Genomic DNA, 138202 nt, shown 5'->3' with positions numbered 1-138202 from the left:
TGATAAGAGGTTGCGTATCATTTATCACTGACTCAGCCGGGAGTGCAAACACTGCATTTTGAGTTTATTTGCATAAGTCGTCTAAAGAGCCGTTTAATACAATATCGACTACCAGTTTGCATCCCCAAAAAGCGTAAGAAGAATTTGAGCATGTGCGCTCAGGCTCACACAATGAAAATAATTTGCCAAGGGCTGTGTGTGCGATTGAGCCGAGTTGGTAGTTTAACCTTTGCAATCTTACCAGCCGTAACATGTATGAGTCATAGGATGAACGGTAAATTCGTAACTACCGTCCGGCATAGTACATTATTCTGCCTTTGTGATTAATGCAAGAAGTACGCAAAGTCCCATGAGTGTGCTCACTGCTCAGCTGACTGTCGAAAAATCAGAAAGGTCCGCAAGTGAATGAAAACTTGCAACTTCACATGATTCGCTACGCAACGTGCGTTATTAGTCATGAGGCATTTCACCACGAGAAATACCCTTTGATATAACTCAGGGGCCGGCAACCTTTCGTGTGCAGCGTGCCAAAATGTCAAAAAATGCCAATTTTTACCAGCTTGCGTGCCAATGATCGAACTTCTGTGCTTGCTTGATTTGGTCGTTTCCAAGACCACTGTGTTCGGTACCATATCCAATAAGTGACTGGCCAAGCAGTGTTGTTGCGATGATATGGTATGGTGATGATGAAAATATGCCCACCCCTATATCATTCAAGTCGGTTTGGTGTCACATTAAGGTTGGTCTGACACTAGATTTGTCTGCAAAAGTCACGGTAAAGCTCCAGGTATATTGGAATCGCTTGCACACCAGATGAAACCAAAAAAAATATCTCCTTCCGAGAGACGAACAGTACACGATTCCAAATTCGCATTTCGATACAGGGCTCATTATTTCCTTCGACAGGTCTCATCTGATACGTTCGGCTCAAACTGCGGGCGCTGGTCTATTCGGCGCTGGTCATTTGACAGTCGACATATCAAACGTCGAACGTTTTGGCCAGCATGGGGTGGTTATTTTGTTTTATCGCCGCCAATCAGTTTGGAAACGCTAACACCGCACGGGAGTCGCATGGTCGCATGCTGTCCGAAACTTTATATCTTGGTAGTTTCTTCTATGGCGTCTTCTGCGCTCCCGTAGGCGGCACAGTGAACACTATTGGGCTAAACCATCAAAACGGTTTTATACGACATTCGGTTGACGTTCTTTCAGAACTGCTAATACGGTTGACTCATTTCTGTACAATGTCCATAGTTTTTAAAAACATTTTCTATATACATATATATTTATTAATTGACGTTTCCCACATTATAATCAAGACATTAGGTTCCAAGAAATTTCAAGATAAGTAAAATCTGCCCTAAAAGACTCTATTTTATGTTGATTTGCGAAATAATTTTATATCGCATACGAGCTTTGTATATTTCGAAAACTTCTGTTTCAGTTTTTGCAAAAACGTGGTCTCAATATGTCGTTTGCGTGAAATCATTTGGCGTGCCATGAAAAATCATGCCGGGGTTTGCCGACCCCTGATATAACCCGCAGCAGAGTTGGATTAGACTTGTCTGAAATGCGAAATCTCAGTCAGCTGTTTCCCTAGTCAACGGAACAAGCTCATTCACTCACAACAATGCGCATATAATGGGTCATCACAATGGTATGGGAACGCTTCAGCTATGCCAAACACTCAAGGATTTCAGTAGTGGCGTCCGTACTGCTCAGTGCTCAGTTAAGAGAGAGTGGGAGAGGCCTTTTATTCGTTATCAACACTGATATGAAATAGCATTACCAAGCACAATTAACGCCGGACGCGAACGCGGGTATCGGGTTCGATGTCCAAAAAGATTAAAATAGTGATGTTACGTAACACCCATGATTTCATTGCTTCGCTAGTACTTTTCGTTCGTGACATAGTAGATTTATGTATGCAATCCGATTTACTGGATAACAGAACCGTTATGAAATAGTAGCAACGTAGTATGTAGGCTAGTACAATAGTTTGCTCGAAAGTCTGGTGACATAGAAGTGGACATATTATTGCACGGGTATTAAAATGATATCATGCAGGGCCCCTGGTAATCACACAGGTGTCACGAAGCGACTGTATTATTACATGGATAACATTTTTAAAAATGCGTCATTTTGGTATTCTACAGTAAGCCTAGAATACATGAGTATGTGGGGGATTTAATGTGAACTCAAAGTAGTGTTCGAGTTTACTGAGTGGTTGAGCGCCCCCATAAATAAACGCATACATTGAAAAACACGAGACAGTGGAACGGTTGGCTTTCAATACGACTACAAAGAAGATTATGTCAGACGTGTTTCGTCACAAAGAATGTGGAACATTTGACAACCGATAAGTATGAAATAACGCCTTGTAGTTGGCGCGGTCGACGACTGCCACTTGACCGTAGTGAACATCTGTCATCTTGTGCAACATGTTTTCGTAGGTTACGAGAACGCATGAGGACTCGAGATTCTATTGCGCTCTCTGTGATGTCTTGGTGAGGCAGCACTAAGATGCGAGCTGCAATGAATCGCAGATATCATTGTGCGGCTTGCTGCAAAATGGTTCAGTGTTGGAGGTTAATGCCGTTACGATGCCGAAACTCAAGACTTACGAGCCATGCTCAAAACATCTTATTCGGGCGGGATACGAATTGAAAGCGGGCTACTCTACCAATCATTATTATTCAAGTTCTTCCGCCTTGCACTCCCATTTACATTCATACTTATTTCTAGTGTTCAGCACTACTGTAAACATAGCATTCATATCAGGCGTTTCCCTCTTTACGTCCATCATTGTGCTCAAGGTTAGCGAGGCGCGCTATAGCAACACGAGATGGAAACGGAGTTACACAACACGAGGGGATTGTGATTCACTCGCTTACATCGAATCAGTTCCGAACCGTTGGTATGATTACGCGACTCTACACGGCGTGGCTCCATTGGTGTCAATTATTACTGACCCGGCGGACACGGCTTCGATGATATTCTAATTGAATGTTGGAATAAATTTGAACGCAAATAGGTGCAGTCAGTGACAGGAAATGATATTGATATCCACGCATATCCTGAAACTCGAAGACGTCTAAAACGGCGCGTTTGCGAAAAGTGCCCGATAAAATATGGTATAAGCCGCAGTTTCTGGAAGTCGCCGTGTGTTCCGACCGTGTGTCACACGGCGCTTGTTTCTCAAGTAGGTAATTTGCTCGTGGCAAGTCATTCGGGTTACGTTGAAGCGTTCCACTGCCGGCAGTGTGTCGAAAGGCGGTCTAGTATCTTCCCGACAAATTCCAGACTGACGCATAAAGGATTACCGTAATTTGGGAACTTGTTTCCGGTCTTATAATGCTATGTAATTGAATATTTGCACCTTTTGATTCACAAGTGAGGCGAAAAGTGAAGCTGGCTTACACACTCTTATATGTCGCCTTCACTTATGCTCACTAGAGTTGTCCGTGCGTAGCGCGGTAACGGGGATAGATAACTAGTTGTAGCAATCAGCTTCAAATCGCATAACACATGTGAATCCGCACCAGCATCATCTCACGGGATAAGCTTCAACGAAGTGCAGCTGGAAACCAACGCCACGCCACGCCTCACCACAGAGTTGAAACTCAGAGCTACTTTTATTGCCAACACAGTAGCGCAATAATCGGGAGTGTTGTAGCTATAATGTCCGCATCGCAAACACCAGGAGGTGTGAGTTACTATTACTAACGACCTTTGAAAATCCGCAAGTAGCTATCTAAAACCTAACGAACTAGATTCAATCCCGAAACAACTCATTAATTTTTATTTTAGCGGAATCTGATCAGCTTTCCACGGGAACATGAAAGGGGAGGAGATTCGACCCCCCAAACCTACACCTAGCTACGCCTCTGTTAGTAGTGCCGACTCTGGCTACAGGCAGGGCCGAAAGAGTACTGCGTCCGCCCCCCTTCCTCCCACAAAACGTTGGTGTTGCCACCCATAGGATCATATACCAAACTTATGCGGGGGCTTCGCTTGCTTTGCCCCCAGCCCCTTCACGACGGGCCTTTTTATGACTACCAGTAAGGCAACTTTTACTGGTGTGGGTATTTTGTTTATCGGTGTAAGTAATCGCGCCAGGCGCGAAAATTTTCATATCCAGGATTGAATTAGGTCTATAATATTGGTAATTGTATATAATGCTAATAATTTTTCATCCTCTCTTAGTTCACGTGTTCACGTGATAAGATTTACTTGCAGAGCTGAAGGAGTTGGTGACTTCAGATAGCAAGTGAAAGACCATTTCACGCCTAGGCCTATATATGGACAATGGACGATTGGTATTAATATATATATTGATGATTTCGGCCAACATGAGGCGGTCATTTTCGCGCAAGCTTTCATTTGGTAACTCACTTAGCGAAGTCGTATGTTGGCCAAAACTTCCGAAGTCTTGGTGTGTCGCGAAGCGGTAATGACTGGCGCCGAAATGCCAAGTTTTGTTTTGGAATGAAATCTATAAAAAATTGTGTTTTTTTTAAGTAGTAAAATTATGCCACAATTGTGTAAATACTTTACAAAAAAACATGTTGTATGAGCCTATACAGACAATTACCACCCAATATGACCGACGTGTACGATATGGGATGGTTGGAAACCCAAAAATAGTCGGTTCAACAGCTATAGTACATAGGTATTTCGTCAAAGGAGCTATATCTACCCTACATTTTCAGTTGTCAATGCCAATACACCATGACGGCACAATTGAATAAACGTGACGTCATTGCTTGAAAAAGACAATAGAAAAAAAACATGTTTTAAACAAGGGCCTTGTTCTAAATATGTTTGTTTCAAATTGATTTTAGTTTTAAATGCAACCCTATAGTTGTATCCGACGTCGTGATGCCTTGGTATCCAGACTAGGTGTGTGGCGATGTTTCTCTGCGATAAATCTCTGCAGATAGTGATGATATTAACGACCACATTGTTGCCCACACTTTTATGTTCGATGGACTGCAATGCACTTACTTATACTATCGGTGAAGACTGCTATCTTGCATGGATAATAGCAGGTTTGATACGCCCAAGTGAGACTTTTGTAGATCGCGATTAGCTCTGTAGAAAAAACGGGCAGTAGACAATCAAGGCCTATACTAAATTAGGGTTACCATACGTCCTCTTTTAAGAGGATTTGTCGTCTTTTTGACTTTTTTGAAATAGTCCTAGGAGGTCGCCGTTTTGTCCTCGTTTTTGAGAATATTGGTTATATTTATAGCAAAATCCGACTGAGATGCCGTAAAGCAGCACCGAAGTGACGCTCCGTCGGGTATTTCGGGAGCTGAGCGGGAAGTCGACCTTTTTTTATTCAACCACCCGACAATGTGAAGTAAAAAACTGTATTTCGGGCACCATTTACCATTTTTTGAGAATTCTCCTCCGGTTTTGCAAGTCTGAAAATTCTGAAAAAGTGTCCTCTTTTTAGATTTGCAAAATATAGTAGCCCTATACTAAATGATAAATTGTGGTCAAGAACATAAAAACTATAATTGGTGAAACTAAAAACAAACAGTAGTTAGTTTACGCTTTATGGTCAACTATAAGCTAGTTTTTGCAAGTCTGGTATGGTTATCTAGTATCCGCATTTCAGCCGAAACCTAGAGTCTATGTGTGCTATGGTGGTAGCATGCATCCAGCAACACAGTAATTATATTAGACCTGATTAAACGGTCATTGTGTGAACTTGTCAAAGATCATTGAATTCTTGAGATGATTTCGCCATACGCCAGTGTCATTGTAAACATTCCCCCTGAACCATGAGTGGGTAATACCATTGCGTTGCATAAATAGTTCGGATGACTAAAGTAAGTGAATGCACATTGCAGAAACTCAAATGCATTAGTAAACAATAGAGTTACATAATATACGCCCTCATCTGCGAACTTTAGTTAGGGTTAAAAGTCTACCGACCCTACGAGCAGTTAACCGAACTCAGATTGTCAATAGATACACACATGAGTCATCCTGATTGGTTTCAAGCGCGTGTTTATCGCGTCACGATACGCCCGATATTTTCGTGGAAGTCGAGGCCAATTAACATTTGACGGATGAAATTGGGTCAAATTTGGATATATGACGTAACCTTATGTGAATACAGATATCGCATATTCCTAATAACCTTTCATGGAAATAACTATTCTCGGTATGTAGTCTACCCAAAAATCTGTGAGTCGAATCACACTACCATCGTCGAAAGGGCATCAGCTATCCGCGGCAGAATAATCTAGGTGACCTTTTTCGGTCTTGGCGATACTGTTATATCTGTGAATGGCTATAAGTTTATAAATTGAGCTCCAGGGACCTATTGGAAGTACCGAGAACAGGCGTTGATAGAGTGGAATTTATTATTTAAAATATTTATATCAGAGTCATGACTCTTAATATGTAGTCTGCAGGTAGCATGGCCTATACTACTGCTAAGCATAATCTGGATTTATAAAGTCACCATCCGCATTTGCCCTTCATGGCGATCATATAACATTACCGCATATTCTAAATTGCAGCTGGGCTTTAACAATTGACCAGTTCTTTCCAAAGCTTGATCGTCTGCATACAATACAGGATTGCGCCGGAAATGAAATTTGAGTCACAAAACACCAACAATTAGCATTCTTCCGGATAGCAAACCAATAACGGTGGTGTACTGTTTTGTGAACGACTGAGGAAATCGCGGCGAGTTTCCGGTTTAACACCAGCCCGCTATTAAATACAATAGGTCATTCGCGTTTTAACCATATTGGTATATGCCAAATTGCCCATCCACTTGTCCAGTCTATGTAATTACACTATATGACGGTATGTCAGCGATGACAGAGATGTGCACACGTTAGAACAATTCAACATATTACGCTTTCAGCCGACCGATTCATTTCCAGAACACAATCAAAATATTTTGTAAGTTAAAAACCGACACAGATCCAAGTAACTGTCTGTCAATTTCTACAGGCATTCCTTAGTATTTACGCTCGTATGTTGCTCGGTTACAAATATCAGCAGCGCATCTAGGGGATGTACGATGATTTTTCATGGAATTTAGTCAGGGAAAAGTAAGCGACCTATATTCTGCTTTTAATTTTCACTCGGAGCGATAATACTTGACAATTTACTCGAGTACATAACGACTACACCAAAAGATAAATGTAAGTGTCAAGAATCCTCCAGAAGGAGAAATAGTGATTTTCAATGAGAATAGCTACACAATCTGCTAAATCGTATAGCAGAAGTCTATGGTTAGACAGATCCTAATATTAGTTGTTTATATAGTTTATAACGAACGACAACACACAATTAGATACTCTACCGTAATTGGTTAATCTACCAATACGTATCTAGTCATTGTGGTAATGTGGTATTCATTAAATTCCTTCAATTTGCATGGTGCATACGGGATACCCGTAAATAACTGACAAGGCGAGAAGATAAGAACTGCCATGATCTTAATTCTCCAGCAAATTCAAATGGTAGGAATATACACGTTTGCAGGATGCGGGAAATGTGTCGTGTAAACTGTGTGATTGATGACTAACGAAGCTGAAACGATCAGATGCATTCGTCGAATAAGAGATTTTGATGAAGAAATATAACAACTCAGTTCATCAAGTGTTCGGCATCTCGACGACCATTGGTTCCAAGTAAAGAATGGACTCTGTTGAAGCCGCTCATGTTACACAGACGCGTGTCTCGAGATTCACGACTCAACTATTCAAAAATGCGTTTGGCCGGGTTAATCATTTCTCTGATGCTTCGCAGTCTGGCTTGTACGTCTGCATACCTACACCGTGCAGAGCCGCTGTTACGTGATTCCGAGTTCATACGAATGGCAACAAATACAAGCTGGCCTACTATACAGCTGCATGACATTACGGTTGATGAAACATGAAACCGGGGCCTACGATAACTTAAGTTATCGTAGGCCCCGATGAAACCTTGTTCATTCCGACAAATGCGATCCCTAAGTACTGCCACGAATACAAACAAGTTTTAAAGAATGCATCCTCCGTATCGATATTTGCGAAAGCTACGGAATTATCTGATGTTAATGATATGAATTATGTAGTGTCCAGGTAACGTGATATCGGTCGAAGATCTATAATTACATTGGTATAGGCACTCGCTCAATGTATAAGTCATTACTAAAATTAATTCTTCTACATAGAGCATTCTATCCGCCCTAATTATTCAACGAATAGTACCATGCGTGTCGTGAAGACTAAGAGTATATTTATCTGGCTACTGGGATTTTTTTCAAGACATTCTAGCGAGACTCTGTGATTATTTTTGATATATTTACCTTCTTACACCATATTCAGTCGCTATCAGTTAATGTTGTTTGGAATTTGCAATAAATATACAATATTCATTATCATTACCAAGTAACGATCTCTTCCAAGAGATTATATGTCGGCAAGTTCAAATGTTACGATGCACAAGCACATTCGTTTGTCCCTTTGTTGTCGACCCATTTCAATCCATGGAGTCCCATTGCCATCATTTATATCGTCAAGTTAAATCCTTTCACCGAAAGGATCATGTATCACTAGGAATCATGATTGTCACGGTGAGCATGCTAACGAGGAAACACAAATGACTTAAAAACAACAACAACAACAACAACAACAACAACAACAACAACGGTAAATCAACTTATAATCATTAAGACTCCTGGTTTCCGCCATGGACTCCAAAGAGAGAGACTAAAATTCGTGTCTGTTTGGTTTCCCAAGGAGGGCTGTAGCATCTTTTCTCGATAATTTTATTAGGAGTGTCTAATCTTGTATAGAGACCGCAGTTTTGACTGCACTCGGCACATTTTGATAATCCGAGGATTATCAACGAAAAACTCCAATAACTCTGCTTCTACTAGTTGGAATTGAGTCAAATTTGTTTTGCATCGTCTCTGAAGACAGCTTAACAATTTCATGGGGTTATCAGAAAAATTTGAAAATTTTTTTTTTTATTTTCCTTTCTAAGTTAAAAATTTTAATTGGATCTGCGGAGCCCCATACTTGTTAGAATTGAGCCAAATTTGGTGTGCAGCGTTTTTTAGGGTAACCTGACAATTTAATCAGTGACTGGCTGGAATCCAGAACAAAAAGTTATTTTTGAACAGCCCTACTGTACACGTACACTATACATCGAGCTCGAACTTAATGGTATGAGGCTGTAGGCCTATGGGCGCTGGAGCAAAAAGGTTAAGTAACAATGGTTTAGTAGGTCAAACGCTAATGAATTTCATACGGTGTGATTCCTAATCATATTATTCAAACCAATAACGATTTCATGTTTTCGTTTTACACTAGTGCTATATGGGAACGTGTTCCAGTGTCCGAGTGATATACCGACGCGGCGCGATATTGGGAGCTATTTTTAGTTACATCGAACGCGACGCATTCCGTCTATATATAGGCAGCGCGAACGGAATCAAGTCATCAATGCCGACCTCAGGTGATCGATTGATTGCCGTGTGAGTTTTATCACTACACCGGCCTCTCGATATGCGCTATATATGCCAGTCTCACAGATAAGTCGCGTTACATTCTATTCGCAGAATGCAATCCACTATAAGCACAATCGTTTGGAATATTTGGAATAAGTAGAAGCATAGCGGCGCTTGAAGTATCTAATTGTCTTCGGCAACAGCGATTAATCTCGCAGAGAGCTACGAAGCAGCCATTATAAACACCTGTTTAAAATATCTTCTTCGAGTTACACAATGACATAAATGAAGGTAACCACCACTCTGTTTAACGGCAGTGATAGTAATAATAATATGATTTCCCCGGTCGCCGTGTAATTATTATTGGAAATTCTCTAAAAAGCAAATGTGACCGCCGAGAGGTAGAGATTATGTGAGCACAAACGCAATTTGATGTAATGTATCTAGATTTTACTAATATGCAAAGTTCTCCAGACAGATCGGGTTAATTATCAAGAAAATTACCGGACGTTTTTCTAAACTCTTGACGTGTATATTTGTGTAGCGCTCGCTAAAAATAGCACGACTCAATCACACCAGCACTCCAGTGGAAATTCTGGACGACGTATTGGTCTCGCTATAGGCGACAATAGGAATGATTGCGGTTGAAATTTTAATTTTCAAAACGCGCGGAATTAGGCGGAAATTTACAGTTGTGGGAATTTTAAAAGACGCTAATAGCACGGTATGCAGTGATTCGAAATGATTAGCGTCGTCTCTGTGTTAATGCACCCTGTATTTTCATGATTGAATGAGTTCCGTCGGTATTTCGGGAGTAGCTGTGCTTGCCAAAAATCGAGAAGCGACCATGGTCTAGGCGGCGACTTTTCGGGCGACAATAATTACCCACGTTAACGCTATTATGACGACACTAACCTTCATCGAAAATCTCACAGGATACCACTGTCTGGAGCAAAGTCAACTTTCGGCGTGGTACGGCGTTAAGGAGCTATGTACTTACATTATAAATGTACATTTGCAGCAATATATCATAGACCTACACTGCACCCCATCACGTATTCACTATAGATTCCCAGCCCTACTGATACCCTTGCAGTTAAATGTCGCTGAGGTGTGTTGTGGTATTGAGGCGTCACGAGGCCCGCCTGCACGATGAAACTTCTATTTGCACTCAAAGCACACAATAAAAATATCTTAGCTATAGATGTGTCATATCTATTGTATTTTTCATCTTGGACAAACCACGTAATCGGAGTGCACTGTATCTTGTGCGTCTGTCTAGGATTTTCCTCACATGTCTACTGCCTCAGTCATTTGAATGAATAATTTGCACGAGTTTGGATGTAATCATAAAGGTTAATTCGAACTGATATTTAAATCCTGCTCTGAAATAGGCGATTTAACCGAGCATTATTCGATGTTTGATTAAACCGTTCCATTAATGCAGTACATAGTCATCTCCAGTTGTACATGTACACGTGTACAACACCCGATGGCGTATCAGCTAATTATGCTGAATACGGATACCTTCTGACATCTGCGCCGTAAATTAGGTGGAGAATGGTTAAACGAGCTGATTATGGCGTCATAAACATCCGAATGACGTCGAATATCATGTTCTCTCGCAAATAATTGTTTTCGGCACAATCCTCCGGCGTGTAATTGTCATATCAGTTTCGATCACCATCCAGTTCTTCGATTTTCGGAATTTGGAATGCGCGCTGCATAGTTTTTGCATAGCGTGACCATACTGACCATGGCCTACTAGTAGGCCATGGCGTGACATGAGAGGAAATAACCATCCTGCCGTAATAAGTATTCGTAGTCGACAACTCTTTCCGACACAAAAATATGTTTTCAAACGCCGCTATCAAATAGTGGAAATATGAGTGCAAATAGTTCCGTGCCTCTGGTATAATTTTTCCCGCAAACGTCGGTGTTTATAGATACTGTACTCGAAAAAATACTTTCTCCCTGATCTTTAACATTTGCTGACAGAAACAAGAATATGTCCACGTACCGTTCGACACATCGCGTATTGAACCTTCGTCTAATTGCATCGCACGTCATACCTCATTCCTCATAGAATAGAGATTGTCAAAGCAGCCCAGTGAATCCTGTTTTATAGTCGATGGATCGTCGAAGATGTATTCAGACATAACTATTGATTTATAAAGGGATGAACAATATCGAATACCTTGAGCGATTCGCTTCTTAATCGAACATTTGGCGTTGAGTCGAGTATTCGAGTATCAAGTATCATTAGGGCAATTTTTTTACCTAAAAACGGAAGATATTGACCTGAAAATCAAAGTTTTGACATTTTCTACCTTCAAAGACTTAATTGTGACAAAATTATGCCCACATATATGTAAATCAGGTATTTTCGCACATATTGTTAGAATTGTACTACTTATCTTCATTTCTGGTTGGAACTGTCTGTCCTTACGAAGTAGTTTGGCCTGAAAAAACTTTTCTGACTAAAAAACTGACAAATTTTAAGGGGAAAAAACTTAATTTTAACCAAATCTGAACCTATGAAGAATTCCATCATGCATCATGGTAGAAATGATTAAAATTTGTAGTAGTACAACAAAAGATACTTTCCTACATTCTCGGGTGGCAAGTGTCTGTCCTTACTAAGTAAATTGCCAAGAATGGAGTAATAACTTCAGCAACATTGAAGTTGCGCGTGCACAGCTGGTGACACACCGTGTTGCTGCATTCTGACAATGTTGTCTGTATCACCATTTTTCATCATGCGCTTCATGATATAAGAGCCAATGCCCATGCAGTCTTGCTTCAGTTACATTGATCATAAGACCATGCCAACCTCTCTGTTTCATTTGACCGCTTATGATTCACAATGAGCAGAGAATGGGCCGTCTACAACGGTAGACCTATAAAGTAGGCTACAAGCTGTAAAATGTCAAATGATAAGTTCACCGACAGTGCAAATATTTACGATACAAACGAAATGCAGGTTGCAAACAAAAAATTTGATTTTGTAAATAATTTTGACAATTTTTTGATCTAAATCTACAATTTTGACAATTTTTCGATCTAAATCTACACTTTTGACAAAATTTTGACTTTTTTTGACATGTCAAAAAACTCGCCCTACTAATTATCAATCATAAAAATAAAGGATGTACAAAGTTTTAAAAAAATATGTAGGCTACCTTTTATGCGACCAGGAAGAATTTAATGCCAGTTCTACGTTACATTAAAGATAATTTGTCATTTTTTTTCGACCATGCCTCTTTCATTGCACTTTGTGCCAGTTTCGGTGGGTTCACCACGACTTCACAGATATACCATTTCCACTAATGCGCGTAACTGTATACTGCACGATTCATATGCTGCGACACGACCAATCGAGGTTTTAAGGCTTCCACAGTGGAAAATAGTATCGGGTTTTAATATATTTTCACTATGAATATATTATTAAAATGTATAGTATCGGAACTATAATTCTTGTTGATAACAGAACTCTTAGTGACAAGTAGCGTATCATTTCAGTACTCGAAAACATTATCTCTCGCTACTCGAATCGACTCGAATCATTAGAAGAAATACTCGATTCAGAGTGAAGTACTCAAATCATTCTGACATTTGATCGTTATTTCATGCGACCTTCTTTCTTGCTATTCAATGTGAATTTCATTGACCGTGGTACAAAAGGCTATGAGGCGATAAGCGCCAAATCCCCAACAAAAGCAACTCGAATGATTATTCCCAGCCCGAATGATACATTTAATAGATCACTAATTTTTCGTGATACTTTTGAAGTTACCAGTGAACCAAGGAAATAGTTGCTTTTTTGCCGAATTGCAGACGTGCCGTAGCAACAGCCAAGAATATCGGCTGCGCGATCAATTAATTTTAGGACCAACAATTTCTATTAAATGCAAAACCTGATATTGCAGTATAATCAATTCAATTCAATTATTGCTAAACATTTCATCGTTTTAATACACCACAAGACTGCGATGCAATGCAAGATAGCAAGGTGTTGTTGTTTGCAGTATTCATCGTGTGTGTCAACTACCATGGTAATTTACACCAGGTCAATTTTCATCCGTAGCTGCCGACTTATAGCACGGCCCACTTTTAGGCTTTTATAAGACACCGCTTACACTGATGCGATGGCGAGGCGGGGAGCCCAGATAAACCTCCAACACTTGGGTAGAAATTCTGGATTCGAACCCGCAACCCATTGGTGTTGTAGCTGTGAATTATACCGCTACGCTATCTCGCCGCACAGGAAGGTGTCGAAACGACTTGGAATATAAACTTCGAAATCAGACACCCACCTGACCTAGGCGATGTAAGAAAGGAGGCATGCACACTGAATGAAAAGTAAAAGAAGATGATAATAAAGAATAGGTGACGAAAAAAGGTTGCATGTGTCGGAAGGCGAGATCGATATGCCAGGTCGTGGTCCGCTAAACTAGAGGGCTAAAAGATTAATGATATAGCCCAACCAAATTTTTGTTTGACATAGAATATATAATATACAACTTACAGCGTCGATCAGGCTGCTTTAAACATCCCGACCTCAAAAGAATTTGTGATTTATCATAGTTACCGTCATATTTACACGGGTTCGAAGCTTTTAAAAATGTCAGGAATTTACCGGCGTTCTCCCCTCGGTTTATTTATAGTAATTCGCCGTACTAATCCGAAGCGTCTTTCCTGTAGTAGGCATAGTATATCTCGGGGAAACCTTTATTTGAGAAAACGTCATTGGTTCGGTAAACTTCAGCGGCAACACTAGAATGTATTACATCAGACGAATTCTCACCACTGTGACGATCCGCGCATTTTCCGTGTGTAAGCCGGCAACTCGCGTGTCCCAAATGCCACGAAAAGCGATCGCCAACCTATCGATAGTATTAGGGATGGTGTCAACGCGAGATTTGCGTTCGCGTTCTGTGTGTGAACCTCTAGAATTTGGAGGTTCGCGTTCACAACCGAATCTTGGTAGGTTTTGCACAGTAGGTAGGTATTAGGGGGGTAATGGGGCTTAGCTACTCTTCTTTTTACCCCAGGACGATATCTGGCGATAATGACTCCTGTACTATTTCGATGGTTTACAATTCTTTTTATAGCCCTTCCACTTGGTAGGTTCTGCACTGTGATGTATTTTCATCTTCAGTTCAGTTAAGTCTTCATCATTTCAAAGCACCACAAGACTGCGAAACAATGGAAAGATAGGAAGGTGTAATACAATTTTTCACGTCATTCTAACGTCTTTGGTTGAAATTCTTTACATTTCAACTCTCTGCATGGCGCTGGCAGCGTGAAAAGAAATTCAGCACTAAACGAGCTTGCACCTTGCCAATTTGAAAAATTATTTTCTCGATTGTTTGCTCGGAATATGCAGCTTTCCGTTTGTGAATCTTAAGTGACTCTCCGCTGCGAGCTTTGCCCACAATCACACAATAGCAGGAATGACGCGCGCTACATGGAGGAAGTCATTGAATTGTGCTTAGTCAACCAATCAGTTATTCACATCAACGGAGTTAATACAAAGAATGCATCGATGTCTAATGTATAACATCTAACAGGCGTACATGATTTATCTTGATTTGAAATCGTTATCCTATTATAAAAGCCAAATTCGTCTGGTTTGGGTTTTGGCTACTGTATAACTTGTTTTTGAGATTATATCTAGCGAAAGTATAGAAACCGGTGTTTCGAAAAGCTACGCGTTCACGCGAACCAGAACCTATCAGGGGTTTGAACCATCCCGAGATAGTATAGAGCAGTGCTCTTCAACCGGGGTGGTCGTACACCCTAGGGTGTACCAGAATTTGCAAAGGGTGTACCACTCGGATGGGGTGTACAGGGGTGTACCAGATCCGAATTACAATGAGCCGATGGCTAGCTATCACAAAGGCAGGTTTATGGGTCAGTATACAGGTTGACGCACAGGTTTATGACTAATGAGCAATATGGTACGATGTTATCTCAAGTGTAATACTATCGAAATTAAACATGGAACGGCAACGACCGATTTTGCATCTTCGTTCTGCTTTGCCGAGGCTGGAGTGGAGAATTGTTTTGCGTAAGCGACTGTAGGATTTCTGGCAATCCAAAAGCTATCTTCTCGAGCGCAGAAATTATTGAATCTGGTCTTGATCGAAAGCTGCTGTTGCACGGATTCCGAAAATATAAATTAAAATGATGATCAGGCACTGATCGACCTACAATCCGTCCTTCAAGTCTGAAATATCAGCATTGTTCGAACAATTGGGTGACCGCAAAACGATGGCCATAACAATGACCCGTTGCGACCCTCCGATTGTTCGAACAATGCCGATATTTAAGACTTGAAGAACGGATTGGTGAAGGTGGATCAGTGCCTGATCATTATTTTAATTTATATTTTCGGAATTGGTGCAACAGTAGCTTTCGATGAAGACCAGATTCAGAAATTTCTGCGTTCGGGAAGATAGCTTTTGGATTACCAGAAATCCTACAGTCGCTTACGCAAAACAAATCTCCACTCCAGCCTTGGCGAAGCGGAACGAAGCTGCAAAATCGGTCGTTGCCGTTCCATGTCATAAGCAAATATTTCTCCTATTCATTTAGCCGTCGGCAACAGACCAATGGTTTCGTTTGGTGTTGGAAAGTGTGCAGTTAACAAACATGTGTTCAGCTATAGTCATTTGTCTTTTAATGATTTTCAAGGAAACCGCCGCGATAGCTCAGACTTCTTGAATCGGTACTTCCTACCCGACGTTAATAAATACCGCAATGCACATAAATGAAGTGACGTAGCCAGCCAGGGTCGAAACAGCTTCCATGTTGAAATCGAAACCCTTTCGTTTTAAAATGCCGATTTGATGTCCAATATTTCGTAATACATTTGCAATTTAGTATTTTGTTATTTGTGATGCAAATTAGCGACAATAGACTGTGTATAGCGACATACGATCTGAGGTTACTGACATCTCTTGCAGCCAATGTGCTACTATCGACTGTGTGTGGTGTGGGGCAGACCTGATACGCAGTAGGCTGGTGCACCTGCTATCATCGCTGATCTGAATTACCGCTTCTGCAGCAGTAGCTTTACCTACTCTCTCCCAAATATTGTTACATTTAGGTTGAATATCGTTCGTAATGTCATGCTGTTTTTGGGCTGACACGAAATAAATTCCAATTTGCGTGGCGGGCGGCCTAACTAGCTGCGAATAGACTCTGTGACCAAATACTATTTTATTCAAATCCAAATTTTTTGACGGCAATAACTCCGCTTCTATTGGTTGGAATTGAACCAAATTTGAAGAACATCGTTTTTATAGACAACCTAATAGGCTACTTTCATGGGGTGAACAGAATAATTTGAATTTTTCGTTATTTATTTTTATATATTAAATAGAAACTTTCTCTTCCCGTAGCAATGTGGCTACTGGTTGGAATTGAACCAGATTTGGTGTGTAGGCTTACGTTTGGTAACCTAACAATTTTATCAAGTAGCCAGTACGATTTGAGAAAAAAAGTCATTTTTGAAGATCCCTAATGAACAGGGGTGTACGAGTTTTGAGCAAACGTTAAAAGGGTGTACCACGTCGAAAAAGGTTGAAGAGCACTGGTATAGAGATCACGCCAAACAAGCACATTCGCTTTTTCCACCATAAGCGCCAATTTTGGTACGTTACTCTAAAAAGGATGTGGTCTCAAATTGAAGGGCAAAACGAAATAAAAATTTTGGCCGCAGCCGTTTCCTTCAGAACGCCACCGTAAGGGAGCTGCAATGTATTGAAATTGCCACAGGGGCCTCACGCTCCAGCAGTCACGCAGAGATCAAACTTTATATAGTTGTCAGTCGATGTTATGGAGGAAATAGAATACACTAAGCCCGATTTTGACATAAATCTTCTGACTGGACAAGTGGACATCTTCTGTTGAACGCGGTATCTAAACCACCTTGGCGTGTACGACATATTTCCTTCATAACATCGGCTGACAACTATATAAAGCTCGATCTCTGCGTGACTGGTGGAGAGTGAAGCCCCTATGTGGAAATTTCAATACATTGGAGCTCCATTACGGTGGCGTTCTGAAGAAAACGACTGCGGCCAAAATTTTTATTTCGTTTTGCCCTTCAATTTGAGACCATATCATTTCTAGAGTGCAGTGCCCCTTTAAATAAATTCTTAAAAGTACAAAACTTCTGTTTCATTAAATTTGTCAATATGAATATATTGTTTGTGTGATAATGTCTGCGTGGTACAGGACTGTACCTAATCGGGCTGCTCCTAGCATTTGAACATGCGACGAAATGAAAAAGGTCAGTTGAGCATGAGAAACTATAGCATGGGGACACATAGACTTGGATACCCGTGAGCATTCGGCCGCATTAGCATTTTAGCGCGTGAGACTTGAGAACAATATCCCTTGCGCCACACTTGTGATTGCAATACATAAGCAATTAAGCATGGGAACACAGGAGCATACCAGCAGATGAACATGGTGACGATTTAGCATGCGATAATGTGAAACATTAAAAATGAAGCTATTTGCATAATGGCGTATGTTGTAGATAATATAGCAAAACTTTCATTTTAGATTGGAAAGTTACTGCTGGTAATCACGGTCTTTGATTCCAGCTCATTTTATAAAGCGGCGCGACGAATATCTGTGCTCCGATTGACATAGTCATCAACTTGATGGGAAACAACTCAGGGGCAAAACAAGCGAGGTCGATCTCATTCCGCCACAATCAAGCAAAACAAATCTATGTCGTAATTAAGTTTGGGATTGCACAATGTACACTGTGCGTGTGCAGTGTACATTTACAGCCACAGCAGTGCTATAATAGGCTTATTCTCGTATGCTGCATTGCTACCGTAGACTACAGTAGCATTATCAAAATCGTTTCCGACAACGATATCTAGAGTTCTAGATATCTCTGATTTCAGAGAAAAAAATCACCAATGAAAACATTTATTTTATGGCAATTTTCTATTGAAATCGCCACCGATTATATCATGCCATACATATCTAGTGACTCCATGATCAATGATCATGTGTCCCAATGTTTAAGTGAAAACGGGTTTATGTAGTATCCGTGCTGCTGCGTTTATATGCGTCCATATTCTCATGTGTCACCGTACTGATTGGTACTTATTCTGCTAATGTGTCCCCGTAATCACGTGTCACCAATGACAAAAAGTCTTCATGCTCAATAGTCACAGGCAGGCGTGACGCTTGCTATAGAGTCGCATATTGATTGTTTATATGTGCAGTAGGAGGGTTCAAAAATGACTTTTTCTCTTAAATTCTTCTGGCTACCTGATAAAACTGTTAGGTTACCCAATTGAAGCCTGCATACCAAATTTGGTTCAATTCCAACCAGTAGCCGCATTGCTACAGGAGAAGAAAGTTTTTTATTTATAATATAAAAATGAATTAAAAAAATTCAAAATTTTCTGTTCGCCCCATGAAATTGTTCGGTTGTCTATAGAAACATTGTTCACCAAATTTGGCTCAATTCCAACCAGCGGAAGCGGAGTTATTGATGTCAAGAAATTTGGATTTGAATAAAATAGTATTTACAGCGGGCACAATTATAATAAAGAATTAAAGAATTGGTCACCGTAAATACTATTTTATTCAAATCTGAAATTTTTCACGGCAATAACTTTGCTTCCAGTGGTTGGAATTGAGCCAAATTTGGTGAGCATCGTTTCTATAGACAACCTAACAATTTCATGGGGTGCACAGAAAATTTTGAATTTTTCTCATTCATTTTTATATTATAAATAAAAAACTTTCTTGTCTTGTAGCAATGCAGCTACTGGTTGGAATTGAACCAAATTTGGTATGCAGGCCTCAATTAGGTTACCTAACAATTTTATCAAGTAGCCAGTAGAATTTGAGAGAAAAAATATTTTTTGAACACCGCCATTGGATTGGGAGTCGTTCATTGTTACGGGTCGCAGACGGCATAAATTGCGCCACTGTGTTGGATATAAGACAATTCATTGTTGTCTGACCGTCCCGACAGTTTGAATTACGTCGTAAATGCGTATTTATTACTTTTCGCCTTGGTATCTAAAACGTCACATGGTCTGGCATTTATATGGAACAGCAACTCATCAAGTTCTCCTAAAATGGTTTGGCACCTACCAACTATACTTCCTATTTTTCTAGATATCTCACCTAGACAAGTACACATAGTTCGGAGATGAAGCACGGGCAACTGTATTCGCGCATGTTATTTCGTTTTGCGAAGGACAAAATCTGTTGGTTATGCGTCGAAAGCGCAAGTTAATTCCGGTGTATGATGACGGGCGTGGCGGTATAGACAAGTACTGCCGTCTCGATTGCTGAAATCGTGCGGTTTCCTTCAGTATATACGCTGTCATCAAGCGTTACAATAAGTAATCGTCAGTTCCTGCCGTGTGATATGGGATGATGGCATCTGTGTTATTAATAGTAAGTTTGCATCATAACCACTGAGTTTCCTTGTAGGCAATGTGCGGTTTTAAAACATCATCGAGTATGAGATGAACTTATTATTTCTAACCATCATATCTTTTGGAACAGAACTATGAATTCGAATCAGTATTACCGGATAGCTTGAAAAACTTGTAATCACAACGCTGCCCGGTGTAAGCGAAACTTTTAGTTAGGACTGTTTATCGTACAAAGTATATGCATTCCATTGACGTAAAGTGACCAGGAGTTCTATTGCCATTATTAGCGTCTACTCATACAATCGTAAGATGAACCGAGAATCAGCTGTACTGTCAACAATGAAGTGTCGTTTGCGCAAACGGTACGGAGTTACATCGCCAAACAACCACTCACTTTGGTTTGATGAAGCGACATAAAACTGACCATCTTGCTAGAAAATATGAATTCTCGTGTCCACTACAGGTATTATAATATCATATTCTCGGTATCATAGCTAAGGCCTAAATATGGGGCCTGGATTTGTGACCAACAATTCGCTACTCATATGATTCTGCGTTCTAAACATACAACATATGACTAATCAAGAAATTGTCAAGTTTAAGTCCTTGTCCAATTGTTCAGTATGAATTACTAGGGAGTGCGTCGCTTTGTCAAATATAACGGACCTCGACAGTGGAACAGTGTTTCGCTGACAATCCAACAGTCATTCAGTATATGTCTATGTTCACTTTTCAGTCAAAATGCACGCAGATTTTACTGCATGAATAAGCTACTAGTCAGCGCTCACGAATACTGGACCCCGATCTGACATACCGTTTATCCCATCTACACACGCCACATCCTGTCCATCAGTTGTCTTTATGTGTTGTCTTCTGTTACTTATTGATATGTTCTAAGCCAACATGGGTGTTTGATTGAAATAATACTGCAAGTCTTTTGGACTCATTCCAGCTTTTCCTTTCATCGCAACCTTGTGTTTATTCAATGATGAAATTATTAATAAAGTGAATAGAACTGAAATTGTACTACATGGACATTTAGCTTGAACACTTCCTATATACCGGAAATACCATGCCTTCGGTCGACTTGGGAGCGTAAGTGGATCAACGTTCTTTGCAGACTCTAATCAGGATATACGCAGTTCCATTCAATAGGGCGCAGTGTCGTTAGCGGCGACAGCGCACGTAAAGGTCACTCATTGTTTGACATTCGCCATCCATCCTCGAGTCTTCTCGCATTACGGGATTTGTCAATCAGTCTCCCGCGTTGGAGTAGCGTCTCAAGTTCCGCATATCCAACCCTTCTACAAACATCCAAGCACTTCGATCAAAAATCACTTCATCAATAGCGGAGATACTACCCTTGTCGACTTAGATTCTAAGTGATGAACTTTGTACTTACAGCCTATTTTCATTTTAAACTATGAGACAGTCACATTTTACTATCTTTCCTCTGCCTTCAGAAAGATAACATATCTAAACTCCGGGAATATTTCACTAGTACTGCATTGGTATTCGGTTGTCGAACCTCTGTCTCTTATACGTTTATATGTGCGTTGATATATGCTATTCGCAATTATGCTAACTTCATCCATTAATACGCCATAGAGCGGTAAAAATTCTTTCTGCAATTCATAGTTATCTTAACCGCATTTACTGACATTCGACGAGAGTCAGTCGCAAAGCTTTGTGTGGAATATGAACATATCATTAGTTGCGATATAGAAGTTTTGTGTCCTCCAGAAACCTATCCAGATGCATTAGATGTATATGTGCAGACCAACACTTGATTCTATGCTGCTTTCGCCGTAAAAGAATACGCTGAATTCTATTTCAAATCGGCTGGGCTGCGAAACTGCCCGTTTTTCGGTAGCCTATTGTTTGTGGAAAGAAAATGAGATCAATAGAATAACACACAGGTAGGCGATGATAGCATACGATACACGGGTTTCGAAGGCTATATTCATCATGAATTTCACTTCTCCGATTGACACGATTACCGACAAACATCAATCTTGTACTTGATACTTATAAAACATAACAGCGTTGTTTTCTTCTCGACGTGGGAGTCTTGAAAGCATTCTAGAATCCACGACATGTTTAGCATAAGGCTGCACACTGTGCACAGTGCACACTGCACATGCACATTGCATATGCTGAGTGCACACGCTGGCGGAATCAACATTTCTGTGAAATAGTGATGGAATGATGAAATAGTGATGGACCCATGTCATTTTCGTAAAGGCGTCATTACATAAATCATCAGGTCAAAAATACCAAATTAGCATCAATATATAGTTGTATAGTTTAACTGGGATAATTTTGTTTGTGCTCACGTAAAAGTGGCATATTTGAGTTTTCAGGGTCATCCAAGAGTGGTACGTGAATACTCGACTCGACATGACGCCTAATACTTGCCTCCGAATCAAATCACTGAGGTACTCGATTTCACCGAACCATTCCCGCAATCAGGGGTGTTTCAAGCGTGGAACATACCCCAATGCCTACATTATTTGCCACGCCGTTATATATCCTGTAGCGTACTATGAAACTCAACTCACATCATACTGCTCAGAATACAAATACAACAGTCGGTTTGCATCTACTGAGATACCGTTATTTTGACCATCTACAATCTACATGCAGGACGAGCACAGAGTTGCCAGATTGGCTCTTTTTAGAGGCAGTTGGCTCCAAAAAAGTGTATTTTGCTCCTCGGCTCTTTTTATCAATATTTGGCTCTTTTGGAAAGCAGTTAGCATCGAACTAGCGATCTAATAATGTCTTTCGAAAATTGAGACTGAGAAGTCCTATTACGATTATTTAGACAGTGTTGTCGCAGAAGTTCACCTTCGCTATGGGCAAATGCTTGTGGAGAGAATATTCTTTCTTGTCACTTCGGACAACACGAAAGCAACAAACCAAATGCAGCTAACCAGTTCTGGATGCTATTGCCAGGATAACAGCAAATCTTATGCTTGCAGACAAGTGCTGCAAGAACTTTCAAGCATCACACAAAATGCTACACAATTTCACAGCTGACAATGTTTATGCCAATGCCAAAGATTCGAGTCGAAACACTATAGAAGATGAAGATTTGGAATCTATACAAAAAACTCCACTAGATTGTAGAATGTAGACTGTGTTGGAATTCTAAATACAGACTCATATTATAACACAAGGTTATTTTACGATTTTATGTTCGGTTGTAGCAGGCACGAAACAGTAGCAGTTATTGTAGTTGGATTCGCTGTCCTACAACAATATCAACAATAAAAAACTGGAATTCGCGGTGATTGGCAAACGGTCTATTGGTAATGTTACAACGTTATTGACGTTAGTAACGTTATTATGGATTATTACCAACGTTATTTAACAATTTGGCTCTTTTTAGTTCGGCGGATTTTGGTGCTGTTTGTCTCTTTTTCTCAAAAGCTGGAAGACAACCCTGGACGAGCCTGAAGCGGTACACGATATATGCTTGGTCGGCATTGCAAACGACGCGAAATATTAGCAATTTTCGACGACGCGTTTATGGCAATGCCTGTCGATTTCAATAGAGTAGTTGATTACCGGGTTGCACAACCGCATGCCAGCCTGTGAAATTGATGCTGTTTATTGTTCGTATGGATTCATAACGGAAGCAGCGCGCATATAAGGTGTAATTAATTAGATAACCACCATAAGTGCGTCGAATTTCACCAAACGTTGAAATCGCTGTGTGAAATTTAGCCTTGTCTCATGTAGAATGAACAGGATAATGATTAAGTTCATTGTGGTCATCAAATATGATTTTCTGGCATCAACAGTTTTCTTAGCGAGGAGCTATTTACGCGCTATAGCAACGGAAGGAAGCTTAGAGTGAACTCGATACGCGAGATAACAAATCTGACGAGTGCTCGCTCAAAGACTCAGTATATTGTAAATCCGATATTCCGTACGTGCTACCGTAATTATAGACAATACAGAGCAAAATTTTAACGCGTGATACCCAAGATATGCGCCCGTTATCCGGTTTAATTGAGACTATGCGTGAAACAAATTCGGATGACGATCATGCGATTCATGCCGTACTCATGTGTTCGCAATAGCGAATGACATGGGACAAAATGAGTCCCTGTAATATCGCATAATTCGTAGTTCACCATAAAGTAGGCATCCATTCAATGCAGTGGTGCACAAATAGTGTGGATTTAAGCTCTATGTTACTCTGCGATATTGGAAGACTTTTGGCGCTGGGGCTACCGCTTTATTCGTTAAATTAGCAACTAAGAATTGAGCAACCGTTTATCATGCAATGTTATGCAATAATCTTATGCTGTACTGTGGCGCAACTGGTTCGCGGAACGCAGCAGTGACCTTTCCAATAAATACGGCGACCTCTGCTACGAAATGAGCTTCATGATGTGCAAGATCGACCCATCGTCCTTCCTGTTACCAATTTAAACCGAAGTTAAGAACCAGAAGGGCATTCCTCCTAGTTGAAGTTATCGCAAAATACAAATTCATTTGAAAGCCAAAACCGCGATGATACTAAATCCGGTTAGCAAATTAATCATATCGGCTTATAAGGATCGATTTATGAAACAGCTCGTTAGTACCTTTGTAATATGTTAAATGCTAGCACTCAATTCAAATCGCCTTCATATGCCTAGCCCATTTCCCATTTGTTCATCCATATTGTGGAACGGCAGTGCGGCTGTAATTGAGTAATAATCGCAATAATTGAATATCGGGACGTCACCAACATCAGGACATTCTCGAAAGCAGCACTATCACAGGAAATTTAATTTATAGCTGTCAATCTTTGATGTTCTCTTTTTTCGATGGATACTTACATCACCTCGGTGATGGTGATGTTAGTCTGTATGAAGACAGAGCTAGACCTGTGGACTACATTGATCATATCTCCAACCACGCCACAACTCTATTAGCGACATATGACAACAGATAGCGGCATTATACAATCACGTCTCCTAATCTGATATTTGCAAACTACATCTGCAGAGAAACCATGTGCACTGGATCGAAAAAGCCGAACTTCACCTGGATAACATGTTGTAGGCTAATTGCCACCAAGCCAATCAACGGATATGTTTCTTCTTATCTGTGATATTATAGCCTACTGATGGTTATCAAGTAGATAGATAGACGACGACATGACCAGGACAGCATGTTATCCGAGACTGAGCCAAGCAAAATGGGGTGTGATCACAATCAATGAGTCGTGCATGCAGAAAACTTTGACAGACTTGGACTTTCTCTTTGACGTGAAAGGGTCAATACAGCATCTGATTTAACAAATGAAAATTGGCTTCTGTACAATGTCATGTATAAATTTTAGACTCTGAATGATATTATGTTAGCTACAATATCGTTGCATGGTATTGCTGCATAAATCCGTTTCACTTATTAGTATCACAACCATATCAGGTCCACAAATAAGAAGTGGAACGATTATCAGTTTACCATGATTGCTACATGACGGCACCTAACACCCACACAACTATGATCGTCATTCATTCATCAGGTCACCGTTCGTCTCACTGGTGCGATCTTATATATCAAACAGACTTTGCTGGCCTGGCTATAATGTAGTGATTTATAACTGTGTTTCACTGAGCCAGTCTCGGGGGTTCACTAGAACTCAAGACACACACCCGACTCACACATGTAGAAATCACGCTGATTTACAGTAAATATTCAGTAAAATGTGTTTGTTTTGACTAAATATCATGTTTTAATGGTTTTGTTCTTTTAATGCTGTTGTTGATGGAAAGCTCATTTATGCAGCAGTATATTATAGTAATGTATAAGCCGTGAACTGTGGTTGATTTTTGTTTTTGGGACTAGGCAAAAATTAGGGGTTCGCCAAGGCTTGCATATTCGTATAAAGGCTCGCCAGGTTAATAACGGTCAACACCCACTGCTTTACAATATGAGCTCAAGTCATTTTTTAATTCTTTCTGTCGTTCTAATAGGCTTAATGCAGGACTTTGGTCACGCGATTGCTTGTGTACACAGCAACGATCTACTGATTAGCAACTCCAAGCTACTCCCGTCTTAGTCATATTGCTCATCGGATTTTAAAGGTATCAGAATTTAGCTGCGAAAGTTATTTTAAACTTGGCTATGTTGGATATGTTTGCTCCGTGAGTGGTTAGTGTTCTCTAGTACGAAATCGCGCTGAAATACTTATCCTATTGCTATAATATGATTTGGGTCCAGCTGTGCAAAATTGTTCCTGGAGTTGGACGAATCTGTGAGTATCCGAACAATACTGGTTGAGTATAAGGAGCTAACCACGATAGAACATGGACGCAAACGAATACCTGGATAAGGCGAACAAAATCTCTTGCGATACAATCGATAAACAAGTAATGAGTCTATTGTAAATCGCGTACTCATGAGCCTGAACATTTTTAGGTGTTCGCTACATCTCGCCGACCAGTATCAGTGTCAGCTTATTAAGAATTTTACCATTTTAAAACACCACAAGACTGCGATACAGTGAAAAGATAGGAACGCGTCGAAATAACTTGGAGTAGTCTTTGGAATCAGACACCCACCTCGGGGCTATAGGCGATGTAAATATGAGGCATGCACCATTGCACAGTTGCACGCACGTCGCACATGCACATTTGCACATGCACATTGCACACTGGCGATCGAGTATTCTTGAAAGCACACGATTGTTCGTGGATTGTTGGCGCACCGGAGAAGCGCCCTGTGTGTCGGCGGGACTCTGTAATACAGTGGCTGAGCGCCTGAGCGGTTATCAGGCTATTGCCCTTGAACGAAAATTATGCTACAGTACCAATCTCCTTTTTAAGTAAGTGGGTACAAGTTGAAACCAGAGACGAAGAGATTAGGCCTACTCGAAGTCTTACAGAATAGCGTGGTACTTCAACGGATTTATCGCAAGGGATCTTTATAATGAATGAGTGTGCTGTAGACTGATCATTATGCCGCTGTGGGTAAGTAGTGTAGATTGAAAATCTAGTCCAATTCAGAAGAAAAATAATCAAATTCTCATGTTTAGAAGCGCGGAAACACGATTTCACGGCTATCGACTATCATTGGCGACAATTTTCTGTTTCATGAAAATCTAAACCACATCGAGTCAAATCAATATGGGATCACACACGATTTGTAAATATTCCACACCAATCACTGCGCACTGTGCACAGTGGGCACGGCTAGGCGCAGTGATAGGCTTGCGACATTCCATCTGTCACCGCATTAATCAGATAGGAGTTCGTTTCATTGATTCATAAAATCAACAATTCGCAAGGTTCAGTCCCGGTTCAGCCGACGGTCAACGCGTTTTGCAGTTCCTCCGGGTGACTAAATAAGGCAGTTATCAGCACCTACACGTAACCGCCTGCCTGCGTCAGCGATGCTATATCTCAAAGTCGAATGCAGGCCCGTCGCCAGACTAAAATACTGCTTACATCTCTAGAAGGAATGCGAAAATGATTGTTGCCAATAAAGTGATATCTAATAGTCAATTGCGAGTCCAGATACGCGATATATGTTGAGTGTTGACACTTCAAATGATACGAACCGATCACGCAGATTGGAATTTTCCTCGGTCGTCGATACGGAACCGTTCAGACGCCTGCAAATATACCTTCAACGAAAGCCGCTTATCACCAGTCACAATTTATCGTGGACATGAAACGGCCTATTACGTACATCCCCAAAAATGCGACACATGCCTTTGAATCCGTAATAACGGGAAAACGGGGTATGTACTGTGTTTGCTATATGTGGGAGACAATTCAATGACCTTGAAAGGAGTTGCTATCGATGCCAGGTCGAATGAATGAAAGCAAATAGCATATAATGTGAACCTGAACACTTATTCAGCTGGCGCTTATCAGTTGGTTGACTAATTTACCCAAAACGGCACCATGCAGCGTTGATACTGAGCAGAATTCCTTGTGTTTTGCCTAAAATTATAACGGTTACCGGTCATTGCGCTGTATCTATAGAAATATTTACAATATTTCCTATTTACTAAGCCATCTTTGATAGGCCAGTGTCCCACATCGAAACTACACTCAGATGCAAATACAGACCTTAAAAGCATCCGGCTATTGGATTATTCTTCCTACTCGCTTCCTGATATCTTCTGCACTGCGATTACCCAGCAATCTCCGAGTGTTTTTCGGAATTCGAGTAAAAGGGTATACTGCGACACAGGTCGGAATTGAAGTGACTATTATCATTCATAATATATTAATCGGTGGTATATTATTATTATTATAACAACAGAAATCGAAAAATCGCAATTTATATGCGTTGTGGACATAATGTATTTGTGTGGGTTTACAGTGCCGTCTCCTATACTAGCAAATATATCCAAAACCACTAACAGATTATAAGTCCAGATCTTGTGGTATATCAGTAGGTTATCAGTTGAGCCGACATATCTTCACCGACATCAAACTTTGTAGATCTGTCTAAGATTAGTTTTTTTAGTCGTGATGACTCTCCAACTGTTATTTACGATCATTTCTCGCCAGACTCATAGGTCAATTTCGTTATTTGTTGGCCATCACCACCCCTACACTTTCTTCTGCATAGTAGCAAGCATGTATAATGCTATAGTACCGCATGTTCGTGACAGCAGTTTCGCAGTCTTCGATTTATCGGTTTCGGGTGACATCTTCTGCACCGGCCGATGATATGAAACTGACTCATAACAGTTTAGAATCAATTCGTGGATACGTTTCCCGATAACAACATGACCAGAAGTCGCCACCGAATGATTGTACGTTCAAACAAGTTATTCCATGACCCGCAGTCGTTTCGTTGAACATGACACATCATGACATTCTCGCGTGCAATGTGCAATTGTGCATATTGTGGATCGACAGCCCGCGACATTTCCATCAATTTGACATCATTACTTTTGTATCAGATCGTGTTGAAACATCTGCACCGATATACAGGGTATAATTTTTCACGAGACTGAAGAGTTATTACCGGTATCGGTAATAAATTCGACAATCACTCGTTTGGAATTTGAAACACGGAGTGAGCTGCTCTTATAATTCGGGTCGCGCCCACGATTTCACGATCAAAATCTCCAAACACGCCTATGTTCCAATCCCGATTATATATTAGTCAAATTAGTGTCTTGCTTGTCGGCCATCCCAATTTCGGTTTCCACGTTAAAAGAACGTATTGAGCGGGTGTGACATACTAAAACATCTAAATACACACAGTAACGAGCAATCGCATCGCATTTATACCAATTTCGGCTCACTCCAAATAGATGCCACATCATTATAGTGCGATTGATAGTGATCAGATGTTGATGATAATCTTCGGCATTCTTCACTTCATGAGATCTAATTCAAGTTTGCCAGTCAAGCTTTATAAATAAGTCCACGTCGATTCCTAATGTTGCTGAGCAGAAAGGTTCAATATTCTTCGCAATTGTGTTTATTAACAGTCTGCCGGAATTCCGCAACTAGGCTAAAAACTGTAGATCGAAATCGCAACGTTGGCATGTTACGGAAGGGCGATAAAATAGCATCATGTCATTTCAAATACCGAATAGCCGGTGTGGCACAGCCTAATAACCCGAAATAATATCACGAGACCATCAAACAAACGTCGAATTCGATAATTACCACGCAGTAAGGATATGCAAATAGACGTAACCGAAAAGATAGACAGCGCAATTTATACACTGCTATACGGTAACAGGCCATGATTCATCGTATTTAACTTGTGGAATATTTATTTCGAATTACCTATATATAGATTGTAGACAGTAGACGGTTCATCTCTCACGACATCGTAGCGCTGTAAGTAGGACAAATTTGAAAAGTATTCATGAATACGTCTTTTCTATTTTCCTTTTCATATGCCGGTAAACATGAACATTATATTTTTAGACGATATGAGTATGACTTTGTCCATGATTCAACGAAATGGGTTTACTTATATACTGAGTAACACCCTCAAGCGGTTGAGTACCTAGACCCCAAATATAACATATAAGCATTCGTCTGGTATTGTGAACCGGTATCAAGTTATCAACATGCATAATTGCTGTCAGTTTTGCGCGTTATGGGTCTTTTCTGCAGGCTGAGCATTATTTTACAAACCAAACAAGTGAGTCCGCAAAAATGAAGCGTACCTACTCCTTTCCCACGCGCTGCATAATTGCTGATGCTGTGATTTTGTCGTTGACATTGAAGACAGCCACCCTTTCCTAAAATGTCCATCTATAAATAATTATTATTATTATTGGAATGCACGAAGTAGCATAGCAACAACTTTGAGCGCTATCTTGGATATTATATTTAGGGCTTGAGTAGATGTTAATGTTGTTCAATAATGTGGGACATGCTATTGCCATGTTTGATGTATATAATAGTGATACATCTTGAAGTCGTTGAGAGACATAATCTTATAAATGAACGGTGACATGAAAAGCAAAACGTTTGTTATAATCCGTTGAAACTAATTTTATTCCGTCATCATAACAATTGAGGCGGAATCGAAAAATTCTTGTGTGATCTCACAATGATATCTTATTTCAATGCTACCAAGTGATCTTCATGCGCCGACGGGGCGAGTGATTCACGAGCTGGCTGCGTGGAGGAAATGATCTATTTACCTTACAAGCCTCAGAACAGACGGAGCAATGATACATCTACCAGCGTTACGGCCAACGCGATATTTCTGCAGATTTGGAAGGGCCTGTGGATGGGTTACTACTGTTAGTTGAAACTGAGCATTGCATTTCCTTCGCGTTGATACTTCCAAAAGCATTATAGAAGTATGGCGCTAAAATCGATATAACATAACAGGTAACGCGTTTTAAACCTTGATATATGTAAGTGAAACACGGATTGACACTGATCCCCACACAATTAGGCTACTTCTGTCCTAAAGATTGGACTTACTTCACGGGAACATGGTTTTGAAGCGATAGTCGATAATGTTTTAGCAATGCAGCAATAACAAATCTAGAGATGGAACACACATGTCCGTTAATCGAGATCATCATTTTTATTATTATTTTCATCAATTCAAGACTCTACAAGAGCTGCAATACAATCGCAAGAAACGAAAGAGTCGAAGCGACTTGTTGAAGTTAATCAGTAAATCCACACCTCTATATATAATACCAAAAGAATAATGTTTTAAAAGAGGTGCACACTGCACAGCACTGCACAGTAACACCAGACTTGGACAACTGAACAAATCTCGGCTCTTCTAAATTAGATTAGAATTAGACTTATGGCTGCATAGTTTTTCCAAATTATATTATGATTAGAACTGCAGAATTCGCGAAAACTTGGACAAGAAATGAAGTTCGGTTCATATCAAATCAGAGTTCATTATCATAAGCGCGCGAATGGCAAATGTCTGTACAGTGTACAGGTGTACGACGTACGTACACCGAGCTTGACTCGTTTCGCACTAAACAATTGTCCCGTAGCATTTTCAGGAAAAGCATAAATTAGATTAGAATTAGAGCATATAAACATTTGAGAAATTAGATTACCGCCATTTCGCTCTGATTAGTTCAATTAGACCAGGGGTCGTCAACTCAAAACGCGGGTCGCGGGCCGCTTTTCAAATTTCGTAGCGGCCGCAGGCCGCATGAATTCTATATCGATAGGCAACCAAGTTTTTAAAACTCCACGTCAGTACAACGCTGTGCTACCTAACATATAGGTGATGGGCACAGTGACCACAAAAGAAGTAATACAAATACAACAAAAATCACTGTCATCAATTTCATTTTATTTTGAACTTTGAGCTGTGCACGATACCTGGAAACGCTTTTCAGCGGCTAAGGCAGTGGTTCCCAAAGTGGGCGCCAGCGCCCCCCTGGGGGCGTTCGCGAGCGTGGAGGGGGCGCTGGCCATGAAATGGGCGATTGGGGGGCGCTGACTAGAAAATTGGGCGGTAGGGGGGCGCTGAGAGCAAATGCGGGCAGTGTAGGTTTAGAAGTCAACTGCTGCGTATAGTGTTGAAACGACTTATTAATAAAGAGGTTAGATTCGCAGCACCGGAAAAGTCCATTGTTACTTGACAATGGTATTCTTATTCCTGCAGCATACCCGAAAAGCGTGGTTCATTGTGTGCTGCTGTGAGAACTACGAAGTATATTTGAACAGTTATTGCTCACTGCAAAATGTGATGGCTTTTTAAGAGATTTTAATATCTGTTTCAAACGATCGTGGATTTTCAACAGCGCTGTCACCGTGACCTTCGACAAGGCTTTCTGGATGCGAGAAACGACATCACTCCTACTTGATGGTCGTATTTCTCAAAATTTAAGGGTATAGAATATATCCGTTCATATGTTATTGATGAAACCTGATAAACGTGAACATGGCACTGCCCGTATTCGCTGACAAGTCAGTGATAGATAATTTACCGGAATTTTGCGACACGTCAACTGTTCCAATTCTCAAGCTTGGCTATGAGCTACCGGTCCAGCCCGAGTACCTGATTTTGATGGAGAAACATGAATAAATCACCTCACAAAATTAAACGAGGATGGTGATTTGGATCCACGATATGTTCCAATTAGAAATTCCTCACCGGATAATCAATCCATTCTGTGAAGTGTCCAGGCATGAAATGTTTGAGCAGCTGATAACATTGTAGTCAGGGTTACCATAAGTTATCTTTTAATAGGATTTGTCTTCTCTTTCGACTTTTTTGAAAATCTCCTCAGAGGACGCCTAAATGTCCTCTTTCTTGAGAATTGTTCCTCTTTTTTGAAATTTTTGGTTTTAAATGTGCGTGGAAATTGGACTGAGATATGGGAAATTAGCGCCCGAGTAACGGTCTGGCGGGTTTTACGGAACCTGAGCCAGAAAAATGACCTTCTATTAGTCAACTAGCCACAAACTCGGGAAAAATTTACCATTTTATCCGGATTTTACTCCATCATTGTAAGTCTGAACATTTTGAAAAAGCGTCATCTTTTCAGATTCCCAAAATATGAAAACCCTAATTGTAGTGTAGAACAATTTGATTTCAACCAAAAGTTCATTATCTCCAATCAATCGTTCTGGATACGCAATTGAATAAAAAATAAACACTCCCACTGAAGTCGGGTTGGCTTTATCGTCGTTACCATTTCCCTTCTCATATTTGATAGAACGTGCTCTCAGCGCCGTGTCCAAGTTTCTGACTCACAGCAGAAACCGATTTGCCAGTAGGCCTATGAAATGAACACTGGAGGTTTTAGACTGATATTGTTCCTATCAAAACTTGAACCCAATATGACGAGAATGATGATATTGATACACTAGCTTCATCCGTCTCATTATTAGCTGTATTAAATGCAGAACAAGTTTCGTTTTATGATTTGGCGTGGTGAGGGGGGTGTCGGGGGGCGATGGCACTTAATTCGCTGTCCAGGGGGGCGGTAGCTCAAAAAAGTTTGGGAGACACTGGGCTAAGGAGTCGATATTGGGGCTAGCGAGATAAGTTTCTAGCCGAAAGACCATCTCCGCGTAAAGCTTGATCTTGTGGACGGAAGCCCTAAGCCAGTGGTTCTCCAACTTTTTCAGACACGCCCCCCTTTATGATACTGAAAAATGTCGCGCCCCCTTATCGTCATATCACAAAATGCAACCAGAATGCAAGCAATCCCAACGAGTAGTTTGATGGCATGGAAGGTTATGAATGTTGATGAGATAATTCTATAATATGAATTCCGGACTATCTACAGAACAATAACAATGAATTTCAGCGATAAAATTTCAGTTGACCGCAGCTCCGCGTCGATTAAGCCGTTTTCATAATGTCTCGGTCTTGGCAGTGCTTGGGCCCTTGCACGGCAAGGAAACAGGCCCTGTCCATTCATATCAGCAGATTCTCCCTCGATGGAATGCTGTTGCCATCGGCAAACCCGTTTCAGCTAGTGACGAATAGTAATGTTGAACACAGGAGAGCAGCTTATTTTGAAACAACAATATGTTGAAACTGTTGTCGCAATTTCAGCATTTCAAAATGGTTTTCTTATCTTTCTTTGAAAATCTCAAATCAAGTCACGGGCCGCAAAATATGACCTCGCGGGCCGCGTATTGGTGACCCCTGAATTAGACTATTAGCGAGTAGCACACACACACACGGGATAAGCTACAGAAGCAGTCGGTGTGTCAAAATCGATCCGGCTATAATTTGTCAAGTAGAGACTTTTTGTATTTAGAGTTTAATGTGGTCAATGGTAATGCTCGAAGACGCTCTTACATCCGGCGGAATAAGGGTGGCTCATTCATTCGTGAACAAACCCCTTACAAATAGTGATTGCCTGTAATTTAAAGTTGTTTTGATCAGGATTTTGTCCTAATAGTGATTCAAAGCCGTCCTGCGGCGTCACGCCCTTCAATCTGACTTTAACAGAACATTTTTCAAATTGAAAGCGACCTTTTGTCATGTAAAAGACGATTTTCGCAACGACATCCAAACAATTACAGAAAGTATCGGACATCTCGCGTTGATTGACATTTTCAAAATACTATCCTAACAAAAGCTTTTCGTTGCTCTACTCATTTTCATATACTGAAAATATACTTAAGAACTGGAAATCCACTATAAAAGTGCAGTAGAAATAATCGATGTTTACATATCGAAAAAGATGTACGGCGGGAGGAACAGTTTTCAAACACACATGTTAGCAATATCTCCATTCAAATGGATGGACGCAACTAAGAGTGGCAACTGGCGTTATTTTTGCTCGCCAACTTTCAAGATTTGTTATTTGGAATGACTAGACCAGATTTTATCCATAGTGACGATTTTGGCACCACCAGTTATTAACCAATGCTCGCATGTTTATGAAATACGTAAAATTATACTCCCAGATATTATTGGGATACTTTGACATCTCAAACTGAAGAAAAAACGACATTAAAACTGGATGCGTTGACTTCACGTTATCTTGTTATCTGTTGAGCCTAGTGACTGCCGAATTAGTCTGGGTGGTTATAGAAGTATTAGTATACAGCTGTACAATCTTACCAGGGTGCACATTCGGCGAAAACCCCTCCAATGCATATCGAACTACGTCCTATATAGATCTAGACACGGAAGGAATTGATCAGAGGTGTATTTACAGATAGCACGTGTCAACCCGCAACAACCTATATTTAATACATCATCGTCACGAACCTGCCACGTCAAACATTGATCACGGCGAGGCAATTCCGCAGCTATTTTTGGTGATTGCGTTGCGATACAAGGATGCGTCTGCCTGGTTGGTGTGTCTGTTTCATCAAGAATTTTAATTTTGCTTTAGAGTTGGTATACTAAGTACTAGAGAGGGGCAGGGATAATCCATGGACTAGATATCCGCTGGATTCACACTTTTTTCTGATAAGATCGGAGTACTAAGGATAAGTGTGAGGGATTTAGCCAGATCCTGGTTGGATTTTGGCAGGAATTCTTTTGATTCTGACCGGAGCAGGATTCAAACCTTCTGTAGGGTCGAAGCCGGATTCCATTTTGAAGAAACAGGATCGGAATCGGATTAGGGAATTTGTCGATCTCTCCCGCACTCACTCAGTTATACTCATGGTAGTTCTTGTAATACAATTATGCCACCAACACGTCAGCACGGCTGTTCATTTCAATCAAGATACATCGCAATTCGGGCTCCTGACGTGGAGAGGTCATATATGTACCTTATGCAACCAGAAAGAATATAGTTCCCGTTCTACATCACATTAAAGATAACCTGATATTTTTTCGACCATACCTATTTCGTTGCGCTTTCTGACAATGCCGTTGGTTGATCACGATTACACGGGTGTTTCATTTCCGTAACGCGCGCAGCGCTGCACTATACATGTTTTGTATGCCGTGATACGACCAATCGAAGTTTCAAGGTTTCCATGGTGGAAAAATAGTATCGAAACAAGAATTCCCGTGGTGGGAATAATTTCAGTACTCTAAAAATCATATCGACTACATACAATCATTTGGAATGATTCCCGATTAGGGAATCGCAATACTGACTATATCTACTGAAGAATTTAAAGGATAGGGTTGTGATACGCACTGTATGTCACCAACCAACCCTCGCGTCCTGCTACTCCGAACACCGGAAGGACGTCCTTTCCTCAACCTTATCTATACTATCGTAGAACGCCAACATCCCACGACTTGACTACTGTCACCGACCACAACCTGACGCTTTACCACCCGATAGATACACTGTCACAGACTGTAGCAGTTTGCAGCAACCGTTTTATTGAAAATAAATTTAATATCGTCCGGTACTGGCGCGAAGCATGCTGAAGACATATTCATATAATCCCGAAAACAAGGCAATAGAATAACGGGGCGTAGTTCCGAAGCAAACGCGTGAAACACACTTTCACAGAACACTTCCCACAAATAATGGTACACAGTATAATAACTTAAAAATTCAATTACTCTTTTCGAGTACGTGCAGTTGGCTTGAACATACCACAGATGGTTCTCAACAAAAGGTCGTGCACGGCAGATGGATTACAACGACTGATTTATTCTGTCATCACCACAACTCTTTGTAACAATCTTCCATAATATGAATAAATATCGTCGATAATAATAATAACGGTAGTAGTTTTAAAGTAACAGCAATAACGTTAACGATAATAAATTAAGACATGAGGAATATGCCAGCTGAAGTAGCTTATAGGTGGATATTGCGCACCAATAATCCGTGAATAAGAATTATTTGCAGTAGGGAATACGGACACCACAGAAAGCAAAAGATACGAATATTTCTAAAGATGAGCAACAGCTAATGATATAATGGGAAAGCAACCATGCTTTACTTCTATTGTCATTCAATCATAGTAAAGCGATGGCCTCACAAAGCATAACAAGCACCTGCGACTCTTGTGAAGATGTAAGATCGCAGACCTATTGCTTGAGTACAATTTCCGTCTTCAAGTCGTAACAACGGGCGCGCAAAACAAGTCACACTCTCTGCCAAGTGCACAGCATACGCGGGAACTGATAGTACACTAATACATATTCTCGTGGTTACAACCATGATAGTATCGCATATATATATATTGAACAAATGAAGAAATGCATACACGCAATAATTGTGCGGCGTGGCTTCGTACGGCGCGTGAAGACCAGTTCACAATGCCAACGTGGCGCATAGATCGCTTGACGATACGTTATGAAGAATTAAACTCGTTACAGAGAATGCGGATTGAATAACTGCTGGTTTTAGTTGGGGACTTAGCTACGTTACTGGTGGCATATCATTATATAATATTTCTTTGCACCATGTGGTGATTTCGGGAAATCAATTTCCTACGTACCAACCGGTAGGTGATTTGAACACACCCGGTCAAGCTACAATGGCAATGAAACAGGGCGTGAAGGCTTGAAATTAGCGGGGTGAACAATCCCAGTTTTCTTGGTCAAAATTTTCACCCCTCACAGTGGACATAAACATTGCATTGATTGTGCGAGGCGACGCGAATGCGTACTTTTCCTTTCAGTCAAACATCGCTGCATTCTTTAGCGAGCACCAGCCGCGTATAGCTCGCTAATCCGACTGCTAGATACGGTACTGTCCCGAAACAAGATTCGCATCGTTTAACATCAACACGTCACGAGTGCTATATGGTTGTATATCGAAATTGGAAAGTCGGTACGCGGCAAGAGTAGATCACATTGCGTTGCGAGCCCATCCGTATTTGTTGGTCTCGGAGTCTACCTCTTTGAACCACTCGTGTCTCAGCACGTTCTCGATGGTCGGTCGCATGTCCTGGTCCTTTTGCAGCATCCAGGCTATCAGATTTTTGCACGATTCCGACAACTGCTCGCCGCGCTTGTGGCGTAGTTTGCATTCGATGATATCTTTCTCTTTCTGAAAAGGCACTTCAGCTTCCACCATTGTATATAGTAGCACTCCCAGAGACCAAGCGTCGACGCGTTGCCCGTAGTAACGCCGGCTCGTGAACCATTCCGGTGGGTAAAATTCCGGTGTGCCCGCAAATTCGGTGTAAGGTGTATTCTGCAAATCCAAAACACAAGGCGTAACCAACCATGTCACAAAATCACATTACATTTGCATCCGCATGCCAATAAAACTATAACCGAAGCTACTAATATAAGTACCTTACAGCGTTTTCACTTCAGTATTTACAGCCCGACGACATTTATTGATCTACCGAACGGCTTAACCTTATAAAGCTTCAGGTTAAAGTCGCGGGCGATTGTCAGCCGACGCGTACAGTCAAACAAAAAAGGCACCATGCAGAAACTTGATAAGAAACTAGATAAGTCAACTAAACTAGGTGGAGAAAAATGTCAGTAATCCAATTCTACTTTGTTTTGTGGAATGCTTCTGCGCTGTAATTTTAATTTGAATCTAGTTTCTGGTTCATCTGAAAATTCTACAGGAGAACAGTATAACGCGAAACGAGCCAGGCATTTTCCATTGTTATGCTTATCAGAATGATGTCTGATTTGATATGAATTTTAGCTTGATTTTTTTATCGTATTCTTTCCAATTCGGTTGTGAATTCAGTAGTTCTAGTTCTAATCTATTTTGGAAAATGTGTAGCTGTAATTCTACCTCTAATCGTATTAGGAAAAGTTGAATATTTTCTAGGTGCCCGACTCTGCAGTAGCGAACGGTTTATTAACCTTGAAGCTTCAGGTTAAAGCGGCGGGCGACTGTCAGCCAACGCGTCAAAAACCGCCAAACGAAAAGGCGCCAGCAACTATCGGACAGCCTACAAACGCGCGGTAGTTTATACAAAGTGTTTGCCTACCGATGCGATAACACCGCCGCCCAGCGCAGTAGGGAAATGAAAAACGCCGCAGTAGGGAAATGAAACACGCTTTATAGTTATGGATCGGATGCCGGAAAATCACAAGAAGGAACCCACCTTCAGCACAGTGCCGCATCCGAAATCGATCAGCTTGGCTTCGGAGGTATGCAGGTTTAAGAGGACGTTCTCGTCTTTGATATCGCGGTGAACGACCCCATTAGCGTGACAGTGTAATATAGCGCGGGCAATTTGACGGAAAATATTGCGCGCCGTCGCTTCGGGCAAGGCGCCGGATTGATTGAGGTAGTCGAACAGATCAATCACAGGCTGCGGCCTCTCCATCACGAGAATGTAAGCGCTGCGCCGCTCGTACCAATCCAGCATACGGATGACTCCTGCGTTACACAAGAAATCGCGTTAGTTCACAGTGATTACAATACAGCACGTGTGATGTTTACTGACCTGCGTGGCCCGATCGTGACGCCTTGTACAGTAGCTCGAATTCGATAGGAACTATCGCGTCGTTCAACCGTCCCCATCTCTTTACTTTAGCTTTAGGAACTTGTTTAATGGCCACTTGAATCCCATCAGATTTTCGGGTTCCTGTAGATTACAATGGTTCATGATAGATGCATTATGAGACCGGCGTATTAACACAGTAGGGAAAATAAAGATGTACAGTGTACACTGTACACTGCTCATACCGGTTTCCTGATACCGCGATTCGTGATATTCAAGCACCCATGGGAAAAGACCTTACGATTTCGGTTGCTAGATCAATATTTTATGATTCTAGACTTGGCCAAATCGGCCGGTTTGACAGAAACTGATGAACACTCTTATCTTCGACACGAGTAACGCTGCTTCAATTGCGTCACAAAACCTTGGGAGTTATTGTTGTGAGTCCAGGATTAAGCGCACTGTGAAATAGATATTTTCATTTACGGACTTTTATGTTTTCGTTAGTTCACGAATTGCTTACACGAGCGTATTCAATGCAAATTGAATAAAATACATCAAACCCAACGAGCAATAATCAAGCGGATATTTTTCATAGACAGAGCGATCCTAAGAGCTTGTGTGCGCCTGTGCGGTCACAAATCAAGTAATATATTTTTTTTTTAGAATTGCAAACTCACGTGGAGCTGGCTACTTCTAGAGAACGCATTGACGTTTTTGAAAGCGCGGTAACCAAGCAATCTATATCGTATTTCCAGAATTGCCGACTTACAGGGAGCTACGATTTCTAGAAAGTGCATTGACGTTTTTGAAAGCGCGCAGCCGATGGGCATGATTTTGTTACGTAAAACGCCGTTACGAGTTCCTGTAATTACACAATAACACGCGCTCGTAACATTTGTGCCATTATTTCGCAGCGTAGATCCGAGCTATTAACCCAATACACAACCTAACCGAAGGTCAGACGAAAGCTATCAGGGCAACCGATCGGCAATGACGTACGGAGGGTGCGATCAAATAAACACGTTCGTCGAGGCTCTATATTTAGATTGCAGTGTCGCAGGTCCGGTGCGTAGCAGCTAAAAATACGATCGCGGATACGATACGGAATTATATTAGCACTAAGCAGGCAACCAGCGGATGAGTGTTTAGGACCATTCAACTCAAAATCAAGTATTCTAAAACGGCGCGACACGGATATTGAACGCGCACCAACTGCTAAACCCTAGTCGCATACTCGTTTGTGAATCACATTCTAATCAATGTGAACATGGCTTGTCGTGGCCTAGCACGACCTCAGAACTATTCTAATTCGCCATGACGCGATAGCACACGACCAGTTTGCACGAAGACTGAATCAAGTCAACGCGGTCCGCAATGGAGGTTAAACCAAGTGCACGAATGCAATATCACTAACCCCGTATCACTTCATCCCACGTAAACCACGTCATGTAATGCATACTAAATACCGCCGACACGTACACCACGCATGCCGAGCGCCGTGCCGCATCGAGTCATGTGGCTTTGATTATATTAAGCACGAGAAATTAGGCGCATCCGATAACATGAACTCGATTTCATGAATGGATTCAGTGCCAAATTATCAATAATGATAGGTTGGCAGATTAGACCGTCTGTTCACGACGAGGAGTGCTTGCTTCTTGATAGGATAATCGAGAAAAAACGTCGTGGGTTCACCACCACGCACAATGGTCTGCTTATTCCGACGTCACATGGAGCTAATGAATCCCCTTGTCTGCTTAATGAATTGAATACCATGCTAATCCTATAACCTCCTGGTGACATCGTGTTCAATACTCGCACAACTTTCGTCAAGGGCCTATTGGAATCACTTGGATTTTAGTTAATCCCGCAATCTGCATGTAACCTAAAGGACTCGGATTTTACGCTGCAGGCTTTTGATTGAGCAGAAATCGTTTTCGGCTGACAGCAGCCAGAAATGAAGCTTGCGCGCGTCCGCGCGTGCGTGCGAAAAATCGTGACGCAAGTCTGAAACATCCCAAGTGTGGCGTGTATGCTTTGGAGTGACTAACCGTGCGACCGGCGTATGCACACAATCCAAGGATAGATAGGAACCAGAACAATGTCGCTATCTCATGTAACATATTCGTATTCAACCTTAAACGGTATGAATGCAAGTGTCGCACTATCGCTGAATAGCGAATAGAGGCGATACTATTCGAGCTGGCGCGTTGAAAATTGATTTGGAGCGGATGTTAACATGTTTGAAAGAGCGCTTGATCCAAACTGCACAACACCAACCGCAACCGTGTTTTGGCGGTACCTAGGAACACGGTAACGCGGCCACAGCGATCGACAGCAAATACCAGATCCGCGTGTCATCAGTATAAATTCTCTCGGTACGTGACAACAATACACTACGGGCCGAGTTCAAACACTCTGACTAACGCTAACATACATTTTACATAGCTTCTACTCACCGGCGTGAACAGTGCCTCCTCCGCCGACGCCAATTACTCCGTGAATGTCATACAGCCGTTTTAGCGATGACGAAGACCTCAAATCTTTCGGAACATCCTTTGCAGTATCTTGGCTCACGGGCGAGGTGGGGGTAGACTGTGGAGTAGACAGCAACTGTCTAATGGCTTCCGAGGACACTCTGCGAATTACAGACGCCAGGTGATTATTTTTCGGGGGCGCGTTGGTTTTATTTTGCATATTATTCTGCATATCAGGATATGTAATAACGGGGTCTGTTTTCGCGTGGGTGTTAAGCTGACACTCAACACCAGTTTTCTTTTGTCGACTCCTCGTGTGGTACCTCGGTGTTTTCGAGTCTTCCGTCTGGCCTACCTTTGCGGTATTGTTGTTGTTGTCGATTTCGGGAGAATTTGCTACCGTTGCGGGTGACATCGTCTGACTCATGTGGACGTTCAGTGATCGGTATTCACCGCCTGGTTGCTCATCTGCTTTTCGGCCTTTGGCAGAGCTGCGTAAATTGTATCTGTTCGATGCGTTTTTTTGGGTTGTACAAGGCAAAGAATGGGGCACCGCGAATATCGGGTCTGTGGTCGTGGTGTTCGGTACGCTGACGCGCGTAGTCTTGTTCTTTTTGTTAGTCCTTTTGAGTTTGCGCGCAGTACGGCCTTTCTGCTTCGAAGAGCTCGAATCTGACGATATATGCAGGATTTCGTCATCGTTTTTTGATCGCTTGGACTTCTGCTGTTGTACCGAGTCGACTATGGTGACCCCGTCTACTTTAGCAGTGACCTCGTCAGTGGCGCAAGCGTCGCATGAACACCCCAATAAAATTACACTGTCGTCTGCAGTCAACTGCCTGCGACTCGTACCGAGGTAAGACTCGCGCTTACTGCAATCTGCGTCTTCGGCGCGGCGTTTTCGAGGCGAAATCCCGTTCGATGACGGGTTAGAAGACATGGACGAACGCGACGAATAAGATGACATTGACGAACAAGAGATTTTTGAGCCGGTAGTAGACGAGTACGATGATGACGAGGATGAGGTCTTATACTGAGGCACTCCGAACGCCGGCGACATTATAATATGCGGTTGCGCGAAAGGGTAATTACTCCCGACAGTACTGCCCAGCGAACCAGCGCTGGGTGAGGATGGTGCGGATGGCAGAGACATTTTATTGTCCATTGCATAATTTTCCGGCAGACCAGCCGGATGCTTCATTTGCGCAAGGTGCCTTTGCTGATAACGCTGGTGCCTGTCCGAAACCGACGCGTTCATCTGGTCCGTATGCGTCGACGCGTCGTCGCATGTGTCTGATACAAACTGGCTTGCGTAAAAGTCCAGTGTGTTGGGGTTAGTGATGCTGAAGAGGTTATCTGCATCGTTGGGTACGGGAGCTGCACCGTAGCGGAATTGTGGCGGACACTGCGGGGAGTACCCGTTCGCCTTCCAGCGGCGATTGGCGTCTCCTGAGCTGTAGATGAGGGCATTACTACCTTCCGCAGAGCCCTGCGTGCCGTTGTTCAAAATGCGCTCTGGCATGGCAGTCCTGTTGATGTCGTGAAAAGATGCAGGCACGTTCAAGTTGATCCAAAACGGGTTGAATGGGGGGTAGAATGGCTGAATTAACGTAGGGTGGAAATTAAGGGATGAAGCTGACATAACGCGCGATTGAATCTGTAAAGAGACGGAATGGGTTCTGAGCTGCATTATCGATTGTCTATGTACGATACATATAAATTAACATTCTCGGTATATAGTGATGGTGAACAGGTTCTATGGACATACGAACATGCGACAAAAGAGCATGTGATACTTAAGCAATTGAGCATGTGGGTTTCAAAATTAGAGTTGGTAGGATAAGGGTTCATTTAAGTCAGGGTAATTAATTCACATGCTCGAGTGTCGGATGCTTAACTATCGTTTTACATAGTGTAGCATATTCAAATGTCGGGCAACCGGTGTGGAGTTCGTTACCCCGCGAGGCTTCCTAGGCTAGGCAATTCACGTCCTTAAGCATCAAAAGGAGACGCTAAAATTACAACGCATCTCCTCAGGTGCGCGTCGACATAACTCGGCGAGCGTCAAGTTACCTAGTCGGTGAGGACAAGCCCAGCCCTGACGAACAAAAGCACAATAGTCAACTCGAACACTTCCTCTCCGCCAATAGGCGGGGTTGTAGATAATTCGCCACTTACGACCGGGGCAAAATGCCACAATAATGCCATGCAAATCGCTCGTAAATGACGCACAAAACGAGCAAGGCTACCGCGCCGAATCGGATACCTCTTTCGAACCGTGAGTTACAGCAACGGCAGTTTAGCAAACGTAAAGCTGTATCTCTAGACTCTTTTACTTAACACTCACTCTACCGCACATCCAGATATAGCTAACCAGCTCACATAAATTCCCAACACGACCATTCCATTAAAAGAGAGTACATAGGGCGTTGTTTGGGAAGATCAACGTTTTACTAGTTATCACTCTGCCGCGATATGCCCGAATGGACGAACAATTGTACGACGTGACGCGCCGTCCGGCGATTATGCGAATACACCTATGTCGCACTCAGGTGTGGTGTGTTTACAAGAGCATAGAAATGATCCCAACACTTACAATCATCATCACTTCCCGAACCTGGCGTAAACTTGCGAACAAATACAAATCGAAAGAACTTGGTAAGAAACTCACAAAGAACTGTCACGTATAATCGCAAGACCCGAATCAATCATCAAACTAACCATCTACTCTACAAAGTAGCGTCTCGTATGACATTCAGATCCCAACAAAGAGTGCCGACTGTACCGATTTGTTGGTACTCCATGCGAGAAACACACTGCAGTCATAGGAATCGATAAAAAAAATCTGAGAATGCGCATTGCCAGTAAACATGTTATACTTTCCAGTGCCCGTCAACTGTCAACTAATTTGGTATCACGCAGGCCTCTTGAAGTAACACCGCTCTCATCGTTCTCGCGGTGTACAAAAACAAGCCGCTTTCGCAGAAATTAAAAACAACATCAATGCCAAAAGTTATTTATTCGAAAGCGTATTTTTCGCGTGCTGACGCGTAATGATTTTGTCACTCGGAGAATAGCGATGTGGCGAGCGAATTTCGCACGAACATAGCAGCGTCATACGTCATACTCATTCGAGATCGAAAATATCATTAAAACGGCGAAACGCACATTTCAAAATAACAAGCGCACGACAATTAATATGATCGAAACCAACTATACCTATACGCGGACTGGTATTTTCGAATCGGCAGAACAGAAACCGGAGTCGCCCTAACTAATGAAGTTTTCTGGGTAATTTCGCTTGCATACGCAGTACCAAAACCGTTAATTTAAACGAGTTGTCATCTCCTACTTTATATGGTACGTAAGGGATTTGGGACTTACACGAAACAAACCTTGTCTACATTCGAAACGATCATAGTTTACATCAACAGTTCGTACGTACTGACACACACATCATATAACCGCATAAATGAGACAGTAGTCAACGATGCGAAGCAATTTGTTTTTCTCCATGCGGTCGCGATCCTATTGAAGAAACTATGTTGTGGTCACACTAAGGAAACACCCCAAGTCCAGTACCTGTACCGGATTGGAGTACGCACAATAAAAGATATTAGCAAAGGACATTTTATCGAAGCAGATATAGCATTCCCTTGCACCTAACACGACTCACAGCACCACATCAGTGCACAATTGAGTTATTCCATAGGGTTCTGCTACCTCGGAACTGTGCTAACATAATATTATAAAATGTAAATAGTCACCAGTAGCAATGCCTTCCTGCTTCTGTCATGATGCCTCAAACTATTACGAGCATATACATACAGCACACTGAGATACATCCACCTATGGTACGTTTAGCGCTCCGGAACCACGTCTCCCAGAGCAAGCGGCACCAACTCTGCCTATCCCGCACACTCTACACAACAAAGGCTTTTAACTGGAACTCGACAGAAGGCCGGATCCATCCGACTTTTTTTCTCGCGCTCTCCGCGTTTCTCTATGATGCGAACGCGAAGCGTCAAAGAAACACGGCGAACGGTCGCGCCTGTTCAAGCTGGTAGAGTTGTCACAGCACACACCGAGCGCCGAAGTGCGAGCGAACGCGGATGCGAAAAATGTATGATTGCAGTCTGCGAACGGTCATATATGGTGACAGTGGGAAAACGGAGCATGAATTATAACGGCAGCTAATTTAAACTTCGCACAAGCCTGTCTACACACCACTGCTATTCAAAAAAATCTGGAAGCTTCCAAGCAAACAGCATTCCCTTGAAATCCAGACAATTTACAGAGTAACGTGTGTTGTCATTTGTGCTCTGCGGGAAACAGGGACACTCGTAGTTACCTTTCATTGTCACCAGAAAGGAAATGAGCGGTGTACTTTATCCCGAGCACCAACATATCTTGCAGCCAACCACACAACATAAACTTCTTCTGCACGTCTATATTAAGCTTTGTTCGATCAATAGCGCCTTATCACGGTAGGTGATAATTAAAAGTACTTCATGCCCCGATATCACTATGCGGTATATCGCGACATTCAATATGATATTATCCGAACTGAATGTGCCTATGAATGTTATACCTCTTCGGGGTCCTCAGTGGTGAACCCGTAATGCTAATCTCTCGTGAAGCTGCTATGTACTCCTTCAACGTAAATGGGTCGTAAAAGCAATGCCCGTCTGCGAAACCTCTCCATTTGCATTTTTGCACATGGGCGTTTTCTGATCCTAATTATGCAGCAATGCTGCACACTCGCATAGGGTCCGTTGCTCCACATACGAGATTTCATACGCAAAGCATCTTGATAGCTATCCGGACGGTGCTGTTCAACCCAATGTGATACTGATATCCTCTAACAATATCACGGTCAGGGGTGTTATGCTTTAGAGGCGCAAGTGAGAACAATATAGCTACTGCAAAATTCGAAGGTTTCGGCATCTCACGATTGATTCGGTGGCGAGTTACATAGAGATGTCGGTCAGCAACAAATACTGTTATCAGTTGACACTATAATAGGCGATGATATCTCATTGATTACCAAAGACGTATAGATACAAGACCGGTATCCTGTAGCGGAAATAGGACTTCCCCGACGCTTCAAAATTTCTCTAAACTGTTGACGTCACGGGGTATAATAAAATATGGTATCGCACAGATATCGCAATAGACATACATGGCGGGACACCCTGCTCATAACAATCACGGCTTTCACAGGTTCTAATATCTCTGAATGGAAATCCCAACTCTGAAAATTAACATAGACTGGAATGTTTGAGAGAATTCCAATCCAATGATAATCCAGGAGAGCAAGCCGTGTAGTGAAGATTTTACGACGTATAAGGCGACTAGATTTATACTTATTTATCCAAACTGCATAAACTCGCTCCCATTTCACCACACGCTTCTGTACTCCACGAATCGCTCTGATCCTATTTCTAACATCTTATGTAAACCCCTAATATGAATTATGATCAGTCAAAATGGAAATACCGGATGCGATCGAATGGAATGTAACGAGGGTGCAGATCGCGATCGTGTGAGTTATCACGCTCGAAATTGCGGGCGTACATATTGTCATTTTCTTCAGTATCATTACATCTTTTAATAATTCAAACAAAACACTCCCGGTTATTCATGCAGCCAATAAATAGGTTGAGACATTGAGTATTTCATTCGTACCAACCAGCGTCACAATACTGCTTTATTCCAGTAGGATACCACATTTTAAGACTTTGTGCAAGCAACAGCTATCAATGGTGATACTATAATTGCAAATATCAACTGTACAAAAATAACCAGCGCTCTTGCAAAGTTACAGTATAGCAGAAGATGCACTTGCAAGCTCGCCAATATTACAAGTGCGTATGTTTACTGTTTTAGTACGCAATACAATATCGATAATATACCGTCTATCGACCAATATCTCATAAAACGACGTGCGCAATACAATGATTCGCAGCGAACCTGCGATACCCAGCTCACATTTTCAAGTCCTGACTAAGAAAATAAATCATCAAGAATTGTACAGTTTCAACGGTGAACGCTCTTCGACTGTTCTTTCCCAAGTCAAGTTGTGAACTCGACTTCCTGAGGTGTTCTGCTGTACTGCTGCGCACGGTTTGTAGAAAATTCTAATCCTAGTCTTTAACTCAAGTACTGTCCGGCTATAATAGCTTCGAAAGAGCCGCTGGAATACACAATAGTCTATGCGTAATCCGCACGACTACCCCGATAATCAAATTATTCCGACTTGAATGCAACGCGTTATCATCGTATAAATGAAGGCACCCACTTCTTACCGTATTAGAAGGATTGCCAATCGCTCCAATCACCGCGCCATCGTCTTATAATCACTACGATGGAGGATAAGTATATTCTACCAGTCAATAATATACGTATCACAGTCCCGCTTGGTGGGATATGGAATGAAACACGAGAAGGCTATCAATACTTGATGCCCATTACGAGACCAAGATCAGAAACAATGGGGTTACTTACCCTGCTGCGATGTGAAGTTTTAAAGATGGAGCTACTGCTCTAACCGGCTATTACTACATAAGAAAGCGGACGAATGTTTTTAAACTTTTGATTAGGGAATGATATCAAACACAAAAGAGTTTTGACAAGGCAGGGCGACGCGTTATTTACCGATGCTATTTTACGAACTATGCTACCCAAGCATGGTGCTCCTGTGCTGTAGCGTCGTTTGGCTGCTACCCAAATATCGACTATGTTTTATCGCGAAGAGTGTGTTATTTTGACCGCAGGACACGGAAGCTATTGTACAATGTACATAGCATAAATTTCACATTACGTGTGTGACACGCTGCAGTGCTCAATGCTTTGAACCTACGTATGTTACGACGCATGCTATGGAAATATGGAATTAAGTGCAATGTAACTATATGCATTGATTTTCATGTGATCTGTTTAGAAGTAGTGTCGAACAGAGTTCGCTCCGGACCCCAAATTGCTCCCAGTCACCGCTTTCTTCCAGTAAAAACACTATACTCGCAAGTCGTGTGTTCCTTGGTACAGAGAGTGGCAACGTATTGTTGTAAACCCCGTTCAATTTGAAAAAAATAGAGGGGTGTTCTAAAATCCAACATAAATCCAGGAAAAAGTGTAAACGCAAATCAGGGGGAAGTAGAACAGCCGGCGAAATTGGCTTATCGTTAATTATATGGTCATGTGTCGTATTAAGAAATATACGAGCTGGCGCTCGATTGAAGTGGAAAGTTACTGAGCTCGACTATTACCTGGCTATGCCAAAGCCCATCAGATCAATGCCTGACAATCTCTATTCATGCAAATTCCAACCATCGAACCTCATTGAGTCACAAGTCACAATCGCGCACGAATGCTTATCATTTACGGGAATCCCAACCCAAATGCGCTATACTTAATAGTCATATTTTTGGAGTCTAGTCCGGAAATATCCGGCCGGGCATTAGAATCCTGCAAAATCGTGCTATTTTTGTGCTGCTCGCGGAAAAACTCGTGAAAAAATCCGATGCGTCAACGGGTTTTTACAGTCCTGGTCGAGAGTCAATCCGGGATCAGATGACATCGGTTAAATCGTGACGATTTTTATTAACAATTAAATCGAAAATAGAAATACTATACTAGAAATCGCAAAAATCGTGAATTTATGTAGAGATGCTGGTTAATCCTCGTGATATCTTGTAGCATCAGCCGATATTTTGATTCTAATTCTAGCTCTGTGTTCGTGTGGTCTCGAAATACCCATTAAGACAATTGTCATGATGCTATGACGAAAAGCTTTTCGTATGCCTATACCCTGCTGCTAGTTCCCGAAATCAGAGTAAATCACATCGCACTCAGGTGATCCTATAATGCGATTATTATAGATAAGCTATTATAATCATTTTACGGCCGTCTGTAGCACCAGGTGAGTGCCGGTTAGATTCATCATAAACTCTTTGCCAGTACGGCCGGATATCGCACCTGCCTAACTAACAGTGGATTTATGTGGAATTTGTGAATGTGGACACACAACACACCTTGATAACGGACAGGACATTTGCCGTATGATAGATGTGCTTCATGATGTGGTGTAGTTAACACCAAAATCACACTGTCTGTGCTCGCACATAGTGATTTGACTCTGGAAACTTATTTGAGTACCTCACTGCTCACAAGTATAATGAGGACACACACACGAGAAAGGCATTCTTACAAGGATCACGAACACTGAACAGTGAACGAGTAGGGAAGAGCTTTGTTGATATAAAGCAAACGCAACGTAGCACACACATTGGCAGTCAATCATTTGAATTCGTCGCAATCCAGGAACTTATTCACGAAATTCGGAATTAGCCCTCTGGCTTGTAATATAATTCATGGGTGTATGTATCGCGTTTTTATGCCGTACGATTCGTATCACAGCCGTATAAATGTCACGGACTTCGAACTACCAAGGAAGCAGCTGTTAGGCGTCCGCTTATCTCAGCGGATCTGCGAACTTACCATGCTTTGATCGATGACACGTATATTCGACAACGTAGCTTCCATGCGACTGAGTGAAAATATACTAATATCGTAATGCTACGCAAAAGGCAAAGAGGAAGGATGTTTTAGAACACATATCATTGAAAATGTCCGAGTACGTAATCGATGAAGAATGACTCACGAGTGCACATCGCATTTCTAAACATTCTTGTCCGAAGATTCGATCGTACAGAAGATTGAATTATCGTCCGGCATGAAGGCAAATTGCCCATTAAACTAATCAAAACATATCTAAAATCGGTCTGTCACTGTACGATGTTGTTTTCAGTCGGCTACCGACTACTTAGCGTACTGTTTACAGTTGAAATAAGCAATATGATCTTGAATTTAGACAAATTTACAATGTCTTGTGTTTTTGCTAATCGAGTGCGAGGTGGTGGAGGTGGTGTAAGAATTGGAGATTGTTGCGGTGAAAATATAGTAAAAATGGTACCTAACACAACATTCGAGTAAACACTGTTCTATATACGTTTGCCTGAAGATGTGAGACGGTACGGTCGAGCAAACTGATATGAGTCATGATCGCAAATTACAATACTCTCTACGTATGAAGCCTTGCCTTTGTAATGCGATCTTAAGCTGGTGGCATTGCAGCCGTTACAAAGATATGAGGGTGTGTAGAATGTGTACGTATGGCTGTGCATTACAGACGTTGTAGAATGTTACGGGGTGATTCTGATTCACCATAACTGAAGAAAGAATTCTTCAAACCCGTGCTACCAATTAGGTCGCCAATATTACCCATCTACGCCAACGAAATGTTGCCACTACGAGCACAAAACGCGTGTGCGTGCCAGGGACCCCTAAACAGAACGGTCCAGGTACATGTAAACCAGTGATTCACAAATTGTGTGCCGCCTCATATTCTCAGGTGTGCCGTGAACATTTTTGAAGTTCTGGGAAAGAACTGTATAAATATTTTGAAAAGGGCCTGAAGACTAGTACACGTGACTTGGGTCCGGATCCAATTATGATTCCGCATCCGGATCCTACGACAGCGGAGGAGGTCGGCGCGGCGGCAGGAGGTACAGATACAGAATAACGAGAGGAGGGAGTCGAGGAGCATCCGCTTCCGGGAGCGAGTAGCGACGAGCAAGGGGGAGGAAGCCAAAGGCGGCGCAGGAAACACAGATCTAGAAGACGCCGAAGCCGAGGATCGGATTACTCGAGCAGATCGGAGCGAGTACTCTGATGAGTAAGGAGGGAGGAGCATGGAGGAGGAGAAATAATCACAGGATGAGACGGCGCCAGTCCCTGGACAGTTACAGCGACTACCCGGACCGCAGTGAGTTGCTGCAGGTCCCACTCACTTCCATTGAATGCACCGACGCTTATCTGCTCGCAATACGGCGTATCTCGCGTCGAGATCGATCAACGTTGGGGCGAAATTCTGGTTGTCATGCTTACGGGGTCAAGTAAATATTCGTGCCTGGGGTGTCCGTGGGTCATGGGCCGCGCGAGCGGGATCGGTATGCGACGGTTTTTGACGTCATCATGCATGTGGGTTTTAAATATGCCCCCCCCCCCTATTCAGAATGTCGACGGCGACGTCATCGGTGACGATTTAAACCTAATTCTTCAAAAGAAATTCAGTGATTTTTTAGCTGTCTGCCAGCAAATCCAATTCCATAATCGGTGCAAAAAAACTATTGTGTTAAAATTTGCATCTTCATTGCTAGGTGACATGGCTTTTCTTTTTTGATAGATGAAATTCAAAGCTGAGTATACACGAGAGACACTGCTTGGAATCAATGACATAATGCGGGTTGTTGTAGTTGATTATGTTTGTTTGGCGATTACAACGCAAGTGGTGTTGTTCGCAATATCCAAAAATTTAAGTTCCAGGGATGTTCCTCACGAAATGCGGGTAAGTTTGTGAACAATTCAACCACTTTTCTATTGTGTATATTCTCATCATGTACTAAAATCCATCGAACTTTTTTAAAGCATCTTTTCTCCGCCCAAGTCTGCCGCAAGAGTTTAATAACTTTTCCAGTGTGCCACAAGCTGAAAATGTTTGGGAACCACTGATGTAAACAAAAACATATGACGTTATGTGACGTCTCAATACCAATCCAAACACAAATCGACATACCTATCTGTGCAAGATATTGCCAGAGTACTGGGGATAAACCATACTACTCTTGATGTCTTTCGGGAAGATGTCACTCATGACAATGTCACTGCATAGTGCAAACTGTCCTATCATGACTGTTGGTATATTTCTACTAAGTCAGGGATTATTTTTCTGTCCACTATATAACCCTTATGCTCACCTAGTATTTTTTATCTGCTTGGAGAATCCTCTGAGCGTAGCACCGTATAGGCAGCGTGCGACTCAAGTATAATTTGTGTTTTGATTAAGAATAACTAACTCACCCCATTCAGGGGACTAAAAGTTCATGGCTTTTCGCTCCAGCCTGTTTCTAGGACAAGCGCGTAGTGACGACGCGGGTAATTTTGTTATTCACAACTGCAAGGTTGTGATATTCCAATCAAAATTCAAGAGAATCAATAAAATGTTAAACTGTATAAAGAGGAGCCTCCGATACGTAGGCCCCAATATAAAGGTTTATCTTTCTTGTCTGCTTTCACCGTGAAACAGAGAGTGAAATGAAGTTGCAATTCAAAGTAATTTCAATAAGTAATGCTGTCAGACTCTGTTATGTCCCACAATTGTTCGCGTGCACCCCTAAATTAATTCTACAAGCACCATATAACTGGCTCTCACAGTCAACATTAGGATGATTATTATCAGTATAACTTGCCCTGACCTTTTTCGGAGGAGAACTCTAGACTACGCGACACTTCCGAATTCTGTGAAACCGTAGGATAACGTTCTCCCGCTGTCTTTTAATGTCACATTTGAACATCATCAAACATGCAACATACTTATGGGGATCAAATATCAGCGGGCTTGTATCTCCACTGATACTCGATCCCGGTGCGAACGTGACACCCCGATCAAAACGTTTTTGCTCACGAATTTGCCCGACAACTGGATTTGCTCGTGATCTCGTGGGAAATCTACACTGGTATCCTTCCGTGGTACGGGGACACGAGGATTGTCTTGCCACTAATCAAAGCATCAGAGTTCTATCACAGCTGATGTGTCGAAAGCGAAATTATCAATTCTGCGAGGAGCAAATGGCCTTAGATTGGTGTTACACGACAAAATGAGTAAAATTACTGAAGTACTCGACCGATTTCGAGTCATGGGAGTGGTGATAGGCAACTTTATTCGATATAACTGAATTAATGCGACTTTTTCGATTAGGAATTATTATGTCAAGGATAAATAACGTTTCTACACTGTAAAAAATAAAGGTGTCCATAGACATGTTTACACCTGGTACCTCTTAATACATGTCCATCATGTAAAACCATACGACAGGTTCGGTTCCACCTGTTGCCTAACATGTTTCTGCCCGTCATGTAATCTCGAAAACACGTCTGACCTGAGACTTCAATTGACCTTTCACCTTGGACCGACTGGCACAAAATCTGTAGCCAGGATATGAATTAAAACAAGCAATTCAGTGTTGGATCAAATGATGGTATATTGAGAACAAATGCATCAAAACAAGAAAAATTCTGAAATGGCGAGAGTTTCGGATAATACGTAATGAAATAAGAATTACTATAACGGCTAAAAATATTGACATGTCATGGCGCAATTAATTTACTACTTACAGCCACAGTGTAAGTCGAAGAGTACCGAACGTTAAGAAGTTTTGGAACTTATGCAATGAAAGAAGAGTTATATACAACAATGGCTAAAAATATTGGCCCGTCATCAATGAATTAATTTACTACAAAAAGCCACAGTGTGAGCCGCAGAGTGCCTAACGTTAAGAAGTTTTGGAACTTATGAAATGAATGAAGAATTATTACAACAACGGCTAAAAATATTGGCCCGTCATCAATGAATTAATTTACTACAAAAAGCCACAGTGTAAGCTGCAGAGTGCGTAACGTTAAGAAGTTTTGAAACTTATGCAATGAATGAAGAATTATTACAACAACGGCTAAAAACATTGGCCCGTCATCAATGAATTAATTTACTACAAAAAGCCACAGAGCAGGCCGCAGAGTACCTAACGTTAAGAAGTTTTGAAACTTATGCAATGAAAGAAAAATTCTTACAACAACGGCTAAAAATATTGGCCCCTCATAAATTAATTAATTTACTACAAAAAGCCACAGTGTAAGCCGCAGAGAGCCTAACGTTAAGAAGTTTTGGAATTTATACAATGAGAGAAGAATTGTTACAACAACAGCTAAAAATATTGACCCGTCATCAATGAATTTACTACAAAAAGCCACAGTGGAAGCCGCCTTGTACCTAATGTTTTGAAGTTTTGGACATATGTAATGAAACCAGAATTATAATAACGGCTAAAATCATTGACCCATCCTCAATAAATTAATCAAATTAAATTACAATGAATAGCCACAGTCAGCCACACCTAACGTTAGAAAGTTTCGAAACGTATGTAATGAAACAAGAATTAATATACCGGCTTGAAACATTGACCGGTCCTCGATTAATCAAGTTATTACAAATTGTCACAGTGAAAGGCGCCGAGTACCTAATGCAATGACACAAGAATTATAACGGCTAAAAATGTTGACCTGTCCTTGGTGAATTATTCAAATTAATTTACTACGAACAGCCAAAGTCTACCTAACGTTACAAAGTTTCGAGACAGCCGCAGTGTACTTAACGTTCGGAAGTTTCGAAGGAAAGTTCGTGACGACGGACCATCAATTAGAGGCTGATGGAGCGAACTTGATGTTGGAACAGCCAGTATATTGCCAGTATTATGGCCATAGCATGATGAAAGCTTCTGACCCATTTGATAACTTTGCCATAGAAGAGAACTTTCCATTCATTCAGGATCGTATTGTACTTGATCGTCGGATATAATTCTTTGGCTCCTGATAAATAAAAATGATATTAGCTTAGTACTATCGATGTGGTCTGAGATTAAGAATTGAGTTGAGTATGAGGCCTAATAATAGGGTTACCATGCGTCCTCTTTCAATAGGATTTGTCCTCTTTCTTGACTTTTTTAAAAGTGTCCTCGGAGGACGCCCTTTTGTCCTCTTTTTTGAGATTTTGTCCTCTTTTTTGAAAATTTAGGTCACATTTAGAGCGAAATGCGAGTGATATGCCGTAAATTAGCACAGAAGTGACTCTATGGCGGGTATTTCGGAGTGAAAAACGGTGATTGGAGCTCTGAGCGAAAAGTTGACCTTTTTAAAAATTTTCCAGTCAACCGGTCACAAAGTGGGCAAAATTCACCGATTTTTGAGAATTCTTCTCCGGTTTTGCAAGTCTCAAATTTCTGAAAAAGTGTCCTCTTTTTAGATTTCCAAAATATGGTAAGCCTACCTAATAAGTCATTACCGCGCGAGTCAGGGTCATGCAAAGAGGTAAGAAAACGATCGTACGTGATGGTGCTTTCAAGGATATCGAGCGAGCATAATGGTACCCAGAGTGGAATGATTTTAGCATCAGTCGTAACACTGCAACTTTTTAAGTGAAATAGGAGGGGCCAATATTGGTTTCACATCATCTTCTTTGATTGGACGCCATAGACTAGTGACAATTTCACCATAGTGTCCTACAGTAGCATGGACATCAGAAAATCTCGTTACTCACTGATATTGGATTACATCATTCTTTCGATTTACAGTGACCTGTCGAGATACCAATTTTTATCAAATACAGTGTTAATACAACAATACAGTGTTAATAGTGCCATAAATTGCATTTTTTGTATGATGTGAATGATGTAGCCTGATGGCAGTTAGCCATGCGATTTGCTTGTGTCCACAACACAGTGACATAATGCTTTCACATACACCAAACAACTTACTTTGTCAACAAACAGGAAGCTGCCATAGTTGTCATTGAAGAATTGAAGATCGTTGGGATCCCGACCATCCACCCCAGTTTTTGACGACCTGAACGAGAAGTGTCAGAAATCAACTCAATGTATGTTTTGACGCGACTGCGACGTCGTAAAGTAAATCAGCGACTTTGAAACCTTGCGCGGGCCCCTCTAATGGTGATAAAGATTTTCAGTCATCTGACAGGAGGTAACACGGTTGGGCAAGGGTGAAAACATGACATATATTACTACGCAGCAAATTCGATGACAATTATGTTACGACAAGCAAGTGTGCAGTCATGTCCTGCAAGGAGTTGCAGGTCGTCTTTGTATACCTCTGGGCTCATTTGACAAGGAATATTCCAAGCTTGGACATAAAAATATCAAGGTTGCGGCGAGGCTGCGTACATCGCGTTGTGCAAAGGTTTCGCCACTGACAATATTTCTGCGAGTACTAATAAATATTATAATCAATTTCTAGAATCGCCTTGCAGGCCGAGGGTTGGTCGCCTTTATATCTAAGGAAGAAATGTCTACGTTTGGAAGTATGTGCGATTAAAAAATTCTTCAAGAAAACTACAATCTGCCCAAAAAGAACAATGTATGTTAATTTAAAAAGTATCTTTAGGTCACTGACGAGTTTTATACATTTTGAAAACTGACTTCACTTTTTGCTAACCCATGGTAATAATTAGGGCCATTCAAAGCCATATTTCGTTCTATGCATCAGGAAGTCGTGAAATCAATTTCAACACAAAACCGTATCCCTTTGAGCTATATTAAAGCTATGAAGTCACATTTTCCTGATTAGGTCATAAAGCTCAAAATTTACATTAAGAAGCGATTGGACAAAAACGAGGTTTAACAAATAATGGAGCTGCAAATACAAGACATTTCACCAGCGCTTTATGCACCCCTGCAGAAGTGGCAACCCACATCAGCGTTTGTGGAGCTCTCACTTTCCTTGCCAAAGTCATTTTACGTCTGAATCGTAACTTCAAAGACTTTAACATTTCACACTGCTACTGTACTGCAACAGTGATTTAGAATAAAAAATGGACGTGTATAACTGTTGTTGCATAGGTTTTACTCTTTAGTTCCGTCAGTGCCGATATTTGCATGTAAAACTACACCATTTTCACATAAATTCATATTTTCCAAAAAATAAAGTCATATTATTGATTTTCTAAGGTCATATAAAAATGGCCCTAGTTATAATATATATGTAATTTGTTGTGTCATGAAAAATGATTGCGCATGCCACAAATGCCGAGGGATTGTGCCGTCAGTGACTTGATCATAACACTGCTTTATACCTACGGTACCCAATGCGCATCGATCAAGATCGGGTAAATCTCCAGCAGACTGTGTTGACATCCCATTCAGAATGGCCTCGCGACGCGATTCGAATGTTCTTTTCATCCTATCCAGAATCGTTTCCTTGTGAGGTATTCTCCACTTGCCTCTTATTGCGTTTTGATGTATCTCGATGCTGCGCTCGTCGTCTGTGGAGAGTTATACATGTTGACTCTGTAGGACAAAATAGATCCTAATCAAAACATGACCGGTTATCGGTGCAAGGTGCTACTTCTTGCCAATGTTCCTTCTAAGCTGCTCGCATGCGCACAGACACGAGAAAAATTAGACGTAACATTGTCTGTTGGCGTTATCAGTATCATATCAAAATATTCATATTGAGGATATCTAGATCAAGAAAGCAAGATACTAAAATGCTCACATTGTATGTTGTGACTCGAGAATTCTTGCAGCGTTGACTAGATTTTTCCACAAGCTGCTGAGATTTCCGCTTGCCAAAGCGTCCATGCTTCTGCTATTCCAAGTTTAAGATGAGAACTTCTTTTTCATGGTGTCTTCTCCATTCCCTCAACTTGTTGCAGAGCTTGTCTTTCCATGATCCCTGCAATGTGGCATAGTTGAAGTAAGGTTTGGATTAAGTTTGTACAAACTTCTGAGATGTGTGTCACCAACATTGAAAAATTGGAATGTAATGCCGCCCCTGCTGTATGATATTACACATTGATAATAATCGTCAATAATTGGTGCATGCATTGCATACGTTGTAGGACTAGCATATTGCATGAACGTGGTAAGGGGATGTCATTATCAGTGACTTGATCCCAACACTGCTTTATACCTGCCCAATGCGCATCGATCAACATCGGCTAAATCTCGAACAGACTTTGTGTTGATATCCCATTCAAAATGGCCTCATGACACGATTCAAATGTTCTTTTCATCCTAACCTGAATCTTTTCTTGTCACGTAGTCTTTTCGCCCACTTGACACTTATTGCTTTCTGCTGTACCTCGATGCTGCGCTCGTCTTCTGGAGAATATACCGATGCAGGTTGACTCTGTAATAAATATCTTCATTAAAGCCCAGCGAATTATCAGCTTGCCGGTAATAGCGAGTCAATTTATTGCAGAAAGAGCAAAAGTTTTTTTAGGCCTAACTATTTCGTAAGAACAGACAGTTCCAACCAGAAATGAAGATAAGCAGTAGCCTAAAATTCTAAGGTAATGGGGGAAAACAGGCAATTTACATATACGAGATCACAATTTCATCAAAATTAAGATTTATAGGGTTAAAAATGTCAAAATTGTCAGAATGTCCGATTTTATCGGTCAAAATCTTCGGTTTTTAGATAAAAATAAAATCACCCCAGGAGAACATCACATATTCGTTGAAGAAGTTCATATCAACATATTCCAACATATTCTATTCGGGAAACAAAAAAGTACTAACCTATGGTAGATTAGTAATCTATATAGACCAGGAATGGCCAACCTTTTCGGCTGAAGGGCCACATGCAATTGACGAGCGAGTTCGCGGTCCACTAGCCACGCCAAGCGAATAAAATTTTCGAAATTTATAAATAAACAAGGTCAATAATATTATTACTCGAGTATTGCGGGTCTATTGTATACCGCCCGCTAGACTCAGTTTGCAAGGACACGACTATTTGGCGTCTGGCCACATCGATATCGCCATTTCACCATTGACGATCTTTATGCGAGCGCAAACGCGAAAAGACTTTCTCCCGTAATTGCAAATACAGTTAGACTCAATCGGATAAAATAGGCGTTTTTTTCGTTTTCAGTAGGGGGTAGGCTACCAAGCAAGAAATCGTGCGAAAATTAAACACGCAAAGCGTGAAGAAAAATTTCGCTGCTATTTTACTTTATTATAATGTACGACGACTTACTGAAAAGGTGACTGGACCCTGGATCTGCCAATGCGTCGGAACTGATATTTTAGTCATCAACATCCCAAGTGTCGCAGCCAGAATTGTAATTTTTTGTTGGCATTGCAAGTTCACAATCTGAGCAATTCATTTTCGATAATATAATAGGAAATTAGCTCACGGGTCACGCAAAACCCTCTCGCTGGCCATATTTGGCCCACGGGTTGGCCACCCCTGATATAGACAGGCCAATGCAATAATTTCAGAGCCGGAGCAGCAGCTAGAGCAGGAGCAGTTTAAATTTGCGGCTGCTCTAAAGCCCTGCATAACACGGCGTGATTTTGGCTAAAAATCTATATTCGTTTCTATTACAGATATCGAACAAGACAAGATAATTTTAGTACAGTATGATTACCATGATCATCGCTTTACGACGATAATTCTGTTGACATGCATAGAATATAATTACTCACTTCCATCGTCAAACCAGTCATATTGTCCCATATCTTTGGCAGACAATTCATAAAAATCGCCGTTCAATTCAAGCGACTTGTCGTAATATTCCGTAGTGAATTTTCTGTTCAAGATGGTACTACGAACTGCACATCTCACAACATCATAAATCTCAGATAAGTGATCAACTGTGATCACCTTTCTAATATTACCATGGATGATCAGCATTTTCATATTTAATAGCACAAGAGTAATAAATCGCTAACCAGTCTGATGAATCTGAAAAATAGAACGTCATGTTCAAAATTACGCAATTTTAATTACCGGTACTTTTCTCTATCGGCATATAGTTCACTATTAAACTTTGAAACATATTCTATGATGCAGTCTAATGTAGCCATCTCACCATCAATGTTCCCTCTAAGCTGCGCACATGCACAAATGCGCAGTGCTAACACGGTCTCTGCGCACAAAAAATCCGATATGATGACCTTTTTTTAGTCTTTACGCAGTGTTGTCCAAGGGTCTGCGCAGTGAGTTCGTGAGTGTGCGCAGACTCGTCAAAAATTAGAGGGAACATTGCTCACCATACTGTAATTTACCAATACAGTATACCGGTAAATTAGAGAGTCTCTGGTAAAATATTTCACCAGGTTGTAAAACACAAAGGAAACCGGTTTCCGTCATAGCCTCACAGGAATAACAGTGTAAATATCGCCCAAAGCCTGACTTGAGGATACCACAAATGTGACAGTGCCCGTCAAAATCTTCATAGAAAAATATTGTACCATCTTGATCCTGATTGACAACATTAATTCTTTTTTGCCGTATTTGTCACATAATTTTACAGAGCAAACTTGTCCCTCCATATCTTGCATTTGACAAAATGCAACATATTGGCATGGTATACACATCTTCCTAATATATCAACCGGCTCAACTTTCTTAGGTTCATTATTTACATAGTTAAGCTAAGACATTCCCCAACATGATATACTGTAATCGACTGGTTACCGTATGCACTCTGAAGCTATATATGGTAAGTGCTAAACGATATGCTGCCTCCACACGCCACACGTTACCGTACTGCAGTTAAATGCAGCACACCAACTATGCACACCCCGTAGGCGCGCATATGAATCGGAAACACTTTCCCCGATGAAAACTGATGTGAAATGCATGCTCTACTAACTGGACAAATACGATCAATAACCGTCAGCCGGTAATAAACTCTACACTCAGTTCGCCAACTTTTCTGGCCGCGTAGTGATCGCCGATGGAAGTGGCTTCCCGGCACTGAAAGTTTTTCAAACCAATCGTTAACGCATACGGCAATCACGTGAGCAGTGAAGTAGAACTTCCGTTTTTTTAACCAATCACGTCGGACCGTGAAATAGTGTGAGTGGTGAACTGAAATTTTACCGTCGTTCTGCAACCAATCACGACGGATACTGAAATCGAGGACCGTGAACTAAAATTTCCTGTTTTCCAACCACGGATTCGGAAATCGTGTGAGCTGTGAACTGAAATTATACCTCAGTATTTCAACTAATCAAGACCAATACTCAAATGTCTTTTTTTTTATAGATAACTAACCTACGCATAGATTCGCACCACCCATCATCACCCTTGCTCGCCGTGAGGAATTGACTACTGAAGTGCTCAGCAATCTGAACGCAGCATGATCGGTTATCAATAGCTGAAGACCCGAACCCTCAAAAGATGATCTTATTTGAAAGCTACCGTCACGCTGATTCTGAAAATATTACATTAAAATTTCATTAGGACAATGGAACTAACCCGAATTAGCCTTCAAAATCTGAAAATCGGCATCGTGCAGCGATGCAGCACAATCACCATAACAACGGCCTTTGCGTTGTTGCGATTGTTCAGAACAATGCCGATTTGCAGACTTTTGGGGCGCATTTCGAGGGGGTTCCATTGCCCCGATAAGATTTTAATGTATATTTTCGGAATCAATGCGACAGTAGCTTATAAACAAGCTCAACTTTTTTAAATTTGAGTGCTCGGATCGTCAGCGATAGGATTAGCAATTATCTTGCGTTCCAATTGGTGCAATACAATTCGAATCTGGTCCCACTGTATCAATATTGCGCAGAATCCGCGTCCCTGAAACTATTTCCGTGTCCGCCTGGTGCTCATCATAGTTATCTTTGGTTTTTATATATTCAACCAATATATTTGGTAGTTGCATGGTCTTAACATAGAATTTAAAAAAACATGTTGCGTTTCAGTTTTGAACTTGATTAATGGGAAAACACGTCGCGTTTTCGGTTTTAAACGTGTTTATTTCAAAAACACGTCGGCGTTTTCCGTCGTTTAACGTGTTATTGGAAAAAACATGCAAAAAACACGTTGAATACACGGTTTATTTTTTACAGTGTATGCTCTTTTCCACGCCGCGGGAGCCTTGAATTCTTAAGCCTCGGTGCATTACAGCATTCAAATCACGTGGGAAAGAGACAGACATGTTCGCGGACACTAAACTTAAGTCAAGTAGAGATCAACGGGCGGCGTTTTCAAAAATGCAGGGTTTCATATTTAAGGTAGACACATATTCTAAATTCCTTCTGATGAAGTTTAACTGGTGACATTTAATTTGCTGTCGTATGAAAAGTACATATTTCAATTCTTCGTAGTTTCGCTGTGCATAACGGAGTGATGCTGGAAAACGCGACTTGGAATCGAATCGCTGAGGAAAATTCGATTTTACTTAGCCTCATCAGGCGACGCCCACTATATTAACTGTCTAATACAGCAGTACTTACTATTCAACCGTATATTTTAGGGTTACCATACGTCCTCTTTTTGTCCTCTTTTTGGACTTTTTTGAAAGTGTCCTCGGAGGACGCCCTTTTGTCCTCTTTCTTGAGATTTTGTCCTCTTTTTTGAAAATTTAGGTCAGATTTAGAGCAAATTGCGAGTGATATGCCGTAAATCAGCACAGAAGTGAAGCTCCGGCGGGTATTTCGCAGTGAAAAACGGTGATTTTAGCTCTGAGCGGAAATATGACCTTTTTTTTTAGTCAACCGATCACAGAATGGGAAAAATTCACCGGTTTTTTGAGAATTCTTCTCCGGTTTTGCAAGTCTCAGATTTCTGAAAAAGTGTCCTCTTTTTAGATTTCCAAAATATGGTAAGCCTAGTATATTTGGTATGGTGAACCCTCAAAGTTGTTGTGACGAATTCATGCACCCTGTGCACTTAGAAACATTGAAATCAAGAATATAATTAGTGACTGATAACTTGAAAAAGATAGCCAACTGCGTCCAGACTTGCTCATGACCTAGTTGGGAAGCTGATTACTGAGAAAAAAGGTTACCATCTCCACTTATAAGATCGTTGCGTTAGTCTGATAAGTTTGTGATACACCCTTGTATACCTTTTCACACTGGTGCAACCCATGGATATTTTTCTACACCATATAGTACCCTTTGAACACCGCTTGAAGAGCACGGGTCTACAGCACAGGATAACCATAAAAATCAATGCTACAAACAGTGCTACACCAGAATTTAGACTTGGACACTATTTCAAGTTATCGCGATAAAAATATTACATATTAGTAAGTTATCGCGACGGTTACACTCATGCAAGTGATGCAAGTTACACACAAACTACTTTAACTTTATTACATTTAGAACAGTGATTCTCAACCTTCAATAACCCACGGATCACAAAGCCAATATCCGAGTCTTCGCGGAACCCTCAATTTTCACCCTGTACCACAATACACATTCACCTACATCTACATATTTAACACAGTACTACAGATAAATGGCGAACAAAATGTGCACCAATATGCTGTTAAAAGAATAAACCCAATAAAAATATAATTTTCACACAAAATGAAAGCATTATATTTAATATTTATTTCAATCACTAGTGCGGGCTTCTGCTGTTGCCTTTCACAGGCCAGTTCAGAAATGTGACGCCCCACATTTGAAGGTGTCATCCTATTGTTTGGTCGATGCGCAACAGCGTAATACCAATTGCTTAATTACTAGGGCAAACTTTTGTTGCAGTTAAATCGGGAAAAGTTGCATTTATTTTTGAAAAAAGTTGAAAAGTTGCAGAAGTTGCATTTTGACCACATTTTGCTCGGTTGACTAAAAAAATAAAAGGTCAATTTTCCGGCTCAGCTCCCGAAATACCCGTACAAGCGTTACTTCGGTGCTGATTTACGGTGTTTCAGTAGAATTTGGCCGCGTATTTCACCAAAATCGAAAATACTTTCATGAAAAATCGAGAAAGTTGCAAAACTTTGCATGGAAAAATGGACAAAAGTTGCAAAAAGTTGCACTGTAATATTCCTTCAAACAGCTTAAAACAGCATTCTACATATCTTACGAGTATTTAGGAAGCTGCCGGAAGCTGTAAAAAAAGTTGCAAAAACTTGCCCTATTAATTACAAATGAGCTTCTAAACATCGGGGACAGAATAGACATACCACAAGGTCGGGGTTTCAATTTTCAACCGCAACCTCTCCTGCATAGTGCATACGCCACTGTACAGTGCTGTGCACGTACTCCCGTAGCAGTCATAACTAGGTTGCTGATTATAGGAGTAATTTATTACCTGCAATCAATGATGGCCATGAAGGGCGCGTCATCACACATAATATGTAGTTGCGTGTGCCTTGACCTCAAGGAAACCGTTGATAGTCGAGACTGGCTCAGGTAACCTCTAGTGCTCAATGGCACACCGGATAAGAACCAGTGATTTAGAAGCTTGATTTTGACTTCATCCAGTGGCGATATGAGGAGTCCAACAATATAGCAATATAGCTTGATCTAATGCGGGAAGTTTCGGAGGATTTGATCTATTTGAATGCTCCGTGTTGGAAACACGAGCACGTAGCCTCCAGGGAAATTTATTTCAAGTAAAAGCCCCCCTCAGTGTACTAATTATTTTAGACGATGTCAAAGATTACGAGCGGATTAAACCGTCAAAATGACGCGTCGATAATGAAAAGTATCGCCCTACTAATTTTGCGTATTGCAAATCCCTGCGAGAAGTTTGCAAGCGTGTGAACCCGAACCTTCACCAAGTTTAAAGTTCGTACAGCCGTAAACGGAATAATTTGCTGAGATTTACTGGGTTCGGGCTAAATAGGATGAGTCACACCATGGTGCGAGACGATGCTTTGCATCCACATCGGCAAGATGGTCTTTGCATTTGTGTTATCGCGTTGGTAAGATAATCTCCGTAAGAGGGTTCTCAAACATTCAGCGAAGTCATACAGCGGCGTAATCGCGCCACAAAATATTTTTCATGTTTGCCAGCGCGCTCATTGCATTGTTCGCATAGTTCTATATGACGGAATCAACATATTTCCTTCGCAGGATAGTGAACGCTGATGCATTCAAAGATATCCCTGGCGGAGCCACAAACGAAATACTCCGAAACTTGGTCATATTCGCCAATTGATCCTTATGTATTCGGATATCAACCAGCATGCAAGAACAACCAACACGAATTTGCGATCAATATTTAATGCACTATACTCCGTTAGCCATATGGTGGTCGGAATGGCAAATCTGCATACTTCAGTGCCAAGCCAAAAGGGTACAATGCCGTAGCAGTAAGGTGGGTGTTATTTAGCTAACGCCACTCTGTGTGTCGTATCTACCAAGCGGTGACAGACTTGGACTCATTTGCATTGTAATAAATGGGGTGAGAAGGGATGAAGAATGCCAGTACGATGAGCTTTCACAGTTTATCCTTCTTGGACGTAATAGCGATTATTATTATTATAGAACTACGGGAGATTATTTAAACCCGATTGAAGTGGAGAACAGTAATCGAAGTATTCTAATCTTTCGTGACCTAGTACAAATAGTGTTGGCTCTTATTTGCAAATTATAAATTGCTATTCTAACTTCCTATATTTGTGTATGGACGTTTAACCCTCATTACATTTCCAATCGGGATTCTTGCAATACTGGTTATCGCTATGAACTGTAATCTTGCAACTTAAACCACTGACCGCGACCTCGTTCTGTGTCTCAGTTATTTGATGAATCCTGACTATTTTACAGAAAATCAGCTGATTTGTCCTTCTTACTATTCCACCAATTACCAAACCTCATGCATCACTCCGTAAGTTTACTACCAGCTAACTGATTTCTTACAGCTGGAGGTGGAAGGTAACAGTTGCATTTATCTCCCTAGCTCATAAACCAATCAACTGGTACTTCATACCGTGGCGTGAATTGCAGGCTGACATTCAAGTCATTGATCAATGATCATTAAAAGTCATGTATAGTTCTCCGTTCTAAACGCTCGGCACAGCGGTCGTTCGTTTGGAGAAGCCGGTAATTTCTCATTGCGTATCGGACGAGAAGGTAACACTCAGCACAAATAGCAACGAAGTCAATGCAGGTAGAATAATAATCACAATAAATATGTATGCATGCACATGGTGACTGCAGCATTTCGATATCGCATGCCGCTAATATTAATTAACCTACATACCCCACATGTAGCTATATGTTTGAAATCAATGTCTCTTATTATCTGATGGCTATGCATCCCATACCTAATGGGGTCTGTCGATTTATTGATATTCTGAGCTACATAATATTCAATAGCTTGTACGATGTCATATCTATGTTAATCATATAAGATGACAAAATATAGCGAGTATCAATCGCACATTTGCCCAGAATGCACATTGCACACAGTGCACAGCTGCTGCAAATACTTATGTCTCTACGAAAACGTCAGCTTTGATCCAATAAATTCACACACCCTCTGTAAGGACAGGAAAGGACGTAGTTTGTTTTTGTCCTTGATGTTTTTGCGTCATATGCACCGACTCATGACTTCGAGATCGCCCTGCTTTTCATCGTAATCATGGGTTAGGCGATATACATAAGTATATAATACGCTGTAGGCCTACCTACCTGATACAGATTGTAGTCACGACCTATGCAGACGATTGCTATATAACCTTACATGCATTCAGACAGCTTCTAATATGACAATCGAACGACAATGTCAATATTCTATCGATTTATCGCCTACAAAGATATCTTGCATTGCTTTGTGTAAAAATACGACTAAGTCAGGATTTTACAATGAAACATCTCTTTCTCGCACATCTGAAAGTGCATGACTATGGGTCAGTAAGTCAAATACTCTCAAACACGTTTGATTTAACATTGAGGAACGATATTAAATTTAATGCTTGCCGGCTGGTACTGGTTAGACCAGTGACTTTCAATTTATATGTTATTTCCAGGGCATTTTTGAAGTCTCAGGATCATTGGAACCCATAACAAAGCATCATATTTCCCAGTGCTCCACTGCATAAACCCACCGCCGAAGTGGGGTACTCACATAGGTTTAATTGCATACGCTACATGTGGTCAAACTGAGAACGAGTCATCCGGAATTTGAATGTGTTAATGATCAACTCTTGACGAACGCAATCTAACGTGAAAGTTGAAATTTACTTTTCGCAAGCATGTCAAATCAGGAACAATCGTGAGAATGCTGCGTGCGTGAACCGGTTGACTTGCTTCCCGGATTATTTATCCGTTATTAAAGCAATCGTATTTTGCAGTGGGAGCTTTACAAAGCCTGTTACGTTAATGGATTTATCAACGCTGATCATGAATTCAGAAATTCAGAACGAAGAGGGAATTGCAGGAGCCTACCTACGATAATTTAAGTTAATAGTTGTCGTATGCCCCGGAATTGCGTTGTATTTCACTTTCATTACAAATGCGGTAGCGCACAATGACACGAGTACTCGAACCTGAATCGAGTGTTCAATTGTAACGATTCGAGTTAGTTGAAGTTATCTGCAAGAATTACAGTTTCGATACTATTTTCCGCTGTGGAAGGAGGCTGTAACTTCCAATCCAATCTTCATAAAGGCGATGTACAACTCGCATTCGAGTACCGGTTACCGAGATGGCATAGTGGTATCATCCACAGCTGCAACACCAATGGGTTGCTGGTTCGAGTCCGACCGAGGTCGACTCCAGAATTCCCACCCAAGTGTTGGAGGTTTATCTAGACTCCTCCTTGCCAACTCATCCTCGTAAGCGCGGTGTCTTAAAAAGCATAGAAATGGACCGCGCTACAAGTCGGCCGCTACGGAATCAAAAAATAAGGATGATCGGTCTGGTGTAAATGACCATTGTAGTCAACAAACATCATGAATACCTCAAAACAAAACAAAAAAAACTCGCATTCAATTATTTGTTATCGCATGAAAGGCATTAGTTACGAACAATCTCGCTACCAAATCTCGCACAAGGGCGCTATATTTTCGAAATGCCGTCTGAGATTTCGGTACTCGAATAAAGGCGGGCGTTTATCGGGATCAGACGTTGTTGGCAATTAAAACGGGTATCAAGATCAACCAATTCCGTCGAAAAGCTACTGCATAAATGCGAATGCACCCTGCATAAAACGATGAGATCCTTCCCAATCGTAAACATTAGTTGTTGTGTCACAGACCTACCAATTACCGATATCCTGATTACTAAAATAATTTCAGATATTGGTCATTGTTTCTCACAAATCCTTTTCGCAGACTAGTTAATGGAACACGTACCTATTGTATTTCGGGTATGCGTGAATGTTTTAATCCCACGGTCACGTCAGTAAACGGAGATTTAACGGCCCGATTCGTTTGGTATCACGAACAGCTGTCTTTTCGGCATTCATGGCATTGCGCAGGGCCACAAGAAGATTAATAATGTATATATAATTGTATATGAATTCACTGCATAATTATTATAAAGCTTTACTTACAAAAGAAATCCTAATCAGCGTCAAGACGCGCTGTGTTCTAGTAAATTCACTAAACACATCATGCGAACACCTAACGAATGCACAGAAAAGAAGAAAATAGGAGAGAGGGAAAGGAATAATTATTATCGACAGGAAATTATGTCAAGGGGGCTGTGACTTCCTAATTTAAACCCGAAAGTTTTTGGTAGTTAAAGCACCCTTTATCCCTTAAGCTACGCCCACACGCGGGAACCTAACAACCGTACCGACACCGATTAGGTATCGGGGATGAAAAATTGGCGTGCGAAAAGGTACCGCTTATCGGGAAATATTTACCGCAAGAACGCGTCGTTAAAACGCCTCGACTCGCCTTTCCACTGATATTGCAATTATTGAAATGTTGCGCAAGCGGGTTTACCCAGGGGACAGTGGTTAGGGCGCGACCTACTTCTGTAATCCGCGAAAATATGATCCGGAAATTCTCGGGTATTTTTGCACCGCGGTGTTTTCATACACAGCCCCGCAATCCCCAAGCAAGGTAAGCCTGAACAAGTCTTGCTGATTCACTTTGATAGTATTCAGAGGAGTGAATAATACTGGCCCTGAATTGTTTCACAATCACTCTCTTGCCAAACCTAGCTGACGGACAGTAAAAAATTTGTTATTATTTCTTAATGATTCCAGACAACTGTATCGATTTCGTATGCTTATGAGGACGTGGGGTGGCTGGGGTTGGGGTGATAGAGGACAGTTTTGCTGATTCACGACTATGCGTGAGAATATATATCAACTCTGAATAGTTTCACCTTCACTGTTTTGTTAAACTATGGTGGGGAAAGCCCTAAATCAACTGCCAATAGGAAGTGCCCTGCTATGATGTGTTGATGTTATTGTTATAATTCCAAACATGTGTATCGATTTCGTATATTTATAATGCGAGTCGTCCTAGCATGGGAATTTCCTTAAAATGACTCGGGATGATGCAGGACTTACTCGAAATCGATCTTGGCAAATTTCTCATTTTCGAAAGGTTGCTTTTCATCGATTTGAAGTGTCGTTTTGTTTCAGACTCGGAGTTTCTCGGGTGAATGCCGTAGGTTTCGAGCGGTTGTTTAGTCATCCGAAGATAAGCATATTAAAGTTATTACACCGAAAACCGTCGTCATCTGTTAAATAACAGTCTGATATACCGAAAATCCTCATTCATATTCGCACTTCACGGGCCGAAACATGCAGTATCTGACATAATCATTACGGTACCAAGTATGCTGTTTGCTACGGCCGTAGAGGCAGTAGGCCTACCAGTCTTTGTAAATTGTGTTTACGCACTCGATCTGTACAACATATTTCCCGATCACGAGCCCTGTATAATTTGGAAACTACGCACAGCCCGACAACGATAAAATTGATATCGTTGTGATGTTTACGACGATGCACGGCAGATACAAAAGATTAACCAGTACGAACTGCAGGTTCGTTGGCGATGTTTTGACGCGCACTGATATGACTGAGAAATAACAGGTATTGCTTTTCGATGACTTCGTAGATACGATGCGCGCGTTGGAAAGCAAAAGCAGCAAATGAGTTCTTTCGAACTCGGTGTCATTTCGCGAAATTATCGCAATCACCATACCTGTATAGTGTATAGTGTATATCCTATAGCAATTTGATGGTACGCTATAGCGTTCTGTCCTACGTAGGGTTGCATTTAGAACAAAAATCAATTTAATAGAGACATGCTTAAAACAAGGCCCTAATTTAAAAGATGTTTTTTAGGGCATGACGTGACGAATATTCAATTGTGACGTCATAGTGGATCGACTTTGACAATTGAAAACATAGGGTGAATATAGCTGCTTTCACGAAACATCTGTACTATCAATGTTGAACTGACTATTTTGAGGGTTTTAACCGTCTCATGTCGATATACGTCGGCTATATCGGGTGGTAATTGTCCGCGGGCTCACACATCATGTTTTATGGAAAGTATTTACACAATTATGGCATAATTTTACAACTTAAAAAACACAATTTTGTTTTTTCAAAAAGGCCTTTATTTAAAACACTGTTTAAAACATGTTTTAAACAAAGTGTTTCTAAACAACGTTTTTTTAATGCGACCCTAGTCCTAAGACTACATCCGGCTTTTGACTGGTGCTATGCATGGATGTCTGCGGACGAGTACCTACACACGTTATGGATAGGATGCCACTGTGTGTGAGATTCGTTGAAACCGGTGGCTATGTGGTCTGCTTCACAAGCGATTGAAGTGTAAATGTACATACCTTTAATCTTACACATATTTTAAAAATAGGAAGTAACCTGGGGATGTATTTTTATTGTTGTTGTAAGAGAAGTCATCACAACAACAGAGCAATAGTGCTTTGTGTCGCAACAACGGGTTACGGGGTTTGAGATAGGTCTCTTTGTAGCGAATTAGCCATTTTGCTGTGTCGAGAGAGGGTTGGTTATTTTTAAATGATCGACAACAAAGTTTGTGTGATTCACTATACACAACCTGTACTTAAGGTGATGCATTGTTGGGGTATTTTTTTGAACCCGTCGTTTGCCAGTCTACTTGAGGCTAGCACGTTTTTACTTCTATTTAGGCATCTGCGGCGGCTACCTTAACAACCTGTGATCACCGGATAACATATAGTCAAAGCTAATCATCGTATTTATGGAAATTTCAGCGAACCAAGCCGTAAACTCGAAATGATTGTGATATCCACTATATAGTAGTTTGCAATCGGTACATCAGGCTTATTGAATGCGTGAAAAGTACCTCATAAACCATATGGGCTTCAGTACTTCGTGTACAGAAGTGATTTTCAACCTTTTTGAGAGCCATCCATAAAAAAATCATCCGCAACAACCAGCCGAAAATTTTCATACAAAGAGAACGCGCACTCGCGCACGCGGGAAGGGGGTATTATACTGTGTCCGTCGCATTTGTACGACTGTCTACTCAGATTACAAGGATACTATTCGGTGCCGATCGTTTCGAAGACTCTCCATATAAATATCGAAAGTTTTGGCCAGAGCGACGGTTATTTTTGACGATACATATTAACAGATCGCTCTCGTACTGCGGCGACCTAAATTATACCTTTTGCGACCCATACTTTGAGAAAAAGGGGGGATGATTTGCGTTGCAGTAACTTGCATATTTGAGTCTGTAATGATGGTGTTTACTGCAATCGTCTAGCCTCTCGCTAACCGAGGCGTTGTTACGAAAATATCATGACTCTTTGTTCAGAGAAAGAAAGCAGCGGAAAGTCAATTTTACGTCGTTTTCCCCGCAGAAGCAAGTTCAGACGGACTGATGCACTGTGTGCCTGCCACTGCATCCGCGTTCTAACCCGACTTAAGGTTGCGGAATAATTATGGTGTGCAAATATTAATACACTTCGGCTGATGCGAAACAACGTTACTTCAAAAGCCGCGATTAGTGGTACGTCGTAAGTCGAACAAGTTTATACAATGGAGTCGCAATTACAAAAGTTAGGGAACCACTGCACTTGAATTTCCTATTAGGTTTTTTGTATTAGTCCACGTCAGAAAAAGCAATAAGTATAGGCTTATTTATAGTTTTTATCCGCTCTCAGCCGCACCACGCTTGTCAGCCGCACTGCAATATTTTTCATCCGCACAAGTGTGAGGTTGAAAAGCACTGATGAATAGTATAGGGCTCTAGGCAGGGAAGAATTGAACCACGTTGCAGTTGAAATATTTGCGTGTATATGCATTATACGTGTCATAGTGGAGAATCCCCGGCAGTGGTTTTCTTTCGGTACTAAAACCACTGCCATCAAAACAGAATCAAAACATCTCCATGAAAACAAAACAACTCCACGATGTCATGGACTCAAGATTTGTCACTAATTTCGTCAATCTGAACTCGAGATTAGTTGATACTTGTTTACAATATCATATATTGTCTATCACTATCACCCCAGGCCGGAAATACAGTGATCATGTGATTGGACTCCCCAAAAATATGCCTTTTGCAGTTGGTTCCACGAAGGTGCGTTTCTCCAATGGTTTTTATTCTCGTCCAATCAAGATGTATTGTATCTTGTAAGCGTACACCGGCTGATCAGGATACAAATACCTGTTGTAGAACAATGCCGCCGTAAGACGTGCCGTGATATCGCCGTCGGAACTACATTACTGTAGGACAATCGATGAAGATCACCATATGACGAATCAAACTCAGATTTGATTACAAAACACTGTCTGGCCAATGCACCAATTCGAATATCTGTTATGGAACGAGGGCCAGTAAAACAAGTACACAACACATACATAATGCGATACCAGTGCGTGTTGCCCGATGATGTTGCTAATTATGTCACTCGTAAGCTTGTTTACTCACCAATCTGACGAATTCGGAATTCATGATATTATGACTGTGCTAGAAGCCTTACATACACATGGGCGTATGTTAGACATAGGCGCGTGGCTGTGATTTTCAATCCAGTTGCTTTACTGGGGCTGGTCCGAATTAAGTAGAAACACGACAAACAAACCACAAAGGTAAATAAAGTTGGAATTGCAGAGGAGGTGAACGTCCATACGAATTCCAAGCCGCGTGGTCTCAACGACAGCTGTTTTGACCGTGCTACCACCGGTACCGAAAACGGCGCTTCTTCGATATACGCCCGAGATCGAAACAGTGTTTCACGTAACACCAGCAAGTGCTTCCCATGAGCACGATACAATTTTATAAACGTCAAAATAAATTGTTTTTTTTGCCTTTGGAGAGACATATATTAGGGTTGGAGGTGGGTTGGGGTCAACGTTGGGGTTAGGGTATCCCAAGATTAGGGTTGGAGCAGAGGGTATTAGGAAAGAGGATGGAGGGATATTAGGGTTGGATGTGGGTTAGGGTAAAAGTTGGGGTTAGGGTATCCAAATATTAGGGTTGGGGAAGGGGGATATTAGGGTTGGGGGAGGGGTATAAGAGTTGGATGTGGGTTAGGGTTAGGGTCAAAGTTGAGGTTGGGATATCCCAGGATTAGGGTTGGGGAATGGGTATATTCGGGTTGGGGGAGGGGGGTCTTGGAGTTGGATGTGGGAGGGTAAGGGTCAAAGTTAAGGTTAGGGTGTCCCAATATTACGGTTGGGGGAGGGGGCTGGATGTGGGTTAGGGATACACCAACCTAAACTTTGACCCCAACCTTAACCCTAACCCACATCCAACCCTAATACCCCTCCCCAACCCTAATATCCCCCTCTCCCCCAGGCCCCAACCCTAAACTTGGGATACCCTAACCTCAACTTTGACCCTAACCCACATCCAACCCTAATATCCCTCCTTCCTCTTCCCTATTACCCCCTCCCCCAACCGTAATCTTGGGATACCCTAACCCCAACTTTGACCCTAACCCACTTTCAACACCAATATTTCCATTCCCCAACCCTGATATCCGTCTATTCAAATGCAAAAAAAATATTTCGACGTTTATAAAATTTTATCGTGTTCATGGGGAAACATTTACGGGTGTCATGGGGAACACTGTTTTTATCTCGGGCGTATATCGAAGAAGCGCCCCGAAAACAATGATTTTTCCCAGAAAGTTGAAGTCATATCAACACGCAACCAGATGTCATGATACAAAATATTGTGATATACCACATACCTTCATTCAAAACTTACCAAAATGATTGTAGTTTGTGAAAGTCTTGTATAACATCAATTGTTGCCTGGTGACGGATTAGTATATTTTATTCTGGACAGATTATGAACAGAGATCTTCAAATTTATCATCGTGAGGGTTGACTGTTTATCGCGGTTGATACCAGATCCAGTCGAATACGCCACTTCAACATCCGTAGCAAATCATGGTATTGCGTCAAATATGCGTTCCATGTAACAGCAAGGATAATGTGTACCGAGATCATCGTATGTACTTATCACTAACCAGGCAATGACCGATAGGAATGCCAATACTACATCGACTGAATAAACAAACCGCGTCGTTTCGCGAGTTTCTGCGGGCCGTTGTTGGTATGATCGGATTACTTCAGTCGATTGGCCTTAGATACATAACGGTTGGCAACACGCTGACTATAGGCACGCAGTGTACGGTATTGCAAACGACACCGGTGCACTCACCACTTAACAGAGTTGATGTAAAATATGTTGTCCTTATAACACTTTTTCTGTACAAGCATTCAATATTGGGTCTAAAGTGTATAGCACACTATTTTTTGTGAGTAAATTGACGAAAACTTATTGTGACCAGTGTGAGCGCATTAGCAATGCGCGAACGCGCGTGAGCAACTGAGCGTTGATCTGGTATAGGAAGATCCGCTATTCGCATTATACCTAAAAGCAGCTGTAGGGCGAATGTGTGAGCACTGAGCATAGCGGTGAAATGATGTCTCTGAATTGCCCGCCAAACTGAAATGTAATCTCTCTAAATTTCAAAGCAAATGCTGTTGGCACAAAACCGCTTTTGCTCTGGATGGGTTAGATTTCACATAGTGTCAATGTAGTGACATTTACCTACGTTTAGTTCTATGGAAAGAATCAATACTGTCGCATCTACGGTATTGCAATAGTATATTGTGATTAAAAAACTCGTTAGCTATATACGGTATCCATCAGCATTATTGCGTATCCAAGTAGCTGCTTTTCATAGAATCCTCTTCGGTCGATAGTCACAACACCGTCAGTACCATGTGGTGTTACGAACGATTGTAAGGTTTGCACATCACGAGTCAGATGCACGTAACTTCTTCGGTTGGAGTACAAATATGACCAGCTCCCATATCGTCATTGCGTCAGTCACCAAAGTACGATGTACAGATTTTTTAAATAAATACAAGCCGGGTAGCAGCTTCACACGTTCATACTGCTGTTCAAACGTCTGGGTTACACGGCGGAAAATGCAATACCTAAATATCACGGACTAGATCAGCAGCTGTCAAGATTATCATCATGATATATCCATATTAAAGGACATTCAACGTAGAGTGCACTGTGATGAAAATACTTAAAATTCGCCGCACATAGTTACAAAACCGTATTTCCAGTCGTAACTATCAGCAAATCTAGAAAACTATGGTTATTGCAATTCTCGCTCGGCGAGTAACCCCTTTTTATGACTTGACTTCAGTCTATTTTATTGCTATCGCGAGACGAGGTGAATGTAGACTCAACACCTCCCTGATTTTACAGTGTTGCAATCTTATACTCATTTTGAATTGGTGATATCAGGAAGCGAATGGATTCCGTCGACAATCTTGACATACCGCCGCACCACTCACAAGAAATTCGAGCAGTTGCGAACAGAGATTTGTAAACCCATGAGTGGTCGGTATTCGTACCCTTGTACAGAACAGCTATGATATGAGATTCAAATTAGACTCTCGGTAAAATTGTATGAGTTGGCGGTTACGTACACACAGCAATGCTTCCGCATTTTGCTTCTTCCAGCGAACGCTATATACACACACGGTACAGTAGTACCGCAGAAAGCACCATTCGAAAAACCTCTTTTGAAACACTATAGTCGCGCTGCCGGTATCCCACTCTGAAGCGAACAGCTGATTTCCCACTCTCGTTTTTTGCGCTCCCGGCCGTGTCGCACGCCGTATTATTTCTTAGTTTCTTTTGCAAATATAGCCGTTACTCATTCCCACTCCTTTGTTTTCACTTCCTTCACAAGACAGCTGTTTCGCCGTAAATGCTCTTCGCCGTCATTGGCGTGTCGTTGCCTTTCGCGGAGTCGGGTATTGATTTTACCCACGCACTATTTCTCACTTTTTGTAGTTCGTACCCGTAGGAAAGTGGACGAAAGTACAATTTCAACGAATCGGAGATACCCGGCTTCATGTGACATGCTCTGTATCTTATCGTGCTAGCGCTTATGCGGTTGTGGGAAACAATTTCCTGCGAATAGTGCTACTTCCCGACACAGCGTACGACGCTGCGTCACGTATGCCGAAACCAGACCGTTTTCGTGTAATCGTTTTCGAAACGTGGTTTCGGCAAACCGTATAATCACATATTTGACTATTATACATGTATTGTACAATGTACAAATAGTAAACTGCATGCTAGAAGTAGTATATAGCGTGTAAATCTTGGGCGTAGGCGAAAAGTATGTATCTATTAGCAAAATCTGCGATCGTGTATCTCATTATGGAAGACCTCAATCCGAAAAAAATACACTTCAAGCAACAATCGCCGATATGCCTATACTTGATCATTGCTACAGTGAATGTTACTTTGAAATTAGTCAGCAGACAACACAATCATCATCACGGGGCCTGCAGTGCATGAGGTTGCAAACACCGCTCGGCAGTGACGCTACATCAGCAGGTCTGCTTTGGGTAGATGATACGGTAGCCAACTAGCCACTCAATTTTCGTAAGCTATATGTAATCCAGTGTGCTGACATGCATATCATGTTCTCGATACGTGCCAACTTGTTGCACGCTGCAACGTTACGTAACTCCAGACTGAGCAATGCGCACATTAAATATTTTGACATTGCTGAAACTGAAATACGTTATTTACCAAATAGCACGTCGCCACCGTAAGTCAAACGTTTTGTCGCGTAAATGCATATTTGCCAGTGCCAATAATATTTTTGGAGATCATTACATGCCAATCACGGTGGTCAATAAACCTGCAGTACTTGGTGCACTCGTGGGGTCGTAATCTTGGTCGGGAAACAACATTTTAAGCAATGAAAGTAAGACACTGGTGCACACGAACGCAATGCTGGAAATCAAAATTAAACGAAAGACACTGGTCGCACCAATGGGCTAGCCTCCCGATTTATTTCGAGTCCCATTCAGTTGATATTCGATAGTAGATAGGCCTATACAGAAGATTAACAATAATACCGGTTTTCTTGTAAGCACTGCATGGCACCAAAATATTGTTACCAGAATCAGGCTATTTCCGCGGTATCAGTACGCAGTATGCGGTACAATACTTCATACTTCTTAATTATTTATCGGAATCGCTTAGCACGTTCTTGTTTCCGCAAGGAGCCAGAACCTTGTGAAAACAGTTCGCAGTTGATTATGATAAACGCCTATACGAGCTTCTCAATTTCACCGGTACCCGCAATGCACAGTTGTGCAGATACGACATGCTTATAAGAACAGCGCCGTAATTCCAACGCCTTATTTGGAAGCGTTCCGAAATCGAGGCAATGGCTATGTGGGAAGTCGTACTTTATTCTTCAATTCAACAACATGAAATATTTTCATGATGACGTGCGACATTCCAGACATTGTTTCGATGGCGCCAGCTCGCGGTCGCGTTAATTTTTGACTTATGAAAATTCGCAGCTGACAGTTATACGGCGCGATCATGTTCCATGTTCAGCGAATGATACGTGAGATATTAAAACCTTATTAACACTGTGATAGTTATGGTATATTTTTTTTATCAAATCAAAGATAAGGGTTACAAAATTCCTTCATATCCACGATTGCTTGGTTGTCTGTCTTGCATAGTACACATATTTTCTAGTTCTGAGGTGGCAGCATAAATATTATCTTTATAATTATATGTTTTAAAAAGTCACGAAACAGCTTATAGATAACGTATGCTTCATTTCAGTAACAAATTCCACGACTCGGCACTTAGTTACGCAGAAGTTCAATTTATATCATTAGCGTCGGCATCAAACCATTAGATCGGATATGGTCACGCCGGTTACGCGAGACGGCTAATATGGACTCTTAGGAAATCTGAAAGATATTGGAGGCTGTCGTCAAGAGTCACCGTCTTATCAAATACAATTATAGGCTATTACATTCGGTCAAAATCACAAGTCTCGCAAGTAGTAAATGGATGTCCGCTATTCAGGCAAGATTTGTTGTTGGTAATGTGTTGTTATTGTTCCCAATTGCTCATGGCATCATAGTCACATCAGGTCTATATTATTTATTGAGACTCCCCGGATGATGGCTTTTAGCACACTTAATTCGCCCTATACTTCTGTAAGACACCGCACACGTAGATTGGATGACGAATATAAGCTTAGGTAAAACTCGTCAGTGGTTTCAAATGCTGGAGTCCGCTTGGGAACCCCTAACCTAGTGGTCTCGACCTTTTTGACCTCTCGACATCCTCTAAAAGGGAGAAATATGCTGCAACCAAGCGCGTCAAGTACCCTGAATGCACGATTTGGGGAAGCTGATGACTAAGAAAAGGTCATCAATCTCCGTCAGTGACTCGTAACTTTTTTCATCCAGCGCCCCTTTTCAGAATTATTCATGTTTTGTCCGCCCCCTATTTTAATTACTGTACTAAAGAGGATGGGGTAGAAATATACATAAACTGAAATTTATTTCGGATAAACAGAGAGATTGCTGCACAATTGATTTTTCAAAATTTTCAAACGATGTTCTTTCAACGCGTTAAAAAGGTAGGGAAATCCTAACTTGGAGATATACAGAAAATGGGAGTAGCATTTCAGCGTGGGCTATGTTTTCGCATGCGGTGTCAACCAGGTGATATTGGATTCCGACATAATTTATGAAATGTCACAATCGAACTGCAATGATGTCAAGTTTACCCAGCACCCCGATATATAGGCTATCAGTTCGGATGCATTGCATTCTGACGTTCTGAGATACAAGGTGTACTCATGGGCTCACACCATCCCCGTGACCGTTCCCTAAGACTCCGCAGAGACACAGTCTCGCATGCAGCCAGGAATAAAGAACACACGACAAAGATTCGGAAAATGGCAATTCATGTTGAACAATGAACTAGAAACGGCAGAAACAGGCTTCAGACTTCCTCCACCACCTTATCTTTTATGTGGGCCAGTGTTCTCTCAAAATTCTTCCGTCGCAAATCCCATTTGTTCACCTGCCTGAAAATAGGAAGCCTTCTGCATTTTAGCGACCGGTATCACACCAGTTGCTTGGAGACGTAAATCGTCGGGCAAGTCAATAAGTCACACGCATGGGCGTAATCGGACAAGTTGATCTCTAACGCCGTGTCGGTCATTTCTATCATACGCCGAATACTGTGTGTTGCGATTTTTCTTTCCGTATCCCTATTGTTGTTGTTTGTGTGTTATGTATTTTACTTAGGGTTTCGAGTGCAACCACTTCAGCACCTAGCCTCGGTGGCTTCGCTTTAAAGACTGTGTTGTATCAAGTCTCACGTCTGTACCTTGGTTATCTGTACATCATATTTTACTCGATCGCAATTGTGCAGTACATACTTGACAAATAAAGATTCACTCTTTCTCTGGATGAAAATAAGTCTCTCTTAAAAGTCGTTTTGACACTTTCCGGTATTCTCACCAACTGGCTGACTATCTCTCTCTTGCTCTCTCTCTCATGTCCAATTTCGCAGAACTATAACGATATATAGGCTACGCCATGCGGGCTATACTTAGTGCAGTGTCGAAAAGATTCGAACAGAGAAAGTTCGCAAAATGCTCCATTCACAAACCTGGGGTATTTCGGAGTGAAGCACGCCAGATAAATGTAGCACGCCGAGAACAGCACCGAACACAGCGAAGTGAACAGGAAACACTGCCAGGCCGCGTCGTAAGACACGTAAAACTCAGAGTAAGTGTCGTACATGGCGGTTGAAGCGTACCGCGACACGCCTATCACGCAAGTCAGCAAACCCGTGATTGCGAAGATAGCTGAAAACGGAAAAGTCGAACTGTGTTTCATATAGCGATGCTTCCGGAAAACAAAACTCTACACATCTTGACTTTGTGCTACTGAATGTGAATATTTCTTGCAGGGCAACATCCATTGTAGTACAGTGATTTTTAACCGGTGATCCGCGGAATAAGTGGTTCCGCGGATACACTCAACGCATACATATGATTTGTGATTACAGGCTGGTCCTGGCCATCATGTTTTGCAGGTAATCAGACCCGGCCAGTAGCCGAATCGTGATTGTTGTAGTTGTAGGCTTACGACGTGTGTAGCGGCGTTCACAGGGAGGTTGGGGTTCGAATTCGACACCCCGTCATCTGAAATGACAATTAGCTTATATCCCAAATATTTATGTGCTCATTTGTAGTTGAGCAATTGGTATCACGCTGTTGCGTTGGGACTGAACAATACGATGGCACGTTCCAAGGTGAAGCCTCGCATTTCTGAACTGGTCGCTGGAAGGGAACAGCAGAAATCAGTGATTTGCAATAGATATTCATTATAATGTTTTCGCTTTGTGTGAAATTATAATAGTTTTGCTCTTCTAACACTTTGTTGGTGCACATGTCATGTTGAGCACCAGCCATCTACAGTAGCGTATTAGATGTGTATTGTGGTAGAATTTTGTTCTTGTGACTCAGCTAAAATTGAGGGAGGCCTGCGAAGGCCTGAAGATTAGCGTAAGTGTTCCGCGTGTTAGAATTTATAGAACAAGCTCGCTCTAACTCACCAGAAGCTACATACGCAACCGCACATGAAGTGGGGCTCACCAGCCGATGAAAGTTCGCAGGCGGTGGATCGAACATGAGTCCAAACGTCTGAAATCGCAAAAACAATAAGTACAGTCGTCTGCCTTATCGATCTGAACGATATACACTAGCCCACCAGCAGGACCGCTGTGATGTAGGTGAATATTTGAACGTAGGCGCACAGCGTTACTATGGAGGAGCCGTCCCAGAAGCAGAAGCTTGCGTCGGAGCCGCATTCGCTCTCGAGACATTGTTCTTTATACTAAGAAGGAATTGACGTGTATTGACTACATTTTGTTAAGTGATAGCGGGATAGGAACTGTAGCTATTAACGCAGTTGAACTTATTTGTTACGTTGTCCAACAGAGAGATATAGTCTCATCACAGAACATGCCGCCGAACGCCTCAGTTGCCGAGAAGTACCCATACTTCCCCTATACAAACGTCATACATTATGGTTTTCAACTTTCATTAGAAGATTGCTGTTGCTGCGATGAATAAGTAGGGTTTCAAGATTTTTTGTACTTTAAATAGCGACGTTCACTACAAAGAAACACATGGGGTCGCTAAATTTCATTTCTGCTGACAAAACAAAACGAAATTCCCCGCTCACCCAATCTGCTGACTAATAAAAAAGACATTTTTGAACGGTAATAAATCCATTTGCATATAACGGACAACATGTGAAAAAGCGACACTGTCCCGTCTAAATCTATATGATCAAGCATCACAAGTTTTGAAAATCCCCCAAGTAAGTATACATATGTTTTGAATAACCATGAGACTAATTCCATGATAGCAATATCCATTTACTCGCCTCATCACCAGCATCATTTTATTCCTACTTTTCTATGTATTCAAGACGCTACAAGAATTGTAATACAGTGAAAGAAAATAAGGAAGTCGAAATGCGTAGATGAACGTAGAGCTACAATGACGTTTAGTTGAGTGCTCGAAAGCACGAGTATTACTTTGGAATATTCCCTATACTTTAGCGTAACAAAACACTGGATGGCGATTTATATCACATCAGATTGATGTCATGAATCGCCATGCTCACAGAATGTGATGATAGAGCGGGGATAGCCCGAGCTGCATTTGAGTACAAAAAAGCCTACCTCTGTAAGCGTTATGCAGTCCCCCCAATCGTTGGCGGGAGGAATCATCTCGCACAGACCATTGGCACTCATGCCAAATATAGTCTCGGTACGATTTTGAGCCGAGTTGATATCAGTTAGCAGTGCGCTCACTTCCGGCACTGCCAAGTAACTCTCGGATTTCGCCTGTGAATAAAACGAATGGTTTTGATCCGTGCAGGGTTGAGCACAATGATTCGAGTGCTGGAATCTGAATTGAGTGATAATCCTAATGAATCGAGTCGAGTATTGAGAGTAGATTGTATCGAGTTCTGAAATTATATGCTCCCTGCCAGTAATAGTTAATTTATAAACGAGAATTATAGTTTTGATACGATTGTCCACTGTGAAAAGCTGCAAACCTCTCAATTGGTCACATCGCGACATACGAATCATGTAGACCAGTAAAACGACACCTGTTAGTGGAACTATGACAAATCTGTGTAGTCGTGCTACACAGTGCAGTGAAATAGGTCGAAAAGATACCAAATAACTTTAAATGTAATGCAGAACTGGCGTTATATTCTTTGTAGTCGCATAACATGTACACATATTTGAACTTTCACTTCATTCATACTGTTCACGTCATAACGAGTGATAATCGAATACTCACAGTGCTATCACCATCAGTGAATCTCGGTTGTGAATCTATGCTGCTTGCCTGCTTGCACCACTTACTCAAGTGGATATGTGTTTAGACTGCTTCTACTTCGAAATTTCAGTTTTTAGGTAGTTGAGCAGAAAATTACGATGTTATTGGTACTTCGGCTTGATTATCAAGCATGAAGACTTTGACCATCTCCGCCTGTAAGCTAGGTAATTGGGTGGTTTATGACTTGAGAGTGTGATTTTGGCAATGATGATCGGGATGCTTAGGCGCCGAACTATAAGGTATGCTAGACATGCCACGCATAGGATATACCCTGTAATTAATGTGGGTACATGCGGCACGCCTCAATTTCGTCATCAACCTCGCTGGCCAACTGTGCGGTTCGAAAAATAATGAGCATTGTGTATTTCGCAAAGTGTGTTGATGCTAATCAGAAAAAAACTGTAGCAACTCTTCAGGTGTACCACAAACGTACATCACTAATTGTGACCTAGTAAGCAATGTCGATCTGGACCCACGCGCGTCGGACAACACCTCAACCTCTCATGATTAGACGAGCAAATACACGTTAGGTTCTTTCTAAATTGATTTGTTTTTGCTCCGATTAGCGCCGCAATCCGCGTTGTCACGTTCACAATAATTATTGAGCCAGATTTTCGTGATAGTCTTTCTGATCGGAGTTCTAAATTGGACAGTGTGGTATTGTGTATGACTGAGAATTGAAATTCATACCTGCTCATGCGCAGAATCGTTACTGCAATAAGGCTTGGCGAACGTTAATCTGGAAATGCAGCGATGCACTCCAAATGCGAACAATTTCAGCGATGTGAACTCAACTTAAGTGTTGCAGGTTTACCTAGGCTCCTACTCGCCACCTCATCCGAGTTAGCGGTGTCTTACAAAAAGCCTAGAAGTGGGCCGTGCTATAAGTCGGCAGTTACGGAAAATAATGAACAATATCGGCCTGGTGTAAATGACCAAAGTAGTCGACAAACACCATGAATACCACAAACAAACAAACAAACTGACTTGATGCGCATTTTCTGGTTTGTATTTGTAATCATCTGTTACGTGTATTTATTCTTGTCCGCTTGATCCACTAATATTCCCGAATTCTTGCACAATGATACTTGTCAATGTCAAGTTTGGTTCATTACTTACACGACTCATCGTGCGCTCAAATACATCCTCAAATATTGATGCAACACCTCATTCTCAGTGACCTAAATCTTGACTTTATTCGATTCGTTTGAACGGGAAGCTTCTATATTCGAATACATTGATCGATGCAATGCATGGTAACGATCGTGCCAATATCGAATTTAGAACATTTGGGTATTTGATGGAAAGCGGGTTTCTATTGATAAGATCGCGACATGCGTTCATATTGCTCTTGCTGCTGTTACATTTGAATTAGCGCACGATTTCAACATCAAATTGGATGGTATGGCTGATATTATTGAGTTCAGTGCTTGAATAAAAATTTCACGTTAGTATTTTACCGCTGTACACACCAATGGCATTGGTAAAGTGCGCTCTCGTCAGACTATGACGTCATCGATATAAAGTGACTGTGACGTTACAAGACCCCGCATACCCACATAAAATTACGATGAGGCGCCTATGCCTGTGATGTATACGAATGTGTGTGTGTGTGTGTGTGTGTGTGTGTGTGTGTGTGTGTGTGTATAGTGTTTATCACGTTAGGCTATCGACTTGCTGCTTTAAAGACATCCATTATACAGTTGGCAGATAAAGAATTTGAAACCTCTTCTTGGTTCTTCAATGATTCGGTGAGGTAATTTTCGCGGAAGAGCTTGAAGTGCGGGTTGCAAACGATGGGTTTGACACGCAACTCGGGTTTGGAAACGTTCAGGATAATCGGCCCGTGAACGAGCAGCTCGTTCGGTATGCTCAGATAGAGGTAGTTGGTGGACGCGGAGGCGAATAACAAACTGATGATGTAAATGTTTGTCAGCTGTAATAGAAACATATTGATGAGATCAAATTCTGGTATAAGATTGTCGCTACATCATTAGGAAATTTATCGTCCCACGAGATTACGGGACGTTATATGATATGTCCAGGCCCGTAACTGCCGCACCCCAAACCCCCCAATTGAGGGGGGCGAGCTCGCAGGGGGCCCAAAATTATTTCGTGAATTAGCATAAATTAGAGAGTATGTTTTGAAAATTTATGCAACTTTTTCAAAAATTTTTCGCGCAGGGCGCGATTTCAAGTTGCCAATTATCTTGATTTTTGGGTACTCTTCCCCAAAGAAAAAATACGCAAGATTTATGGAAATGGGCATATCGGCGTTGGCCATTACCGCGCCACGACGCACCAAGACATATAAAGTAGGTCATGTAACATGCGCCTCCAAGAAGTTTGCCAGAACGATCGGCAGCGAGAAAACCTTGGCCGAAAAGGACTGCCCTAATGCTGACCGAAAACTTCGTTATATACAAAATTCAGTCTTGGCAATCTGAACCTCACAAGACAAATACCATCCCGCATGGAAAAATTATATGCCAGTGAAGAAATACCAATTCGAAATCGTGTGCGTCTTTTACTTTCCTAGCCTACGTTATGGCGATTCTATATTTTTTATATAGCAGACAGGAGAGAGAGAGAGAGAGTCTTTATTTTCATCGAACCAAAATACATAACAAACGGCAGTGATGGTGGTACAGAAAATATGCGTGCACAGTATTCGGTATTAGATAGGAATGATCGATAAGACCGTGAAGGTCATCTAGTCTGATCACACCAGCATCAAACAGGTACACTTGACTCTGAACAGTCTGGCTGTAAAGAAATGTTTAGTTGAAGGAAAATAGAAAAAAAATAAAACAATGGTGGCAAATGATCAATGAAGCAATGTCTGGGCGAGGTAGGGCAACAGTGTTAGTGTAACGACAAGAGGTGATCAAGTAGGGCTTTTTTGAATCTATTATAAGGCAATTCACGGATATGTGGTGGTAATGCATTCCAGATGATAGGTCCCGAGTAGTCGATAGATCTCTTAGTTAGGTTGCTGTTGGGTGGGGGTAAGTAGATGTTTCCTTCAGACGAGGATCTCGTGTCATGAGAATGGACATGTTTAGAGGTCACAAAATAACATCATGCTAAGGATTTATACCAACGGGCCCTACAGTTTCCAAGACATCTCACTCAGCTCTACCGGTAAATCTGATTACCTGAGGTAGAGAGGACAACAAGTTGATAGCAATATATTTGCAATTCCCGATCTTATTCACCGATTTTATCATGAATTTTCGAAACTTTTCGCGCTTCGCGCTGGCTCACTCGGCGGTACCACTCATTTCGTGGCAAAAACGAACAAGATGGTGCGGGGTAGGTTTATCACCCTATGGGAGCCCAAGACCCAAGATTTTTTGCGGGTCCTGACGAAGTGCTGTTTCGTAACTGCCAACGGGTATACGCCCGAAGATGTTTAATTATAATATTGAGGGGTCCTACCTTTTCAAACACGTCTCACTCATCTCTACCTGTAAATCTGATAACGTGAGCAGAGAGAGGATAAAAATTGATAGCAACATATATGCAATTCCCGATCATAGACCATTTTGACCGATTGAATCATGAATTATAGAAATTTTTCGGTCTTCGCGCGATTTGGCGAGAAAAGTTGACCCACTAAACGGCCCTCAATGTAGATGATATGTAAGTAGCGGCAATCAGCGAATAGTATGAGTGGGGTCTGGGGGTCTGGGTCTCAGTCCGACACATGCCTTCTCATTTTTGTTGCTTGCTTTTATCGCAATCTTGTGGTGTTTAGTAACGCTAAAATTAATAACAATAAATTCAACTCAATGAGACCGTGGGGGAGTTTAATAACAAAAGTGAACGAAGCAAACGTCACTAATGTTCGGGTAAGGTTCATGAAAGGCCATTAAACTCGAGATTTATAATTTTCGCTAGTTTGTAGCTTGAAGCACTGTTAAAACTGCGATTTCGTCTCAAACTATAGTTCGTGTTAACGAAATACAGAAGAGTGAGATTGCAAGACGGGTTTAAGGCAGATTGAACTGGTGCCGAAAAGCTGCGATGAGAGTACATTTGCGATGTCCTGCAGTGTAGATCAACATTATTCAAAGCGACATAGAAAGTATTTTACTGTATAGGTACTTACTAAAATCATACTTCCGAAAAAATCGATCTTATACCACAGAGGAAAACCTTTTCGAGTCGAGCCGACCAGGCCCTGACTCCGTACCTCTTTCCCCATCCTCCCTGTTAGGGAAAGGAAAGAAGAAAAAAGTAAGAAACGGATGAAAACTAATTCCCCTAGCTTTCACACTATCGCCATACAATAATAACTGCGTTCGGAAATTATGTATAATCTCATTATTTTGTATTATTACGACAATCACTTCACGTCACGCATGAGAAGATCAGATACAAACTAGATACCGTGAGCCATTAGAGCGATACATTTATGAATGTTCGTAAATTATATCAAATAATATACGCTTAAAAATAAAATTTAATCAATATTGGTAGCATTAGATTGACGATAAGTTGAGCTATCTTCCTAAATTTCGTGTTGCATCCATCATTCTTGGGAGTAATTATGTTACCCTCGAGGTGTCGCTACATCTATAAAAGTTTCTGTTTACGTCTCGCTCTGACGTGTCCACGCGTATAGGGGAAAGTTTCATTGATCTTCAATTTGGGGTATGACCCAGCGTTTAGGGGTTTGTAATGATTGCTAGTGGTCGTTGTTCCTATATTATAAAGATGAATTATTTACGAATGTTACGATACCCGAAAGGCTTTTGTCTGCTATTTTCGACTTTTGCAACAGACCATCACAAAATTCGTCATTTATTTTATTGGTATTTGGTAGCAAATTAAAATTACCAGATATATAGTATTTTTATGATATATATCGTCAATATGCGATGGAAAATGTTGAATATAGAATCCGGAATATTCTTCATGTTCTGTGATCTAAAATTAGGTGTATTGTATATGACTACATATATATACAGCCAGGTATAGGCAGCAGGGTAATCTCACTGTTGCCCTACCTCGCCCAGACATTGCTTCATTGATCATTTGCTACCATTTTTTAATTTTTTTTCTATTTTCCTTTCCTAACTAAACACTTTTTTACAGCCAGACTGTTCTGAGTCAAGTGTACCTGTTTGATGCTGGTGTGATTAGACTAGATGACCTTCATGGTCTTATCGATCATTCCTATCTAATACCGAATACTGTGTACGCATATTTTCTGTACCACCATCACTGCCGTTTGTTATGTATTTTGGTTCGATGAAAAATAAAGACTCTCTCTCTCTCTCTCTCTCTCTCTCTCATCCCGTTATTCCCATTAGCAATGAGACAGTGATGTAGTTGAACTTGTTCTGCAGTTTTCCGACTAAGAATCTAATAGTGACATCCTATAACTTGGTAGAAATCTTGGTCAACAATTATACCCGTCTGCTACATTGAGAATTGTGGGCCAGATTAAAATCCCGGTATGTTTAGCGTAATATCTTTGGTGTGCCAAGACGGTTCTCAGCGTCACACCTGTGTGTTATCAGTAGAATCTTTGGTGTGCACGAGACACCGATTCCATATTGGATTGTGGGCATGTCAAATAAAGTAACTGGTTCACTTATATGCGGACTGTGGAAAGAAATACACTGGTATATATATCGCGACGGAAAATTGTCAATCTTGAAGCAGAGATGACGGTCACCGTAGTATAGGAGCTTGAATCCCATCTGTTTGCGGCTACGGTGCATCACCTATGCTACATCCCTACATGTATCTGAATCTGAGAAGCTTTGATGCGCAATGATATCGAAAATTCTGTAAATATGTCTATATATTTTAATTAAACTACAATACATTTATGACAGGGTTTTGTTGCAAAGAGGGTGTGCAGAGTTATGATCAAATGGTTATTTGTTTTCAATCTTTTTTAACCATATATTTTCTGATTCGTTTTTTTTGGGTCAGCATTTATTGAAACCGCAATATGGCTGGTTGCTGATCCTGATCAATAATGTATTGACTGTATATAAGGACAGTGTAAAAATTCAACTTTGTTCATCAGTCTTTCCAGCGATTAAACAATAGCTTAGTCACAATGGTGAAGATCAAACAACTGAATGTGACGGCCAACTACACATGGAGCCCGAAGGAATTATACCCGATTCAGGTCGTAACGGCCACTGCTGCGCAACAATTGGATGCCAGCTTTAGCACAAACTCGAATCTGTCTTTGCATACTGTGGACTTGTCTGACCAATCTCTGGAGCTGACACCGGCTGGCCAGATTAGTATTCCGAACAGGTGAGACTATTATTGATGTAATAATTGATGCGGGGATAAATCAGTATGTAAGATACAGCATGTTTACATATGTACCTTTTACGCTACAACAAAAAGTTTGTACCGACTGCCGGCTCTACATCATATTAAAAATAATTTTGTATTTCTTCGACCATGCCTATTTCAATTCTGTGGGTTCATCATGACTTCACAAAAATGTCATTCTCACTAAGGTGCATAGCTTTGCAGAAAATACTATCAAAACTATATTATTCGTTGATGAATTTACTCGTAGTTTCAGATTATAGTAGGCTACTTGGTAATTGAATAATTGCCCATTCCTAGTAATAATAATAATAACATTATAATCAATCATGGCAGTGGGAGTATGTATATTTCAATATCATTATCTACAAAAACACTGATGCCAAAATAATAATAATATATACTTTATTGCTGTGCTGAATTTTCATATCTGTACCTTCAGGTTTTACAAGGTTATATGGGGTTATGGCGGACTCGAGTCTAAAGATGACAATAGAGGACTTGTCATATGTGGAGCAGATAATGGTCTTATCAATATATACGACCCAGCAAAACTGTCAGAATCCTCTGATGATGCAGCGTTAGTGACCTCGAATAATAAACACACCGGACCAGTCAAGGCTTTGGACTTCAATCCATTCCAGGTGATCCCAATAATAAAATCAAGAAAGCTTGTAAGTTGGGCACACTGTGAAATATATATTGAAATTTGTATTTAGAAAAATTTGTACGCGTCTGGAGCTAGTGACAGCGAAATTTTTATTTGGGATCTGAAAAACCCTGGAAATCCGATGACCCCTGGGAAGAAGTCAGAACCGCTGGTGCCGATCAGCTGTGTTGCGTGGAATAGACAGGTATGTTCGGTATTACACACAAAACTGGGTAACCACATGATTTGATTGAGTGGTATGCTATTTTTAGACAGTAGCCTATTCTAAAACTAGTTAATTGGTAGTGTTTAATAAGTTTGTTTGTGTCCACTAGCTTCTTTGTCTTTGCATAACTTCTAGGCCGACTATTTACCTGATAACTTTAAGTACCGTAGTCAAAGTTTGTCTATCAACCATCAGCATAATTAGGTATACAATATTTGTTCAAGTAGAAGTAAGAACTGGTGTATTCGCAGTTCTTGCGTAAATGGCACCTTGACCATTACTAAATTATACATATTGCTGTATGCGGCTTGTAATTTTATCATTTGTAACTATTTTTGGATTGGGCAATGTACGATTCATCTTCTCAGGTTACTTTTTGATAAACATAGTCCACAGAGGGGTCTTCTCATACTATGTATTGTAAACCACTATGCTTTTCCAACATTGGTTTTATCATCATTATGATTGGGCATGGATAACTTAGTGATCACTATGTTTGTCAGAGATATGTTATCTAAAATTGGGTTGCAGAGCATGAAGCTTCTAGTACGCCTGCTCTGAAGCTTTCACTTTGTTTGAAATAATACTGGTATTTAAAAAAAATCTGCCTGAACAGAGTCTTACAGCAAGACATGTAGTTACGTCACGTCGTCACGTCGGCAGAGGTGGTCAAAGTAGTCAAGAAAGCTACTCAGGTAGAAGTAGAAGTAGTGACGAAAAAAATCTACTCAAGTACAAGTAGAAGTACTTCTTCCATAAGCAACCTAAAACTACTAGAAGTAGAAGTAGAATTTACTGACTTTAAAAGTACTCAAGTAAGTAAGTATAGTTGTGAAAACGATCCTAATTCGTTCACATGGATTGTAAAAAGGTGCAAATTGAGCTATGCGAAGGGTGACGAGCTTGATTCATGTTGATGCATACCAGCAGGTGTCCAATTTTCGATAGCATAAGCATTTGTCCACATCATAGGATGAAAATGATAGTATTAATATGGACATGCGATACTTATCCTCTGTTTTCTCGAACAGCACGTTTTAGAAAATAGCATGGTATGGCGCCATCCCCCATATTATATGGTCCGTAGTTTAGTCGGAGAGCAACATGGGGAAGTTGTATAGGATACGGTGTAAACACTTTGCGCGATTAGTAAACGTTAATAAAAATATAAGGGACCGTGAAAATGCCATATTGTGTAGCTTTATTTCCGGAAATTAAAGGCATTACTTCACTTGCTTTTATACTTCAACATGTATTTTATCCAGACAAAAGAACTGATATCAATTATAACTCAAAGTATATGATACTGGGAATTGAAAATAAAACATAAATACTACGTCTAAAAGCGGAACACGTTTTACATGCCTTCAGTCCAGAAAGTTTCAAAGGCGGTATGCTAAAACAGCACGAAAACTAACGAAAAAGTCAGAGTCCACTTTTCCAGGTTAGGACGTGCCATGGTCAGTGGACATGCTAGATTACGATATGAAAAGTAAATGATAGATTGCGAAACATCAGTTTCAAACGATATGATGAGCCATATATACTGTGATGAATTATTTCATATGGGCGAAAGGCGACAACGTGGTGTGAACGCAGGGATATCTAATTCTAGATATCCCTGTGTAAACGGAATCACGCCAACCCGCTACCTAAATTATATTCATCGATACTTTTGTGAAATCATAATGGTAACCCCGTATCCACTGCGCGCGAAGCGCAACGAAAATTCTGGGGTTTACTCGACTTTTATGAAAATTAAATGTTAATGCTCTGTGAAAACAGCCCCGAAATTCCTCAGGCTATCTTCCTGATTGGAAGATTGAACTACTTCTACTTGACAAACTGAAAATAGCGAAAAGTAAGTAAGTAGATCACAAAATATTACGAAGTAGAAGTAGCAAAAATCAGATCTACTTGAGTAAGTACCAGAAGTAGAGGAAAACTACTTGGGTACTTTGAAAAAGTAGAAGTACTTCGTTACTGACCACCTCTGCACGTCGGTGACTACTATGGCCAGTGTTACTACTCCGAACTGGTTTAGCTCAGTTCAGCTTATTGTTAATACTTTTATCCTTTCACAAACACCAAGATTGCGATAAAATGAAAAAATAGGTAACATAAGATGGTACGATGCAATGTGTGGCTGAATCAAGTGGTCAGGCTAAGAATTTTTGGATGCAGCAGTATAAAATAGCTTTTGTTATCCTATCTGTTGAATGCTTTGTATTTTGGCAAACCACTGTGGACTGTCTGTGATAATGTAGCTTCTGTACTGTCGCTATTAAAACAATTCTCTTCTGTTAGCTTACAAAGAGCAGGAACTTTCTCCACTCATCCACTTGCGAATGCTGAATTATTTATAGGAATGTTTCAGGCCGTTGTGCAATCGCATGGTTTACCATTACCAGGTACAGCACATTCTTGGGTCCTCCACCAGTGTCACGTCGGGACCCTCTTGCTATGTGTGGGATCTGAGGAAAAATGCGTCCATCATCAAAGTGCAAGATTCGTCTGGGCGGGTATGTGTTGAAAGTCGAACATGTTCACGGTGTTATGATACTGATTTGTGAATAATCCAGGGATCACGTTTGATGAAATATCGACCGAGTTTGTTAATTCTTATATGGAGCACAGGCAATTTCCCACCAAAATCTTGTTACATCTTGAATTTGGACCGTGGATAATAAGTTGAATCATTTACGAACAAATAGTCCTGCTGTCCTGCGTTCAGCCATACTGAATTGAGTGCTTGTTACAGACAATATCATGGTTTTATTGCGTATTGACTGCAAGCTTTCTGTCAGGAGGGGTTGTAATTAAATGAAGATATTCAGTCTTCAAAAGAGTCTGATTGGGGTTTGTTCGAGCATGAATTTATTGACTGCCCACACTACTACAGACTCCTAACAAAATGCAACAAGATATCACAAATGATGATACTGGAATACGGAAGTACAAATAAGAAGCTCTTCTCTGTGATGTAGTTAACAAATAGTCAACTGATGTCAAATAATGGAACCAAGATATTTCAAATGATACGTTTTTTTAACGCCACCATTTCAGTTGGAGGGGAAGCCGTATTTTTATATCACATTTATACGTGCTGCATGTGTTATCTTATTATTCTCTTGCAAGGAGGAATTCATTTCTCCAATTTTGAAGCTGCAGGTTTCCGCCGGTGCCAAACACTGGTTTAAAATCACTTGTATAAGTCTAGTGCACGATATACGATGTTTATCTACATAAATAATCAACGATATAATGTCTTTTCTTTGAAATCACCGTATTGTTTTCCAGATGCAGTGCAGCGAAATTGCTTGGCACCCGGACGTGGCCACTCAGCTCGTCCTAGCATCAGAAGACGACCGTTCACCGGTGGTGCAACTGTGGGATCTGCGATACGCCAACTCTCCATTAAGGGTGAGTTCTTTCCACTGTAAAGAAGTTTTACTTGTTATGTAATGCTGTGCTGTTTTTGAAATAGTCAATGGAACATCATCAGAGGGGTGTTGTGTCAGTGGCCTGGTGTCAGAGAGATCCGGACCTGCTGTTGACTTGCGGAAAAGATAACCGCGTGATATGCTGGAACCCGAATGCGACTCCTCCAGAGGTGAGTGTGATGTACAGTACGTACTATCACTGTATATCTCTGCTTGAGTATCATAACATTAGATCCTAATTCAGAATTGTACAAACTGTTGGATATTCAAAATGTGCGACTAGAACTACTCGCTTCCCTGTCCACGCCACTGTTAGTAGTGATGGCTGTGAGCTAGTAATGGCCGCATGAACATCATACAACAGAACATGGGTATCACGATTTATGTCAGATGACGTGTTTTCTAGGTGTTCGGCAATTGATATATTATTTTGAGTGTGTAACTAGAACTACTCACTTCAACATCTGCAAATACTCCATACTATTGTAAAGTGCCCAACAGCTGTCAAAATTCAACAAATATCACACTCAGACTTCAGCTCAGTTCAAACTGCTCAATTAAAAAGTACAGCTTGTTTTTAACAAGTTATGACACACTGAATCACCGAGCCCCCACTGATCCTGGTATTAAGTTCTGTAGGCCAGGGTGCTCTTACGGATGTATCTCATTGGAAGCAGATGTGTCTGAACATTTCCATGAATCTTTATTGAATTGATCAAGCGAACATAACGTACTGCTTGCCAGATTTTATTAAAGGAAATGCTTCTTCCCGCAAACACCCGCTGCTTTGTGCTACCCAATGTTTTTGAGGCTGCACTAGGTACAATAGGTTTCCCTCTTTAAATGATTTTAGTCCCAAGAGGTCTGCATGTGCCAGTAAAGGATTGAAAATATTTTCTATCTCTTATGGAATTGCCTTGGTACATTCGGGATGCTACTGTGAATTTAGAGAATGAATGGAAGAGACCATCCGGCAAGTCTGGTTTCAATAATGTGTGAACTTATCGAGCTTACCTTGCTAATTGAATTGCAATGTAAATTGACTTGCTTGTTTGCTTGAATTGTCCCCTGGCATCTAAACACACAGATTGATTTAGCTTTGGCTACGTATAAACACGATGTTGTACTTTGCAGTCTTCTGCATACTGGCATGTCACTGTTGGGTGCATAGGTCAGATGTATGTAATACTCGGGGGAGTACAACTGGTTTATTGTCAATGCCTTCTCACAAAGGCTCAAATACTCTCTCAGCAAGCCTAATTTTAGCCGATATCAACATCAGTCAACAGCATAAGTAACAGTGCAACAATTGAACAAGTCGCCCTGCTTCATGCGTCAATTGGTTGGCGTAACCGAAGCCATTTATTTTACCCTATTTACGCGACGACAATCGGGATAGGTGTCTGGATTTGTCAAGGCAAGCAACAGTTTTTTGCAAATATTCATTTAACATCGCAGTCAATGGCTAGCATGTAACCATACCGTAGGCTATATCCCAGGATTGGTGTACTGGTTTGTAATAGCAAAATCAGGGTTTTCAACAAATATTCAGTTTTACACTTAATAGCGAGTACCTTGTTCCTGGTATGTAATCGTACATCGCACTTTTGTTCTTTTTCGTTTCATAGGTCCTGGCTGGCGCATTTCTCTTTAATTAATATTGATTTAACAGATTGTTTATGAAGTCCCGAGCACGCCGCATTGGTGCTTCGATGTACAATGGTGCCCGCGGAATCCGGCTATGATATCGCTAGGTTCGTTTGACGGCAATATCACCTTTCATTCGCTGATGGGGGGTTCTGCAGTCGATATGGAAATGCCCAATCAGCAACGCCAAGACGCGGTGAGCTCTTTCTCTTATTTCGAGGTGCTAGGAAATGAGAAAGAGAGAGAGAGTTCAAGAATGACTGTCTGGTTATTTTGACTCTGCTGACTTCAATGATGAATAGGTCCATGCAGCCGTGGCTATTTTCCTTTAACCTAAGGAGCTTGGCGGATGTTGGTGTCGAAAAGATAACAGTTTGTGCTAGGCATCATCGCTATTTCTAATAAGAATATGAAATGAGGATAATTTTTACTAATTGCTATGTTGCCATTGCCGAAATTCATGACATGTCGACGGTACAATGTAGCGAATTTTGGCATTATCATAGAGGCTAGCAAACAGCAAAGTCATAAGTATTTCAAAAGAAACCGAACAAACAAAATCAAGTTAGTGGTTTTAAGCAATAGAACATCAATTGAAAATGAAACATCAAAAAGCCAGTAGCAAATATCTCATTGAATTGAAGTTTCCGGTTTGCTTTTAACGTCCACACGTTTTTCTAAATTACGTTTTGGTTAATTTTGATTTTCAAAGGTTTTGGATTTTACCAGTCCCCTTGCAAAAAAAATTTGCGACCACTGCCATAACTCACAAACAGAATCAAGATCATCGTCATATCAATTTCCGTTAATAAGCTTTTAATTTTGTCCATCTCAGCTCGCAGAGTCCTTCGGCGGAAGCGCCCTGATGGACGCCCCGGTCCAGCAAGCTCCCACCCCCAAAAAAGTAGTGGCGGATCCACTGAAGAACCCACCCAAGTGGATCTACAAGACTTGTAGCGCGACGTTTTCGGTAATCATTTCGTTGTATTTCCAGCAGCCTATTTCCGTCGTCTGTTAACGATTCTTTGGTTACGATTTCAGTTTGGGGGCAAACTCGTGGTAGTGGAAAATCAGAAGGCGCCTGCTGCGAATCAAGTACCCGTAAAGACAGTTACAATTCAACAGGTACATGTAGTACCGCACCAGACATTTAACCGTGCGTAGGGCAGAGACTGAGTATCAGCTTTGGCTTTGCCAACTGAAATATTGCACCAGTTCACCATCTCTAAATCTGCGCTATAACAATGTTAACAAGTTATTAATAATGGGAAATAAAAGTGACGGAATAGCAGCGAAGACCATTGAATTTTCTGCGTTTTGGCTCGGTTTAGTCATACAATTTCTTGCCCGTGTAGCGCTCATTACTGACTTTACTAATCTAATATCCCAGGGCCGCTCTTGATAAGGAAAGCCACAATTTAGTTTAGGCTTTAGTTATCTTACTCGGTGACATTAGTGGGCACATAGGGCAACTTGTGATTTCCCCTGTTTTTTTTTATTCCTATATAGCCAACCTATGATATAATAATGGTATCTGTATCTGATATCTATATCGTCTTACATGCATTTCTTGCCCCAGTACATCTTTCGTCGATAAAATATAGCTCTTGGTGCTTGTTATCTTGAATCTATTCTCATTACTGAACTCAAGTTATTCCATATATAGGCTACTGGTCTCACATTTGAGTACTCGAATAATTGTGCACAGCCCTAGCAATCATGAATAAATTTACTTTATTGTCATACCTTGGTGTTGGTTAGTCCTGAAGAAAATCTGTAATTTTCATTAAGACCTTCTATTTTTACCTTTCGAAAGGCTCGCCCTTATTTCATCCCATGCCATATGTTTTGCCAACCAAGTCTGTACCTACAGAAGGAATTCATGTACCATCTAAAAATAGTACATAAAACGTAAGCTCTCTCTTTGCCCCGGTTATTCAAAATTTCATGCTGGTTACATCATATTTTGTGTTACAATTGTTGATATACAATGTTCATTCCAATTCTGTACTAGTTAGTTGCTGCCTATTACCTCTGTCATGATTATACTATATAATTGTATATTGAAGCTCTGTACCTCCGAGAAGCTCACGTTGAAATATACTTGGCCAAACCCAATTTTATGTTCCGCGCTGCGCTTGATTGATATTTGACCTTTGTAATTACAAAATCTGTTATGCAATTGTGTATGTATCTTTTATGATGACTTGTGAGGTTTATTCGTCTCAATTTATCCACTAGTCATCAAATATGGATGCACGGTAGCGATTGTCCGTTCTGGGCCGTTCAGTTACAGCTTGCTTTATCGATGCAGGTGGTGACAGAGAGTAGCTTTGTGAAACGTTCCGAAGAGCTTCAAAGCACCTTGACCTCGAATCAGTTTGCCGAGTATTGTCAGAAGAAGATGGAATCTGCGGAAACCGTGTTTGAGGAAGACTTGTGGAGTTTTATGAAGGTTGGTTTTGTGTGGCGAAATTAGCGATCTAGCAGCTTAAATCTGGTATATATGTTGCTTAGTGGTGGTCAGAGCAGTCAGCTTTGCTACTCTTGTCTACTGTCTACTCATTTAGTAGCTTAAGAGTTACTTTCAAGACCTGTTAGAACAAGGGTCACCAACATGTGGCCTAGCATGCGACCCTCGTCATATTTTGCAGCCCGATTTGAGATTTCGGAAGAACCCTTAGTAAGCCGTTTTGAAATGCTGAAATTGATTTCAGTTGAAAATATTATTGTTTTTCAAAATAAGCTATTCTCCTGTGCCAAGCAGCACTATTCTTCACTAGACGATATGGGCTTGGCGGTAGTAATAACATTCCATGGCGGAAAAATTGGCTGATATCAATGGGTGTTAGGGTTGCTCATACATTACTTTTTTTCCTAATAGGCATATTGCCTTGACGTGCAATGGCCCAGACAATGCCAAGACCGAGACGCGTAGAAAATGGCTTTGGGCTTCCCAACGAGATCAAGCTTTACGAGCAGATAGTTTTCCAGCGAGTGTCTAGCCAACTCCAATATCGATTCTTAAGCCGCTGAAAAGTGTTGTCGGGTCGTTCAAAATGGAATGAAAGCGTTGATAATGATATTTTTGTTGTATCTGTATTTCTTTAATAAGATATCGTTTCTTTTGTGATAACTATTCCTGCCTCGTCCATGTTAGAGAGCACAGCATTGCACCGACATAAAGTTTTAAAAGACGCGGTGTGCCGATGTGGCCTATTTTGTGTGGATAACAAATTCATTCGGCCCGCGGCTTCTACAAAATTTGAAAAGTGACCTGTGCCACGTTTCGAGTTAATTACCCCTGTGTTTAAAGAAGTAGGCAAGAGTAATTCCTTCTTCATCTCATTAGTGGGTGATAAGTTTGACCACTGGTGAAAGTAACCCTGTAAGTCAAAGGTTACCAACTGAAAACGGGTCATGGCCACTTTTCAAATTTAGTAGAGGCCGCGGCCTGCAAGAATGCAATATCAAGACAACGTAGGCCAAACAGTTGAGCAACTATGTTTTTAAATCTTGACGTCAGTAGGCTACAACGTTGTGTTCTCCAACATGGGCGACGGACATAGTAACCACAAAAGAAGTAATATTTTATCAAAGAAATACAAATACAACAAATTGTATGAGGATTAACAACTTCATTTTTCCTAACTAAGAGCTGCACACGATACCTGACGACAAAATAATCGATATTGTGGCTAGCGAGATACGGTACTAGCTGAAAGACTATCTCCTGGTAGTGTTTGATCTTTGTGGGGATGCCTTAAGCTGCTTTCTAAGTGTTTCGGTCATGGCAGAGTCTTGGCCATGGCACATAAAGGCAATATGCCCATTCATATCAGTTGATTCTCCGTGGATGGAAAGCTGTTGCCATCACCGAAATCGTCTCAGCTCAGCTCTCGGGAATAGTGTTGTTGGACACAGGAGTACAACAATATTTTGAAACTCAAGTCAATTTCAGCATTTCCAATGCTGTAAGTAGTTCCCGGTTTCTAATCCTTACCCCGCAAGCACTATTTAACCTGTTATTTTTTCTGATTTATTTACTCTGTCGCATATGGGATGGGTGTATTGTAATTATCTTCTTTGTGGAAGATGTGAAATTTTCTATGGCACTCTCGTTCTTCTTGCAGGCTAAATTCGAACCCGAACCAAGGAAAGAGTTTTTGCATTTGCTCGGCTACGACCACGCTAAGATCAAGAGCAAGGTGAGTACACGAGTCTTAATCGAGATTCTGTGCTGGGTTAGAATTCACTTTTTTCTTTCTACCCAGATCACTGGCCTGATTGGTCCCACCGAAGAGGAAAACTTGTCAGCCAAAATGGAAGGTCTCACTGCCAGCGTTGCGGTGAGGATACCTGTAGTTAAACGTGACATAGCTGAGAATGGGGGTTGAAATTGAAATATTGAAAAAATTCTGTATTCAGCGCAAAACATTAGACAATTTGTGGAATGTGAAACATTAAACTGAGTAATAAGGGACAAGTGACAATTTCATTTCAATGTCAATGTTGACGGACATTTGATCGAATAATAATTTAAACTTAGCTTGGTTCTATTTCATACGAGTTCCATTTCATTCGAGTTACAAATGGCAATGGTGTACATTTCAGTGACAAATAACTAGTATGTTAGGGTCGAATCGGTCCATAGAGTGACAAATATTCAAGTGACATTTGGGTTAGAGGTTAGAGTTGATTATTTGGCTAGAACGTGCCAATGTGTCGCAATAAAGAAAATAAATTCCGTCACTCAAACGATTAAAACGACACTTTTCGATGTGGCACTCCAAGAAACCGTATTTATGTCTATCAAATGAGCTACCACTCCAGTATTGGGATATAGTACATATCCACATAATAGTCAAAAACCAATGCCAGAATCAGCCTTGTATAGTGTTGAATATTCAATTTAATTTACATAACCAAGCAATATAAAGCCGTTGCCTTCTCTAGTCTTCCGAATCCGGAGATGGGTCTGATGCGTTCGAGGTAATTGCTGCTACCCAGTCTGCCGTGTCACTTTCCAGCTCCAATGCCAGTCCCAGCAAGCAACAGCTCGTCATACCGTCTGGGGATGGGGGTAAGTTAACGTCTCCATGTATTTTTGCGTCTCAAATAATACAAGAAGCGTTCGAAATGCATGTGGAAGTAATGGGTAGAAAATTTGAATCTTTTGTTCGTTACTTTCAAACGTTAAATACTTTATCATAGATTTATTTGGAAACTATGTATTGCTAATTGTATTTTTACCTTGATTAGCATCGAGCGAATTTGAATTAGCCAACTCTGCCGCATTGTCCGATGGTTATGTAGCCTACGGTAGTCCGAGTTCAAGGCAAACAGCTTGTACGAAATCGGAATGTATGTCATTGGTGAAGTCCTGCACTTTCCTATGTTATTTTGCGTGTCTGCATCAAAAGAATTTAGCTGACTTTAGCCTGATCTAAATAGATCCGTGGCTTAGTTTTAATGTTTGCATGCATGCATGTTGCTTTCTTCTTCATGTTTTAATGGTATAGCTTTTCATCCCATAACGATATCCACAGCCTCCAATATCTAACCAGACCCGACAAATTCAGGAGAACCCGTTAATGGTGTTGACGTTTTGGAGAAGGGAGCGAGCCGATTGTCGTATCTTCAAGAAGGTGCCAGACTGATTAGTTTTGAATACTTGCCGTTAATTTGCAGTGGAAATATTAATCGGCATTTTGCCTCGATTGAAGTGGATGGCTTAGATTTTGTAATTGCGGCGATAGATTGATTGATCTTCTGGATGTCAGACGTTGAATCGGTAATTTGGAGTTTGTTCTAAAGTAGGGTTGACACATTCGTAGCTAGGTACCTGCACTGGCTGCCTGTAATCTCAAAGAATACTGTAAAACGCTGAACACTTTTCAGCTGTAACTCAGTTCTGATAAGGTGATAGCATTGATGAAACTAAGACATCAATCGATGCTCTGTGACAAGTGGCCAGTAAGAAGAACTGCTTTTTACTGTAGCTTCGGTACGTTGCATCTACTTCTGTTGGTACCTGCTTTGATGATTTTTGCCCACTTCAACTCACGATAATATTCAAGTCATGTTCCCCATTCTTTACTGACTTGATTATATAGCTTTGAATTTTCTCGGGAGTTCATTTTCAATTCTGCCAAGTACCTAGCGTGTTAAAGAATTAGCCAGATTGAATTTCTAAACTGAATTCGCAACTAGATTCGTGTCAACCAATGTTGTTACGTCAAATTCAAATTGACCAGGGTACGTAGTTTTATCGACACAACCACCTTTTAGACACCCAATAAGTATTGATGATGTATTTGCATGTTAACACACACTTACCGTCCTACAGATTTCAAAGCCATGACTTTAGCATAAGCAAAACTCTCTCTAAACCCACGCACTCTTGGCTATGGTATCTCTGTCACAATAAATTGTGACAACTCAGTGTCATCTGTTCGAAGTCAAATTAATGAAATGAAGAATAACTTTATTGCATATAATAAGAGAAGTGTTGGCAGCGTGATGTTAATATTGAACTGAAGATAGGATGATGTAAGAACGATCACTCGTTACCGCCGCCGAATAGCAACGCGTTCCAAGGCGTCTGCTTCTGCTTGCGTAGCATGATTGTGATCATGTCCCGTTGGACATTGTAACTTAGGCAAGACACAGGTCGGCGCAGTCTGTTCAGATAGAGTGTGCTTGTCATATTTCGCAATTCTTCACCGTCTGGCGTGTGCCTGACACATTCTTCCACTGTCAAGAGGAGATTGATTCCTGAAAGAAATCGTGATTTAATACATGAAACAAGATATAGTTGTAATGAAGCCATTCGATGTAGCGTCATTTTTACAATTGTGACTTGATATTACGGGGTTTAACTGCCGATTGTAGCATAGGAAAATGGAATAGGCTTGTGAAGGCACAAAACTCGTATTTCTCAACAAATAACATATTCAAATTGCCAAATTTATTTCACTCTTATTAGATCTTTAACTGACTCTCATCAGAAACGGATATGTAAGTAACTGTGGTTAAATGACTCGTTAGCAGCATGTAACTACGCACAGTTATAATATAGCAGAGACAAACTCGTAACTCAAGCTATACAAATTACCTAATGACACCACAGCACTAAGAAAATCGGTTCCTAATGACCTTCACTGAATAAAATATTAAATTTTTGTCAAAGCTATGTCAATTAAACATTGTTTCAATGTACAAAGCGCATCTTCCATTATTGTGCATTCATAGTACTAGTGGCTCAGTTCTGGGGAAGTGCGCATTCAAAGTGATCTTACAAATTGAATTTACCAACTTTGATTAGGCTTACGTAGACTTTCTGTTGAATTCTGATGCGCTTGTAGGTGATATTTGAGTGCTATATATATAATATTACCTGCAGCAGAAATATTGCACGATGATGATGTGGAATTTGTAATCGCATGCGCGTCAGACTTTTAATTGGCTTCGATTGCCTAAATGCTTGCTAGTGGATAACACAAATAGATGTATTGATCATTTGTTTTAGTGAATTCATATTTAAATTGGGGTGGACAATCTGGATATCTGGGTTCATGGATATGGAGCCCTGTTTGAATATGTATTGAGTAACGCGTTTCTTTTCATCTGCTTTTGACATCTAGGTGTGACTAAATTCACTTGGTCGGCATTTGACGAGTATTGCATGTTTTCGTTACGCTATCCAAACTCAAACGTAGACGCTGTAGGCTTATTACTCTGTCTTACCATTGGTTTTGACTTGGATGTTCTTGCTCTGTATCAGATGTATACCGGAGTAGGATACGAATATCTTGACGAATTTTTGGTTTTCGCTCCAATTGTACGAAGCAATCTTGCCGCTTGTTTGCGTTCCCTCAGTTGATATTGCAGTTGGCTGTGTTATAATAATTTGATCAACGTTACTTCCTAATGGCAAGGCTTGGGTTTGGGATTCTTTTTATGTCATATCAATCAACCGGCTCGCTATATAAAGAGCTGAAAACTGTTTGTAAAAACGTTGGACCAAAAAGTCAATATTCCAAACCTAGTCATGCCTAAAATACTTTAAAAAACTATAAAATATAGATGTGTGCGAGCATTCTAAGTTACTGACTACCATAGCTTCATAGCCACACGAACCTTGTTGTCAGTGAGTTGCGACGCCTGTATCCGTAAATTGGTCCCGAAATCTGTGCTCGCTGATCTGATACGAGGTCGTTCTGGGCTTTCTAGAGTTGAATAAACACAATTGGTAAATAGGTGATGTGTACAGCCGCTGTAGCTCGGTGGTTAGGTCTCATGATCTGCTGGCCCGGGTTTAATCCCATCGTCAGCTGTCACACGAAAGCCCAGCTAGTATCAAGTATAATCTATTTCAGTGCCTGTCCCTTGCCTGATAAAAGGGACAGGGCATACATACATCTATTGAGCTCTTTAGTCATTGCGGTGGTCTAGTTTTGCTATCGGCAGAGAGCACCAGTGTCGTTTTATTAGCAAACATTGGTGATATCGGTATCAGTTTGAAACTCTGATATCGGTTGAGATCTAGTAATTAATAAGAAGACGTGGCGAGAGTAGCCATCATTGCTACTCAAGTAGAAGTAGAAATAACTCTGTCAAGTGTAAATTTCTACTCAATTACACGTGGAAGTAGGAATTTCCAGGACTTTCTACTTGACAAATTCCAAGACTTTAACAAATTCCAAGATTTTAAATGTAAAAAGTAAGTGGAACGACTGATAACACCGCAAGTAGGTGGAATATTTGAAATTATATTCAGTTACGAAAATATAGGGCTTTAATTCGTGCCTCCTGGCAAGGTGACTCGTAAAAGTGATACAAAGGAATCCCAAAGACATTTGGATCAGCCTAATCGTGATCTCCCTCCCCCTCAATGCAAAACATGCACAGTTTGACTCACGTAATCCTAAAGCCAATGATTTTGTTCTCTTGATGGCTCCCATGCGAATAAGGCTGTCGAGGCTGATCGTTGTTCCTTCTGACGAGTTGTCAGCAGTTTGTGTTTCAACTGTTGCCACGGTCGGCGATACTTGCGCTGAGAATTCTCTCTTTTCTGTAATATTGTCCGTCTGAACGGCGACAGTCTTGAAAGTTTTTTGTGGCGACATTCCCTTGTCAGGATCAGCCGTTCCCCCCTCCTTTAATCTTCCGTAGGCTCCGCTCGACGTGGTTTGTGTGCCGTTATTGGAAAGGTGACCAAATAAGTTCCACGGTCGTACTTGGAGACGCTTGGAACGTGTCGTGTGCGAGGTTTTGTCATCTTCTTTCTGAGTGTGGCTCAAAGCACCGCCCATTTCAGTCGGCTCTCTGGAAAGAATACGACAGTTTTCGGAAAAATTCCTGCTGTGCTAAATTGATATAACGGTTTCCCATTGTTTTGTCGTTCATAACCTCTGTGACATTACTTGTCCCTTGATGGCCTTGAAAATTTGTTCTGTGTGACCTGTGATGTTCCCATTTCAATATACTACACAACATTTACCGGTGATAGACACAATTGACGCTGTCTATTTTCCCCCGAACTAACATGTAAAGTCATTTTGAGTTTTGGTTTGTTTATTCATTTGTGACGTCTAGATCAAGTCAACTTGAAATGTAGTTTGTAGTGCACTAGTTCACTAATTTCACTCACTTTCAGTGCATTAATACGCGTTGACTGCAAGTAATTGTGACACCATGCTCGGCAATTTGCCAAAAGTTATTGTTACTTTGTGAAACGGAATTGTCACGTAGCGTCCTTTCTCGTCATGAGCTAAGTGACAGTACGGTATGTGTTTCCTGGTATTGATTGCTCTGCTTAGTTCGAAACGTATTCAAGACGTCCAAATGGTCAACGATTTCTTTAAAGCAAACTTGTTTTTTCAAGTTTGTTCCTCTTTCCAGCCATGTAGGCTATTTCATCAAATTTCGCATGCATGCAGTTGCTTGATACACAGGCTTAGCATAAGTGCAGTATTTCCGATTTCAGACACATATAAGATCTCACATCATAGCACGTGTAAAGTGCTATTGCTGCACTTAGACTTCCAAATCTGAACTCAAATTGTTTTTCGAGGATTGACCGTTGCAATTAAATCGATCAAGCTACAGTCTCATTTCTTATGAGCATGACGACTCATTAATTACATCCTTTGTGAGGATTTTATGGGTGTTTTTCAAAACTATATGCTCAAAACTCATGAATTTTAGGTCTACTGTTTCAACCTCATTAACGATCATTTCTGATTTGAACATACCTGTTTGCTTTGTCACCGATGATGGTTGTTGCTTCTTTTTCGCGATATGTCCTATCTACTGTCTCGTCACTGCTCTTAGCGGCCCGTTTCAGGCGCCTGTCTTCACGACTGTTAGAGATATCGAATTGCTCATCAAGGTCGACTTTAAAAACATATTGCGTTTCTGCACTCGGTTTGCCACTGGATTTCTTGGACTTTGATTCGCTACTCGTCTTTATAGCATCATCATCCGGATATAATGAGTTCTGCTGCCTCGCAGACGGCTCGTGTGTAGTGTCGCTGGTTTGGGAATTTTGAGTAGTTGCTGATTTTTCTTCGTGCTTATCGGTTGGGGATAACGTATCGTTATCACTGGTGCTACTGCCTTTTTTCCGACTAACAGGCTTGATGTCATCTTCGGAATACTGTAACACGCTTATTGGCAACCTTCGCGGACGCGATCTACTGAACCCATCTGAAGTTCGAGCCAGCTCTCTGCCTTCCAAGCTGGAATTTTTCCACGATAGATATTTGGATCTGCGTTTCAACGATCTTCTGCCTGCAGGCTTGTCTTCTTCGTTAACTTCACTCAGTGTTAGCAGCTTGTTAGATAATGCGGATGATGTAGACACGTTTGAAGAGATAGAGTTGTTTGAATCTTTTTTTGAAACCCTCTCGTGAATCGGAGATGTCAATATGGCTATCGGGTCGTCTTTTGGAATCTCTGTGTCGAATTCTCTGTATTTTGCGTCCCACTCATTCTCTTTCGATAAAGACTTTTTCATCTCTTCAAGGTTTTTCTTGCTTTCCACTACTTTCCAATGATATTCCTTTACGTCTAAAGACAGCGATTCCACTTTATTGCGAGATCTCCGTCTTTCCGATTGGTAAACTCTGCCTATTTGTTCTGTAGAGAGGAAGGAAATAGCCTGGTCTTCTGTCCGTGGGCTGGACACCAGCTGTCCGTCTTTGCTTGTGCTGGATGCACTTGACGGAGAGATTTCCTCGAGTGAATTAAGCCGGGTTGTTCTTTCCTGTAAGATAGGCATAACTTGATTTATATCGGTGTTTCTTTGGTCAACAGTATAATTTCAAACTTCATATAGCATTTTAATGACTGCTTATTGTAATGAAGGCTTGAATCTCAGCTATATAGTTTGATAACTTGGTTGAGTGTAGAGGATACCATTAAACTCAGCCTATGAAGCATTGTCTGGTGATTTGAAGACTAGCAGGTGCTATTCACCACAATATATCCTACAGAAGTAGGAATATGCAATGCTTGCTAGGTTGAACTTGAAATTGCGTTCATGCCAAGATGTCGAAATGTAAAGTGGTACAAAATACCTGGAATACACAGCCGTTTGTTGCATTTCTAACTAAGCTACTTTATCTCAAGAACAAGATACGTGAACGGTAATCCCATTGCGAGAACTGTTGATGGAATTCAAAATAGATGAAGTCTACATAATAGTAGCGCTACTTTTTATGGGCATAACTGACATTTCGGAGGCAATAAAATTAGTTCTAATGACTTGAAACTGTAAACTTTGATTCGACCAATTGAGGTCTACGCCTCTCCAATCCTGCCAGCAACAAATAATTATTCCAGAGTAGCAAGAATTCAACTTGTCAGTGCACGATACCTTTCTGAACTTGAATTCTTCACTTTTCCTTCTTCGTGACAAGGACGATTCCACATTATCGTTCTCGTCAAGCCTGACATGGTCACTGTTATATTCCTTTGATCTGAGTCTTCTGTCGCTTGTAGCAGGAGGTACCGCAAGCTTGCTGGTGACATCGACTACGGTCGGTTTTGAAGTCCTACGGCGGTTAGGCAACGTTGCGGATGAGTAGAGATTTCGTGGTCTTTGCCTGGATGTCTCTGACGCGGTAGAGGCTTCGTTTTCGTCACTTTTCTCGTAAAATTTGATCTTCATCCCGATGTTTGGTCGTCTGCTTTCAAGAGTCTTTCTCTGCTTCCTGTCCTTAGCTGGGTCTGACATCTTGTAGTGCTTGTGATCGAAATTGTTGGAGATGGTGCAGAAATATACGCCTGTTCGTAGGCTTGATGTTGCTGACTTGTTCGCTACATAACTTCTGATACACTTTTACATATTGGCTTATGGCAAACTTTAAAAACAGTTGCAAAATATGTAATAGTTTGTACTAGCTTAGTTCCCGTCGCAAATAAAGTACATGCATGAAGCACATAGGACACTCGGCAATCTTCTAGTCGATAGCCTGAGGCTCGAATGGTCTTCATGATTGCCAAATTTACATGTATCCAGCACTTTAGATTTCTTTTTGCAATACCGCTGGATATGATATTGATTGACAAGCCGTACGTACACACAACACAGACCTTTCCTGATGAATAGATACCTGTTTATTTACGTCACTCCTCCATAAATATGACATTGCCTTATTACGACAGGCGTGTGCATTCCTGTAACAAAAGAATAATCCTATAATGAGCCCCACCACCTATATCATGGTAATAAGACTGCGTTTGCTGACAACGCTTCAAGGTATAATTTGATATCCTTTCCTGATATAGCCTACTTTCCCATCGAGTTTTATACCAGGAGTCTATCACTTTTGTAAGCGGTGTTGCATGGAATGTTGAACGTAATATGCTGTACATTGCTGTAGTCTCACTTGCGCCAAACTATCTAATACCACACAATATTTACAGTATGCTACTCGGTGTTATCCCTCCCTTTTCCACTTGTGAGAATTACTATGTGAATGCCCTGGAGTGACTCAATTATTTATGATATCGAGTGTAAGCTCAATTTCCAAAGTTTCCACTCACTTTTGCAACGGCTAAATGACTTCCCAAATGCCATTATTCTATATCCTTGGAAAGTGATCTGAAAGAAATCTATTTTTTTCTAAAGTCTGCGCCTGCGTACCAATCATAGAACGCTAGATCTGATTGATTATTTATCACGAATTCAGAAAGTTTAAATCGTCACGTTTTCTGCTGCAGCTTGTAGTTTGGTAGCTGCCAAGTTTCAGTGTGACACTGTCTAAATATACACTAACATACTAAGCCGTGTGAAGTGATTGATTTAGTGTAGCTATCCCTTTTGCTTGACTGCCTACTACAATATCAAAAAGTTTCTGATTGTTTATAGCTTGAATTATAAGGCTTACCATGCAAGGCCAAGGAATTGCTTGGAACTATTTTCTTCTGATCATCCTCTTCAATACCAGGGAATCTTTATGCTCATTGTTCATTCAACTCTGACACATCCAGTCTCATGCCTTGCTAAGAATTCCTCGCTCCGTTGATTGCATAAAAGCTCTTGGCACTTGTGCTCATTACTACTTCCGCACTAGGCATACCACAGCATTCCGCCATGTGTTTACAATAAACTGACTAAAGAGTGTCTAATTTTCACCGTAAATATGTAGACGATTAGATTCTCAAAAGTTTCTAAATAACTTCTATCCTTTTTTTCTATCAAGTTGTGAAATTCTAAACAGTTTACTGGTCAACTGTCTTGATAATCTTAAGCGTGTGATTAGAGAGCATTGTCTATTGACATCAGCAGACCTGTTATGTATCTGTAACTTGCTCTATAGATAAATGAAAATATATAACCGATAAAGGAATTTTCAATTTTGATCTGAAATGTGATCATATCGCTTCTCTTTACTGTTACGTGATAGGAATTTCTTTTGTTACAACATCGTATTTAACGTAACTTGTGTACAGGTCATTGAGTTTGTGATCTGTAATTGGTGAGGAAGCATTGTTCGTCAAGCGTAACTCATCTAAGTTTAAGATTATTTTCAAGGCCCCTAGGATCTGAATTTTCTTTCCGATACAGATATAAACTCATTGGAGTGAATGAACTGCTTTTATTCAAGCATTATCTTGTAATTTTTCATCTAATAATAATCATTATTTTAAAACACTCGAGATTCTCATTCATAAATATTTTCCTTACTGGCTAAGCCAACCCATTCTGCCGGGCCATCTGCTACTGAGTGCTTGCGACATGATGTATATTTTTACCTTTCAGCGCACATGTTTTGCCCGAGTGCAATTGTTTGATCGGTTTTGCGCTTGAATTGCTCTGAATATGTCGTTTTCAGACCATCCCTATCTGGATTTGTTGGCTTTTGTGACTTGTCCTTAGCAGCTGTCATTCCAGGATTCGATCACAGGCTTGATTCAGTAGCCTATTTTTTTTTCTTGAAACAGTTTAGGACTGTAAGTTGCTGACATCTGGTTACGATTGTCCTATATTTACCACACATTTGCTAATACTAACAATGCTGAGAAGGTATTAACTGAAATATTCCTATTTATTGAGAGAAGTACAATTCAGAAGCTTTACCTGACCCAGATTTCCATACCTATAATAACATCATTTACTTAGGCTATATACCAACATAAGTATTAGTCAATCAAGGTCTCCTTCTGGGATTTTACGATGTAATGAATTGCCTATTGGCTCCTTGTTGACTGGTAATTCTGAATTTCCTTGCTGTCTGTACAAATAAGATGGTATGATAAACCTGCTATGGAGTTAATGCATATTGTCATATGCATACAATCAGTACAGATACATAATGTATGTATTTCTCAGTCGTAAATCCTGTGAACTGATACAAACTTGAGGCCTCCCCACACTCTTTCTATATACTTTGATTAAGCTTATTTCCTCGCATTACAATTGAACTGGTACCAATATATATGAAATTGATGCATGCAGTTTCTAGTTTGCCCGCATACAATTCTATCACGATATTTTTGATGGACATACACAAGCCAATTGTGATTCTGTTGATGTCCAGACTACATGTTAACTTATCTTATTCTGTGTAACGTTTTGGTAAAATTTGAATGAATGTAATGATTGCACATTTGAATAATGTTATTTCCATTTCAAATTTCAACTGATTACAATTGCTTGAAAAATGATGCCAGTATGTGTGAAAGTGTGCTGTTTGATACTAATCTGACTGTTGAAAATAAACGAGGTACCGATGCCATGTCTGCGTAGTTGACATGGGTAAGGGGCCTCAGTCTGTTGAGATCGAAGGTAATCGCGTGCCTTGCTTGGTTTCCAGATCCTGACAGTCTCATCAGCCAAGCTCTGCTGGTGGGCGACTATGAGTCGGCCGTGAATCTCTGTCTGCGGGAACAGCGAATGGCCGACGCGATTGTGTTGGCGATTACAGGCGGACAGCAGCTGTTGGAGAGAACCAGGAGGCAATACTTTGCCAAATCGTCATCCAAAATCGGACGGGTATGTTCTTACTCCGTATGTTTGCCTAGGACACTGTAGTACAGAGGTGGCCAACCTGCGGCCATAGAAGAAAATTTGTGCGGCCTGTCAACTCTTCTTTCAATTAGTATGTGTTGGCAGCCGTCGACATGCAAATTGAATTTAGTAATTTGTACTCCCGAATTTATGATTGATTGTAATTAATCGTGAATTTTTTAATGCGAATTGGTATTTCGATTTTAATATAGTAGCGCCTCACATAGAAATACCAACATCGAATCATATGCTCCTCAGGAAAGAAATTTCTTCTGGTACGTTCGTGCGATTCCAATATATTTTCGCTATACCGACAATCCTGGTGGAAGGTCAAGAAATAACAACATGCAACAAAGTGACAATAACAATTGGCCCATCCAAAGCTGAATCATCATTTATAGCTTAAGCCTTAAATCTTTATCAGCGAATGTGATCACATGAGCTGAGAAAGGATAAATGTTTGATAGTAATGTGTGAAACTATTATTAATAGTGACAAAATACATTCGTGAATCTAAAAAATATTTCACGCTCTATGCAACCATAAGCAATCCCATAACATGACCACTCGAAATTTCGGTGCACGTAGTAAGTTGATATGCTTAAATAGAATAGTCTGGAAATGGACATGGACAATTTAACATGGGTACTTGACATCCGGCTGGTTCATTACGACTATGCCCTGGAATTGTGCTAGATGAAAATTCAAAATGCGGCCGTGAATAGCAAAAACCAACCCTGGGCTAGCAAATTGAATTTTCTTGACACCAATGGAGAGCTATGCAAACATCAGCATGATGGCAATATGGTGTTTGAGTGTTCCGAATCTGAGGCGATTTTTTGCCTGTATCACCTGCCCGATTGGTTATGGTTAGTTATGACGTCCTTGTACTTTTTCAGAGTAGTCAAGTAGATTAGACTTGCTTCTGCTGCAAGTGGTTATGTTCTCGACTACTTGTGCTTCTACTTGATAATATTTGAAGCAAAACTACTTATGTCATGGATTGTGAAAATCAGAAAGCAATTGGGTGATGAGTGTAGATTTATTTTGAATTTTACGAGTGAAATTGGGGAAAGAACTGTGTGAAATAGCCGCTGCATTGTGGTAGCTGCATATAGTTTCATTAGTAATTTACAAGTATTAGTTATTTGTAAAGTAGAATCTCCGATTGACTCCCAAAGCTAGCCTACCCAACTCTAAGACCTAATCTGCTAATCCGTGATATAATGAAACCGGAAGTCTTGTATATCAGGTGCGATAATTGAAAAATCAGGCCCGGAAATTTCTTCGGTTTTTTTTTGAAGTTATGTCTTTAAAGTGAGAAAAATGAGTATATCATGAATTCGTGGTCTTCAATATCACTCAAGAGTCACAGAAGTGAACCTGACTTGAACTCGATATTAAATAGTAAACACTATGACTTGCACTCGTATTCGAGTCAAAACTACCGGGGTTCGAGTCAAATTGACTTGTGACTTGAAACCCCGGGACTTGGTTACGACCTTGGTATTTTATTTACACAGCTCATGCTAGCCGTGGCCACCAAGAACTACGCCGATATTGTGTCGTCCTGCGATCTTTCGAACTGGAAAGAAGCACTCGCCACGGTGCTGACTTACTCGAGCCAAGAGGAAATGAACGTGCTTTGCGGTAAGAGTCTCCAACTGCACGCGTTTGATTTTATCATTCGAATCCGTATAACTCGTTTTCAGGAAATAGTTGATAACCTTAAAGACTATATGCTACTCTGGGTCCTTTTGATACTCTTTAAATCCTTATTCCAGTCGAAGTTACAATATAGCATCCTCTGCTGGTGGGGCTACCAGTGTTAGTGCATTCGAGCCACTGCAAAAACTACAACATCAAGTCCTCCGTATCGTAGCCGGGGCCCCAGGGGGACCAGGCATGTGCGTCCATCAAATCACTGCTCATTCGGTGGCCTACATAAAAGATATGCGGAAACTATAAATATCAAAGTTTATGTGTCAGTTTCATTGCGGTCACTGCCCCAAAAATTTCAATGAATTCTTTACCTCGCATTCATAACACTTTTCCTCGGCTACAGATGAACTCGGCAGCCGACTGGAGACAGAACCGGACAGGAGAATTCACGCCTGCCTGTGTTACATTTGCTCTGGCAACGTGGAGAAACTGGTGCACTGCTGGGACAGCATGAAACGCGAGTCGGGACAGTCTAATTCGACCCCGGACACCCAGCAGGTAATTTTGCGACCGCATTGCCAGTATGGCTGAGCACAATGATTCGAGCATTGGAATTTTCACTTTGAACTCTGCACATGAGTTATACGTTTGCGACGTTATAACAGCGATACTCGAATACTTAACTCGAAGCCAAATACTTGAATCGGAATTGAATTACACAGCTACAGGTGAGACTTCGCTGACTTAGTCTAACGAATTCCGTTTCCTTGCAGGATTTGATCGAAAAAGTCATGATTTTGGTGAAAGCCGTTGAAAACCTGTCCGAGCTGGGATTGGGGCAGGCCGCTTCCGAGAAGCTGGCTAACTACGCGAGCTTGCTGGCATCGCAGGGTGAACTGAACGCGGCCATGCAATATTTACCGGCGGCGTCCGATAAGGTGATTATTTACGGTCTTAAAGGGACACTGTGCTTATATATGGTTTGAAATTGGAGTTGAAGGTGTGAAAACGATTTTGTCGACAGCTATTTTCGCATGTCTTCAGAGCCCCTATAATATTCAAATACTAAATTTGCAAATGCTAAAACAGGTTGTGTGGTTGGCCACACACGTAGCCAGCCGAGAGGAGGGAGAGGTGACACAAAAGAGGGGAGAAGAGGCATATTTTGAAAACAGACAATGTTCTAAATACTACTAGATTAGTTTGTGGCAACAAGGATCAGATAATCTTGCTCCAACATAATATGATATCAGTCATGCTCATCTAGTTCTTAATCTTTTCTTAGAGCGGACCCCTAAATTTTTTTGAATGGCTGCGTGGGCCGCGTATTGAAAATCTCTTGACGGAAAAAGGGTTGTCAATTTCGCCCACTACTGAGAACAGCTTCACATTGTGATATAGTATAACTGATGCCTGAAAAAGTGCATGATAACTATTAAAAGGCTGTCACTTGAGCTTGTGACCTGTGGCGCGGACAAATAAGGACAGATCTTATAAACGCAAATGTTTTTTTTGTTTGTTAAAGTTTCAACAATGGCCTTTCCGGGACCCTTGAGACTAGTCCTTGGACCCCAGGTTAAGAAGTCGTGTTCTAATGGTTTATTGTTATTCCATTCTAATACAAAGTTGCCGCAGAAATAGTGAGCCTTTTTTCCAGCCTGCGATAATTTATCTGAAACAAAGACTCGACTACGCCTTGGGAACTCAGCAGCATCAAGTGCAAACGCAAGCTAACCCATCACCGTACCGCGGATTGCAAGGTATCTCATCGTGTCCTTAATTAGAGCTGGGTACTCGAATCGGAATCGAGTGTTAATTTTAATGATACACTCTTTACCACCAAAAATTGATGTATCAACGAAAATAATAGTTTCAATAGCATTTTCCACTGTGGAAGCCTTACAAGCTCTGCTGTATCGCAGTATATGAAACATGTAAAACGAAGCTACTCGCTTTTCGGGTCAATCAAGTAGTAGGAGACGTTTGAAATTGATATAAATGATACGCTCCATGCCATTAAGAGTAAATTTATCAGTGAGAAATATAGTTTCGATAGCATTTTACACTGTGAACAGCTTTAAACCTCGATTAGTCATATTGTAGGATATAAAACGTATTACAAAACTAATTTGTGGAAATGACACATCTGTGAAATCGTGATCAACTCACAGCATTCTCACAACGTGCAATGAAATAGGCATGGTCGAAAATAATTCCAGAATATCTTTAATATGGTGTAGAACCCAACCTTTTTCGACACATCGCCCCCTTTTGAAGCTCCACACCGATCATCGCCCCGCAAATATTGGGAACCGAAAAACAGCACTTCGTCAGCCTCCCCCCAAAAAAACGTTGGTCTTTGGCCCCACAGGCTGATAAACCAAACCCCAGACCCCCCCTCAGTCAGTGGGCTTTTTGTCGCTACATATCAGCTATGCCCTTTTTCATGTACTGTTTGGTAAGTCACCGTATTTCGCCTAAACGAGCGAAGTGCAACAAATTTATATAATTCATGTTTGAACTTTGAATCGGTCAATATGGTCGGGAATTGCATTGCTATCAATTTTTTATCCTCTTTCTGCTCACGTAATCAGATTTACCGGTAGAGCTGAGTGTGCTGTGTTGGAAAAGGTACGACCCCGAAATAATAATTGAAAATCTTCGGGCGGAACCGTTGTTATATTGACTTCGTTACATGATGCTATTTCGTGTCAGAAGATATGGAAATCGTCGAAACGTACCGAACTAAAAGACGCACATGATTTCAAATTGGTATTTCTTCCCTGGCAAATATTTTTTTTCTTGCGGGATGGCATTTGTCCTGTAGGGTTTGTCCTGTAGGGTTAAGGTCGCGAGGACAGGAACATTCGGCGCCTATGGACAATTAAACATATATGTATATATATCGAAGTTTTCGGTCAGCACAAGGGCATCCCTTTTCGGCCAAGGTCTTCTTGCTGCTGATCGTTCTGGCACACTTTTCGGAGTCGCATGTTACATGGCCTCTAACTTCATATGTCTTGGTGCGTCGTGGTGCAGTAATGGCCGACGCCGAAGTCTCCTATTTCCATAAATCATGCGTATTTTTGTTGGGTGACGGACTGACGAGTACCCCAAAATCAAGATATATGAAAATATTAAATCGCGCGCAGCGCGAAAAATTCTTGAAAAAGTTGTACGAATTTCTTAAAAATTACTCTATAATTTATGGTAATTGACGAAATGATTTTGGGCCCCCATCGAGTTCAAGCCCCCACCCCCAATCGGGGGGTTTGGGTGCGGTAGTTACGGTCCCGACTTCAATATAGCCGTTTTAACGCCCTATCGCCCCCTTTGTTGTTTTCGCCCCCTATCGCCCCCTTTGTCCGTTTTTGCCCCCCTATCGCCCCTTCGTTATTTTCGCCCCCCTAGACCGCCTAATCGCCCACGTTGGGAACCACTGGTGTAGAATGTGCGCTGTATTCTTTGTGGCCGCATCAATGGTTCGCATCTGAACTTTCCGCACTGTTATGGATGATACACAAAAGCCTATTACTTCACGTAGAATCCCTCAAGTACCCGACTTTACACGACCCTATCTCTAATCTGATCGGAAACGTTTAAACGACGTTGCTTTGTTTGCAGGACGACAGCCGTACAACCCGTCAGCATATCAACAACCTAAACAGGTATTTGTCTTTTCAATCTTGATTGCTGCCAAGCTCTGCTGGAGATGGACAGATAGACATTCACTATGCCCTCTCGATAGGTTAAACTTTCTTTGTATTCAAAGCCTCTCCAGTTTTTCCCATTTTTATAGATATTTTCCCGTAGCCAGCAAACCAAGTTGACAGCATGACGCATGTTTTAAATCAGTCGTATGTAGGAATCACAGATCAAGTGAAAACGTCGCAGCATCTGGTGTTTCTATCCTTTCTCTTCCCGTCGCAGATGAACACCATGAATCCGATGGCCGTACCCAGACGGCCCGAGAGACCGGTGTCGCCCTGCAGATCGAATTCGCCTTCAAACAATCCTTACAAATCAAACCGCAGACCTGCTGCAGCTAGACCAGGTTATGCCGGTGAGTAAATTTTGTAGATTTTCCGATTAGCGATGTGAGGTTTGAACTCTGTTACTTTATGCTGATGTTCGAACAACTGTAGTATGAATGGTCGTAACGATTGATCCAGTAGTATTTGCCCAATTAGATTAGCTACAGAGTGAGTCTTGGCGTCACCTACAAGATAGCGTAATGGTGCAGAGTTGGAGTGGAAGGCAGGAAGTAGTCATAAATCATTATCACTTGACTTAGTTGAGTAGGACGTACATAGCGCGAGCACGCGAAACCCGCTTGATTTCTGTGAAAAAGTGGTCTATTGTTATTGACCACCTCTGACCTGCAGGATGCACTGCTCTCCTCAATTGTCTTTCTGTCCCAGTGTGGTCGCATCGACAGATTACGAGAATGCCGCAGAATGATATCTACTATGTTCACCGTCAAGGTATCTCGTCACAAAGTTGCTCCTGGTTTTTATAGCCGCACAAATTTTGTGGATAGATTTTTGGAGTGGCGCACGGTGAATGTGTGATGCGAGTTACGTCTGTCAGAACACTGTCGGTGTGGGTGTGTCCACCTGTTCTGTGAAGTGCAGGAACTGTGTTTTTTGCCAGAAATGTTTCACTTGTCGATTGTTTATGATGCACGTGGCAAACCGTTTGTAGTTGTAATTGTAGCATTATTATAATACTGTTGTTACATCGCTTTTGAATTTGTGTGATTTTAAATTTCAAAGATTGTACGTTACTCAATTATGGCCATCAGTCGATTATTAACGTTTCGGGTGCTTGACTTGACTACACATTTTGGCTGCCATTTTTTAGTTGTATTTTCTGACACAATTTTTTATGTTCAAGTGAACAATGGTTCGGGGAATATCAAGCATCATAATTTTATACGATATTCTTTCAGCCCCGACCAATTTGTACACACCGCAACAGCCGATGACGCCTGCCGGTCCTCCAGTCGTCCCTGTTAACGGATACAATCCAGCACCAGTACGTACCAGTTTTCTTTGTTATCCTGACACTCCGTGAGATCTTGTGATGCGTTATTTTCATCCAAATCTATGCTATGCTGCTTTGAGGGTTTGAGAATTCAACTATTCAACAATGGGTACCCGGGGATTTGATTTTCCAAGTTGAGCATTATCCTTACAGTTTAGTCGAGTGTTCGAGTACACAAATTCAAATTCAACAAACATAAGACGCCCAGATTAAAATATCTTTTTTGCGGTCAAAAGGACAATGATATCCATCTCACGTTAGCAAGAATAGCCTCATAATTCAGAACAATGACTGCTTTGTATCACTTCATGAACATTGTAAAGATTGGTCACTGCTTGACATCAACGTCGTTCTATAACATCGTAACGAGTAGGGCTAGTTTTTGCAACTTTTGCAACTTTTTTTTACAGCTTCCGGCAGCTTCCTAAATAATTGTAAGATATGTAGAATGCTGTTTAAAGCTGTTTGAAGGAATCTTATAGTGCAACTTTTTGCAGCTTTTGTCCATATTTTTAATGCAACTTTTTCGATTTTTCATGAAGGTATTTTCGATTTTGGTGAAATACATGGCCAAATTCGACTGAAACACCGTAAATCAGCACCGAAGTAACGCTTTTACGGGTATTTCGGGAGCTGAGCCGGAAAATTGACCTTTTTTTTAGTCAACCGAGCAAAATGTGGTCAAAATGCAACTTCTGCAACTTTTTTCGAAAACAAATGAATAAATGCAACTTTCCACGGATTTAACTGCAACAAAAACTTGCCCTAGTAATGAGTGATACTCGAATACTTGATTCTCAAATCCTAATACTCGACTCGGAATCATATGGCTCAGGCAGCCTACTTGATTTTCAATGCTGTGTTCATATTGAGATCAACCCGAACATTTTCGGCTGATACTCGTCAGTGGTAATCGTAAGAAACTTGTTCAGAATTGAATGAATATTGTATATCAACAATCATATTTAAATAGTATATTCATATTGAAATGAACCCGAATATTTTCGGCTGACACTCGTCAGGGGTAATCGTCAGCAACTAGTAGAGAATTGGAAAGAACATTGTATATCAACAATCGTATCACAAAATATGACGTCACCAGCATGAAAGAGAGAGCGTTCAATGTACTATTTTTAGGTGGTACATGAACTCCTTTTGTTGACAGAGTTTTGGTTGGTGTATTTTGATAAAAGTTGATTCCAAGGCACACAAATGGAATTGTGTGCGACCTCGCCCTACGATTCGAAATCGGTCGTCTCGATAATTATTCGCACAAATCGGATTATCCAACAGATGTTTGCCGATGGCAGAATTAATGGCCTTTGATCGATCAGCATCAATCTTAAGTGGATGAGTTAAGGGTGAGCTTTTCACTGAGCGTGTTCTGATAAATCTGGGGACATGTTGGTTTATGCGGTCCTGCAGACGTCTTGACGTTCTTCCCACGTAGCCACAATCACAGTGGCACCTATATTCGTACACTACATTACTTTGTTGAAGTGCAGGAAGCATGTCTTTGCGTGTTGAAGGGAGCAGTTGTGTTGTTGTATAAATCACATTGGTTTTGACTGTGTCGTAACACTTACTGACAGCAGAAATCAATTGTTTTTCAAAGCGGGTGGAAATGGGGCCAATCCAAGGTAGATGGATATAAACATCTTTTATTGTTCGTGCGGTGGGCTCTGTTCGTTTTTCTGCGATGAATTGCGTTAATTTCCTCTCCATGCCGCGGCTGATGACGTGTTCAGGGTAACCGTTATCCAGTAAGATTTTTCGGATGTAGTCAAGTTCTAAACTCAGTTTGTTACCCGAACATATCATCAACGCTCTATGCACGAGTGTGCCTATGAGGTTAATTTTTCTGCGCCGAGGACTAAATGAATTCCAGCGAAGGTATTGGCCTGTGAATGTCGGTTTCCTGAAAACAGACGTTTCAAATTTGTTGGTATTGCGCTTTTCAACTAATACGTCCAGAAATGATAATGAGTTATTGCTTTCTTTTTCTATTGTGAATTGCAAGGCCGTGTGAAGCGAGTTTAAGCGAATGAGAAATTGGTCACACTCCGATTCATTCCTGAAAATGACAAATGTATCATCTACGTATCGGCGGTACAATAGTGGTTTGGCGGACTCACGCTGGGAGAGAAGCTCGCCCTCGTAATACCCTACGAAAATGTTGGCCAAAATAGGTCCCAGGGGACTACCCATGGCTAAGCCGTCTATTTGGCGAAACATGACCTCGTTAAAGCTAAATTCCACGGAGCAAGTTGCCGGAGCAAGTTGCCGCTTGTAAAAGTTCAACAAAGACGTTACGCGGGATTGATGGTGGTGGTAACTTACCACCGTACAGCGCGTTGGCACAAATATCAATAGTCTCATGCAGCGGAACGTTCGTAAACAGACTAGAGATATCAAATGAGCTCAGAAACACGTCTGGTCATATTTGGTGATACGATTGCTCATATGCAATGTTCTTTTGTATTCTCTACTAGTGCAAGCTGAAAATATTGGGTTTATTTCAAGATGAAAATAGTATTCCATTGTTTATTGACCTTTATGCGTTCAACAGTCTCTTCAATAACTCGATTACTTAGATTCATACAGAAATTTTGAATCATGATGTCATCGATGGACGTTGTGCATAGTCTTCCGTTTTTCTTAGCTTCAGCAACCAGGTGTGCCACAATTCCCACCGGCGCCGGCACCCAGCATGCCAGTGACAAGCCAACCCCTCCAGCCTAATATCTCGTACGGAGCACCACCCAGACAGCCCATCAGCATACCCACGGAATCCGCTATTCCAGACCAGGGCGGTTGGAACGACCCGCCTGCCGTCGATCCCAACAGGGTGCCGAGAAAAAAGAAGGTATGTTGAAGATTGCTCTGTACATTGTGAAGAACCATGCACGGATTCAACCATTCTCATGCGGATTTCATACTCACGATTTGTCATGCACGGTTGTATGTTGTTGGTTTACGATTGCATAATAACACCGTTTGATCCATTCGAGACGTGTGCTTGAGACATGATAGTTAGGTCCTCAGACATATAGGCATGTGTGCGCAATAGGGCTGTTCAAAAATAACCTTTTTTCCTGAATCTTGCTGATTACTTGATTAAATCGTTAGTTTGCCTTAAAAAACGACGCACACCAAATTTGAATTCATTCAAACCAATATTCGCGGATTTCGTAGAGTTTGAAAATTTTGAATTTGCCAAGAAATGCAAAAAAAAATTTTTCAAATTTTTCTGCCAACCCCATGAAATTGTTGTGCTGTCTTCAAAAACGATGCAAAACAAATTTGACTCAATTTGAAGCCGTAGAAGTGGAGTTATTTCAGTTTTTCTTTGATAATTCTGGGATTATCCTTGATTGGTGGATCATCCCAGAATTACCATAAAAAAACTTGAATAACTCCGCTTCTGCATCGTTTTTGAAGACCGCGCAACAATTTCATGGGGTTGGCAGAAAAATTTGAAAAATTTTTTTTTGCATTTTTTGGCAAATTCAAAATTTTCAAACTCTACGAAATCCGCGATTATTGGTTGGAATGAATTCAAATTTGGTGTGCGTCGTTTTTTAAGTCAACCTAACGATTTAATCAAGTAATCAGCAAGATTCAGGAAAAAAGGTCATTTTTGAACAGCCCTAGTGCGCAAGCAGAAGTAACGCAGTAGATTCTACTCTATTAAAACTACTTCAAGTGGGTGTAGAAATTGAATGGTCTTAACATACCCAATAGTTTCGCACAGTTGATTTGTTTGAGGGATCACATACTTTCAGTCGTTAATCGGGGGTGACTAGTTTTGAAATTGTAACATGTATATTCAAGACTAACGTAAAATCACTTATGACACTAACGAATAGGACAAGTTTTAAAAATATCTTCGGTTACCTTAATTCAGGGGGTATTTTCGCCGGTTACGGTAACAATTCACTCGTAAAAGTGATAGAAACATCCCAAAACTAGTTTATGCTACACAAGATCCAAGGTGCTGCATCGATAATCTTCAGTAGAAGTGAAAATCCCAAACAATACGTTCATATTGCCAAATTTAGTCCACTCCGATCTTTTCGGCTTACTCTCGTCAAGAGCAAACGTCAGTAAATGTGGTCTGAAGACATGTCTCATTTGAGCGATGGTTACGACGATTTCAATCTTGGAAATGATACAAACCCCATTTAAAAAGTTCATACTCAAACAAGGTATAGAAGATAGGCCTAATAAGTAAGCTGTTTGGCTGCCAAGTATCAAGCACTTCATTACTCACTACATCTGCATTCCACTGTGGTTTGTTGCTCAAGGGTTGCATCAAAAAATAGTTCTGCATCAGCTATTGCTCCATCGTAGGAAATCTTGCTGTTGCGCCACGTTGTCGATTATTGTCCCTAATTTCTGCCCTCTTGTCAGATTTCAGGGGGTCTCTACTGTAACAGCATGTTGACCACAGACTCGCATGGTACTCAATGTCTGATTGCTAATATCTCAATACCGTCCGTTGTGTGCCCGGCAACCGGTTGTAATGCACAGGTCTTGGTACATGGACGTGTTTTTCTGTTTTTGTTTTATTGATCACTATTTGGTTCTTTGCATGGGATCTCATGTAGTGGTGTAAATAGTTGGTTCGTGGTACCGAGGTGGCAGATTGCTTTCATAACATCCATTCCAATAGTACATTTATCGTAACGTAACTTGAAGACTTTTCGGGTGCATCATTACAAGAGTTATCGGCACAATAAAGGAAATCAGATTCAAAAGTGAAACCAATCTGGCAAAGTATGATATAACAATGAGTATTACACACCATGAAATTCACATTGTAGCTTGCCGATAACTCTTGATCGGAGATAACTCTTCAAGTTGTGTATCATTGCAATGGATGCTATTATGAAAATAATGTGGTGTGCTTTTTTGCAATGTTTTGTGGCTCACAGTAGAATAGTGTTCCTAACTTTGTACCGAGGGGCTCTGGACTGTGGTTTTTTGCTTCCTGTATGAAATTGTTTCTTCCTGGTTTAATTTTCCCACTTATTAAAGCTCAATATCAGTGCACTTTGTATAGACGCAATATCTACCGACTAAACCATCATATTTTACCGTGCTGGTGATGAAAACACCGATGGTTTCGTTTTGACTTCATTTTGCGGCATTGTTAATCTGAAATATGCCGTCACAGATAATTGTCGGGCATATTTCAACTCACTAGGCTCCTTGTTCTACGACATGAGCCTGGAGCTTGTTCATACTATGACGGTGGATCTTTGTTTATTGCACTTTGTTCTGGCAATTGTGATCATAACCCCTACGAGTCAAGACTCTCATACACCCAGTTTTTAATCCTGATTCTTGAAGAAGTAGTTTTTATCATAGTTTACTATCATAGTTCAATGTAAGATTCAACATTGAACCCCCTTTCATGTAATATCATCATAAATCAGTTCACAGCTTTCACCCTCACAAAATCGGTGCATGCAATTGTATCATTTCATATGCGGTGGCTTCTAATGCACAGCATTCTTCATTGATCTGTGCATATGTGATCAAACGTAGGCGAGCTTTTCATCCTAAGCTAGCACAAACGTGGTGTGAAGCATGCAGCGTATCATGCTTAGTGAATGATATGTCTGACAGTGTCTCCTGGTAGTTACGGTTCATATTCGTTAAATGTTTTAATATAATTTTGTATCATCTTGATCATAATGCAATCTAATGATGCGTTACTGTACAGATTTACCGCTGCCGTTCTGTAAAATCGCATTGTGCCCTTTACATCGCCGTAACAAAACTCTTTTTACTGAAGTTTACTGAAGTTGAAAAAATTTGGCAACAGAATATGTTATTTACTGGAATAAAAGAACAAAACGAAAAAGAATTTATCATCTAACAATTTTCAAAATAGCACTTTGGCCCACATCGAATTGCTCGACGTAAAATGCAAAGTGAACCGTGGCCCACCAGTTACGACCCATTGGTAATGACAGACATCAGACTGACTGACAATCACTTGGAAATATATTGCATATACTGAATGGTTGTGCCAGTGAGTAAGGCAATTGGTGAATTGTCACTCTTGTTAGGGTTAGGTTGTGCTTGGGAGTTAGGCTAGGCTAGTGTTGTGGATAAGGGATTAGGGCGATGAAATGCCAAATTCATCAAGTTTCGAATTCACTGGAATACTGTAAACCGGGAGTCATGTGTTGATTCACTGAACCTTTTCCCAGCAATCAGACGTGACGAATTTCGGACCACTGCCAGTCACCACGGCATATAACTCCGCCGTGGCGATGCCCCCGCCGTCAGATAGAAAGGTTTTTCGGCTTCGTCGTGTGCGATGTAGACCTTGAAAATATTAACATTCCGTTTATTGACAAGGACGAACCCGGCGATGGGATTATGTCCAAAATGGCCAGTTATTTTAAGCCGCTGTCTCCGTTTGGGAAAAGAAGCGGAGACTTGCCTTTCACTGTGGAGCAAACGTCGCAGGAGGATGTACAAGTGATGACGGATTGTCGATCCATCGATATGTTCTTAATCACGTTGTCGAAATCGACCCCGAAATCAGTGATTACGACTAGAGCTGGGCATAACGATTTGAGGACTCGAGTATCAATTGTAATGAGTCTTGTATTGAGAATCGATGTTTTTTATCAAGAGTAAAGTAAATTTAATGGAGTAAATCGCGAATATTTTTGGCTGACACTCGTCAGCAACTAGTGAAGAATTGAACATAACTTTCTATATCAACAGTTGTATCACCAAATATGACGTCACGGGCATAAAGATTCGCATTTCCTATTTTTAGATTAGGCTTTTTCAAAATAACAGTTAAGAAATAGTAGATTGAGCTTAAACAGTCTGTTTGTATGATCATTCGAATCTTTATGCCGTTGCTGGTGTCATAATAATTGTTAATATGCCAGGTTGTAACCAAGTCACAAGGTTCCGAGTCACAAGTCAATCTCTCTGTTATAGTTTGACTCAAGTCAAGTCATTTTCAATTCAAGTCCAAGTCAGCTAGTTGAGGGTCGATTCCGAGTCATAGCTAGCCTTCACTGATCAGTTTTCAGTTCAATACATATATTGACTAGAGGCGAGTCATTTTGCGCATTTGATAAAATGAATCGAGTCACCAAAAATTTGTGGTCTGAGTCAGACTCATGACTCGAGGCATTACAACCCTGGTAATGCGACTGTTGAGATACAATGTTCTTTTGAATTCTCTACCAGCTGCTGACGTTTTCCCCTGATGAGTGTCAGCAGAAAAGATATTCCAAAGTTCAGTACCTCCAATGGTCTCTTCTACTAGTAATATTTTATCAGAGAAAAATATAGTTTTACGACTATTCCCACCATTGGGGCCGCGATACTTTGATTGACTGTGGTCTACCTTAGCATCGTAATACGAAGTTATTTTGGATATCATGTAAGTGGCATCATTTACCAAAAATAATACATACTCGAATACTTCACTCAGATCTTAATACTCGGCTCAGACTCGAATCTCCCAGGTGCTCGTTTTGCCCAGCTCTGATTACTGTCAAATGTTAAATTATTTCTATTGAAATTCAGCTATGAACAAGATCATGAAAAATGCCCATCTGCTTCTCACAACTTGCCGCAAGACTCAATGTTTGAACTTTGAACAAATCAAAATTTTATTTTCCAAATCGTGTTATGCATGTGTCTGAAGTTCTTCCACTCTGTTTATTTGAAGCTGCGATCAACCGACCAAAATTGATCGAGTTAGAGGTTTGATTCTCGTAAAAGTAATAGGCATATTGCTTGGCTACTTCAATCGTCGTCCACGCGATCTCGAAAGCATGAAGCTGTTCAATATCCGACATCGTACGTACACCAAACAATGTCGACTTACAGGCTAGAATTAAAAGATTCAATGTAGGGAAGGATACGTTTCAAGAAGTGCGACTGCCAGCCTCCATGTGTATCGTACTCTATGCTGCAGTGAAACAATTTGAGATTGAACTGTACACTTGACTCTACGGTATATATCTCAAGACTAACACCTCAGCATACACAGTACTTACCTAGAAGCAAATTCGTTGACCATTGCATGTATTTTATCTGGTGCATGTGATGAAAATTTTCCGTTCAATCGCATTCCACACATTTTACTGGTGGAGTAGGGGATTTGTCATTTCTTAGATTTGACTGTCTTCATTTTTGCAGTCATGCAAATGTTGATTATTTGGTGCTTGTGGTGTCGTCCAAAATTCTGTAATAATTTTCTGCTCGAATATTGGTTGTAGGTTATGCAGTCTCTCGATCCGTCATCTAGTACAGTGGTTCTCAACCTTTTTGGCTTCGCGGACCCCTTTTGACCGTCACGGACTCTCGCGGACCCCCTCAAGGTTTAGTTCAATTTTAGCTCTATTATGGTGCAACCTTCATCTGTTACGTGCAAATATGAACTGTAGGCTTGTGATAAACAGCAAAATGATGATTATTCTTGAAAATAACATGATGCTATTTATGTAGAAATTGGTAGCCTTTTATTATTTTATTAATTTTGCTGCTGTATTTCTTGAAGTACGAGGTCGTATCTTGAAAATCCGCGTCTTCGTTTTGATATGAACGAGGAGATCCGGAAACCATTTCCGCAAAGATAGATGGAGGCTAATGCAATATTAACGCATAACGCTTCTGAAGATACTTATGGTGTGATCGCAACATTTATGACACCAAAATGAGGAAACATATATTTTATGAACATATCACGCCCAGCATCTAGCGCAGGGACGGGCAGCATAGGGTCACGGGTCGGATTCGGCCCACGACGGCATTTTGATTGACCCGCAGAGAGTTTCTACCGTCAAAGTGAAAAATCCTAATCTAAAAGTATAGACAAATTTTGTGCGCCGAAGAATGGATCCAAGTTTTCCAACCTGATAAAGACTGTCATGAAACGACTTGTTCTGTTCGGGTTTACATATATATATTTACGAGGAAATATTTTCGACCATGAACAATTAAACATTAACAAGACAAGGCTGCATACCAATATAACTGGTGATATGAATGGCAGGGTTGGAGCGTGATGCTTCGATAGCAACGAAACACTCCTTGTTCATCAAAAAACCAGCCTTTTTGATAGCGCATCCGCAATAAGAATGCGCCAAATCTGATAGCCAAGCTTTAAGAGCTGGTATCATTGTCCAATTTATGACGAATGTCAGCCGAAAATATTCGGGTTCATTTCAATCTGAATATACTATTCAATAGTATATTGAAGTTCTGTACCTTCAAGAAGCTGTTCAAATAGTGGTTATGTATATTACAGGATATAATGGGCTTGGTGGCGAGGTTTCAATTCCGGCAATGGGACAAATTAGGGAAATGCTTCGGAAATTTTATTTCAAGCCACTGGTCACTAATTTGATGAGACTGACAACGTCAAATCGAGAAGGTTTCGCAGACATTACGAAGTCACCCTGATTGACGTTACTATCTTCATGTTTTTTTCCACAAACCCCAAAAAAGCGTCTCTAAACAGCAATATGTTTCTATTAGCAGGTTATTGGAAAATTGGCAATGAAAATGAATTTCGACACTACGATAGTTGATGTCAGACGATTATTATGCTGATATGAGTCATGAGGTTTTACCAGTTGTGGTGCGAAACTGCCTCATGCTTTCTCAAATTAAAAAAAAGGTTATCAACCATTCTGAAAATTTAGAGGTCTCGCGGACCCCCTGAAATTGCTTCGCGGACCCCTAGGGGTCCGCGGACCCCCGGTTGAGAACCGCTGATCTAGTATTTACTCGTATGCTCGTATGTTATTTGATATTTTCAATACCAATTTGTTTATACTGATTTCATTCACTATTTTCAAATCTTTGTTTCTCAGTTCGATTGGAGAGATTTAAACACTCCTTCACCCCTCTTGTGCTGAATAGCTTTTACAACTTTGGTGATTAATTGTTTGTGTATGCTGCCAGCGTGCTAACTTGAATCTTTGATGCATCAACTATGTACATGACTGTGGTACTTTGAACATAATATTCAAACAGTTTATCGGAGCTGGACATATTAATCTTTGTCTTATTCACCAGCTTATATACTTTAATTACCAAAAATCGTGTGTACCATTTTCTTGCGATTGTCGCAAGGATTTACACAACTGTTATTAATTTGCGTGTGTGTGTGAACTCAAATTTCAGTGTCGCCAATTAAATTGTCTCCGTTTATAAACAGACAAGCGTACCGTCGTATCAACCTCAAGATTACAACTTCATGACCCCCATGCAGCCAGCGGCCGCGCCTATGGCACCGATGATGCCGAACCAGCCCCATGCTAACAACATGCCGTACGCCATGCAGCAGAATCCGCCCGGGGCACCGGCCGGTCACCAGGTACAATCGAGTGAATTTATTTGACATGCATCTTTGTTTGATACGATTTTGAATGTATTGCATTTTCATGCTTCATGTACTTGTCAGGATGGCTTGAACACGTCTTCGGAGGTAACGGAAGAGAGTGATTTTGCCAACGAGGTATTGTGTAGAGCCGGGTGGTGGCTATGGTGTAGATTCAGTGCCTGGAATTTTACTAGAGACCATGTTTTAATTACAGGCTGTAATTGGGGTTGATAAATCCGATTAATTCGAATCCGGTTTGCAAATTGAAATCGAAAATCAGCATAGCGCAAATTCTTCCGAGTCACGTCTTTTGAATTGTGACTAGGGCTGGTCAAAATGATTCGAGTAGTCAAGGCTGAATTAAGTATTAGTTGTAACGACTTGCGTCTAGTAGTAAGAGACATTGTTTTCAAGCACTGAAATTAAATGCCCCTTTCTAGTATGAGTTATAGTATCAACGGAAATTATAGTTTCAAAACTAATTGTAAAGTCTTCATGAAGCCAGCCTATCAACCAAATTACTGTAGGCCCACAGCGAAATAGTAGATAGCAAATTAAATTTAAATATTCAGCGTGGCTGACGCAACACGGGGTCTCAGAAAACGAGTAAAAATGATATTTTCAGACGGGACCGCAGACTCGCTGATATTTATAATGGTTGTGATTTCGATATTTCTTACTCAAGAAGGGACTGTTGCTAATCTAAGGTTATTTGTGACATCTACGTTTACGTTGAATTGTAAGAATTCACGAAGGATGTGACCGGATCGTAGCAACGCTGTCTAGATTTCTTCTGTCAACAATTAGTTAAGGACTTATAGACTATTCCGCTGCCAATCACCAACAATCTCTATATAGAACTGGAACGATTGTTTGTTGTTGAACCGATGCCCCCTTGTCTTTGTTTATGAAGGCTATTTGCGTGCAAGTGTGTAGCTTGAAGTTCAGCTCCTATAACGTGCGGTTGTATTGTTGTTTTGTTTCAAGTCACACCTTTCGAGCATTTGTCCGAAACTAGTTGATTTCACCGTTGTCGAGATTTTTGGTGGTGTAGTGCAGGTATCGTCGGCTCGCTAGAGTAGCTTACTTTGCTCAAATTAGAGTACTGGTACTCTCCACCACAAGGTCATCAAATTCCGTCACTGTGTCGTATTGTTTGTTCTCGCTAATATGTATCGTCGGTGAATGTTTTGAAGAAAATCACAATTTGAAAATGAAGGTGAATGTTTTGAAGAAAATCACAATTTGAAAATGAAATGTCTGTCTGTCTGTTTAGGTACGGGCACCTGCTCCGTCTCTTCCCACCAAAGCCGCAAAGGACATGCCGAAAGCTCCCATCCCCGCGGAACATCAGATTTTGCAAACGCAATTCGAAGGGCTCATCAAGCGCTGTTCGGCCAGCGCTGCTAATCCGGTAACTCGTCTTTTTGAAGGATTTTGCGGCATTAGTTCAACGTCGTTTCAACAGTCATTAATGAGCTTGGCGACAGCTAGTAGCCAAGCGTTTTTTGAAACGGTTAATGACCATTACCGATAGGAATGAACCCGAATATTTTCGGCTGGCACTCGTCTAGGGTAATCGTCAGCCGAAAATATTCGGATTCATTCCAATAAGAATATACTATTCAATTGTATATTGAAGTTCTGTGTCTCTAAGAATCTCTTGTAAAAGTACTTCGATACTGACTACATCTGATAAGAACAAACTCTAATCGGATATAAACAAGCACAAAATTACACATTTGAATAGTATATTCATATTGAAAGGAACCCGAATATTTTCGGCTGGCACTCGTCAGGGGTAATCGTCAGCCGAAAATATTCGGGTTCCTTTCAATATGAATATACTATTCAAATCTGTTATTTTGTGCTTGTTTATATCCGATTGAGTCTGTTCTTATCAGATGTAGTCAGTATCAAAGTACTTTTAATTTTTCTGAGTACTTGTATAGGGTTTTCCTACTTGTGCTAGTTACTCGAGCAGTTATGATTTGTGCTCTGATGCTCAACAATTTTTTTGTGCAAATCCACTCACTTTTTACACTCGATATTTTGTGAAGTAGAAGGTAGTTTTGAGATATTTTTGGATCACATTTGTGAGTGAAAGTGTCGAAACAAATACGTGAAATAGCATCTGTATTGCGGTAGCCGAATATATATACTCCAAAATCCCACTTTTTGTGCTGTCGCAGTGATTTGAATAGCCGCACCATGCAACTTACAATGTAGACATCTCCGATCTACTGTTAAAAGTTCACGACACCTGGACCAAATCTCCTTATTAAAATTACCTGAATACTTCCCAGACCGACGTTTTCGAATTCCACTTGAAGTAGTTTTGACATCTTTGCGAAATGTTACAATGTTACTTCTCCTTGTGCACCAACATCGACTGCTTTGACCGCCTCTGACTGACGTTTTTTATTTGTTTTCAATCTGCAGCAAATGAAAAGGAAACTGGATGATTGCGAACGTAGGATGGAATTCTTGTACGACAAATTGCGTGCCAACACCGTGAGAACACACTCGCCTTATCCACCATATGGCTCTCAATAACTTACATTACGCATTTCAGCTATCACCGCATATAGTCACGGGCCTGCATCAACTCGCGCAGTCCATCGGTTCTGGAGATCTAGCCGGCGGTCTTCGCCTGCACACGCAGATCGTGTCGAACTCAAACTTTTCCGAGATTTCCGCGTTCATGCCGGGTCTGAAGAGCATGCTGCAGATCGCGACGCAATTGAGAGTTTGAAATTGTCCGGAGGGCAGATTGGTGTCTGCCTGTGTCGTTGAACTTTTGTTGCGAATTTAATGCCGCGTTTTACCCGTCGGTATTGTGAACTAATAACTGGGGCTGGGCTAAATCGAGTATCAGGCTATTTCGATTCTGAATTGAATATTAGGCTTCGGGATGACTATCACTCATTATAACATAATGACAAATAGTTCGAAGAGTATGGACGATAGGGCCAGTTTAAATACATCCATTTTTTGCGACCATGAAGAAAATGATCACAGTTCTACACCACATGAAAATCTGGTATTTTACAGTCATATCTATTTCATTGGACTTTGTGACGATGCTATGGGTTGGTCTTAGCTTCACGGAATTATCATTTTGGCTTTGTGAGTTGCTTTGTATTGTGTTTTGGATGCTGTGATACTACAGATGGGGGTTTCAATGCTTCCTCGTTGGGTAAATAGAATCAAAACAATAGTTCTCTTTGGGGCAAGAGCTTATAGTTTCCGCACTTGCAGAAATCATCACTCACTATCAGTGGTATCACATCATTATCAATCATTAGAGTCGATGCCCGATTCATATTCGAGTACTTGAATCATTTTGTCCAGCTTTTATTTCAAGTAGAAAATGCAAGGTTTTCAGGATGGCAAGATATTTGATACTAAACTCTTGGCAGAAAGTGACTTATATAATCTCTACCTGAAAAAATCGTTTCTCACTACTTCAGTAGAATTGTTGCAATTAACACTCTATTCGGATTCTAGCTGTAGAATCGTTATGCCCAGCCCAGGTAGTATTGCCTCATACAAGTGCGGGAACAGGCCTTCTGTGTATAGACAAATTTCGGCTGCCAGCGTGTAAATACAGCAATGGCAAAGATAGATATCCAATGTCTGTGCAGCCGTGTAAAAAGACTCGATGGTACAGAACGACGAAGTGAATCGCGATCTATTTATCGTCATTTCTTCATCAGAGTTATTTCTCTCATCTTGAAGTGCCAATATCTACGAATAAGTTGTTGACGGCAATTTAGTAGTTGTTTTCTGCAAAAGTGGATTCGTCAGGCTGCTGGTTTTATAGATATACGCGAATCTCTACGAATAAGACGTTATTGCTTTGGTCGTGTGAGTGAACATGTCCGGCAAGGAATTCCATTTTTAGGTGTATCGTTTCTAGTATGCTTTGGTGGCGGTTTATGGCAGAATTTATGCGTGATGTGAAGGATACTCATATATGCGATAATATAATAATCAGTTGATACTGTCTGTGGTCCTGGAAGGGTGAGAAAGTAGAAAATTCAGGAGCTATGATTTTTCAACACTGGCGTGTCATGGAACCAGTTGCCATCCAAAGTAGAGATAAAATAACAATGATCAAGCCAAAAAAACACGATTCTCCCAAGCTACGCTAGTAGTCACTGCATTGTTCCAGCATCTACCGACTGTGTCATATAATCAGCACTTTGCCCTGCATATAGACTTGGACAGCCAGATTGTCTGATTCGAGTGGAATGTTGGTAATCAAACACTAATGTAATTTGTGAAACGTTCTTATGCTATAAATTCGATTCTAACCTAATTCATGAAAATGGTGTAGTACAGCGCAAAATGACCCAAGCTTGGCGTACAGACATTTTTGACTTTCTCATGCTTGCAAGACTGAACTCTGGTTTGATATGAACTCATTCTAATTCTGAAATGCGATTAATTCTATCTTAATCCAATATAGAAAAGCTTGTCTAACTCTCCCTTCATAAGGTGATAACTTCAAATCAATTTAAGAAGCTTTGTTAGGTCTAAGACACGAGTACTGCATGTAAATACGTTCAAGTATGGTGAGTACATACCCGAGATCAAGTAGAGTAGGCTACACACCCCTCCAAAAATTGGCTTATAGAGGAATAGATACTTCATCCACCATGAAACAAAAATGTGCACATTCGCAAGTCAGTTCAGTTTATTAACAATGTTATCAGATCAAACACCGCAAGATTGCAATGCAAAGAAAGATACGAAGAGTCAAAACGACTTGGTGCAATCAACCGATCAAACTTTCTTTCGAACGTACCGATATAATTATAATGTGTTAAAAGGGGCATGTGAAATATACAATTTTCAACAGATGGCAAGGCGGTACTGATTGGTAGCAGCTATATGTTTCTTTATTAATTCATCAGCCTATTAATATGTATAATTATATATTACATGAACCGGATTATCCTCACAAGCACCGATGCAGAATTCAACCTTACAGCTTAATTGTAAAGATAGGGAATGTATAGTTCACTAGAAGAGTTGGTCATTAGTTGGTGATAACATAGATGGGGTTGATCGATTAAAGCAGCGATAACATTAACATGGATGTCATACTAGGATGAATTCATCTTAGTCGCTGCAGTACCAATAACCTGTACAGTAGGGGTGTTTAAAAATATTCAAAATCAACTGGCTACGTGAAAACGCATAAAAGCATCACTCTCCTTTCAGGCACGACTGGAAGTCGATGTTTGGTCATGGCGAGGTGATGGCATTTGTGGCCGTAGATACTAGTATTTCCAAAAATGCTAGAAATTTCAATTTGGGCATGCGGCCCTTGCAATGGTTGGAATCGAGTCAAATTTGGTGTGCTGCGTTATTAGGAAACCTAACAAATTCTTCACCTAGACCAGGGATTCTCAACTATTTTTACCAAAAGTTCAAATTGTCTTAGGTCCGTTATAACTCTCATGAAATAATTTACAGTAATACAAATGCAATACGGTGCAACTATATATACAAATTACGGTATAGCAATATTAGCAAAAGCAATAATCTTAGTCTAAAGCCAAACAGAAAGAATAAAAACACTGCGCTTTGTTTTTGCAAATCAACGATAATGCATTTGGTTTTGATAAAAAACGAAGTAGCCTACATACTGAGACTTGGACGAATATGATTTGAATTAAACACTGAAAAGGTTATGAAGGGCCTAATTAATGCCTGACGTAACAGTGTTTGAATTTTGGCCGTCATTTTTAGGCACTTTTCCTTGCCTTTCCATTTGCTTTCCATTCGTCCTTACCCTGGTCTTTGTCTGGCTTTTTTGTAAAGATGAGGGAGGAGGATCGCTGATAAACATTAGACACTTTGAAACGTGCTACCACATAGACTCGAACTGGCGTCTTTCACGTCGCTGACAGTGGATTTACAAACAAAGGCAACTCCAGCACCAACAACTATCAATGGTGCAAGCAGTGAATTCGGAAATGATACACCAGCTAACCAGTCAAGTTAGTTGATGGTGAATCAACTAATAATGGTTTTTTGAGTAGTTCTAGTTCTGTTTGCAGATTTTGAAACTTTAGTAATCCTAGTTCTAGGAGCACATTTGAAAGAAAATTAGTTGTGTTGAGTGATGTTCTTGCAGCCATTGCTACCTCCGAGTCATTACTACACTTGGAGGTTGAAACCCATCCCATTTTGAACTGGTACTGATGAATGGGCTGCTTCACAATTGAATTTAGGTAGTTGTGATTTGGTTAGAGTTTTAGACGTCGCTAGTTCTAGTTTCAGTACTAGTTGCAAGTTTTGAAAAGAGAGTAGGTCCAGTTCTAGTTGCGCATCTTGATAATCCAATAGTTTGTACGAGTCTGCCACTGCCAGTGATCCATTAGCGAATGACACACCAACCAACTCTTGCCTTCCCATATCCAAAGCAGTTGAATCCAGTATGAAGTTGCATGTGCTCTTTCAAGTACCCAGAGTTGTCAAAAGCTTTTATGTAGATCTCGCAAATGGATTCTTAATTACATTCCGTCCCGTTGTGCCTACCAATGTGCGTCCTCAATCCTGCCGCGCGACGAAATTGCTTGTTGCATATCATACAGCGATGCTCTCTGACGTCGCTGTGCCTCAGCATATGACTTTTCAACTGAAACTTGAAACAGAATTCCTTTCCGCACAACTGGCACGCATGTTCTTTGATTCCAAAATGAAGTTTCAAATGGTATTCCAAGTGACCACGGCGAGCAAATCCTTTTCCGCAAATCTCGCAGACGTGGGATTTCACAGTAGAGTGGATTTTTAGGTGCAAATTCAAGTTCTTGCTGTGACCGAACTTCTTGCCGCAAATAGAACATTCATGCTTTCGGATGCCGATATGATCTTCGAGATGTCGATCGTACTGTGCTTTGTAACGAAATTTTTTGTCGCATATCTCGCATTGGTATTGTTGGACGTTGGAGTGAACTAGCGCATGGGTTTTTAAATTACACTTTTGTCGAAACGACTTCCCACAAAGATAGCACTCGTATTCTTTCAATCTCCTGTGAATCAACGAATGACGTTTCAGTCGACTGCTTGTCACAAAAAGCAGCCCACATACATCACACTTATTGTCATTTTCACCGGTGTGGATACTTAAATGATTTTTGAGTAAAGACTTCTTCATAAAGCCGGTCCCGCATATATCACACTCATACTTTGTTGCGGCAGAATGCATCTTCGTATGCTTTTTCATAGATGACTTCAGACGGAATCCCATACCGCATATATTACACTCATACTTTGTTGCGGCAGAATGAATCTTCGTATGCTTTTTCATATTTGACTTCAGACGGAATCCCATACCGCATACAGCACACTTATGGTCTTTCACTCCGGTGTGGATAGTTAAATGATACTTGAGTAAAGACTTCCACACAAAGCCCATCCCGCATACTTCGCACTTATGGTCTTTCACTCCAGTGTGGATTGACAAATGATATTTGAGGGCAGACTTCTGCGCAAATCCCACACCGCATACAGCACATTTGTGATATTTAGTTCCAGTGTGAACACGCAAATGTTTCTTCAGTTGGACTTTTTGCACAAAACCTTTCCCGCATTTGTCACGCTCATGCTCTTTCTCTCCCGTATGGATTTTCACGTGTCCAATTCTTGCGTTTTCGGAACTGAATGCTTTCTCGCAAACAGTTTCACTGTCGTCGGTATGGCGCGGTGAAGGCAATGTGCTATTTCCGACTTTGTGACTGGGATTTTCGGCTTCCATTGTGGAATTTATGTAAGCAGAAAAAGTAGGCTGATATAAAAAATGAAGTCGTTCAAGATATTACACTCAAAATATTAAAGGAGAATCATAAAATGAAACTGTGCTTATCACGTAAGAGTTTGTCATTTAAAATACAATTTAGCCTGAATTGCAGTGAGTGAAGCAGAGATTTCGAGAGTTTGTCGCTAACAACCACTAACACTTGAAATGAAATGTTTCTGAAAAATGAAAGCAACCACCCGGTATTTGTCAATCGCGCTACAGAGAATAGTGTAAATCAAAATCTGTAATACGGTAAATATGAAGTTCTTTCATATCACCGACTTTTCATCTACCTGCTCTAACAACTTTTTTAATGATTCTGTGCAATGTCTAAAAAATTCATGAAAGGCAAAGAAAAGTCATATAGCCCAACTGTGGTTCTCAAACTTTTTGACACATCTCTTTATCAAGCTCAAAATATATACCTGGTAAGCTGAATTAGGGCACAACTGCATATTACCGTATGTAATATATCAGTCCTATAGAAGCAGGACACACTTTGGGTCAGTCCAAAAGTACTCGAGAAAACGGTTGACAAGTGGGGTACGATACATGTCTGTTGACTAACCCCAACAGTTCATGTCAAGGGCAATTTCCAAATTTCAGGATATGCCAGATTGCTCAATCCAATAGTAATGTTAAGTGTTTATCATACAGGCACGAAAGTAGTCGGCAATAAGTCTTAACACAGATCAATTATATCTATCGATACATTACCTATAATTCAACTGCATGACCGACTTCGCCACTCCTCAATCAACATTCCACATGCAGCGCACGGCGTACGCTGAAAATATGCACTTTCACTATAGAATGTAGACGTTTACATTCTATAATCTATACTTTCACACTGCAGCAGTGTTGCCAACTCCGGATGGACAAAAATCGCTAAACTGGTGTCGAAAATCGCTAGATGTCGCTAAATCTTGAAACAAAATCGCTAAAAAAAGTCGCTAAATCTGAATTAATTCCTAAAGTCGTTGAAAGACCCATACGTACATCCGCATTGCAGATATCTCGTCATTTATGGCGTTTTTAGCTGTGCCTGTCCATTAGCCTGACTGTCAAAGCTATAAAGAATGACGAATTACCAAAGAGGAGGATATTTAGGCGTTCCCGGAAGACATTTTCGATTTCCTGAAAAAGGAGGAGAAATCCTCCTAAAGGAGGACATATATGGTAACCCTATCATAATTCGAGTTCATAATACGCAAGATTCATGTCAGATTGTCAGTCATCTCAAAACGGTACGAACTCTGCGGTACATTTCAACAAACCACTCATTATAGAGGCATGACACAAACTGCTGCTGACCGTCCTTGTGCCTTGCTCGATGCGTCCGTGAATACGCGATGCGATATACTGATAATTGCGGAAAGGTAGATCGAACTGACGACCTACCGCTCGAGAAGCCGGACGCATAACCATTACACTATCTCGCTCGGCTGTCTTACCAATTATATTTCTATAATCTATATCCTTGTCCAATGTCCATCCATCCTGATCAATGGTATATAAATTATTGCGTATGACATTTGTCCGCATAAGTAGCGTGATAATACTGAATGGAGCGTGATTCGAAGAAAGTTATTGTCGAAAGTCTATTTAAGAGTCTTTTTCTGTTGTCCGACTGCACGTATAGAAACTCGTGATTTCATTTTTGATTATTTGAGTATTAGGGTATTAGAGTGTTGTTACATCTTGTGTTAGTATGAAAAGTAGCCTACGCGACGTAATCGGTAAATTTTTTATTCATCTGACGTGAATCAGACATTAAAACTCTGTATTCGAGCAATTTGCGGGAGGGCGATTTAAACCCGTTTCCCACTGGATCTAGATCTTGGTACGAATAGTGTTATAGTACCGTTACAGTTCGTGTAGGTGTCAAAACTACGATGCACAATAGTTTTCTCGGTTCTCTTATAAAACGCGGTTTCTGTTTTGGAGGGAGGGAATCCTACATATTCGTCAGGCGTGGGCGTATAGATTGTGATTGCTCGTATTGGGGGTCAATTGGCCAGGATCTTGGCGAATTTGGCGATTTTTATGGCTGGAAAAGTTATGGCCAACTTCGCTCCCATGACCAAGAAAGTCAGTAGAGACGTTCATGTACATTGTACATGCACGCGACCTGAATGCAAATCGGCGATGCGTGCTGACGCTGTGACGCGCATAAGATATGGTGAACATCCATGATGTTTGCTGCTCAAAACTGATTGATATCAGATATTTTTGAAATAAAATCTCTAGAAAATTGCTAAATATTTTTCAAAATTCGCTAGATTTATCGCTAGTCGCTAGATCGATGTTTTTGTCGCTAAACCGAACGAAAAATCGCTAGATGTAGCGACAAAATCGCTAAATTGGCAACACTGCACTGCAGCAGTAGCGGGCAGCAGAGAGAGATGAGCGGATTTGGAATGTTTATTTCCTAACCCAATCCAAATCAGAGATGGCCACAGTCCGGTTCAGGAACCGGAGCAGGATTTCAATGATTTTTTACCTGGCCGGACTGGATCCGGATTTTGAATTTGGGATGACGGTCGGATTTTAGCCGGATTTTTTTTGCTGCAATATGATTAATTAGCATTGTTCTGGCAGGATTTTTTCGGATTCCAAACTGGACATTCACCAGCCGGATTCTTTCGGACTCTGAATTTCCAATTGCCAGACGGATCCGGATAGATTCGGATCCCACGAGATCCTCGTCTAAAGGAAACATCTACTTACCCCCACCCAATAGCAACCTAACTAAGAGATCTATCGACTACTCGGCACCTATCATCTGGAATGC

At 40.9% G+C, this 138202-nt stretch overlaps 6 protein-coding genes across 20 annotated transcripts; 1 reads left to right on the top strand and 5 right to left on the bottom strand.

The window, feature by feature from the left end:
* Positions 1–36133: 36133 nt before the first annotated feature.
* On the bottom strand, positions 36134–45542 carry LOC145458899 (uncharacterized). The gene is made up of 5 exons (XM_080337405.1): positions 45397–45542; positions 41612–43286; positions 39153–39293; positions 38808–39085; positions 36134–37927 (listed from the first exon to the last, which is right to left on the bottom strand). Exons 1-5 carry the CDS (start codon positions 45472–45474, stop codon positions 37580–37582), a joined length of 2520 nt encoding a protein of 839 aa, XP_080193531.1. The 5' UTR covers positions 45475–45542; the 3' UTR covers positions 36134–37579.
* An 8163-nt stretch (positions 45543–53705) lies between these two features.
* On the bottom strand, positions 53706–61105 carry LOC145458901 (uncharacterized). Of its 7 annotated transcripts, XM_080337409.1 has the most exons (5): positions 58335–61058; positions 57809–57988; positions 57387–57575; positions 56056–56143; positions 53706–55111 (listed from the first exon to the last, which is right to left on the bottom strand). In XM_080337409.1, exons 3-5 carry the CDS (start codon positions 57490–57492, stop codon positions 55063–55065), a joined length of 243 nt encoding a protein of 80 aa, XP_080193535.1. In that variant the 5' UTR covers positions 57493–57575; positions 57809–57988; positions 58335–61058; the 3' UTR covers positions 53706–55062. The 7 variants fall into 7 exon arrangements, 4 of the variants coding, with proteins under 4 accessions (XP_080193535.1, XP_080193533.1, XP_080193534.1 ...); XM_080337407.1 differs by lacking the exons at positions 57387–57575; positions 57809–57988 and having other exon boundaries at positions 58335–58444; positions 59749–61105; XM_080337408.1 differs by having other exon boundaries at positions 57387–57600; positions 57809–61058.
* An 18110-nt stretch (positions 61106–79215) lies between these two features.
* Positions 79216–87021, bottom strand: LOC145458898 (uncharacterized). 2 transcript variants are annotated; one of them, XM_080337403.1, is made up of 7 exons: positions 86818–87021; positions 84430–84639; positions 82034–82198; positions 81052–81177; positions 80897–80984; positions 79946–80144; positions 79216–79370 (listed from the first exon to the last, which is right to left on the bottom strand). In XM_080337403.1, exons 1-7 carry the CDS (start codon positions 86911–86913, stop codon positions 79271–79273), a joined length of 984 nt encoding a protein of 327 aa, XP_080193529.1. In that variant the 5' UTR covers positions 86914–87021; the 3' UTR covers positions 79216–79270. The 2 variants fall into 2 exon arrangements, with proteins under 2 accessions (XP_080193529.1, XP_080193530.1); XM_080337404.1 differs by having other exon boundaries at positions 79216–79355; positions 86818–87020.
* Positions 87022–88721: 1700 nt separating this feature from the next.
* LOC145458893 (protein transport protein Sec31A-like) lies at positions 88722–131596 on the top strand. 8 transcript variants are annotated; one of them, XM_080337393.1, is made up of 31 exons: positions 88722–88991; positions 89458–89659; positions 89735–89869; positions 92302–92412; positions 93191–93313; positions 93378–93503; positions 95006–95176; positions 95816–95950; positions 96022–96105; positions 97295–97435; positions 99114–99188; positions 99255–99329; positions 99937–100063; positions 100563–100628; positions 110310–110488; positions 112027–112153; positions 112569–112723; positions 112939–113103; positions 113823–113925; positions 115790–115833; positions 116096–116228; positions 116587–116649; positions 117117–117202; positions 119874–120077; positions 123436–123522; positions 123587–123703; positions 127428–127586; positions 127674–127727; positions 128869–129006; positions 130035–130106; positions 130168–131596. In XM_080337393.1, the coding sequence occupies exons 1-31, from the start codon at positions 88786–88788 to the stop codon at positions 130345–130347; spliced, it is 3843 nt and encodes a 1280-aa protein (XP_080193519.1). In that variant the 5' UTR covers positions 88722–88785; the 3' UTR covers positions 130348–131596. The 8 variants fall into 8 exon arrangements, with proteins under 8 accessions (XP_080193519.1, XP_080193518.1, XP_080193522.1 ...); XM_080337392.1 differs by having other exon boundaries at positions 123587–123709; XM_080337396.1 differs by lacking the exon at positions 100563–100628 and having other exon boundaries at positions 123587–123709.
* LOC145458895 (uncharacterized) lies at positions 101451–108967 on the bottom strand. The gene is made up of 6 exons (XM_080337400.1): positions 106865–108967; positions 105240–106252; positions 103904–104310; positions 103123–103211; positions 102730–102877; positions 101451–101757 (listed from the first exon to the last, which is right to left on the bottom strand). The coding sequence occupies exons 1-6, from the start codon at positions 107222–107224 to the stop codon at positions 101543–101545; spliced, it is 2232 nt and encodes a 743-aa protein (XP_080193526.1). The 5' UTR covers positions 107225–108967; the 3' UTR covers positions 101451–101542.
* A 2485-nt stretch (positions 131597–134081) lies between the features above and the next one.
* LOC145458896 (uncharacterized) lies at positions 134082–136271 on the bottom strand. The gene is made up of 2 exons (XM_080337401.1): positions 136126–136271; positions 134082–135396 (listed from the first exon to the last, which is right to left on the bottom strand). The coding sequence occupies exon 2, from the start codon at positions 135364–135366 to the stop codon at positions 134119–134121; it is 1248 nt and encodes a 415-aa protein (XP_080193527.1). The 5' UTR covers positions 135367–135396; positions 136126–136271; the 3' UTR covers positions 134082–134118.
* Between the last annotated feature and the right edge of the window lie 1931 nt (positions 136272–138202).

The sequence above is a fragment of the Botryllus schlosseri genome, chromosome 16 (assembly GCF_051294905.1).
Source record: "Botryllus schlosseri isolate E-star chromosome 16, Bs_hap1, whole genome shotgun sequence".
Lineage (NCBI taxonomy): Eukaryota > Metazoa > Chordata > Ascidiacea > Stolidobranchia > Styelidae > Botryllus > Botryllus schlosseri.
The sequence above is the reverse complement of the archived record's forward strand: the minus strand, read 5'-3'. Positions and strand labels throughout refer to the sequence as shown.

Bases quoted from the DNA above. Each gene is read 5' to 3' on its own strand.
- LOC145458899 (XM_080337405.1), bottom strand. From the start codon at position 45,474: ATGTATCTCAGTGTGCTGTATGTATATGCTCGTAATAGTTTGAGGCAT. The intron at 43,287-45,396 runs GTGACTATTTAC...GTCTCTTTACAG, and splicing joins GCAGGAAGGCATTGCTACTG to ATTCAATCGCGCGTTATGTC. The intron at 39,086-39,152 runs GTCAGTAAACAT...TGTGTAACGCAG, and splicing joins GTCACGATCGGGCCACGCAG to GAGTCATCCGTATGCTGGAT.
- LOC145458901 (XM_080337406.1), bottom strand. From the start codon at position 59,799: ATGAATTGTCTGCCAAAGATATGGGACAATATGACTGGTTTGACGATG. The intron at 58,445-59,748 runs GTGAGTAATTAT...TATTTATTACAG, and splicing joins TGACTGGTTTGACGATGGAA to AGTCAACCTGCATCGGTATA. The intron at 56,144-58,334 runs GTTAGGATGAAA...CTTCTCGTTCAG, and splicing joins CGTGACAAGAAAAGATTCAG to GTCGTCAAAAACTGGGGTGG.
- LOC145458898 (XM_080337403.1), bottom strand. From the start codon at position 86,913: ATGGGGAAAGAGGTACGGAGTCAGGGCCTGGTCGGCTCGACTCGAAAA. The intron at 82,199-84,429 runs GTTTCAAATTCT...TTTTATTCACAG, and splicing joins CATTGAAGAACCAAGAAGAG to GCGAAATCCGAGAGTTACTT. The intron at 80,985-81,051 runs GTGGGCTAGTGT...TTGCGATTTCAG, and splicing joins ACATCACAGCGGTCCTGCTG to ACGTTTGGACTCATGTTCGA.
- LOC145458893 (XM_080337392.1), top strand. From the start codon at position 88,786: ATGGTGAAGATCAAACAACTGAATGTGACGGCCAACTACACATGGAGC. The intron at 96,106-97,294 runs GTACATGTAGTA...TTATCGATGCAG, and splicing joins AGACAGTTACAATTCAACAG to GTGGTGACAGAGAGTAGCTT. The intron at 100,064-100,562 runs GTAAGTTAACGT...CGACAAATTCAG, and splicing joins CATACCGTCTGGGGATGGGG to GAGAACCCGTTAATGGTGTT.
- LOC145458895 (XM_080337400.1), bottom strand. From the start codon at position 107,224: ATGTCAGACCCAGCTAAGGACAGGAAGCAGAGAAAGACTCTTGAAAGC. The intron at 106,253-106,864 runs GTATCGTGCACT...CCTATCTTACAG, and splicing joins AAGAATTCAAGTTCAGAAAG to GAAAGAACAACCCGGCTTAA. The intron at 101,758-102,729 runs GTAAGACAGAGT...GATTTCTTTCAG, and splicing joins CATCCAAGTCAAAACCAATG to GAATCAATCTCCTCTTGACA.
- LOC145458896 (XM_080337401.1), bottom strand. From the start codon at position 135,366: ATGGAAGCCGAAAATCCCAGTCACAAAGTCGGAAATAGCACATTGCCT.